This window comes from Callionymus lyra, chromosome 15, assembly GCF_982586985.1.
Source record: "Callionymus lyra chromosome 15, fCalLyr1.hap1.1, whole genome shotgun sequence".
Classification (NCBI taxonomy): Eukaryota; Metazoa; Chordata; class Actinopteri; order Syngnathiformes; family Callionymidae; genus Callionymus; species Callionymus lyra.
The window spans coordinates 10,834,078-10,978,256 of NC_141832.1; the positions used below are offsets into that span (position 1 = coordinate 10,834,078).

Below are 144,179 nucleotides of genomic sequence, written 5' to 3' on the forward strand. Positions count from 1 at the left end.
TTTTGTATTTAATCTTATTTCATAATATCATCACTGGCCTTTTAAATAATGAGCAGTATATTGAAATAGTTGGTATAATTTCATGATGTCCTTCAAGCCCACCACTTTAGGCTGACAGTAAACTACATCAGAAAGACACCCAGGACGTTTGATCTTACTTACTCGTTTATTTATTCTATACTGATTGTGTGTTTTTCAATTTTAAATACTTAATACAGTGTCAAAAAAAATACCGCTTTAGGAAAACCGGGAAATATGTCCCAGCTAGGGTGCCGTAGTGACGACTTCCCGCACATGCGTACTACCCATTGTGAGACGTGAACGCGCCGTGTTCTGACAGTCTCGATGCTCAAGTTAGCAAAGTTGTAATAGCACTTCTATTTGGTATTTTTTTGGTCGGAGAAATGGCATCGACAAATGGAAAAACAGATGTTATGTTCGTAAGTAGTGTTCGGTCTAGTCAATTAAACAACGCGTGTGTTATAGTGATGTGGTCAACATGCTAAGCTAACGTTTGCTAACTACGTTACCATCCTTTGATTTCTATGGTCCTTGTATTTTTGAATTCCATTGGAAGTTAGAGCTAAGTTAGCAATATTCATATATTTTACAATCTTCACACAATCTCAGTTGCATCTAATAATTCAGAAATTTTAGATAACTCGTTTAAATGAACGCATTGCCTTGTCCCTGTTGTTTGGGTTACTTTTGTTATTGGATTCGTGTTAACTCAGTTGCCCATGTATTGTTTTGTTTTGGACCTCCAGGAGGACGGTGATCTTCCATACGAGGAAGAAATTCTCAGGAACCCATATTCAGTCAAGTGCTGGATTCGGTACATCGAATATAAGCAGAGCTCACCTGTAGCCAACCTAAACATGATTTATGAGCGGGCTTTGAAAGAGTTGCCTGGCAGGTAAATGACATACTGTTCAAAACATATCCCTATTTCAGAAAATGTGAACTAGCTTTGTGCTTCCTCTATTATCACATTCTCACCATGTTTAACTGTCTCTTGTTTTATCATTTTAGCTACAAACTGTGGTACAATTACCTGAGAGAGCGACGAAAACAAGCCAAGGGGAAGTGTATTAATGACCCAGTCTACGAAGAGGTCATCAATTGCCATGAGAGGGCTCTGGTGTTCATGCATAAGGTGAAACTTTGAATTGTATTGGTTCAATAAAACGTTTAGGTAAACTTATTTCCTCTTCTTTGCAGATGCCAAGAATATGGATCGATTACTGCCAGTTCATTGTTTCTCAGTTCATGATTACCAGAAGCAGGAGAACATTCGACCGAGCACTTCGGGCACTGCCCGTCACCCAGCACCCACGAATCTGGCCTTTGTATCTTCGCTTTGTCCGCAATGTTCCCCTGCCTGAAACGGCTATCAGAGTTTATCGTAGATATCTAAAGGTGAGTCTTGACTGAGCAGCTCTGATAGCTACATACGTCGTTTGTTTTGGTGTATATAGTTAATAGTATATGTACTGTTTTATTTAATATCACTTTGTCTTTGCAATATTCAGCTTTGTCCTGAAAACGCAGAGGACTACATTGGATATTTAAAGTCTGTTAGTCGCTTGGACGAGGCAGCTACCCGCCTGGCAGCTATTGTCAATGATGAAAGCTTTGTGTCCAAAGAAGGGAAATCCAACTACCAAGTAGGTTTTTTTTCCTTTTTTATTCAGTTAACTGGACCTCATTTAGTAATAAAAGCATTTTTTCCCCCTTTGACAGCTATGGCACGAGCTCTGTGACCTGATATCCCAGAACCCTGATAAGGTGACTTCTTTGAATGTGGGAGCAATCATCCGGGGAGGCCTCACTCGCTTCACAGATCAGCTCGGCAAACTATGGTGCTCTTTGGCTGACTACTACATCAGAAGTGGCCACTTCGAAAAGGTATTTTTTGCCATTGGTAATATAATGTCAGGAAAGTTGCATTATTTGTTAACCAAAACTTACAGTATATTGAAGGTTTTTTAAGACAAGGTCATGGAAATCAGATGGTTTTGTGAGACTGTATTTGTCAAACCAAGAACTTAAGTGATTTATAGATCAGACAAAAGGAAGGAAGACGGCCAATTAGTTTTGTGGATGGGGAAACTGGGACATAAATAGAACAGAGGTCACTAGAAAGTCTGCAAAATATATGTAAATGTGGGGAAATCGAGATGTTCAGATATTTCCATTTAAGTATTTGGCCTTCCGTTGTATACCACTTTTTAGTATGTTAAAGACACGTCTCAGATGTTCTTTACAACCATCTATTTTCATGATGTTTCACTGAATTGGTTGCCATTTCAGAACAGTCAGACCATATTGCTGCTGTTTTAACTTGGCTTTTAATTACTCTTGCTAAGCATTTCAATTTTAAAATAATGATAATGAATTTAATTTATAAAGGTGCCTTTCAAAACACACAAGGTCACCATACAGACCGATTAAAAACAACAGTGAAAAGTTAAGACTTTTAAAAGTTAACAGAAGTACAATGGTAAACTTCTTTTTTTTTAAGGGAACTTCAAAACTGTAAAACAAAAGTTACAGTGAATACGCAAGTTTAGAAGGGTTTGTTGTAGACATGTAACATATAGTTTCTTTGGTTTTAGTAGAAATGCATGGAAACACTGAGTCTGTACTAATTCAGTGTATACTGTCATTTTCTTCAGGCTCGAGATGTCTACGAGGAAGCTATCCTGACTGTGGTTACAGTGAGAGATTTCAGCCAGGTTTTTGACAGTTACGCCCAGTTTGAGGAGAGCATGATCGCTGCCAAAATGGAGACTACTGCTGAAATGGGACAAGAGGATGATGGTTTGTAGAGATATCATATAGTAGGATATTAATGTACCTCAGTTTCACTGTTTGCTGACGAAGTCTGACATTTCCAGATGACGTTGACTTGGAACTCAGGCTTGCTCGCTTCGAACAACTGATAGCACGGCGCCCTCTACTGTTGAACAGTGTGCTACTGCGGCAGAACCCTCATAATGTTCACGAGTGGCACAAGCGTGTCAAACTGTATGAAGGAAACCCGAGACAGGTGAGCTCACTATTCTGGAAAATGTAGCTATATTTTACATTCTTATGGACACATAAAAATAAGTTTTTTACATTGTTTACGGTTTTCTTCAGATCATAAACGCGTATACAGAGGCAGTTCAGACGGTGGACCCTATGAAGGCCACTGGGAAGCCACACACACTCTGGGTTTCTTTCGCCAAATTCTATGAGGAGAACGAGCAGCTTGATGATGTAGGTGACCAGCATCAGAAACTATTCATGTGTATGCTTATTAACCAACCTATTGATTCATGGATTCTACTCAGGCCAGGACCATCTTCGAGAAGGCCACAAAAGTGAACTACAAGCAGGTTGATGATCTTGCCACTGTGTGGTGTGAATATGGAGAAATGGAGCTTCGTCATGAGAACTATGAACAGGCATTGAAGATACTGAGGGTGAGAATTTGTATAAGTTAACCCACATCTCGTTTTTTATGCCATGTCAAAATGTTTCAGGTCGTATAACTTACCTAATTATAAATGAGGTCAATTCTAATTAAGGGATTTTATTTTCAAATAGAAAGCGACGGCCATCCCTTCCAAGAAAGCAGAATATTTCGATGCATCCGAGCCTGTCCAAAACAGAGTGTACAAGTCTCTGAAGGTTTGGTCCATGCTGGCAGATTTGGAGGAAAGTCTTGGGACCTTCCAGGTAACACAGATTTCAGCAGTTCTTTAGCCTTACGTCTAAGGGTGTGTAAAATGTCTCTTAAGTTTTTTTCTTTTATTTTTTTCAGTCAACAAAGGCCGTTTATGACCGAGTTATCGACCTGAGAATAGCCACACCACAAATCATCATCAACTACGCCATGTTCCTGGAAGAGCACAACTACTTTGAGGAGAGCTTTAAGGTAATTGAAATCAATGATTTTATATCATGCAATTTTAATTTACCTCTTGTTTTTTTTTGGCTAGGCATATGAGCGTGGTATCGCCCTCTTTAAGTGGCCGAATGTATTTGACATCTGGAACACTTACCTGACCAAGTTCATAGATCGTTATGGAGGAAAGAAGCTGGAGCGAGCCAGAGATCTTTTTGAACAGGCGCTCGACGGTTGTCCTGCCAAGTTTGCCAAAAGTAAGAAGCTTTTTATTTTTAACAAACGTGATACGGATGTTAAACTCCGCTTCTTGTTTTCCAGCTATTTACCTTTTGTATGCCAAACTGGAAGAGGAGTATGGCCTTGCCCGACATGCTATGGCGGTCTATGAAAGAGCAACTGAAGCAGTGGAAACCGAGGAGAGACACCACATGTTCAATATTTACATCAAGAGAGCTGCAGAAATATACGGTGTCACATACACAAGGGCGATCTACCAGAAGTCGATAGAGGTGTGTTCTAGTACCGAATTGTATTTTTCAGTGAATATCTGTATCATCAAGCTTCTGTTTTATAATTTCTGCTTTAACTTTTTTCTTATTTAGGTCCTTCCTGATCACCACGCGAGAGACATGTGCTTGAGATTTGCCGATATGGAGAGTAAACTGGGTGAAATTGATCGGGGTAGAGCGATCTACTCGTACTGCTCCCAAATCTGTGACCCCAGGGTGAGATCCAAACTTCTGTCCTCAGTCTTGACCTCTTCATTGTTGTTTTTTTACACACCCATTTATATATTTTTAACGTTGCCTTTCAGGTGACTGCTGAATTCTGGCAGACATGGAAAGAGTTTGAGATCCGCCATGGCAACGAGGACACCATTAGAGAAATGTTGAGAATCAAACGCAGCGTTCAGGCCACCTACAACACCCAGGTCAATTTCATGTCCTCTCAGATGATGAAGGCCACAACGAGCTCCACTGGCACAAGTAAGAAGTATATTTTTTATATATTGTGTTTATCTTTTCTTAACCTCTCTTCCTTGTGTCCAGTTTCAGATCTTGCTCCTGGCCAGATGGGAATAGATGACATGAAGATGTTGGAGCAAAAGGCACAGCAACTTGCTGCAGAGGCACAACTGGACAAAGCCAAGCCCAAAGAAAAGATTCTCTTCGTCAGGTCTGACATTTTTCTGCTCTTCAACTATCTATCGTGTTTAAAATGAAAGTTCAGTCGAGTAGGAAGAATCAAACGAGTGGAAAAAGTGGATGAACAGGATATTTGTTGCCTAATCTTTTATAACGATTAATGCTCGACCTCTTTTATTCACGTAGGAGTGATACGTCACGCAGTGAGTTGGCAGAGCTTGCTAAACAAGCAAATCCAGACGAGATTAATATCGATGATGATGAAGATGACGACAACCAGGGACCTGAAGGTACGCAACGCCATTTCACATCAACAGGTGTTGAAGAAAACTAACTTGTTGTTTTTATTTCTCACACAGAAGTGCAGCTCGAACAGAAGAGCGTCCCGACGGCCGTGTACGGCGGACTCAAAGATGACTGAGCGATCAGATGGCTCACTCATGTACACGAAGATGATTCTGTGTCTCCGATGTAGTACCGTAGACGAATCCTTAAGATTTTATTTCCTCTCTTTGTCAGATAAAACAACTGATGGTGATCGTCTGCTGAGGTCTAGTTTCGCTGTCTTGAGAACATTTTGTACATTAATCCAGCTTTTACATTTGTTTTGCATAAATAATGGATGCGTTGTCATGGGTATTTCTATGGAACCTCGAACTTTTGGTAATAAAAAAAATGTTGTATTCTTTCAAGGACTGAAGTTAATTATGCACTTACACGGCATTTTGTGGGATAATTAACAATCTAATTTATTGAGCATCTGGATATGAAATTGTGCTCAATTTTAATGTGGTTTCTGTGTTGTATTGTAGAAAATGTTACTCAACAATAACTCAATGTATTCATAAATAATCAGAAACTTATAGTACTTCAATTATTAAAACTACAGCCTGGTGGTAGTAGAAGCTACAAATGCTGTTCAAGTGAGTCGACACAAATGTGTCTGTGACGTACAAAAACGTGAGCCGGCTGTTGTTGAGGAAAAAAATGGTTCATAATTAGATTAACATTGCAGAGAGATAAGCCTCTTAGGAAATTACAGCAGAGAGATGTTTGAGCGAGAGCGTGGTGAGGGGCATCAGGTGATCACACACCCACCTGAGATTTGTTTTCCACTGGGAATAATGACACTGGAAAGTAGAAGAAAAACAACGGGACAATGCATCGGGTAATTGAATAAATAATAGACTGGCGTCCTGTCCAGGGTGTCCCCTGCCTATCGACCTATGATTCTGGGATAGGCTCCGGTCTCCCCGACCCCGGGATAAAGTGGTTGTCAATGAATGAATGAATGAATAATTTACTCAAGTTTTTTTTTAATTGAGAACTTTGGGAAATAGTCCCTTAGGTATGAGCGTGTGTGTGAATGATTGTCTGTCTTTGTGTGTGCCCTGCGACAGACTGGTGTCCTGTCCAGGGTGTCCCCTGCCTCTCGCCCTATGATTCTGGGATAGGCTCCGGTCTCCCCGACCCCGGGATAAAGTGGTTGTCAATGAATGAATGAATGAATAATTTACTCAAGTATTTTTTAAATTGAGAACTTTGGGAAATAGTCCAAAGGTATGAGTGAGTGTGTGAATGATTGTCCGTCTTTACATGTGCCCTACGACAGACTGGCGTCCTGTCCAGGGTGTCCCCTGCCTCTCGCCCTACGACCCTGGGATAAAGCGGTTGTCAATCAATAAATTAATTAAATAATTTACTCAAGTTTTTTTTTTACTTTTTAGAAAGCTGTTTGTACAAATATAAAAATATTATATATATATATATTTAAAGATGATTTCAGGATTAATTAATATTCAGGACTATTTTTATTACTAGGTTCTTTAATTTTTTATTTTTTTTTCAGAACAAAATGGTACATTTCAAGTTCTAAAATATTTTTAAACACAGAAAGTTCATGTTTATTTTTGAAAAAAAATGAACTATATTTATTCTCTTTTTTAATTTATTTTTTTACTAAAATAAAATGCTAGATTAACGCCTATCATAACATAAACAAGTAACACATTCTGCTCAATTCGAGCACCTGCGTCGGCGGCTTCATATTCCTTACCTGCAGACACCGGCTCTACTCCTCCAGGTCCCGCCCACCCCAGAGCCAAGCTCGAATCCTATTGGTCGCTCATTGTGAGTGACGCAGGCGTGGACTACCTGCGAGTCATCGTCAGCGTCAGACTCCAGTCGCTGCTGTACTGTCCGCTCGCCACACTCAGCAATGCGGACAAAACACGGGCGAAACGTGGGAATAGTCCGTTTATTTTTTGGGCGAAATGTTGTCGGGAAGTGAAGCGTCATTCAAAACGGATTTATAAACCACAACGAAACGGACTTTTTTTTTGGGGGAAAAAGCGGTAACCAGGCGGATATTATTCCCGAATAAATCCACATCCGTGTTTCTTCTCCACTCGGGATCCTGGACCAGTGCGACCATGATAGCGTGACTTAATTCCAGCGGCTTTTCTTTAGCTTAGCATTAGCTTTATTTTTTTTATTTTTATTTTCTATAAAACTCCCACAGCCATGGTGGACTCCGGCAGGAAGACTTTCGACCTGAAGCCTCTGGATGTCTATGACGGCAGCAAAGCGAAAATATGCTCCAGCGTCGCCTGGCTCTTGGCGAAGTCGTACAGCAGTGCAGGTAAGGTTTCGAGTCGCCGGGTAATGTTTATTATGTTTCGTGTAGCTCGGCCACGATGGAGAGCTTGCTGCTGCTGCAGTGTGTGTAGCTCAGCGGTTTTTTGTTTTTTTTTTACCCCCCCCAGCAGCACAAAGAGCAGCATTGCACCGAGCGCATTTTTTTTTCTGACACATGTCATTTGTTCTCAGTCAATAGATGCTCAGGTTTTTTTTTTAGTCATATCTGTCAGAGAAGCAAGGCCTGTCTCCCTGGGCCTTATCACGACCTCTCTATCTCTCTCTGTCCTATTTTTTTTAATCAGAAATGGCAGACGGCTTTGTTTTTTTTTAAATCCTCTTGACAGGGACATGGGATCATTTCTGATCCTCTACAGGGATGAATATTCTACAGCAGGAAAAGTGAAGGCAACACACCATACACATGTTTTTTTTCCCCCTTTACACATCTCTTAAGTTAAGCAGGACAGACACAACTATCTCAATTGTCCTTGAGGACACACACAAAAACAAAACAAAAAACGACTCGTCCTCATTGATAACATGTCTGTTTGTTTTTTTTATCTGGTGAGGATTGTTTATCAGGACCATAGCAAAAGTATCAAGTCATTCATTGACCTCATTCATTCATTCCAACTGTATTTCTACTTTACCACCAAATAAATGACAGTCTATTCTATACTTGGAAGTATTTCCTAAATAACTTGAGTTAAGCCTGAGTTAAAAAAAACATAACAACAACCTGTTTTACAGAGGGTAACGACTTTTTAAAAACGGTCGTGAACTATGTTTTGCTCCAAACAACAAAAAAAAGACTTGTTACACAATTCCTTTGCAATCCTGGGCGCTGGACTTCATGCTGCTGCAGTCTTTGTGCTTTAGTTAAGCACCTCAACCACGCCCTCTGGTCAAAGTCACAAAACATGAGAAATTAGAGGAATAATGTCTGTTTTTTCCTCTTCCAACCTTCTCGATTGATACTGGACTGATGACGTCATAATCTTCCTCGAGGGAGATAATGTTGTACCAGAAATGTGTAAGACTGGGTCATCTGTTCTTCCGGGTCATTTAACCAGCTGAAGACAATGTGAAGCATTTTTAATCTGTGACTCACACTTCAGTCGTCGGACTTTCAGCTTTCAGGCGCTCGTTCAACCGAGTGGGAGCGCTTTCGTGTGTCACTTGAGAAGTTTCCACGTCTTTATTGTCTTATGCTCAAGCTATTAAAATACAAAGTAAACACGGAGTATTTATTTCGTTCGTATGAACAAGCAAAAGCATGTTCCGCAGCACACTTTTGGAGTGTTTTTGAAACATTATGACCCGGTCCTCCTACTATGCATGTTTTCCAAGCTTTAACAATGGTAGACCAAGATCATGTTTCCATTTTTTTGGTTTACAAATGCTTAGGATATCTTCTGCGGCACAGAAGGAAATGAGACATCTGTCACCGACCAGGGAGAAACTGTGACTTTTTAACTTTTATTCAGTAAGGATAGGCCTCACTATACGATACACGTCACGATTCGTGATTATGTGTATAATGTTATAAAAAGTTACAAAATTTGTTTGAAGAAAGCATATCTTTTACCCACCATAAACCTGACTTAAGTCAAGGTATTTCCTTGAATTCTGAAGTTGCCATTGAAATATTTAGCAAGGAATACAAATGTAATAGTTACTAAGGTAAAGGTAAAACTTTATTGATCCCTCAGGAGGTCTCCTTCGGGAAATTGTTTATACTAAGTGAATACATGGAAGAACTGCTGCATTTTTATTTTGTTACAAATGGTTTCATAATGGGGAATGGTTTTCACTCCGAAGTCTTAATGTTATTTTTGGTCGCCCTTTATTATTTCATATCCTTTACATGTCTATCGTTGGCCTGTACAAGTTGCTCTCTCTCTGTATTTGCATGGTAAATATTTAGCTCCTGCACCCAAAGCGTGTCTGACAAGTCTTTGTGATGACTTAAAATATCCCTCTTTTATTTATTAATGTAAAGTAAGTGCGACTATAATCTCCCTAACCCATGGAGTCATTAATTTTTTTAACAATATTGGCTGTTTTATTTAATGCATATTGTGTTAGCATTTTACCTACATCAAACACGGAAAGCCCTGTTGAATGATTACCGAGTACCTCCTATCAAAATACTATTGTGAGTCAGCAGCGACCCGGATTCAACAAGGATGTTTCCCTGCTATTCGTATTAACTGAGTATTCCAGTTAATACGTGGCTATTTTCTATTTATTTGACTAGTCTAGTCTATCTATCTATCTATCTATCTAGCTCTTGCTTCACTATGCAAGCAGGTCAAAGGCCACCAAGAGCTTCACAACACACACATCTTGTTTATAGTCGGTGTGTAACTTGAGGATATTTCTGCAGGGTGGAATTTGCATCAAGTATCCTGTGACACTGTCACTCAACTCTGTCAGTCTTTTATACGCACGTGTTCAAATTCCTAATGTTTGTTTTTGTTTTCTTAACAGTTAGTTTTTTGTAGTGTCTATGTTTTAATTAAAACATATTCACAACCAGAAGATGAGCTCTCTACATCCCTGTAAAACAGATTCAAGTTATACATTTGATATATGTTATAATTGAAGTAATTTGTATTTATATAGCGCTTTTCCCAGACCAGGGTCACAAAGCACTTAAACAATCAAAATAATACTCAATAAAATATATATTTAAAGGTCAAGATAATACTGCGAACAACACAGGAGTTCCAGAAAACCAAGGAAAAGCCTGAACAAATAAAAACATCTTAAGATGTTTCTTGAAGGAGTCACTAGACTTCATCAAGCGCAAAGAGAGAGGAAGATTGTTCCAAAGCTTAAGAATGTGAAGATATTTCATCCACTCATTCAGCCACATTTGTGTGTGTTTTAAGGGTACCACACATTTCTCCCAGACGCTTTCAGAGATAAATTGGTAACTCTTCTTATGCAGGTGTGTGTCGTTGTTTATGATAGGTTGGGCTTTAGCCCCTGGGTTTGGTCTTGGGAATAAGTGAAGAAAATACATTTTCTCTTTTACTACGTCGCTTTCCCAAACATTGCTTATCAAGATTTTCTTCTTGCTTACTTGCCTCTCACAGAAAAAAAAACAATTCTCCTTCACTAAGAAGCATTTTATTTAAGCTTCTTTTTCTTAAATGTGGAAAAACAGGAAAAACTATATTTATCCTCTGTACTTCACATTACCTTTAGAACATTTCATTCCTATGCGTTATTTCATTAGGACTCTTCGTTTGTATCAAAAGGTTGTAATCGCTCAGATGTGGGGATCACGTGTGGTAACACAACCCCACACGGCACAGATGGATTAAGGGTCTATAAAACAGCAACTGCTTTGTTCCAGAGAAAGAGGAAAGTTTTGGCTTATGTTTGATCTTTCTATACGACATGTTTTTTTTAAGTCCAACAATGATTTGATGATGCCTTGAAAGTTTATTATTGTCTCTTGATTGACTTCCTGAAACGTAATATCCGTCTTTTTATTTGCTTTGGGTGGTTTATCTACAACGAGGAGTTGAGAAATTCATTTTGAACCAAAGATTGTGTCAGACATGTGCTTCTGTTAATCTGTCTGGGTGTAAGTCAACTATGCTAATGTTTGTCGTGTGACCAGCGGATTCAGTGGCCGAGGTAGAAGGCCGTACGGCTTCTCTTGTCAAAGGTTATCTAGCAAGTTCAGTCGCAAGTTGAATGACCCAAGAGATGCATATGGGTTATAGGGAGAATCCTTTGTGTATTTAAATATATAAAAAGTAGGAAAGAACTCTACAGATGACTTCTAGTCAGTAATAAGAGTCCGAGCAAACACAGTCTGAACTCTTGAGCTGGGCGTTCTGTTGACTGATCTCGGTGGATTCATAACACGACTTGGGAGTTAATGCGCTCCAGTGGCACCTACCCTGTAATGACCTGCCGTGTTCCTATGGTAGATAATCTTAAAACACCTAAACAGAGTCCGCCTTCTCTGTTGGACTTTTCGAGACGATGCGTTAGGAAACTTTTTTTCAGAGGGCCGTCCGTACGAGACGCTAATTTTCTGCTTTGTTTGCACACACACGGTGAGTCAAGTCGACTACTGGTTTAATCTAGTTGCAGTCGAACCAGTTTTGCAGTGGGTGTGTGACGTGTGTTTTTTAGGAGGCCATTTACTTTGTTTTTCTGTTGAATGATCATTTGTGTTGAAAACACAAGAAACTGCTGTAATGCAAAAACCATCTTCAGACCAACATTTTGTTCTTGAAATCAGAAAAAAAAAATTCTCTGAAAATTGAACACCTTCCACCTTTATGTATTTTAAACATGTGGTTTATCTGCCACACATTGATGGAATCATGGTTACAAGATTGTCTGTTAAACATTACTATAGTTATATTGTTTTGTACATTGACTCTCCTTTAAGGTCAATATATTTTCTCCCGAAACTAGATTCTCAATATTTTCCTCTATCCATCATGTTTCTGACTTGGAACTTTAAAAAAGGTAAATCATTTTAGGTTCTTCAACAAGGTTTCAAAACGAAAATGTGGTGAATGTTGTTTTTTATAACTGTTAAAATATATCGCATTCAAAAGGGAAAATAGGACAAACAAATTAGAATGGCAAGAAAACGTTTTGTTCCTATGCGGTCCAAATAAGAGGCCTAAAAGATCGTGGCCCCATTTTCTATCAACATAGTTTTCACTATGTTTATCATTGTTATCAGGGTGGTAGTGTTGCATGGCCTACATTAAGACTTTTTTTTTTTAATTTCTGTAAGGATTTCTTTTTAGCAGTCATGACTCATTGAAATTGAAAAAGTATAAAATTGTACAAAGATGTGAGTAGTGAGGAGTCTCTATCACGCGAGTGAGTTGGGAATTGGCATATAATGAATAAATAAATAAATGAATGACCGAACTCTAAATATCTCCTCACCACTTTCTTTAAACACCAACTGATTAAAGTAAACAGCCAAAGAGCAAGAGTTTTAAATACGATTTGTTTTCCTGAAGTATCAATCAAATATTCCAGCTAATCATAAATAAGGTTAGATAAAACTTTATTGATCCCTCAGGATAATCTAAGATCATCTAAAGATAAAGATAAAGAACATGGATCAAAGACAAAGGATACAAAGACTAACATAGAACAGAACATCCAGATACTTTCACTCCACTCCTGCCCCCGAACTCAGAATTGTACAATTTAATAGCCTGAGGAATGAATGAGTCCTTGAGTCTATTTGTTTTGCACCTGGGAAGGAGCATCATTCTGCTTCTCTGCTCACTGATGACAGTGTTCAGAGGGTGACTGTCATCATCCATGATGGACAGTAGTTCGTTCAGTGATCTCCTCTCAGCAACTGTCACCAGTGAGTCCAGCTTCATTCCAACCACAGAACCAGCCTTTCTGATCATAAATGAGTAGTTTCCAGTTCCCTTCACTAACTCTCGATTTGTTTTTGTGTGTTTTTTGTTTTCAGAGAACGTCCCCGCCGAGCTGCGCGACCCTTTCTACTGTGACCAATACGAGCAGGAGCACCTCAAACCTCCCGTCGCACGCCTTCTACAATCGTCCGAGCTTTACTGTCGCACCTACAGCCTTCTACTGGTGAACACGGAAAACGAGCCACAGCCTAAAGACAACGCTGCCCTGCTACGACTCTTTGTGGAGAAAGGAGTCGTCCCCCAAGACCAGGACAGGCCGGTCACGGACGCAGACCTCCGCCAGAAACCCATTAAAATGGTATGTTGGTATTGTTTGAGTGGAAACTCTTCACATGTCAGCAGGCCTAGACCGAACGGGTCCACTTGCTCTTCCCTGGCCATATTGGGAGTTGTTTATGTGTTTTATTTCCGGGGATTAAAGGACATCAAAAGACCCCACTCATTCAACACTGCCCTCCACCCCCCTCCTCACAGAGGATGAGTGGATCCAGCTGCCAAGGGCTGGGGCAGTGGTGGTGACACAGGGGGAAGGCCTTATTAATGCCACAGTGTTTGGGGTGAGATGGCGAGGGAGAGCCGGAGCACAAAAGATGCAACGGATCAGTGTCGGTACAATAGCAAAGTAGTTCCAGTGAAACCTTAGAGGCCGTGTTGAGAGGAAACCCTGGGCTGGGCCATTTAGTTAATCAAGAGAAACTGGTTTGTCCTCTTCAGCTCTTGACAATGAATCCACTCTCTCCTGTTTTCTCCCGCCTGGTTCAAACTCGCGCTCCCTTTCATGTTCCCATTCATTTACCATCAGTCATAGAATGTTGTTCAAACAAGAAATGATAATAATAATAGCTGGATTAGGCTAGAATTTTCAGAAAGCGAAATCTCATCTTCTTCTTCATTACTTTTTGATTCTTTGATCATTTTTTTTTTACGCACTGACACAACTGTTTGCTTTGCACTGCTTTGGGACATGAGACCAACGGTGCTGGTGACACTGCTGCACTGAGCCAAGTGATGAAAGTGGGTCATCTCGCTGCAGCGTGAAAGATGGAACATCAATGTGGGTCTTGGCCAGTAAATGGCTTTGGAGCGGCTGCAATCCTCTGCCCGGCTATATTCGAAAGCTCCTCTCACAGAGATAAAATAACCTACTTGATGAGAATAATTTTTTGGTAAAATAATGTCCTCTGCTATTGGGCGAAAAACGTGGTTATAGGAAGATCTACCTAGATTTAGTACCGACCTAAATGTAGGCATCAACACTGTGAATATGGGCCACAGGTCCCCCACCAGGAAGTGCCCTGGTTGCAGCCCATTTCACTCCTCGGATTGAGGATAAAGATCTGTGAAGATTAGAGATAATCTGGCGGTCGATGCAGACCCGACGTCATTGTCCGAGGTTTAAAGTGAAGCAAGAAGCCAATCACGTGCCGACCTCAATTAATAGGATACCGAAAATGATAAGATTGGACTTTTATCCAATGAAAGCTGCACATTTTGGGCTTCCTCCCTGAAGGGTGGGTTTAAGTGAAATATTTCAGACATGAGACCAGAACACGGTTCAATATCCTCTGCTATTTTTAAGGGGCTTTTCCTTACAATGACCCATGTTTGCACAGCAGTTGTTATTCTATGCTGAGAATGTAGCTTATATTTTCTCATATTGCTACATGCTTTAAGTTGGACCTTCCGTCTAAATCCCTGCTGGGGCCCCAGACCTGCCTGATCCCTGTTGGTCTCCTCTCAGTACACACACACACACACACACACCAGTGAAGGGGGATGGGGGGTCATAATGTGGACATAATCAGATTTTGTCATCGTAATCTGATGATCATCCACAAAATATTGTGCAGATTCTCTGTCTTGCAAGTCGTAACCCAATTAATCTACTGTTGATTTATTTTTTGTCGATTTCTATCATCTTTAAATAAAATAATTTTTATCGTTAAACGTATAAAAGATAAGAAGTCTGAACGGTGGCCCTGATGCTTGGCCAAAAGCACAGATCAGAGTACCGGCTGGGCTTGTGTTGAGGTGCATTGTGGGTCGGCTGATTGGTTGTTATGGTGATCTGGCTGGGCCGTTCTGTGTTTTTCTACATTTGCTCCTCTCTCCCCTCTCATTAGGGAGACTTGTGATTTAGCTTAGCGGGCCCTCCTGGGCTCCCGCCCTCTTCAATCGGTACTTTTGGCGATGATGAACGCTTGTCTCGCTCATCGAAATTACTGTTTGAGTGCCGAACAACAACACGGGTAGCATCACCGTGACTGTCTTTGACAACATCACAGTGTTATTGTTATTATTATGGTGATTGTAACGCGTTTATCCTACGTCGTTTTCATTTTATCGCCAAAAGTAATTTGTCACATCTACCATCAGCATGGAATTAAAGTCATAACCAATTGGAAGAACAATCAAAAGATCACATACCTCTGCCAAGCAGCTCATATATCACCATGTTGCATTTTTAACCCTTATTATATGCCTACATTTTTCGTCTATGATTTAATGCAAATTTTTAGCATTTGAAATTAAGTTTATAGCGATGACTTCAATAGGACAGTAGATGGGGTATCCATGAGCAAGAAATGGAGCTTGCGTTGTGAGGTACTGATTTGAAACGCCACCAAAATGTAGTTTATATGTTCCTTGTTTTGTTATCAACATTTCCTGGACTGTGTTTGTCAGTTTTTGAGTTAGTTTGCCAATATAATCCAAAAGCGTATTCTCCTACTCTGTGTAATGGATTTATTTGTTTTTTTCTGAGCACCAAAATGTGTCATTCTGACATCATTTAAAAAATATATATATATTCTACAAGTATTGATTCATTTTTAACCCCCTAACCAGTATTTTAAGGAGTCTCTTCACTATAAAATTGAGTGTCCAGTCCACTCATCACCAAAATTCTATATATCAGTGTGTCATAGACAGTGTTTTCATAAGAATGGGCGACTTTTTGTAGTTACCCACAACATAAAATTGGAAACTGAGATAACAGCCTCTATATTGTTTTATAAACCACTGCACATCCTGTAATCTATCAAGGGAACGGAGAGTCTACAACATTGCAAGTACACATTTCTGCAACTGAGGGAAGCTGGAAAAATATTTTCAATCTTGCATATTGCCTTCTTAAAGCATGTCAAGTCTTTTAGATGCAGTAAAATATCCTTTAAATTCAGCTAATGTGTCAGAACCCTGTGCTCAACCCAGAGACCGCGACCCAATAGAAGCAGACGGTCCTGTGAGTGGGCCATGTCTGCATTTGTGCCGGCTCTTCTCAGGTCAACACATCAGGGCTGAGTAGGCAGACGTGCAGACAGGCCTTGGATACAACTGGTCCGCCACCCCCACCCTCCCTATTTGGGGGTAACCTAAGGGGTTAGTGGAGGAATGCCTGACCTGTAAAGGCGAATTAGCAAGTAGCAAAAGCAAGCAGGCACAGATTTGCACAGATTAGGCTAAAAAAAAAAACGAACGAGTGGTAGGTTGAGGAGGTGGGCCCCGTTAAAGGAATGTGTTTGCTGCCTGCGTCTCTTGGCCATTGTCCGGAATTAATTGATCGTAAGAAGGAACGTGTTGCCGTTTTTTTGTTGTTTTGTTCCGACCTTGATGAAAACAATGTGTTAAATGTGTTGGTTGTTAACCTAATGTCCATGTTTCACGCCCACCCCTCTCCGCTCCCCCGTAAAGAAAATCTTGAACATATATATCAATTATCTTGATTCTGAAAAAAGTCATAATAATATATATACATATTTTTTAATTGAAACCTCTAGAGCACAATGCCTGGGAATAGGTGTAGTGTTTAACAAAAACAATTAAAGTCCAGTTGGTAACTGCCTCTACCTCGCTTCTAATGAGGTAACAGGTTTATGGAGTTAAGGCGCTCGCTCAGACTGAGCTGATCATGTTAGTGGTTCATTCTAATAGGCTCCAGGCATTACAAGAAAGCCTTCTTTAATTGGGCCTCTTCGGTATAAAAATTCTTAATGGAGAGAAACCCTGAGAACAGTTGGCGACTGAGCGACTCGTACGGACCATTAGAGAGGGCTTGGTCGTCCTCAACAATTCAGAGAACAAGTTCTACAGCCTTCACTGAAGAAACTGTTGACTTTTCTCTGGAGGCACTTGTTACTTCACGTTCCTGGCGCAGTTGAGTAATCAAAAAGTCACTCAGCCATGCTTCAAGTTGCTTAAGAGAATGTTCTTTACCTGAAAATAAACAAAGGGACAGTACCATCGGAATGACGGCACTCGTGTGTTATCGTATTACGGCTCCACTTTCCCATTTAATGATTGCACAAACACTGGTCCAAAGTTCACGCTCTTCTGCTTACGTTTGTTTGCCTGCTGTCAACTATCAGGAGGGTTCACGGTGATGCACGGCCGTGGCTCTGGTGACCCCCAGAGGTGGTTTGGGGAATGTTTGCCACATAGTAATCTGTAAATTCCTTGGAAAGATCTTGAAATAAGTGAGCCTGTGATGGTTGCAGAGCGCTCACCTAGCTGTGATGGACGCCCTGATGGCGGTGGGAGCCATGGAGACGGTGACCATGGTGAGGACGTGTGCTTCTGCCGAACTCCTGGGAGGGGAAACCGAGTGGGAGGATGCTCTGCTGTGCTGGGTTAACAAGGTAAATGGGAAACAGATGTCGAAGAAATATAATCAGCCTTTTGAAATTGTGAGATGATTTCTTTCTTTTTTTTTCAGCTCAACCAGAAGCTAAGAAATCAAACCAAAGTAGTCTATAATGATGACAACACTGCTGGAGACCCACAGCCACTTCAGCCTGCTGTAAGTAAACATCCAGTGTAAACTAGGAACCTATTTAAACCAAACTCTAAATATGAGTTGCCACCCTTCTCGACAACCATCTGTGACCTGAACAGCTCCCGTAATTGCTTTGCCGCCCAGCAAAACGATCACGGCTGTCGATCACTTTTGACACGGCGATATGCATATGATTTAAACGAAAGCATTTTAGCCACCAATCAACTGTCACCAAGTCCAGCAGTTTGTATAAAGTTGCTGTTTTAACATCACATGTTTGAAACGAGTTAAAGAATGCTGAGGAGCTTTGGTGGAAAAGTGAAATGCAATCATCGCGGCTGTAACTTACCATAGGTGCAATTCAAAGTAATTCCTGGGTAGTGCCTCTGTGATTACGGTTTGAAAAGACGACTGTCATCACAACTCAATCTCTTGTTTGTCTAGTTCTTCCTCTCTTTGCACTCCCCTTCTCCATTTCCTTGTTCTTCTCTGTCCTCGCTCCTCTCCAACAGTGTCCCACACGCTGGTATTGGAAGCTTGTTCCTGTAAGTCCCTTCTTTTCCTGTGCTTCCTTGCCTCTTTCCTCCCATCATCCCAGTGTCCTCATCCAATTTCTCAGCCAATATTTGACTCTCAGGTGGGCTTTTGTTTACCCCCCCCTCCCATCCTCTCCCCCTCCCATTGCTGCTGGAGTGGGGTCACATTACTCACTGTGCTGACCTCAGTTGCATGTGTGAATGTGGACCTGAGGTGCATGTCGATCACAAACCCGAGCCTGAAACTGACAACCAGTTTGTCTTGTAGTGTTTCATGTGTTTGCATATTTTGTCACAAGTATGGTACATTTGCTATTTTCCCCTCCTTCACTTACGATGCTGTTTTGACTTCTGTTTACACGAGCATGTCCACATAAGAATGCTTTATGTATCTTGTTGAAATGATCTCTATATATTGTGGATTAAAATCAGTCATATTCTCGTTTCCTTTTTTATTTCCTCAGCTGCGCTACAGAAAAGATATAATCCAGTCCAAACATAAGCCTGTGTTTCCAGTGGTCAATGAAGTCTCGGATCTGTCCAGTGGATGCGCTATCGCGGCGGTCATACACCACTATTGTCCTAGCCTGCTGCGGCTCGAAGGTGCTGACCGAGGAAAAAAAATGAGATGATGAATAGTTTTCGCCACTAGTCCGTTTGGTTTCTTAACTTCTTTTATCCGCTTCTCTCGAAGACGTTTGCATGAAGGAGTCCATGACGGACGCCGACAGCTTGTACAACCTGCAGTTGATTAAGGAATTCTGCGAGAGTTGCCTCAAGAGCTGTTGTCACCTGGCGCTGGAGGACTTGTTCTACACGCCACCGGAGCTCAAGGTAGAATGTCTTGCTTTTTCTTTTTCTTTTTTTTACCTCCTCAACTCTCTCTTAAGTCATTTTGGGTTTTTTTAGAGCAACTTGCTGAGCTTCCTGGCAGATCTCCTCCACTGGTTTGAAGTACAGAAGCCTGAGTTTGTTCAACCCGTTGACACATTAAGTAAGTCTCAAGTTTTCAAAAAACTAATTTAGTCGTTGACATCGCATGACATTTTTTGTGTTTTTTTCTTTTCTTTAGATGGATCCGACGCTGTGACACCAAGTAGCATGAGCGACGGCAGGTAAAGTTTATGCTTGAATAATTATTTGTATGGCCTTTATGTTACAGTCCGTCTAAAAATATTATCGTTTCTTTTTTTCAAGTGCTTCACCATCAATCTTTAGAAAACCATTCCTCCCACTTTCTTCTCCTGCATCAGGTGAGAATTTTTCGATTTATTTTTGTATTTTTTTTCATCACTAATTATTTTTAGAAAGTGTAGGTGCATGTGTGGTATTAATTAAAATAAGTGTAAATACTATTTTTGTAAACGTATCTTTACATATCAGGGGTTAGAACAAGACAAGATGTAAAGTAATGCGATGATTACTATAAGTGGATATTATATGCAATATTTCTGACGAATTAAAAAGACTGTATTTTAAAAATCTTTTCATTAAATATGTTTATTTAGCAAGTCTAAAAAACATAACGAAAAGACTGTCAACTAGCATCAAGTTAGTACGTCGCTAGCGTGTTGCGTTCAATAACATGGGACCGGTTATGTTGCATTCATTCAGGGAGGACAAATTAACAGAAAAAACGTTTTCGGAATTGAACCTTCCAAAACAAACAGTGTTGGCTTTTAAAATATTTAATTATTTTCTAGGCTAGAAACGCTCCCTAATGTTGTGTTTAATATGTATATATGGGTGGGAGCTCAGACCTCTGCTCAAACGCATGATAAATAAGATTTATAATAGTAAAAAACTTTTTCTTTTACCATATTTTGAGATTTTAAATTGTTTATAGATTTAAACACAAATAAATGGTAAATGGTATGAAATAGTCTTTCATCAGTGTCTTTTTGAAGCTGCACTTTTTTTTTCCATTTCTTGGTGTGGTATGTCTTACATTTCCCTGTGTTTTTACTACACTTAGGCTCTTTGAACCAGTCTACCTCAATGTCTCATTTAGAGGCGGGTGGAAGGACGTGGAGCAAGAAATCCTTTGGGTAACGTCACAACATTCATCCGTTTATTCCTTTTTAACTCAATAATGACATTGTTGTTTCCTTTCAGTCGCCCTCTTTCGGCCGTGTCCTTCAGCATTCCTTTTGGCCTGGACAGCGATGTGGACGTTGTAATGGGAGACCCTGTGATTACCCGCTCTGTGAGCTCGGACCAGCTAAACCCCGCATCCAAGAGTGCGCCCCGGGTACCTTACACGCCCCCCGAATACGTCGGTCACCCGAGCAGCAAAGCGCACGGCTCCAGCGCGTCTCCGAGAAGCTCGTGGAGCAGCCAGACGCCGAACGTACCGCGAGTCACGGAAGAGAACGGCGTCGCCAGCGAACCCGGAGAGCTGCCGACGATCGAAGAAGCCCTTCAGATCATCCACAACGACAGCAAGATGGAGCCCCGTTTGCACCCCGACGGCGCCCCCGACGGTTTCTACCTCCACTCGCCAGACGACGTCGCCGGCGCGAAGCATACCGCGACCGCCACGCCGGTCAGCAGCTCCGCCCCGTCTCGCTCTGGCGTATTTTTCCGGCCAGCTGAAGAACCCAAGGCGTCCGGCCGCACCAGGAACGGCTCCGAATGTTCCCGGGACGACGATTCCGTACTGAGGGACGGCAGCGTGGATTCGGATGCGTCCGAGGACCTGCCCAGGGCCCAGTCCACTCCGACCACCCCCGCTGCTAGCGCACGCGCCCCCGAGTCCTCGGACAGTGGCGTGAAGATGACCACATTCGCCGAGCGAAAAAAGAAGCAGATCACGGATTCCCCGAAAGCCGCCGAGCCGTCCCCTCAGACGGCGAATACGGAAGAAGGCTCCGGCAAGAGCCCGGAAGTTAATAACGAAATGTCCGAGCTGGGGGTCCGACTGGAGGAGAAGCGCCGGGCGATCGAGGCGCAGAAGAAACGCATCGAGGCGATCTTTGCCAAACACAGGCAGAGGCTGGGGAAGAGCGCTTTCTTGCAGCTGAAGAAGGAGGAGCGTGAAGGCGAAGGAGAGGAAGAAGGAACCGGTCGGTTAAGAACCTCTGCCACCGAAGGATCCCTCTCGAGTCTGACGCTGGACGAAGATAACCAGCGGAAGGGGGAACACCGCTCCCTGGTGGACAATTTGAGTAACGTCAGACAGAAGCTCAACACTGTGACCTCGAAAGAGACGGGGGCGCCCGCGGAGAAGTCGGCTGCTCCCCTCGGCGACTATAACAACGCCGTCTCCAAGCTGACGGCGGCCCTCAGCTCATTGCAGACCGACATGCAGAGACTCACCGAGCAGCAGAACCACCTCATCCACAACAAGATCGCCGCCGCCCCCAACAAGACCTGGGTCATCCCGGCCAGTCCCAAGACCTCCTCTTCCCCCGTGTCCCGCGACTCCCCTCGGAATTTGAGCCCCGCCTCCCACAGGGTCTCAAACTTCACCACTCCTCCGAAATCCCCAAGAACCCACCGGAGAGCTCAGTCCGTTCCCCCTAAAAGCCCCAAACACGGTAGACCTCCGACCCTGTCCAGAGTCCTCAACACTCCCACGAACGTGGATCGGATCCCGCATCTTCGCCGAGTGAACCCCTCGCACTCCCAGGTGCAGACCTCCTCCTCGTTCTCCATCAGCGACTCGGACGGTCTGGAGGAGCTGCGGTCCGCGGGTACGACTCCCGTTCCCACACCGACCCCCTCGCTCGCACCCGTACCCCGGAACGCCCACCCCGCCGCGGATGACACCCAGTCGGAAGACGGCCTCCAGGACTATCAGAGCATCTTCAGCATGGACCTGGAGACGGTCCGCGAGCCCACGAACGGAGGCTTCAGCTCGGGGGCGCCGTCAGAGTGCTCCTTCGAGGGCGACGCAGCCGCCCTGGTCACGAACGGGAAGCGTAGCAGCCTCATCGAGATCCCTCTCTCCGCCCTGCGACCCGACGAGGACGGAGACGACCCCGAAGCCGACGCTTTATCCGACGGCTTGAGCGACCGGACGGAGCCGGAGACGAAAGGAGGGGTCGGGTTCTTTTTCAAGGTTGGTTTCCATCACTTTTTAATGGGTGGATGTTGCGTCATTGATCCCTCTGGGATACGTTCCTTTGGGAAATTTAAGAAATGAATCACCTGAAACTTGAAGATTTCCGTGTTTGACTTCCAAGGACGACAAGGAGAGAACCGAGGATGAGATGGCGCAGCGACGAGCGGCGTTGTTGGAGCGACAGCAGAAGAGGACGGAGGAGATGAAGAGACGCAAACAGGAGCAGGAAAAAGAATCCAAGTAAGACATCGACTGGAATAAATAACAATTTTCGGTTTTCTTTTTATTAACACACAGGCTAATACAGTTTCACAATTTGGTCAATTACTTTAAAACTATAGTAAATATGAATTTAAAAGGCTATGAAGGAATTTACAATTATAATAAAATAATATATATATATATAAGTTTTAATTATTTGAATTGGAGGTGCAATGAAAAAGCATTCATGAGAAAAAATGTTTTTTTTTAAATTAAATGATTAAAAAAACATTCCAACCTTTCAATATATTAATTATTGAAAAAATAATAATAAAAGAAATGCTAAAAAAAATAAACATTTTCATGTTTTCCTAATGATTAAAAAAAAAAAACATGTAAAAATCAAGTGTCAAAAAATCTCAGGTTCTCTATTTGTAAAACCACATTTAAAAATGGTGTTCTTTGTGTTCCTCGTGTGAAGCAAACCCGAGTGGATGATCCTCGAAGGCTGGGGCAACAAGAGCGAGGAAGGACCCCAAACCCCGGGCACCCCGTCTCGCACGCCGTCGGCAGAAGGGACGCCGCAGCGCCGCGGGGAGTTCACCCGGCAGGAGTACGAGCGCCGGCACCAGCTGAAGATCATGGAGGACTTGGACAAGGTGCTGAGGCAGAAGCCCACCACGGTGCGCGGCGTGAAGAAGCAGAGGCCCAAGACCGTGTTCCGAGATGACTCCGCCCTCTCCCAAAGTCCCGTCAGGGGGTTATTAGGTAAAAAATGGTTCTGGCAACATTTAATGTGACATCATAACCTGAGGGAGTGGTTTTCAGGCTCCAGGTTGAACAAGGTCTACTCCCAATCCACCATGAACCTGTCGTCCATGGCGAACGACCCTGGAGGTCCGAATGCCCGAAGACCTAACAGGTTCATATTTGTACTTGTTTTTTAAATCTTAAAAAAAGGAACCATCAGTTCATTCATCTTTTCGTCTCCGCAGCCGCTCTCACTCGCCGTCACGCCTGAGGTCGCCGGGAAGGATGAGCGCCCAAAACGGTGACTGGGAGAACGGCTCCACCATCTCCTCCTCCGCATCCATCCCAGAATACACCGGTGAGTGATGTCATGCAGCTTTTCATCTAGGTGTTAGTTGATGTGACGGGTCGATGAGGCGTCATGAAGCGTTTCAACACATGGCGACATAGTATTGATACTGTGTCACTGAATACTGACACCTGCTGGACGGAAGAAATCTCTACAGGCTCAACTGACACTGTTTTTATGACCTAGTATTTACAAGTCATTGTATTTTATATTGTTTTATTTCATATTTTCATTGAAATTTAAAATACCTTGGATATTTTTATACAGTCACTAAAAATGTAAACGTATATCACTTGAATGTTTTCTGAATGACGAGGCCTATGGACCAGGATTTTTATTTAAAAAAAATTATAGTTTTCTCCAGTGGGAACTAAATGACATCCAACACAACAGATCAATCACAGAACTTTATTTAATGTATTTACTGTTCTTTTATTTTTATCCTTTACTTTTCTTTAAAACGGACTACACACCTTTAAAGCCTTGTTTATTAATCCAGGTTGTACTTCCTGACCTCAAACTGATTTCATGTGTTTCACGGCCCCACAAAAACCTGTCAAAAATGTGTCTAAACTACAAAGTTTGATACAGATACTGATATTTGTTACAGTTGCTACACTATTACGTGAAGCTGCACTATATTTATTTTGTAATTCATGAACATTTTCAACCCTGCATTAGTAAGTTTTTGTACAATCTGATAACAATCGTTCATAAGAACTTGATAGTTCTTTGTAGATCTTTGGTGACCTTTTTCAAAAATGGTCCTCACAGGTCCAAAACTGTACAAGGAGCCAAGTTTCAAGTCCAACAAGTTCATCATCCACAACGCCATCACCCGCTGCTGCCTGGCAGGAAAGGTCAACGAACTCCAGAAGAACAAGATTGTGGAGGTGAGAGAGAGAGAGAGAGAGAGAGGGAAAAAGAGAGAGAGAGCACGTCGACTCTTGTCCGTCCAGCTTCCCTTCATCCACTTTCCTTTATCCACAGGAAATCGAGAAGAGCCCCGCCAACCACTTCCTCATCCTCTTCAGGGACGCCAGCTGCCAATTCAGAGCCATCTACACCATGAACCCGGAGACCGAGGAGATGAGCCGACTGGCCGGCATCGGCCCGCGCGTCGTCTCCCTGGACATGGTGGAATCCATTTACAAATACACGTCTGACCGCAAGCAGTTCAGCAACATCCCGTCCAAGACCATGTCCATGAGCGTCGACGCCTTCACCATCCCCAGCCACTTCTGGCAGAAGCGTCCGGGGACCCCCAAGAAGTTAGGCACCCCAAAATGATGAGGAAAAAAACAAAACAAAAGACTTTTATTTTTTGCTGAGCGCACTTGAGATTGTTCGCCTCCTAGAGAATGACACTTGGAATGATCCGCCTCACTCTTCGTGCCAAGAAGATTGTAAAAGCCTCCCTTTTTTTTCCTGTTTCCCTGCCTTGCCTTAACCTGTCACAGGGTGGCGCTGTCGCGACTCCTATTGAGAGAGAAAAAAAAAAAAAAAGGTTTAAAAAAAGGTCACTGCCTTCGCCACATCTGTCACGACGATGTGCCAGAGAGACGATCTCTGATTTCCCGCTCGCTCTCCTTTTGCTGCCTTTTTCTTTCTCCAGGGCTCTTTGTTTCCTCATGCTCGTTTTTTCACAATAAAAGCTGAGGAGTGAATGTAGGGGAACGCACACGGGGGTTGTTTTCCCTCGTGAAAGTATAAACAGGAAGTGCAAAAGTGAATCAACAACCCAACTTTTTCCTCCATCTGGATGTTTTTATACTTTTTTTTTTTTGGCTTAAGAGCGGAAGCGTTTCGTTCTCTTGAGTATTTAAATGTCATTTGAAATATACTGGAAGAAAGAAGAAGGAGGAGGGCTTTAAAAACAGATGCTGTTCTAATATATAATGAATGCTAATCACTTTGATATGACAATGATTTGTAAAAAAAAAAGGTAATTTAACAACTGTAAGCTAGAAATAAGCTGCTTGAGCTGTACGGTTGATGCGTGAATGAGACTTGAACTGAGAATGCTGGAGCTTTTTGATTTAAAAAAGAAGAAGAAGAAATCAGCTTTTGTATTCACCAGATGTGCATCCAGGATTTTATAATGAAGGAATGTATTTCCACGGCCTGTGTGTGGATAGAAAAAAACAACCATCTACTGTTTGTGATGAATGTCGCCGCAGACGTCCCACATGTTAAACTGCCTCCAACTGTCTGAATGAAAACAAGAACGATGAGCGAGTGAACCTGGTTGGTATTTATTTGTCGAGTTGTTGTCGTAGACGAACGATTCCGTGCAATCCTCCCATAGAAGATGTGTATTTATTTGGTTTGAGCTAGTATTTTTGTTTCAGGTTCTGTTGATGTACATTTCCCCCCCCCCCTCATTTATTTCACAGATGTATTTTTTTCCCCCCCGTCTTCCAATCTGTGCCACCCCACGATTTGTTTATTCATCTCATACTTTCCTTTAAAACCAGGTGAATAAAAAAAAGTACATTTTCAAAGCATATCTATCCTTTTCAATGGGTTTCTTTTAATGACGACACATGCAAAAGAAACGTGTTTTAATGTTCTTTAAGTCGTGGTCGTAATACTTGATGGCAAGGTGCATCATTTGGCTCTGAATTTACAGTCGAATGTGTTTTTTTTTTTTTGGTGAGCTCAGCTGTGCTTCGTGTGCAACATTTCGGTGAGCAGAGAGTTACAAGGTAAGTCCCCCAGAAGATGACGCTGGTACAGATACTCCTCGACCTGCAGGCTGATGCTGCGGACTTCCGGGAGACGCAGCAGAAGCTGACCGAATTTGTCCGAGTGTCCCGGGTGCGTGTGCCGGGTGTGTTCCATCAGGACTCGGTTCACTCGCTCCTGAGTCTGATCCACTTGTCTGCGGTTCTGCAGCGACTTCACGTCTGCAGGTGGAAACGACCAGGACAGAGTCAGCCTTTTAAAAAAAATATTATTTTTTTAAATTCCAGGACTTACCCGGGTTGAAAAGCACCAAATACTTCAAACAGACGAACTCGTGTCGGTCGAACTGAAGGGCCTTCAGCTTGGACACCAAGTCCTGCGTTCTTGTCACCAGACTGCTTAAAGAGGTGCCGGCCTGGGAGATGATGGTGGACAGTTCGATCTGAGAATGAGGGGAAAACGAGTCAGAAATAGTGTTCTTGAAATCCAAAACTAAAGCAAGGGCAAGTATATATATATATTTTAATAGATTTGTGGTTTTGATTAATATACAGTACATTTTTGTTTTGATTAAATATACTTTTGTTTCTGTTTTCACCCCCACTTTGTCTATAATCTCAATTTTTTTCTTGTCTTGTTTCTGAGATTCTGAGAAGGTGCTTATTTGTTTTTTAAATAAATTATTTCTAGTGATGTGATCAAATCTGAATATTACACTTCTTAGATTTATTCTTTAAAAAAATAGCAAATCATTCAAATATAGTTGCATTAAAGAACTGTATTTATGTTGCGCTTGTAAGAATGACAAAAGTCACATACAGTCACAGATGAACCATATGCAAATAACATCGATTCTGTGAGTTAAAATGAGGAAAGTTTAATAAAATGCAAGAAAATAACTGAAACTGAATTTAAAACCATCCATTAAAATCTCACTTAAAGACGGTGATTTGCTGGACAAGCATGAAAAGTTTGTAGACATAAATACAGTATATCTTTATTAATAATATTTAGAAAAATACTATCATATACAATTATTTCACAAATCCTAATGTAGATTTCGATTTTTATTTCTTTATAAGTCTTTATAAGTAAGGGATTTTTTTGTTTACAGCAGCATCAGGTGAAAAAAAAGTAATATTATTGTTAGATTGTTAACCAACTTTTTTACATTTATTTTTTATTTTTACAAGATAATCTATCAAAACCAAATGTAATAAAGTAAAAAAAAAACTTTTCTTACTTTAAATAAATGTTAGATTACCAATCTTTACAGAATAAAAGTACTTTTACTATACTTTTTATTATCTTACCATCCGTTCAATTAGCAAAACATTAAGCGTTCATCAAATAATACGAATATATATATATATTATTCAATTATTATTTAGAAAGAAACATCTTATTGTAAACTTGTGCAAAAAAAAGTAAACAAACAAACTTTGTCTTCAAATAAATGTTAAATTATCAAATTTTTACATAAAATAATAATAAAAGAAGTAATTTTACTTTACAATATGTTATACTTTTATACACTAGAATAATAGTCTTTTTACATCTACTGATGATTTAATGTTTTAATTAAGGTATTAGCTTAGCATCCAATTGATTAGCAAAAAAATGAGCGTAGCAACTGTTAGCGTATCCTTTTGCACGGACAAATGGTTTCAGTAGCATTAAAATTAAGTTATATGTATATGTTATATGCACGTAAAATACTTAGTAATACAGTAATAAGTAAGTAATTTATATTTATATAGCGCTTTTCCAGACCAGGGTCACAAAGCGCTTAAACAATCAAAACAATATTCAATAGAATATATGATTAAAAGATCAAGATAACACAGAGACAAACACAGGAGTTCCAGAAAATCAGGGAAAGTCCTGCACGAATAAAAGTGTCTTAAGATGTTTCTTAAAGGAGTCAGTAGATCCATCATTTTCACAATCGTTCAAGTGAACTTTCACCTGTTGTCCCGTCACCAGGTAGATGCATCCCTCCTTGCCGTAGGTGACCTGTCGACACAGGTGGTCCAGCACCAGCAGCTCACTCCAGCAGCTCTGCAGCAGCATCATCTGATCTTCCACCTGAACAAACAAACACAATAAAACAACCACCAGGTGACATGATGGATCCCGGGGGGTCGACCACCTTGAGCTCCTTAAAGAGCGCGCTGTTCCTCGCCCACTCCACCAGCCAGAACAGGGTCTGGTCGGCCATCTTGCACATGATGCTGAAGGTGTTCAGGCGGTCATGCTTGCCTCGGTTGGCCTGCTCCCGCTGCAGGCTGGCCACCACTTTGGCGCACAACCGGCTTTCGTCTTGTTCCCCCTCCAGTAGCTGAGCCAGGAAGTCTGGACCGCATGAGGAGGAGGACGAGGACGCTTGGAGGGATGGATGCGGGAGAGAGCAGGCCGAGGACGCCGGCGACGGAATCGACCAACTGTTGGGTTGGAGTAGAAGGCTCTCGAGGGGGAAGCCTAGTGGAGCGACGTCTTGCTGGTACACCTGGAGGGACTGGTTGTGTCTCCCGGGGTACGGGTGGGCCGGTGGCGCCGAGGAGTCCGGAGGTGCGGGGGACGCCATCGGCGGCCACGGGTCGGCGGGGAGCGTGTGACGCTGGGGGTCGGAGTGCAACGAGGCGCTGGAGTGACCGTGTAAAAGGGGCCGGTTTTGAGAGGGCCAATGTGTGGGTTCCATTTTAATCCTGAAGGCCGCGGCGTGGTGCTGCTCGTTCTGCTGTTTTACCTGCCGGTCCCGTCGGTACAAGGGCCCGAATTTATTCCGGCCGCCCCTCATCCGATCGGCCCTCACGGCTGTGGACGACATGTGAGGTCTCAGAAATATAAAAGGGGGGTCACGAAGAAGAAGAAGAAGTACCTTCTCGCTTCATCCCGACGGCCAGGCACTTCTGGAAGCGGCAGTAGGGGCAGCGCTTCCTCTGGAACAGGTTCATGGGGCAGCTCTGGGTTTCGGGGCAGGTGTAGAACTTGTTGTTCTGCACCGAGCGCTTGAAGAAGCCCTGTCACAGACACGGACGCACCGTCGCCATTTTTTCTGTTTGTTTGTTATACAACCGACCGAAACCGTCGTTACCTTGCAGCTCTCGCAGGTGAGGAGTCCATAGTGGTAACCCGAGACCTTGTCACCGCACACCGGGCAGCTCTCCTCGGGGTCCGTGTTGGAGTCCAAGTTTGCCGGGTGAGCTGGTAAACATACACCGGGTCAAACCCGCGGAGAGTCCGCACAAATAACACCAGAGAAGATTCGAAAGGCGTGATAGTTTCTGGCGTCGAATCCATTTGACCTACTTCTGGTGGACTATCTTAGGACGCTTTCATTTCATAACCAGGGGTTTTCTATTAGTACTAGTAGCTCAGTGTTGCTAGTATAACTTATTTTGGTGCTGCTGAAACCATTTGTCCGTGCAATAGGATACGCTAACAGTTGCTACGCTAATTGTTTTGCTAATCAATCGGGTGCTAAGCTAATAGCATGATGAAACATTAAATCATCAGTAGATGTGGAAAGAATAATAGCATATTCTGAAGTAAAATTAATTGTATTCTTTTATTTAAAAAGTTGCTAATTTAACATTTACTTAAAGACAAAGATTCTTGTTAAAGTTTTTTGTAAGATGTACGATACCTTTTGTGATACTGTAGTAACAAGTATATATTTGTAGTATTGTCGTAGTATTGTAGTACTTGACAGAGACCACATGGCTCTTGACGGAAGTCGTAACTGCTTTCATTTGTTTTCTAAACCAAAATATGTCCAAAAGCAACATTTTTAAAAGCGGCTGGAGTCGACTGTATCCTCTCGTCCTCAGTCATCGCCAGAATTGTGTCTCGTGTAATTGTTCCTTTAGATGTGGAGGACGCAATGAGTTGAATTGTAACGCAAACATGAACAGACAGCAGGAATAATTTGCATTGTAAATACAAATTAAAACAATATATTTTAGGTAGATATATATTTAAAGAAGTTGAATTTATATATTGAAATATATTTAGTCGCTCCGCGGCAATAATCTACAACTTATCCACACTTTATAAAAATATAAACCATTGAAAGAACTTTGATTGAAATAAAATAGGATTTAAAAGACAAAATGTCAATCAACTGGACACAGTACCATTGAAAGAAATGGCTATAATTAAGTGTATCAATATGTTCTTACACCTCTTGGTGAACTTTTTAAAATCCATCTCCTCATATCATCTTCGATATTTGACTTTTCCTACAGATTCTCTGCGTTTGAATCCATCGGTGTATGAGGTGCGTCACCTGCACAGGTAGGTGTCAGCGGCGAGGAGGGGGTTCCTGACCATCCCTCTGCAGCAGACAGCGTCTTATCACTGCGCTTGATTCGCTTGATAACAGACATGACACTTACATAATTCCCAAAGATCAAAGGCGATGACACCGGGTACTTTCCTATGCTAGCGTTTCTGCCAAGCTGCTGATTCATCATCATATGATACAGACATTAGTATTTGACTTTTTAAAAACTCACTCGATGATGATGATCCTTCCAGAGGTGACAGGTCTTCAGAATAGTGGTCAGAAATGGGTGGCAGCTCAGGGTAATCTTCAGGAATGTCCATTTTTTTTTTTGGTTCGTCCAATTGAGTTTTTTTTAGTCCAGTTGGATCTTCATAGTCACGGTTGTTTGGAGAGCAGACCTTCACTGCTGGAGAGCCACAGGAAACACCGGCAGGCAGCTCCGACAGCCCCGGCGGACTGATGGTCGTTCGAGGCCCGGAACGTGGACTTCGATCGGCCGCCGGGGTCATAAAGCCTCTCCTGATCGGCACTCCTACCCGGTTAGTGAGCAAGGCAGGCTATTGCGGATCCAAGCGGGACGTGATAAACATCTAGATGACCGTGGTTTTGTCATACGGCTGTCAATCAGATTTGAAATGTGATGGAACTTTCCGTTTAAAAGTAAAGGCAGACTTTTGTCTTTTTGATAATGTAAAGTTGCGGATGAGTATTTATCAGCTCTAGCAACTAAATCTATTTACTGTCTGGCTGGTATTAACAGTTGTTTTATTATTTACAATCGAAAAAAAAAGTTTTTATTGACATGCGTGTCCACTATTTGAACTGTAGTGTGTGTCTTTTTAAATACTAAAACAAGTTTAATACATTTTCAAAGTTACTTCAATCGTTGTATGTATTAATACTCAAGTTTCTCCGATATTTTATAAATATTATTAAAAATATGAAGTACATAATCAGAGCTTTTTTATTGTGAAATATAGTCTATATTTTTATGTTTATATAAACATGATAATAATTATGTCTGGGCTGGAAAAGGTTACAGGAAGTGAAAAGTGTACAAAAAAACAACAAAAAAAACCCACAATGCATTGCTTTTATTGTTGAAACCTAAAATGTTTAAATAAATGATTTTATTATATTAATATCATGCCTTTTATTGTCACTTTCTCTTCAGCTCTTCACGGTAGAACTTGACTAGTAACACGAAGGTAATATTCATACTAACTTCCAGTGTTGCTCTGGTGACCGAGTTGTGTTTTTTTGTGTGTGTTTACCTCAGTTTTTTTATTTAGATTTAGACTGAGGTATCAAACATATTGTTATATTTATTCATTTTTACGGCATTTTATAAAGTAATTAAAATGGAAAATAGGATTGAACGGCTTGACTAGCTTAGCTGCTAGTAGCATTAGCATTACCACTGTCTTTAATTCCAAACTATGTAATTTTTTTTATTTATTTATCTAATCTAAACTAAATTAAACTAAAGAAGCAAATACATCAACAAACAGAGTCTCAATGAGTCAAATTTGATTTATTTATGTAAATATGCGGATTACTTTTCACACTTAATGAACACAAGCTGCATTAAAGCGGATTAAAAAAAAAGAATATGCTGCACATAAGTGACTATATTCTTATTACATCCGTGGCGGGCAAACAGGTCTTCCCTTTGCCAGGAACCAGACTTCATTCCTCCGGTTGAACCAGTCCATGGGGCTGCGAAAAAAACAAAACCAAAGAATAAATATCAAATATAAAAGACTGTCATTAATATGAAAAAGCGATGGAAGAACAACCTGTTGTACACTGCGGCGAAGCGGAAGTCCTTCTCGTAGCTCGCACCGACCGAATCCAGCATCTTGCAGAATTTGTCCGACTCTCTCTTCTCGCTGTAGAAAGTCATCCAGCCGCTGTACTTGGCGACATACATGGTGGCGCCCGTCATGTTGTGAGTGTAGACCTGCAAATAAGAAAAGATGCTGATTTAATGACAAACTGAACAATAATAGTGTTTTTGGGGGTTCATTTAAAATTGTGCTGACCTCGTTGTTAGAGGGCTTCGGGGGATTCTTCTGCTCTGCTGAAGGCAACACAAAGCTGACTGTGTCTTTTGTGTTCCCCGAGTACCATTTCCGCTCCGTTCTCACGATGACAGGAGCAGTCATGTCGATTTCTTTTTCTATTTAAAAAAAAAAAATCGAATTATTTATTGACGAGAGATTCTGGCTCCCTCTAGCGTCTAAAGAGTATAACGGCGATGTCATGACATAATCCTCCTCTAAACAGTTGTTTAATGAGTTCAAAGACAGAAAATGTGGATAAATATGTTCTTTCGGTTGAACTCACCTTCCTCGTTCTCCCCGGTGATGTATTTGAAAAGTCGTCTGAAGCCCTTGAACGACGACATGTCGATGGTCAGGCACTCCACGTCCGTGGAAACGAGGGTCACGGGGTCGTAGTGACGCACCTACGTGGCACAATAACGGTAGAATGCTTCGGTCCAAAAAGATCCTTCGTCGGTATCTCCTACCTCGTAGTCGTCGTTGCCGCAAATCACCTTGTACAGCAGGCATTCCTCCGTCGAGCCGCAGTTGGGCGACTGACTTCACACAGAGATTCTCTTTTGAGTATATTTTTCATACAATCAAAAGGTTTTTTTTAAAAATTCTTACCCAACTCCGGCCTCGGCCGTGGCCAGCAGCAAACACGCACAAAGTCCAACGATCCAAACCCTGACGAGAGAAAACATTAAAACACAGTCATCCTTGGTGCATGTGTCGTGTACTCACATGGTCAAATGTTTGTGTCGCGAATGTCAGGAGGACCTGAACTGTCATTTTTTAAAGCCCCGCATTACAAAAGAAGAAAAAAGACTCCTCCCAGAATCCTCCACACTTTCTCCCCAATGTTTGGTCTGAACCAATGAGAAGAAGAAGTGACTCTTTTGTAACTAGAGAAATGAAACTATTATGTATGCAGGACGTTTTTTTTTTTTTTTTGAGACATTTGATCAGCAGATTAAAGATTTCAACATATTTTTGAGTGTTTGGAGACTAAATCATTTGTTCTCCTTCGCAGGACTGGGATGGGTCGGGGTCATAGGTCACGGTTCCTTCTAAACATGAGGCCAAATATCCTAAAAGAGGGACCATGTGTCCAAATCTAACATTAAACTTTGTACTACACACTGTGTTCAAGTTGTTAGCTTGATCGCCCTAATAGCAAGAAGGTTGCTGGTTTGCTTCCTTGCTCAAAGCAACCGAAAAAACAGCACAACAATTATGTCGTTCCCACCAAAGACGCACAATCCATGATTAGTGAGTTTCCACATAACCACCGGTTTTCCCGGCGCCCCCTTGATCTTCCCATGAGGTATTATTTACCGGCACATTGTTACGGACGCATGTAATTGAGTGTGAACGTCTAGAGGTCCATAGAAACCTTTGTAGTTTCAGTCCACGTGACCTTCTGTACCTCGAGGAACATCCACGTTGTTCTCGTCGCGGCTTAATCCTGCAGAACAAAGGGTCAAACATGCATTTAAAGACAAATATGTTTGATAATATGATCTTTATTTCTCCATTTGTTTTGGTTTTTAAACAAGGTTGTCTTTTTAAACCAATTACAGAATTTATACAATGAACTAAATCCCTCAAAAATATGTATTATTGCTGCCTAAATGAGTCATATAAGGTAACGCTGACACATATATACACATAAAACAGGAGGTAACATAAAACATGCGGCTCTGATGACCACAAAAACAGTATCAGTGCAACTCAAAACCTCAGAGATGCCCCAAATCTGAGAGGCCTGTTGTTTTGTCGTTCATTGTCCGCTTCAGACGACGTAACTGGAGAGACGACGCTTGTACCTTCCTTTATATTTGCACAAAGAAAATATTTCTATACAAGCTATGAATGAACAATTAAAACTATCTGCACGTTTGTTATCCTTGTGTCGCTGGTTCTTTATCACGTTTTAACTCTGGGATTTTTTTTTAAATTTAAATATATGCTATTGTTTATTCTTACTAACCACATAGTGATTATTAAAAGTGTTTAATTGTAACTCGTTGATTTCGGCTTCGATGTTAATATTTATTTTAACATAAAAGCACGAGAAGGCTGCCCTCTGCTGGCTAGAGGAAGTAAAGCGAGAGGAACGTCGATTAATAAAGAGCATTTATTTATTGTTGTTTAAAATTAAAATAAAAAAAGACGGTATAATATTATTAAAAAAGAAATGTACGACCCATTATTCTTTCTTTTCTTCTCTGTATACTATTAATTGCTCTTATTATGTGTTATGTTATGTCATTTCATTGGATTATAGTCCATGAAGATCTTCACTACTATCCATGTAAAGTTGGTTAGATTTTATTTTGAATAAATTAAAATATTCATTATAAAAAACTGTTATAAATCGATGACGACTTTTTTTTTTAAATATATAAAACAATCCTAAATAGATTAGGAACAATATCCACTGGATTCGTTTTCTACGTCCTGTGACAAATGTGTATCATCACTAGAATGTTTATAGCAATATATAAATCAACAATAACTGTCGAAAATAATTTTAATAAACATAAAAATAATTAATAATATATAGGTTGTTGTTTCAATATGTTACGTAATATATTTGTTGGTGTTTTATCAATGTGTTAACTGAAACGTATAGCCATTTATTTTAATTAATTTCAGCAAAACAACCCACATAATTTATCTATAGAGATAATTTTATATATTATAACGTTTTTTATTAATACATTTTGACTCACCATTTGTTTGTCCAAAGAGTGTCTCTTCATCGTGTGTTCCCCGTGTGCTCCTGTAGCAGCGTCGCGCCGCTACCGCCCCCTGCCGACCAATTGAGCTCACTGCAATAATATTGCAACTCGTGTTGTGTGCAAGTGTATGATATTGACTGACAAAAAAAAAAAAAAATAGAGTCTGTTTCAAATGCTAAATGAAGTACATTTTATTTTTTCATTTTTAGTACATAACAATCATTATAGAAGCATAAGACTTTTTCAACATAGATCTACCAGAGCAAACATATTTACAAGGAGATACGGGAACATAACTGTACAAAATACTTTGTGTGGCCTACTAAGAAGAACAAATCCCCCCCCCAAAAAATCTCAACTGGAATGAAAAACAGCAGAATATATGAAAACTAATAACATGATGTCAGAAGAAGACCCAACAATTCTATCGTACATTTTTTTAGTTAGAGGATCCTACGAGCGAGTGCGTGAACAAGGGGTGACAGTATCGTCAAGAGAATGTTTGTCAAAAGTGAAAGGGGTGTCACTACACAGTAGTGTTCCTCCTTAAGGCTCTCCTAACAAGTCTTTTCGCGAGATGTGTCGCCGCAGTCTTTTGAGCTGGGAGGCTACTGTAAATGCAGCGCCGCCGCCGCATGCCATTAAAACACCTCCCTGAGGAGTGACAAGGCCAAAGTAGCCACGCAACCAGCAAGACCCTGACCTCGTTCTTGCTGGGATTTCCCCCGCCATCGTACGGTACGAGTACAGTTGAAAGTTTTTTTTCGAAAGGGAGGAATGATATCAAATAGCAGCCGATAAGCATAGCTTAGTACATCTGATGTTGAAAGAGGAATGTGTGGTAGCCCAACAGTAGAAAAGAAACAAAAAAAAACAAAATGACATCAACTTAAAAAAAGGGGGCAGTGGCGAGCTGATTTTTAAAGACAAAAAAGTCTGGGTGAAACCAAAAAGAAAAAAAGCTACAAGGCTAATATTGAAATGGATGGATTCCATTGAACTCTTTTGAGGATCAGAGAAAAAAAGGCCCGTTGAATGCCGCTCACATTATACATATAAATACCCACAAGTAGTGAAATGTCGACCCACGTTTGTCATTGGAAGTGCTTCACTGACACTCATCTACATTCTTATCCATAATACTTTAACTGAAAAGATCCCGCAATTTTTAATCTCACCAAAGGTCTTTTTTTTTTTTTTCTTTTTTTTTTGCCTTAAAAATATTTTTTTCTAGTTCTACGTATCAACATTTGGCCAAATAAATATAAAATCGTGAAATTTGCTCTTTCTGTTCGACATCAGGTCTCAGTGATAAATAACATTATTTTTTACCATCACTTAAAAAATAGAAAAACACAAGTGGTCCATATAAAAAAAAAATGTGAGAAACTAGGACAGAAACAACTAAAAAAAAAAAGAAAAAAAAGAAAACAGTTTAGAAATAAACAAAAATAAATTAAAATAAAAGAATTCCCTTCAACATTTCAGCTTTTACTCTCATCTAAATGTTAGTTCTCAGTTCCAAAGTCTTTGAAATGAAAGACTAGGTTTTCTTCATATACTTCTTTTTTTTAATAAGTCCATCTGTGACAGAATTACTTCATTAAATTGTCCGACGTTTTCTCAGACAACACACGTTTCCCTTTACTCGTTTGTTTTCTCTCTGCCGAAACACTGGCAGGCGGTCCATGTGACAATCCAGATCCAATGAAAATCTTGGAAACAGGCTGACACGTTACTAACTGGCCCTCGAGGCAGTCCCGTCCCCCCCAGACCCTCGGGTCCCGTCACCTTCATGCGAACACCTGCATCTTGCCGTTGGCCTCTGGGATCTGAGTGATTTGCCCGGTTCCGTTCACGGCGGGGCTGGGCGTGGAGTCGGACCAGTCGGAGACGCAGTGGGGGGAGGGACTTGACCAGGCCTCCGGCGACTCCGGGGAGGGGGTCAGGTAGGGGTGTTCGCTGGGTAACTGCAGGTAATGCTTGGGCGTGGTGTCTAGTGCAGAAGTGTAGCTGTGCTGGGAGGGCGGGGTGGGGTAGTCCTCCGTGCCCGTGGTGGTGCTGCTGCCGGGCTGAGAGGGGAGCGCCTGGCCGGGCGCCGGCGTGGTGGCCTGGGGCGGCTGCGCCGGGGCGGGCTGCTGCTGCTGCTGGGACATCTGCTGGAAGAAGGACGGCGGGGGCTGCGAGGTCTGGGGCGTGGGCGGGGTGGAGGTGCCCATCCGCCCCATGCTGTGGTTGATGAGTTGGTGCTGCTGCTCGGAGATGGAGGGCAGCTTGACGGGGCTGATGGTGGGCGTGGAGGTGACCGGGGTGGGCTGCAGCATGGCGTTGCGGTACATCTGCTGCTGGTGCATCATCATGCTCTGCTGCTGGCTGCTGGGCACCAGGTTGACCACCTGCTGGCCGCACTGGGAGGACGTGGGCATCCGGCTGTGCCAGTCGAAGGGCACGCTCACGGGGTTGACCAGCCCCATGTTGAGCCCCATCGGGCCCGAGCTCATCACGTAGCCGCGGTTGAGGTCCGACGCCATGGCGACGCGGCCCTGCATGGACATCCCGCCGCCGCCCAGGTCGTTGAGCTGGGCGAGGGAGACGGCGAACGGGCTCCCGTCCATCATGCCGCCGTGCACCATGGGCGTGTTGGGCACCGACATGGAGGTGTGGAAGATCCCCGGCGACGGCATGGCCACGGGGGAGGTGGGGTTGGTCATGTAGCCGGCGTTGCTGGCGCCGCCGTGGGGCGAGTCCAGCGAGTCCACGGGGGACAGGGTCACCGAGCTCTCCAGGAGGGCGCTCTGCATGTCCAGGGTCAGCTTCTTGTTGCGGGCCTTCACCGACTCCTTCAGGCTGGCGGCGTGCTGGCCCCCCATGCCGGAACCCTTGGCCCCGGGCCGGCGGTTCTTCTTCCCCTGAGGGGTGTTCTTCAGGCTGGGGAGGAAGGCGCTGGGCGGGCACATGAGGGGCGACAGGGTGTGCCCGCCGCCCAGGTGGAGTCCGGCCCCGCCGTGGCCCTGGGGACTCCGGACCGTGTTGTACTCGTCCAGGAGCTGCACGATGTCGTGGTGCATGCGGTCCTGGGCGATGTCCCGGGGCAGCCGGTCCATGTGGTCCGTGATCTCTCGGTTGGCGAAGTGAGCCAGCAGCACTTTGACCGCCTCGCAGCTGCCCTCGCGCGCCGCCAGGAACAGAGGCGTCTCCTCCTGGAAACAAACACACAAAAAAAAAAAAGCGTTAAAAAACTCTGCCGTGGCTCCGAGACCACCGCGAAAACCTCGACCCGGATCGCTCACCTTCAGGTCTTGCATGTCCTTGTTGGCTCCGTTCTTCAGGAGGGCCAGCGTGGCGTCCACGTTGTTGACGGCGGCGGCCCAGTGAAGCGCAGATTTACCTGAAGAGCGAGCAAACGTCGAGATTGTTAGAAAAAACAAAAACATAGAGAGGCACTGAGGCAGGAGATACCTCTGCCAAGGAGATCACTTCACATAAGCAAATCGGAATCCACGTTACAGAAATGACGCGCCAAAAAAGGGAAACACTAAGTTCAAGAAAATACACACTTAAAATCACTATTTACTATACCATATAAATAGTCAACAGCAATGTATTGATCTTTTGTTTTCTTTCCAATCATACTTTATGTGAACACATGGTTCTTTTATAGTTTAAGGAAGTGTGTTTAAAATGAAATTATTTGATTTTTTTAACTACAATTAACAGCGTTTGTTCATTTTTGTGTTCTTCTGGCCGCTAAATAGCAAATGTCCTCCTTAGCTAAAAGAAAAATCCTGTGGCATACCGACGATGGGACTGAGGACGAGAGGATACAGTGGACTCCAGCAGCTTTTAAAGCTTATATTTCGACATATTTTTGGTTTGTAAACAAATGAAAGCAGTTACGAATTTGTCACGAGTCATGTGGTCTGTAAATACTGCAACACCAGAGTCTACTACGAATATATCCCTGTTACTATAGTACAGTGGTTCCTAACCTTGTCGGACGTACCGAACCCCACCAGTGTTATATTTGTTCAGGCTTTTCCTTGAATTTCTCGAACTCCTGTGTTGTTCTCAGTATTATCTTGATCTTTAAAGTATGTACTTTTTTGAGTATTGTTTTGATTGTTTAAGCGCTTTGTGACCCTGGTCTCGAAAAGCGCTATATAAATAAATATTACTTACTTACTTATATGCGCATCCACCGAACCCCTATTAGTGTTCCTTTAATTTTTCCGGTGCTAGACTAGAGTTGCGCAACTTGAACTGGCGCTCACTCCCATCGGCTCCGTGATACATGTGAATCCATGTTGTACATATTCCGTCAAGTCCGACCACTTTCTTCTTTTGTCCGGATTAAAATATTAACAAGGAAATCACACGACGTACTACCACGACAGTCGCACGCCGACTACTGAGCGCACTAGATTCCCCTCGGCACTGATTGGCCAAGCAGTGTAGCGTGTCATCCCGAATTTACACCATCATTCTGGTGTTTTTCCGAGGCTCTGCTGAACCCCTGAGATGGACTCACCGAACCCCTAGGGTTCGATCGAACCCAGGTTAAGAACCACTGCTATAGTATCACAAAATATTGTATTTCTATCCCATCATTACCCCTGTATCGTGACACGTATCGACGCTCACAAACACGTACCTAATTCGTCGACCGCGTTGACGTCGGCGTGGCAGGTGATGAGCTCCTCCACCATCCCTTCCACCGCTAACCGTGCGGCCAGAATCAAGGCCGTCGAACCGTCGTACATTCTAGAGTCCAGGTCTGTCGCCCGGTTTCGGATGAGAATCTACAAAAAAAAAAAAAGGGTTGATTAAAACCATATATTTCGAGGTCTAAGTCTGTTGAGTCTCACCTGGAAGACTCCCTGTGCGTCGGCGGCCACGGCGGCGTGCAGCGGCGTCCGCCCGGTGTTGTCCTGGGCGTTGGCGTCGGCGCCGGCGTCCAGGAGCCTCTTGGCGGCGTCGGCGCGGGCGTAGCGGGCGGCGAGGTGCAGCGCCGTCTCGCCGGTGCGGTCGGTCTGGGCGGCGAGCGAGGCCCCCTGGTAGATCAGGTCGGAGATGATGTTGGCGGAACATTCCTCGGGCTCCTCCTCCTCGGGGAGCTCCGGCTCCAGACCTCCTCCGCAGAAGGAAGCCAGCATGAGAGGCGTGAAACCATCTGGAGGAGAGAAGAAGAAATTAAAATCAACTTCTGCTTCTTTCTGGTGGAGTCGAGCTAAACTCTGAACCCACCTGGTCCTCGCACGTTCACGTCCATGCAGTCGGTCTCGAACTCTCCCTGAGGAGGGGTGAGGGCCATGGTCTGGGGAACCCGGATGTCGGCGGCCGCCAGGTGGTGCTGAGTCCACTGGCGACAGTCCACGGGATCCTCGCTGTCCGAGAGCAAACTGGGCTCCTCCACCTGACGCCAAAAAATCGGTCATTTTAAATCCGGTTTTAAAAAACAAGGTGCTTCCATTACTGCTCATTACCTTCATCCGTTTGGGCTCCGGACAGTCTGTGTCCATCCACTGGTCGCTGTGATCCCCAAGAAGAGACTCCTCCACAGTTTTTGGCATATGCCTGATAAATAAATTAAAAAAACATGTTTTTTAACTTAAATCCTACAAGAAATTAGAAGACATCGCGGTATCTAAAAGTCTTACTTTAATCCGAGAGCGTCCTGACCGACCGGCTCTCTCCGATTCTTGTTGCTGCTCGGCTCCTTCTTCAGGAAGAAGCCTTCGGGGAACCAGAGGGTGCTGTGCTCTCGCTTCCTGCGAGCGATCAGCATCCCGATCACGAGGAAGACCATGAGGAAGAGCGAAGCTAAAAGCATGAGGATGAACTTCCCCCAGTAGGGAATCATCATCGGCTCATCCGGCATCTTTTTTACTGGAACAAAAACAAGTAGTAGATATAAGTTATTAATGGAGTAAATGACAGTAGTTCTCCTGGTGTATCGGTTTGAAATTCACACTTACCCCCGATTCTTTCGATGGGGTACGGGAATGTACGCAGCATATCTTTGACGTTGAGGGCTCCCAGGTACTCGGCGATACCTTCCGCCGATTCGAAGCAGTCCTCCACACACAGACGGTTGTCTATTTCCAGATAAACTATGGATCTGTAGACAAAATGCATTTTAAAAACATGTAAACATTTAAAAACATTGCCTAAAACACAATGTGATTGTGAATATATATATATTTTTCTAATTAAGGTAAGGTAAGGTAAAACTTTAACTTCGGGAAATTGTTTTTTTTTCCAATAGCCACAGAAAATACAGCAATTTTTCATAAAAAATAAATCAAAAATAAAATAAGAACAAAGAGAAGTAAAGAGAAAGAACAAGACGATACAATCTAAGTCTAAAGATAAAGAACATAGATCAAAGAAAAATAACAAAGACAAAGGATACAAAAAATAACAAAGAAAAAGTCCCAACTAAAAATAAAGTTTAATTTATTTAGTTTTTAAGAGTATTATTTATTGTAGAAAAATCATGATTCAGTTTTACACGAACCATAGTGCTTACAATTGTGTAGCTTTTACAAAACAAGAGGACTTTCCAGACTCCAACCTCTGCAGAAGTAAATGTCTTTATAAAAGAAGACGATTCCTACACAATTTGATATTATTTAAGGTAAGGTAAAACTTTATTGATCCCTCAGGAGGTCTCCTTCGGGAAATTGTTTTTTCCAATAGCCAATACATACAGCAATTTTTTATAAAAAAATAAAATAAATCAAAATAAAATAAGAACAAGAACATAAAGAGAAAGAACAAGATGACATAATCTAAGTCTAAAGATAAAGACAAAGAAAATAGATCAAAGAAAAACAACAAAGACAAAGGATACAAAGACTAACATAGAACAGAACATCTAGATACTTTCACTCCACTCCTGCCCCCAAACTCAGAATTGTACAATTTAATAGCACGAGGAATGATTGAGTCCCTGAGTCTATTTGTGTTGCATCATGGGAAGGAGCATCATTCTGCTTCTCTGCTCACTGATGACAGTGTTCAGAGGATGACTGTCATCATCCATGATGGACAGTAGTTTGTCCAGTGATCTCCTCTCAGCAACTGTCACCAGTGCTTCATTCCAACAATGTATTTATAATTATTATTATATTATATTATTATTATTTATTATAAATATAATTTATTTATTAGTATCTAGAAGTGGACCTTTAAGATAAGCTTTTTTTTCTTCCGGACTGTAGTTTAAGTAGTATACTTGCTAGCTTAGTAATCAACAATCCAATACCAACTGGCAACATTGAATATTACAATCTAAATGATGTTAATATCCAATTGAAAAACATAATTTGATATAAAAATATATATATATATAATTTGTTTGATTAAATCTTAGACAACTGTGTGACAGAAAAACCCCTGAATGTTTTATACAAAGTTATGCATTAAGCCTCAAATAGAGAAGATGGTCTGCTATGGGGAGGTAAAGATGAAAACAGTACACATAGAACAACCTACTCGACACGTTGCCTCTCACTCACCCGATCACTTCCTCGTGCGGCAGCAGCTCCCGCTTGAGTCGCGCATCTTTCCTGGTGTACGGGAGGATCATCTTCTCCCCCTTCGGATCCAAGCGGAACCTCACTGTGGTGCGGAGGATGGCGCTCAGCTTCTGGAGGAAGGCCATGCTGGTGCGCAGGAGCTCCTCCGGAGGCAGGCGGACGATGATGACCAGGACGCCCTCCGCCAGGTTCTCGGGGACCTTGACGGCGCAGTCCAGTCCGTCCCAGCCGCACTCCTCGTTGTTGCAGCCCTGGTCGCAGCGGCCGTCGGCGTAGTGGTCGATGCAGTAGGACTCATAGATGGGGCTGAAGATAGGGAGGTAGGGAAAGATGATTAAAGTTGTATCCTAGATTCTTCCGTCATAAATTGATGGTTTATCATTGCCTTCAGAATATTAGATGAATTTAACATTTAAAATGTTGGAAATAAGATTTTTTTTCAATTATTGAATGATTGATTTAATCATTTATATATTGAAATATTGATTTATTTTTTAATTAATAATATAATTCAGTACGTTTCTATTTGTTCAGGCTTTTCCTTGAATTTCTCGAACTCCTGTGTTGTTCTCAGTATTATCTTGACCTTTAAAATATATACTTTTTTGAGTATTGTTTTAATTTTTTAAGCGCTTTGTGACCCTGGTCTCGAAAAGCGCTATACAAATAAATATTACTTACTTACTATATATTAAAAGGTTGACTTTAAACAAGTATTTATTGAAAGATAATAATATTTTCATAATGAATACATTTTATTACACAGAGTTTGATGATCTAATTCCAGTAATTAAAAATATATTTCTTAATACATTATTTTATTTGTAGCCTTTTAAAGTCAATAAAACAATGTTGATTTAATACTTAATACTTAATACTTATCTATTTTTAATTAAAACGGGTAGAAATGTGAATTTTTCCATTTTTGGGATTAGTATGTCAAACTCTACGCATTTTAAAAAATCAATAATTTAGAATATGTTCAAATTTTTCATTCAATTATTTAAAAAAAAAAAGAAATTCAACCTTTCAACGTACAAATTATTGTATTTGATTATTCAATAAAAATGTCAATCTTTCAGAACAAAATTATTCTATATGATTATTTAATAAAAAACTAAAAAAAACCTCCAATATAGAAACAATATAAGCTTGAAAAAAAATCAAAGTTTCAATTTAAATTTTAAATTAAACCATTCTTCGTATATAATTCCATATGGGTTGTTCTCCTTACTTGCAGATCTTCTCCTTGCTTGTGCAGTCGTAGTTGTCGAACAAACACTCGGCGTTGTTGCACGACTCGTCGCACTGGCTGTTGTTGAAAACCCTCCAGCAGTTGGGGTCACCGCAGCGCGCCCAGGGGTTCACGGCCAGAGAGCAGTCGCCGCCGTCCCAGCGGCACGCCAGGGAATTGCACTCCTTGTCGCAGACGCCGTTGTTGGCTTTGCTGCCGCAGTCGGCCAAGGGGCACGTGGGCGTGGGCAGCCTTATGAGGCCCCCTCTCTGCTCGCAGCGCTTGCCGCTCCAGCCGTGCGGACACTGGCAGTGGAAGTACGGGAAGCCGGTTTCCTCGGTGCAAAGGCCGCCGTTGTAGCAGGGTTTGGTGGAGCAGCCCTCGCTGCTGTGGTGCTGGCACTGAGGCCCGCCGTAGCCTTGCTTGCAAGTGCAACGTGCGCCCCTGCTGGTCAGGGAACAGGTGCCGCCATTGTAGCACGCCAGCTCCCGGCAGGACAGGCTTCTTTCACAGCTCACCCCAGCGTAGCCCTGAGGAGATGAACGGAGACGGATTATGATCACGTGGAAATGTTACGATCGACTTCGTGAGATTCTTTTATTTTTTTCGTAGAGATTTATTTTAACTTCTGGATCTTTTCTTAATTACCTTAAGACCTTTTTTCGCCTTTAATGTTTCTTTAACTTCTCAATTTTTTATTTATTTTCGAGAGCTTTTCAAACTTCTTAAGATCTTCCTTTATCTTTCCTGTTATCTTTTTACTTCTTAAGATAAGATAAAAATAGATTTTATATTTAATTTTTGCACTTAAATATGTGCGATATTTATTATTATGTGGTATATTGTCCATTTCAGGTGTGTTGTGCAGTCCGGTTTTAAAATATTTAATTTTTAGAATTCAAAAGTTATAAATATATATATTTTTTAATTCAATTCATGTATCAATAAACTCCAAATCTCATCATTATATGCAGGCCTGGTCTACAGGGAAGTCGTGTTATATCTTATATTATATTAAATGTTGGTTGGTCATACTATACAATGGCATGAATAATATTATACTGAAATGCAATATTAGGCGGGAAAAAAATCAAACACATTCTGTTTTTTCCCAAAATCCTTCAGCCCTAGTTTGGTAAGAGTGCTGGAGACTTACAAACTGACAGGTACAGGTGTATCCCGGCGTCGATCCGGACACTGAACAGACTCCACCGTTCAGACAAGGCTGAGACTCGCAAGCGCTGAACCTGCTTTGGCATCTCCGACCTAAAGCCAAGAGAAACGTTTAAAAAAAAAGAAAAAACAACTCCAGATGTGCGACGAACGAACGAGCGAGTGTTACCTGTGAAGCCGGGCTTGCAGACGCACTGGTAGTCGTTGGGCTGCTGGATGCAGTCCAGGCTGTTGGAGGGGATGCAGGGGTTGGAGAGGCACTCGTTGATGTCTCCCTCGCATCTCTCTCCGGTGAACCCGGGAGGACAGTTGCAGCGGTAGCCGCCCACTCGGTCCACACAGGTGCCATTGTTCAGACACTTTGGAGGGGCGCTGCGGGCCCTCAGAGGGGGGGCGCAGTCGTCCTCGTTGATCTCACACAGGACACCTTTAGAACGTGACGGTCGTCAGAAACATCCTTATGCAACGAAAGCTATAAAAGAACCTGGACATTGCGCTTCTTATTTGAAAGAAAAACTAAATAATAATAGTCAAGAGGTTTGTTATTGTAAATATGTGTAAAAGACCAATAAACATATTATATTAAAAAATAATAGTTTGCTTTTTATTCATTCGATTGAAACAATTGTAAACTCACTCATAATGATGAGTAAATGCAGGATATTGAAGCTAATCTTTTTTTGCTGATAATTGTACCAAATTAAATGAATTCAAACTCAAACCACTGATCTACTAATAATAGTATTAAATTGTAATAATACATTGAAATGTTGGGTCACAATTCTTTTTTTAATGGGTTGTGAAAGTCAGATTATCGGAAAACATTTACCACTAGATCATAAATTGTTATTTTTTATATTTATCCTGTCACCCTTGTTTTTTCTAGAAATGACAAGTTATTGTTAAATATTTTTCCAGTTAGAAGCCAGGAGGTGATGGAAGGACCCAAAGCCACGTGGAGTCTTGCAATGACTCCAGGGACTGACCTTTCAACCTTGAAATAAGTTCATGAAGAACAAGCTGGAGGATTTTTATGAAACTTGTTGAACATCATTTGAACTTATACTATCTTATGAGTCTGCATGGCTTGTATTTATTGATTTTTGTGTCTTATTCTACTTTTTAGAAAAAGAAAGAAAGAAATAGAAAACAAAAAATGCTTCATTGGACTTCTTTACATACCAAGGGTTCCAGGAGGGCAGGAGCACATGTAACGCCCGACGAGATCGATGCAGGTTCCTCCGTTCTGGCATGGATGCGACTGGCACTCGTTGATCTCGATCTCACAGTTCTGTCCGGTATAGCCTGGCATGCACTGTTAGGACACAACAGGTTTAGTTAAAAAATATATATATATATAAAAGCAGGTTTTGAATCACTAAATCAAATACAACGACTTACATCGCATTGATATCCGCCCACATATCCTCTGCAGGTGGCGCCGTTCCGACAGGGTTTGTCTTCGCAGTAGTCCACTTGGCTTTCACAGTAACTGCCGGTGTAGTCGCCGTGACATTTACAGTAGTGCGAGTTGCCGGTGTTGACGCAGTGACCGCCGTGGTGACAGAGCTCGTCCGTCTGCAAGCCTGTAAGAAAATATCCATGCGATTAAATATCGTGATATTTATGCCTTTATACTGTATCAATTTATTTGTTTCTTCAAAATCACATTTTATTATTTTTATCAGAGTTATTTTATGGTTTGTATTTCAATAAAGTGTGAATAAAATAAAACAATACATTTTTTTTAATTGACAATTAAAATGCAAATATTCACTGGGTATTTTTATATTGCAATTAAACTTCCAGCCACTAGATGGCAGTAGTTCATTATGTCTTGCAGAGCTCACGGAACAATAAAATACTGCGAAATCCCGGTGATTGCTGAGGACGAGAGGATACAGTTGACTCCAGAAGCCAGTCACTCTCAGTCAGGACCAGAGGAGAGAAATCTTTTCAGGCTGTTGCTCCTAAGCTTTGGAACGATCTTCATCTCTCTCTGTGTTTGATGATCTACTGACTACTTTAAGAAACATCTTAAGACGTTTCTATTTGTTCAGGCTTTTCCTTGAATTTCTCAAACTCCTGTGTTGTTCTCAGTATTATCTTGATCTTTAAAGTATATACTTTTTTGAGTATTGTTTTGATTGTTTAAGCGCTTTGTGACCCTGGTCTCGAAAAGCGCTATATAAATAAATATTACTTACTTACTTACTTACTCTGACAATACAACAAATATATCCTTATTCCTACAGTACCACAATACATCATATTACTTCCCCTTTATCGTGATCTATATTGTATCATCAGATTACTGTACAGTATAGTACTATATCCCCTAGTATTTAGAAATGATTAATGGCTCCTCTGTACGAGACTCTTACCTCTTTGGCGGGCGGCGGTCTCGCAGGAAACTCTTGATATGTCGCAGTATCTTCCGGACCAGCCGTTGGTGCAGTCGCAAATAAACGAAGAGTCTTTCTGTCGACAGCGGCCGCCATTCTGGCAGGAGGAGGAGCGTCTGCACCAGTCGACGGGCGTCTGGATAAAAAGCACCGGATGGATCAGCGGTCACCTTTTAAACAGAATCAACTCAAAGCGTTAGCATACCTGGCAGCGGCTGCCGGTGTAGCCTCTCGGGCAAGAGCAGCGGAACGACTCCAGGGCGTCCTGACACACGCCTCCGTTGAGGCAGGGCTGGGAGTCGCACTCGTTCACCTCGTACTGGCAGTGGGAGCCGGTGAAGCCGGAGCGGCAGGTGCAAGAGTATCCGTTGATCCTATCCGTGCACGTCCCTCCGTTGAAGCAGGAGCTGTGGAAACATCCTGATTAATCCACTGAGATTCTCCACGCTAGTCTGAACATGTGTCCACGACACCGACCTCTCAGTGCAGTCTAGAATGTTGGTCTCGCAGTGGATGCCGGTGAACCCGGGCCGACACGAGCAGGTGTAGGAGTTGACGTAGTCCGTGCACGTGGCGCCGTTTTTACACGGAGAGCTTTGGCATTCGTTGATTTCCAGAGCGCATCTTGACCCGGTGAAGCCCAGCAGGCAGCTGCAGTGGTAGGAGTTGACCCCATCGGTGCAAGACCCTCCATTGAGGCATGGATCTGGAGGAAGAGATTTAGTTGAGACAACTTTACACTTAAATCTTGCATTTATTTTCAAAATACCTTATTTATATACAACAGGACTGGACTGATTTATTTGGGGGGGAGGGGGCTTTCCAGTCATATTTTATTTGGATTATGTTTTTCTATTTTAATTAAGAGTTAAGTTAAGATTGTATTGATAGGAAGTGTATCGCAGGATTCTTGCCAATCCACACTCCTAATTTCAAACTTGACTTACTGGGCGCGCAGTCGTTGATGTCACTCTCACAAGTGTCGCCGGTAAATCCGGCTCGACACGAGCACATGAACCCTCCGGCTGTGTTGGTGCAGGTCCCCCGGTTCTTGCAGGGGTTTGCGATGCATTCGTTGATGTCGACGTTGCACAACTGACCTGCAGAACGAGAATGAATTAATCCCAACAAAACAATTTATTAATCCATATTACCGGCCGTTACTAACCTTGCCATCCTTGCTGGCAGTTGCACTGATAGCCGAGGTAGTCGGCGGTGTGCCTGCAGGTGCCCTGGTTTGCACAGGGGTTGGGCGAGCACGGGGCGAGCACTTCGGCGCAGGTGGGTCCATTGTAGGGAAGCTCGCACAGGCAGGTGAAACTGGCCACGCCGTCCACACACGTCCCCTTGTTCAGACAAGGACTGGACGAACACTCGTTGACGTTCACCTGACAGAGATTACCTAAACAAGAGAGTTCAATTCTTAGAAACTTGACAAAAAAAAGTGTTTTGATATTGTCAACCGCTAGAGGGAGACAGAGTAAGGGTAATAAATACTAGAAGGCTGCAGTCTTACCTCTGAAGCCCTGGCGACACTTGCAAGTGAAGCCGTTCAGTTGATCGATACATGTTCCTGCATTCTGGCAGGGACTTGGCAGGCAGTCGTTTCTGTCGAGGTCGCAGTTCTTTCCCACCCATCCAGGCTCACAGTCACAGCGATATCTGCAAGTCAATTGGAATCAACAATATAAGGATTTTTGATAGTAGTGTGGTAATTTGTATTTATAAAGCGCTTTTCCAGACCAGGGTCACAAAGCGCTTAAACAATCAAAACAATACTCACTAAAATATATACTTTTAAGGTCAAGATAAAACAACACAGAAGTACATCAGATTTCAAATATTACTTAAAAAAAAATGTAGTGTTTAATTGGTTTTAATTGAATAATTTAATTGAATAATTTGCAAATTGAAAAGTTGAGTTTATAATTGAATCAGAAAAATATATATAATTAACAATATATTGATTATATTAAATTATATAGCATTTTCCAAATGTATTACTTTATTGAAGGATAAAGTTTGACATGTTTATTCTAAAATGTTATTGTATTTAATTCATAGCCTTTTTAAATTCAAAATAAAAATGCTGGACGAGCTCATTTATCTTTCAGCCAATCATCCTGTTATTCCAACATTATATTAAAAATGAATTCATTTTGAAATTATTCTTATTCATTTTTTAATATTATTGTCAAACCCCCCTCACAAATTCATAGTTTCAATATACAAACGATTTAATTAAATTGTAAAAAATATATTAAAACATTTAATCTTCTGATGGCAAATACACTTCCATACAACAGTCTCCTCTGTAAGAAGACACGGACTCACCCGTTGATATCATCTCTGCAGGCCCCGTGAACACAGGGGCTGCTGCCACACTCGTCCACCTGGGAGTAACAATACGGTGGTTTGAATCCCTCTGGACACTGGCAGTGGAATCCGTTCTCCTCGTCCACACACGTGCCTCCGTTGCGACACGGGCTCGACGAGCACTCGTCGATCTCCACGTTGCACTTGGGACCTAACAGATCACGAAAAACCTTTTAATCGTTTGAATTTTATTTATCATAAAGTGACTTTTTTGTTGTTGTAGCGTACCAGTGAATCCCGGTTTGCAGACGCAGTCGTAGCGGTTGATTCCGTCTTTGCAGATGCCGTAGTCACACGGGTTGCTGGAACAGTCGTCATAGTTGACTTCACAGTTTGCACCTTTAGAGAAAATATATTAATTAAGGTAAGGTAAGGTAAAACTTTATTGATCCCTCAGGAGGTCTCCTTCGGGAAATTGTTTTTTACCAATAGCCAGCAATTTTTCATAAACAATAAAAAATAATACATACAAAATAAAATAAGAAGAAGAACATAAAGAGGAAGAACAAGATGACACAATCTAAGTCTAAAGATAAAGACAAAGAACATAGGTCAAAGAAAAACAACAAAGACAAAGGATACAAAGACTAACATAGAACAGAACATCCAGATACTCTCACTCCACTCCTGCCCCCGAACTCAGAATTGTACAATTTAATAGCACGAGGGATGAATGAGTCCCTGAGTCTATTTGTTTTGCACCTGGCAAAACAATTAAACACAAACTAAAGCCATAATAAAATGATTCTCGTCATCGATTAAGTTGTTGATCCTACCTGAGGTGCCGTGCTGGCATTGGCAGATGTACTTGTTGACCAGGTCCACGCACTTGCCTCCGTTCTGGCAGGGGTTGCTGTGGCACTCGTTGAGCTGGTTCTCGCAGCGGTAGCCGGTGTAGCCGGCGTCACAGTTGCAGGTGTAGCTGGCGATGCCGTCGATGCACGTGCCGTGGTGACACGGGTCGGGCTGACAGTTGTTTATGTTGCTCTCGCACAGTGTGCCTTCGTATCCTGCGTAGGGAATTGCAAAATATAAAAACTCACGTTGGCAAAGTACTTTCACAAATATTCCCACACTTGCAAAAAAGATATTCCTAACTAGAGCCCGAGATCAAGGTTTTTATTGAGATTCAAACGTACTGAAACTGGTTGTTAACACAAAAAAAAACTATAAACCAACCTAGAATTTTGCATCTGGATTACATGTTTTTAAGAAAAGGAACTCAGCGGTGCATATCGAGGAACATTTACTCAACTCTAAATCTGATCATAAACACAGTGTCAAGATATACGACACAACTATTATAGTGATAATGTGTTCATGCTCATCTTTCCTCTGTTTCCTTGCCCCACAATGCATGTGCCATTCCTGTGAACTCTCCTCTGTCTGCGCTGTATAAAAGCTTTTACAGCCCGGGCTTGTGATCACTGCGGTTTCCAAGCCAACAGTGTCTGTGTGATGGGCGAGTAAAGGTTGGTTTGTGTGGTCTGCCTGTGGATCAGTGCTGAGTTGGGCAAAGCAGTAAAGAACGGCGCTACACAGGCCTCCCAGTCCAGCTTTTGTTCTCGGCAGCGGAGGGAACAATGGGCTGCACCACGTCAAACAGTGCCACTTCACTCAACAGAAGGGGCCCACAAACACAGGGAATATCAAGCAGCTGGCAAATGAAACAATAAAGCAAGCCCTCCTTCACAGGCTAAAGTCCAACGAAACATGTTGAATATCAAGAGTCCACGGCGCTTGAACAAACACGGCTCTTTCTGGACTTAATACTGTAGCTTCCTACGAATGGTTGAGTTCATGTGAAGGAATGAGAGGATCAGAGACGGCATACGGTAGTGTGAGGGCGAAAAGAGGAACAGATGTCCGGCTGATAACCAAAGAACTGCTGGTCCTTAGTGACCCCATGATCTCGGGGTACCAGGGGGGGATTAGGGGCCTCAAGTCAGTCTGCTCGGGCCAGAAGACGTCAGGAGGAATGGCTGACCCCGAAATTCTCATAGAACCCCTCAACAAGTGGTTCAGGAACATATGCTTCTTTTTCTCTTCCCTTACCAAGCCCAATGATAAATATTAAAAGCAAATGATTATTCATACCTTCAGCACATCGGCATTCGAACCCATTGGGCCGGTCGTAGCACTTGGCTCCGTTCTGGCAAGGTGTGCTGGCGCACTCGTCGATGTCGATCTGACACATGGTGCCAGTGAAGCCTGGGACATACAAACAGAGGAGGTTCGGAGGTCAGAGAGAAAGTTCCAGAGGTAGGTTGGACATTTTGACCCCTGACATTTGAGGGTCATAAACCCACAAAGTGACGTCTGGATTTAACCTGATCGAACAATGTAACCCCTGCGCTTGTTTAACCAAAAAGATAACTTATACAACATTTATTACTTGAAATAAAACTTTAATACTGTGGGGCCAGTAGTCTTTTAGGATCTTCAATTGTTTTTAGCGAAGCACTAGTAATGATTGTGTGCCTGAGAAGCTTGAGAAACTCTGCAGGCTTGTAATCAGTGGGCAAAGTGCCCAGACAGGGTGAATTGCTAGCACACTGCTCAGTTGATTAACAATGCGAGGATGGGCTGTGTGTCGGGCCACTGGAAGGAGGGTGCAGAGGAGACAGTGGGATTGTTTTCTCTTTTTGGGAACCCCCCCTCTCCTACATCAGCTCCACTGACTCAATAGCTAGATGGGAGGTGGAGGTGGTGGTGGTGGGGGGGGACGTCTGTCCCAGATGTAAATTGCGGGACCTGGAAAAGAATCTCATTAGCAGGACTGCTGTTCCCCCCACCGCCACAACCAGGACAGGATGAGGGAGACTGCTGTCCCTTCCACATTCCACCGAGGAGGGGAGCGGGGTCACAATAGTGTCTTTGTCCAGGCGAAGGATAGGCAGCCTTTTGGGGTCTTTTTTTTATGTGAGCAGTGGCAAGGCTGGGCCTGTCTGTCTGTGTCCGGTTCTTGGGGGCATTTAAACTTTTTTTTTTTTTTCTCGCTGTCACACAGTTGAACATTAAAAGGAGCCAACGACACTTGAGAGGCGAGCAAAAGAGTTCTTACCTGGCTGGCAGGTGCATGTGAACCCATTGACCATGTCCCGGCAGATGCCGTCATTGACGCAAGGGTTGCTCTCACAGTCGTCTATGTCGATTTCACAGTAGGTCCCCATGTATCCTACAAAACAGACGAGACATTTCTATGAACAAAAAATCGACAAATAAACTTTTACAAAATAAATAAAACCAAGAAAACATTTTTAAGGAGCGGTATCTTGATCCCTACTGTCAAATAAGGGTAACAAAAAGTTGTCAGGCCATTGAGATAAAACTTTTTGACGAGAGCGCGGAATCATAAATAGTCAGCAGCTCCACATGAGTTTTGCCAGGCTGGCTGATGATGAAGATGATGAGGAGGAGGAGGATGAAGAGGAAGGGCCTGTCTCTGGCACCCCAAGGGGGAGGGGTAGAGGCTCTGGGAAAAGGCCTCTTTCCCTACTCGGTGTGTATGAGGGGTGCAAAGTGGAGCACAGAGGGGCCCTATTGTTCTGCTCTATTCCCACCACTCTACAACTCATTACTATTCACAGCACACTACTCCCCCTAACAGCTCGCACTCTCTCACATCCAGTCCTATAGACCCGACTCCCAGCTCTAATTTGTATAGTTCCCAAACCCCAGGAAACATGTAGTACTGTGCGTGAGAGTTTTCCCGTGTTTTGTGACTGAATGTCTACGCCAGGGGTGTCCGAACCTTTTTTTGGTGGATGGCAACATCCAGCAAAGTATACAGAGGACTGGGCGTGACTAGACTAACTCACTTCTATAAGTCTAGCTTTGCCGAAAAGGGACTTTTTAAGGACTTCTACACGGCAACGTTTCTGGTGTATTTATGTTGAAAAGGGCCTTCACAAACACCTATGAGGCGATTGTCAAAATCATCTGGAACACCTACTCGAAAGGCATAACACCTCGTGGTTTCTGTTTCATTAGCTTGAAGCACGGAGAGGAAAGGGATTCAAACAAGCAAAAATATGTGTATATTCATTATTAAAAATGATCAAAAATGCATGACGGTCTGCAATTGGCTCCCAGCATGTAGTTTGGATACTACTTAATTTTGTGTATTGCATAATAATCCAGCCTAGCTAAAGTGGCTCCATAATGATTCTTTACAAGGTCAAGTTTAAACAAGCACTTGTTCACAAATAGAAACGTGGGTCAAATCGCAATATTTTTCGAAAAGCTTTGCAAACCTGGCATGCAGATGCAGGTGAACTCTCCGATGCGATCCAGACAGGTGGCGTCGTTCTGGCACGGCATGGACAAACACTCGTTGATGTCGATCTCGCAGCGCGGGCCTGCGTAACCTCTGCCGCACTGACACTGGAAGGACCCCTTGGTGTTGACGCATTTGCCAAAGTGCTCACACGGGTTGGCCCCTGCAGGATGATTAAAACGGTTTAAGCGAAGCCCCCGATATTGTGGTGAACAAGTGGAAACATAAGAGGGCAACATACCGATAGAACACTCATCCATGTCCTGATTGCAAGCGCCTCCGACAAAACCAGCCGGGCATGTGCATATCGCACGGCCGTTCAGCGGGTTGGTGTCACACAACGCACCCCCGTTGCATGGGTTGCTCACACAGGCGTCCTCGAGGTGACACAGCAAACCTGCCACAAAGAAAAACGTTATAAAACCCCCTATAACCTCATTACAAACTTTGGGCACGAACCTGTCTTTCCAACCGGACACTCGCAGAAGAAGGAAGCCACGCGGTCGTGACACGTAGCCCCGTTGAAACACACGGCGTTCGCACAGTCGTCGATGTTCTCGCTGCAGTCGTCGCCCGTCCACCCGTTCACGCAAACGCAGGTGTGACTGCCGATGACGTTGAAGCAGGTCCCCCCGTTGTGGCAGGCGTTGGGTTGCATGAGGCACTCGTTGACATCCTCAGCACAGTATTGACCTGTTGGAGAATCGAGCATGTCAGTTAAAAGTTCCAAAGTATGTCTGTTTTAAAAAAAAAAAAAAAGCTGCTTTACCTGTCCATTCTGGTGGACACTGGCAATTATAGGTGTTCACTCCATCGACACATATGCCATCGTTCATACACTTGTGCCCAGGACAGTCATCCACATTATTTTCGCAGTTGTGACCGTTAAACCCTGAGAGAACGGAAAAAAGGTTTATGACAAAAACACTCAGCAGGACACTGTGATATACACATTGAAAGCACTGGTCCATTACAGCATGTCCACCCTCTAGTCATCATTCCCAACACTACAAGGGGGAGGGGAGACTTGTGAAAAAGGTCGGCTGATTGTTTACGTCTTTCCAAATAGTTCCCATACGATGCCAGCAAAGCACGCCGACTCCTGTCCACTTGAGATGTTTGCACTCCCTGCAGTGTTTGCTTGTTTTATAATCTCACAGTTTCAATGACTTCCTTTTTGGCAAGAGCCATTTCCTGTATGCTCCCCAGTGGGAAACAAGAAAGATCATAAAGTACTGACTTGTGTTGTGGAAAGCGTAGCGTGTAACAGAACCCAGACGGGTTGCCCCTTAAACTTTCCCACCGGTTCATTGACCGTGAGTTCTATTAATAGAATACAGGAATTTGACATAGGAAGCTAATCCCACCCCGCGGTATTATAAATCATTATTCTGGGAACATATCCAGGCACGATGAGTTTACACGCTGGCTGTGGATTGTGTCTGCTGTTACCTGGCAGGCAGGCGCACTCGTAGGTATGGTCGCTGGTCTGGCGACAGGTTCCCCCGTTAAGGCACTGGGATGGGGCGCAGGGTAACGTGGACACCTCGCACGTACGTCCACTGTATCCGGGTGGGCATTGGCAGTTGAAAGACCCGTGCTTGTTGATGCAGAGGCCGGCGTTGAGACACGCGCCCGGTTTACGGCACTCGTCGATGTCATTGCGACAGTTTTTTCCCTGGAATCCTGGCGGGCACGAACAGTTGTAGAGGTTATTCCAATTTGCACAGCGGGCACCATTGGCACAGGGGCTTGTGGCGCAGGCGTCGATGAGGGAGCAGTCTTGCCCTGAGGGAGGCAACAAATAAGTGGCATCAAAAACCAAACATTCCACATTTAAAAATGATGAAAATTGAGTGAGGTGTACCTCTAAACCCTCTCTGGCACACACAGCTGTACTGCGGGATTCCATTTATCACTTGACTCTTGCAAGCGGCTCCATTCAGACACGGCGACCGATGGCAGGGATCTTGGTACTGACAGAAAGCGCCGATAAAACCTGGCCGACATCTAGACAGAAACAATTCACACACAAGCATTAGTATGTCTTCGTCTGACAAGGCAGGAGAGGTTAGAAGACTTCAAGCTTTGGTATGTAACACAGAGCTGTAACATTCCTTACCCAGATGAGCCAAATTGATATAGTCTAGTTTGGAAGTCTGCGTTTGAAGGCAAAAACTTCTGCAGACATCAAGTCTATGACAGTTATTTACTGGTCAGAAACTTAGGTGTGCCTCTTATTTCTACTTATGCTTGCTACTATTTCTTCAAAGCAGTTACTTTCCAATGAAAACTATTAATGAAAGTTTGAATTTCCTCCTAACAGAAATGTTCCACACCTCAGCTGGTGTTTCCCTTTTTTATGAACACACCCAAAAACAGCTGCCTGGAAACTTTTCACTGCAACAAATATGGATACTGAAAAGTGTCAGCCAATGGGAAAAAAATGATCTAAAAGTTGTGCTTAATTGAACTTCATGTCTGAACCTCCAATGTTAGCATATCAGTTTCTGACCACTTGTCTTGTTTAAGACGTAGTTTGAACTCCCTCATTAGAGATGGAAACTTTACACCACACCAGAGCCTCTGGCTGGGGTGAACCCCCTCTTGAAACTGTTTGATGCTGATGACAAGGCGATAATGCCTGGATTTTAGTCTGGCCTCAGGATATCTCTTGTGTTTCACTGGAGATGAGCCCCTGGGCCAAGTCAACAAAGAGATTCCTGCCTATTTATTAGTTATTTGATTTAATTTAAATTTTAGATTGCAGGAAGAATCTTGTATCCTGTGAATAATTAAAAAAGATAATAAAAAAAGCAAACAAGATTTTGGACTCTATACTAAATATTTGCTGTGTGATTACAGCATCTCCATCTGATAGCCCCCCTAAATGCCTGCTTGGCTTTCCCCCCTTAAAACCCCCCTCCACTCAGGCGCTTAAAGGTCAGATGTCAGAGGTTCCCAGTCTGATTGTGATGATAATGTCACTCAGGCTACTGGGAGTTGGGTGGAGTTACTCTATAGGAGGGAATGTCTTGTGAACACAGTACCAGTAGAGAGCAAACCAAAGAAAGGAAAGAGCTGTGTGTTGCAGAAAGAATATCATCCGCCATAAAATTGCACCGCAAACACACTTCCATGACATTTTGGAAATATAAGATGTAAAAAAGATTTTACATCGAAAAGATATATTTTTGGATAACATTTTAGTTCTGGGCTCTGGTGTCTAAATTGTGAAAGAACAACTTTCTCTCCTCACTTACTGGGATACATTGAACTCGCAGCCAAAACACACATATCTGTCTAGACCCCATTCGTCGCTCAAATGCTTCTCTCATAACACAGAAGCGCTATCAGTGTGGAGACTGAGCACCGTGCACTACTTTGTCGAGGTAAACTCCAGATTTCCCTTATCTGACTATTTACAACCTTGTGAATCGACTCTGAGATCCCAAGGCTAAAAAACTTTGCCATTGCCCACAGGCCTGCCATATTTGTGAGGCCGATACGAAGGGCAGGTGCAGGACGCCGTTGTGCAAAGGAGCCCCTGGGTCATATCTAGTGACTGTCGACTTCTGACCTTTGAGGAAGAGAATGCAGCAGATGAGGAGGAGGAGGGTCTTTTGAGTGCAGTGGCGGGATTGTCAGAGTGCGAAATCGCTCTGTGTCAACAACACGTATGAGAGATTTTGCCAACTGCAGCCCTGACCCTGTGCCTCTCTTCACATCTGTCAGCTCACCTCTGGTTGTCTGGCATCAGCCAAAACAACTTGTTATGTTTTGGCCATGGCCTTGAAAACTAACACACACACACACACACACACACACACACACAAAACTGCAACCGACAGGCACAGATTTGACATTTCACACCAATCAAGTCAAACACATGCATTACCTGGTTTTAACACATTTTAAGAAACGACACCCCTGAATCAAAGCAAACGCATGCACTGAACACAAGGAAAGAAACTTACAACCAGCTTCCGTCACTGACATAACGGTGCACTTTGAAAACATATCAACTGAGAATATTAAAGAGAAAGAAAAAAAACATGAATTAACAACATCAGAAAACATTGAAATGTGTTTTGTCATGATTGAACTGATTTAAAGAGGAAGTCTCTGGAAAAGTTGTAACCTAACGCCTGTTTTCCAGCTCTATGGGTCAGTGACGCTGGGTAACCTGAGCTCATCCCCTAGGACACAATAGTAGCTACTCTGCCAGAGGTCAAAGGGTGGCTCACCTGAGAACAAAGAGTCTGTAATCTCTGACACGGTTCATGCTCATCAAAGCAAGAAGTATAAAGAAGTCATTCTGGCCTAGAAGCCATTTCCGATATGAAGTGTAGAGGATGGGAACCATGAATGCAACATTTTTTTGACTTGAGGCAAAACTCAAGGTTGCAGGTCTACTGAAAGATATCTTTTAGTTTGAGAACGTGCTCCTTTTTTCAATGACTTCTCTCTCTCTCCAGAAGCAACCTCGAACCAGCTTCCCTTCTTTGGGAATACATACTGACACCACACTGCCAACAGGAGACCATCCACATCCCCCCTCCTCGCAGCAGCCTCTTCGGCTCCGGTCTACCCAGCTTGGCTCTTACTTTCTCAGCAAAGAACCAGATTGGGGGTTGGGGAGTGTTTTGTGGCCCAAATAAAAGAGCTAAAGTAGTCAGAACTCCTTTGTATTGATGTGTTTTGGGGGGGGGGGAGCAGTGACCCAAACAGCTAGTCTTTCAGGCCCGGACTTCCATGGCCCAACAGGCCTGGGCTGTAGCCTGGCAACAGTAACCCACAGTGAGCGAAAGTCAGAATGGGAAAGGATTGAGAGACTTTGTTCAGGCACAGTTAGAGAGCATATAGAGAAAACACAAAATTCAAGTTATATAGTTTCAAATAATAAAGCTCCTCTGAAGTGTACAAAACCTATAACTTAAAGTCTCGCATTTTGGAAAAAAACACAGCATGTATCATTTCTGGATGGCATTGCTAATAAATTCAGCAAGCTTTTGAGTTTCTTAGTAATACTTTATAACACTAACTCCGAACAGCATTAGACCCAAATTTCCCTCAACAGATTTTCACATTGACATTTTTGCAATAGCAGCACATGGACGCTTAACCACATAACATGAATCCAAGGGCCGAGGTCTTTGGAAACAGTCAACATTGGAATCCACCACAAAAACCCCACCCAGGCAACTAAACTAAACCAGATTTCTGTGAAGACTTTGAAATCAAAATCTTAAATGATCCCATCCCCACTCTTGCATGAAACATCAACTACAACAGCCTGTTCCAGTTCCCCTACTGCGACTTTAAAGTAAAAACACACTGTGATGAAAGATTTTAAAGCGTTCCAAGTAGACAATTTCATCTGGCTGAAGTATTCTTTGGTATATTAAACGGCATTACAGTTTCCTTGCAATATCTGGCCTTGAACAGCGACACAATTTAGGATTCTTTTTTCACACAGAAAGAGTGACTGATGTCTGTGCTGCCACTTAAATAGGATGTTTCAGCTGAGAGGACAGCAAGTAGCTAAAAGGTCAGAAAGCTCCACTTCCTGTGATGGGGCCTGGGAACCATAACTCCCTGTCTCCTCTCATGACCCACGGTTAAAAGAAAGAAAAATAAACCCAAATTACCCACCCTGAGCTGATGTTCCTCTTGCCCTGGGGTTTTTCAAAAGATACCACAACTGTCCTGAAAATATTTCAATTAAAACCTCACAAAAAAGACCCTATCGAACCACCTTCCCGGACAGAATGAGTGATCACAGTTGCTAACTCGCACAGCTATTTGTTAATCAAACAAGTCACTCTTAACATGCCAGCTTCAATGCAACAGACTGACGCCTTTGTTTAGGACATTCCTGAAGGGACGACCTGGGTAAACGGATGGGAGGTATGGACAATAACCTGAAAGCACCAGAGGGACAGAAGGAATCTTACCAAGCATTCCATCTTAATCCACCGTAAAATGCCAAAGAAAACACCAGCCTGAGGTGCTCACAGCAAACCCAACTATGTAATCTGTCCTTTTGTTACAGCCTGTCAGTAAATATCTGCTTCGGCATGTGAATATATTTCCAGATCTTGAATTCATTTGAAATCCTGTAAAGTCAATTTTTTTCAGGTGGCTTGGATCAGATCCTTACACTTGGATAGTTGGAAACAGACCGTTGGGATATAAAAACCCTTCCCTGTGAGAAATAAAACCGGGTGTGATATATCTTCCTGTTTTATATCTTCTTTCCTGACATGAGTCCACTATAGATTGATATATATTGTCTATTCATTTCCAAATATTACCATTAAGCCACTATTAAGAATGTTTAATTTTGGGAGTAGCACCGGGTCATGATATCATACTTATTATCTTAACTAAGCTACTGGGGGACAAGGGCAATGCATTGATAACAAACAGAACTTCTGCTGTCACCCGTTGGCGACCGTCCACATATTTTGGTACTGTTTCTAGTGCCTCGCACAAGGGGACGAGACGTAGAGCCACCACCGTCCTCATTCCTCGACAAAACTCGTCTCTCCCAGTGTGGGGGCGGCTGGCGGCTCAATGGCAGCACCTGGCCCTATGCTTTCCCCTTTGTCAAGATGTGACTTCACTGGATTACCATCACAACATCCACCAGCTGTCCTCTACGCTGCCCCCTCCCCTCCCTCCAAGTCCCACTCAGCCTCCCTTTACCCCCCGACCCTGCCCCCAGTCCGACTCCTCCAGCTGGATCCCCTCTGAATGACACCCTCTCAATCTGCCTAATTATCTCTCCTCCGGTCTTTGAGCCTGTGGCCCGTTTTGAGGAGAGGGTGATGCCGAAGGGCCCCTAGACTTCCTGACTGCTCACCTGGAATGTGGCTTGCCTGAGATGCTAACTTTCAAAAAGAAGTTAAAAGTCTATTTTGTGCTTTGTGTTTTTCCCCCCAAAAATTAAGAGAAATAACTATAGAGAAAATGTTCAAGTCTTTTTTAAGAAAGAGACATGAGTCATTTTAAATGATAGAACTGAACTTTAAGTTGTACACTTTTATATTGAACCGGCTGAACTTGCTGCAGTTTTAGCATTTTAATTAAATTGAAACAAAAAAATGTTTCTCTAAGTATTTGCCAAAGTAATCAGAAGTAAAGCATGTGAATATTGTTTTGAGTTAATAAGCGCCTAAGTTGGTATCTGTAACAATATCAAAACCAGACAATATTACAAGTGTGTTACTTGTCTCCAGATAAAACCATAGAAATGTTATTTTGATAACTATTTCGTCCAAATTTAGTAGTTAGCCCCCCCCCCCCCCCCCCCAATACTAAACCATGGCTATGTCACCATCCTATTTTTCTAGCTCTCATATTAGTCCTTTGTTGTGGCCTTCCTTCATTCTCTGTCTCTATACTGTTGTGCTGGTGCAATGTTACAATCCGGTATCTGGTGAAAGAAAGGATGTATTCTACTCCTCTGGATCTAGAGTTTTGGTAGATTCCCGAGGGGAGGGGAGAGAAGGCTTCACTGCTCACTTCTGTTCAGGACTGGTCTGACCACTCCGGCCCACTGCGCTCAACCAAAAACTCGTCTGGCTTAACAACAAATTCAGATTTATTTTCTTAGTCACCAGACCTACGTAGAAACATTTATAGGAGTACCCACCCATTCATGTACCAGATCAAGAGATCAAAGGGGCTTAAGATTGTTTGCTCTACTGAAAAACTGTTGGAAATACTGCCAATTTATCATTATACATTGACTAACTTAATGACACCCATCCAAGAGCTACAGCAAATGATTGATGAAATGTGGGCGTAAGAGAATTCTAGCCACATGCAGTCAAGTTACACATTGGCAAACTTTTTTTTTTTAAATCCAGGAAGTACGGACCGGATCAAATATTCATTCATATTTTCAGACTTATTTCAGTAATTATACCAAAGTAGTAATTGTTTTGTTTTTTATGCTATATCTTATAGTAGTTTTGGAGGGAAGCAACAGCTGGCTATCTGATATGGTTGTTTAGTCAACCCTGTTGCCGCTGGGCATGTGACAGACATGGATGCCTTTTTTCTCTAAGAGCACAGAATACCTCCAGGCACTTCACTGTAGGCCATCTAAATCAACTATTGTGATGGGGTTCCCAACCCCCACCCCCAAACTATCCCAAAAAAACAAAAGACTTGTCAGTGGAAAACATTTGAAGAGCTAGAAAATGCCCACAAGCAAGCAGAGCTTTTCAATCCTCACAAGTAAACATACAGATAAAAAAAATGTCTGATGGTTGATGGCACGATGACAGAAAAAGAATGATACTACTCTCAAACACTGTGATTTACGCCCAAGGGAGTTCTCAACAGGTGCACAGATGAGCGGCAAACAAGCCCAGTCTTGCAGACGCTCACCTGTACCAGTCTAAGCCACTTGCAACATCTTTCATCACTTTTTTTTTCTTCTCTTCACAAAAAAGGAGGATGTAGACAAAACTGAGAGCATGAAAGAAAGAAGGGTGTCTCACTCCCATTGTTGAGTCTGCTCACGTGTGAACACATTAACATACAAAGAGCAGTTGTGGTTGTGGCAGCAATTTAAATAACAGCAATAAACACATTGATGATAAAAAGAAACACGTTATGGTTTAACTTACATGCATCGAAAAGGTGATTCTAAACAAGTCGCCCCATTCTCACAAGGTCTGTATTTATCCTGGCAACGGTATCCTGTGAAAACATGAACAATGAGTTAATACTGAAGCAGATATATATGTTCTCCAAATAAACTGGTACCATTCTTTAGGGTTCTGAAGACCTCCCAAAAAAAAAAAGCTTCTTAAAACTCATGCAAGTTTGGTGTTTCTTTCGTTGTGAGACGATACAATTCAACAAAGATAAGAGAAACTCTTAACAGGGAGATTTAAAGGTGGATGAAAGATGCTAAAGTAAGCTTAACTTTTGAGCTAAAACAACAGTTTAGTCATTAATATCACACAAACTCTTTATATTTTATTGTTGTGACATTTAAGCTAAATGATTAGCAGACGATTTTGATTGGTTGCATTTTCTTCTTCTGTGGTTTAATTGATGTACTTGTTTTTAATAACACAATATTTTTTATTCCATTTTTTTTTTTAAATAAATTATAAAATGTAATCAAACTATTTATTTTTAAAACTTTTTAATTAAATTAACACGTTAAAAAAAAAATCAAGGTTTTTACGATTCTATAGAAAAGAGTTAGCGGAGCTTGTTCGGACATGTCCTGAAGTTACTTTTTTTTAAAGTTAAAAAGTAGGAAAAATTACCTTCGCAAAGATGCAACAACAGTAGAAATGCCAAAATAATCCATTGGATATTCCCTTCCATTTCGGTGGATAAGTTTCCAGCACTTCAGGGCGCGCTCTCAGTTGTAATACATCCTTTGAAAAGTTGTCATAGAAATGAAGGTTTTCCGACGTGGCTTCGCTCATAAAGTCTGCCGGAGAGCTGCTCTCTCGTCCCGGGGCTCGCCTTCTTGTTATCCTTCCGCAGCTCGTCCACGGCTGCTCTCGGTTCGCCTCCAAAAACTTTTGAAAAAAACTTTTCCTTCCCGAGCTGTCCCAGTCTGCTCTCACTCCGCCTCTCTCTCTCCCTCCCTCTCTCTCTCTCTCCCTCTCTCTCTCACCCCCTCTCCACCTCCTCCCCCTGACACCCCACTTTCTAAACAGATCAACTAGTATATCCTTAAATCAATACCATCTACTATCCTAGCAATGTGAGTAAATAAAGAAACACAAGCAGTTGAATTACAGTAGTTATAACCAAGGAAGAAGATACAATAATTACAAAATGGTAGTAAGATGGTTATTACACCATAACGGTAAAGAGTTATACAAATAACAGTAAAATAAAAAGTAGTTATTATTGGATAATAAGATATAATAGTTTTTTTGTTTGTTGTGGAAACGATTTATAAAAGACAAACTTAAGACTTTTTTATTTGTTCAGGCTTTTCCTTGATTTTCTGGAACTCCTGTTGTGTTATCAGTTTTATCTTGATCTTTAAAGTATATACTTTATTGAATATTGTTTTGATGGTTTAAGCGCTTTGTGACCCTGGTCTGGAAAAGCGCTATACAAATAAAAATGAGTAACTTACTTACGTTTGTTTAAGCTAAAAAAACAAACATTGTAACATACCTTAGCCAAGTAGCTCTTTTTATATCACTGATCACTACACATTATTTAATCAAAGATAAATAAAACAACTTTCAATTAAAAAAAAAAAGTTAGCTCATGAAAGTTGATGAAAAAATATATAATAAACTTGTACCACTGTGTTTTGAAAGGGTACCAAGCAAAGCTCCTCCATTTTTCTTCTTTGCAAGTCATAGAAAAAGTGTAAACAATCCAGTCAAGTGAAGATAAATCCGAATGTATATCCAGATGGAAGTAAAGAAAATTACTAAAAACCACCAAAATAAGTGACCTAAGTGACCAGTTTTTTCTAACATTGAATATATAGTAAGTAAGTAATTTTTATTTGTATAGCGCTTTTCTAGACCAGGGTCACAAAGCGCTTAAACAATCAAAACAATATTCAATAAAGTATATCATACAAATTCAGTCACCATTTTTTTTTTTAAAACCATGAACCACAAAATGACACAGTCAAAAAAACATCTGCTATTTTAAAGGAAAATGTATAGTCAAACCCTTTTTTTTCTTTCGTTTTTTTTTTACCGGAATTGTACAATGACAAAACATACCCACTGAAAATACAAAAAGAAGAAAAGTTGAAGTAAGAAAACACCATTAAAATTCAATACAAAGAAAAAAAGTATCTTGAACAGAAATGCTTAGGTCGTCAAGGCAGAAAAAAGTTTAGCTTCTTTATTAGGATTACTGTATTTCTCGTAACAAAATGAACATGATCCATTTTATGAAAAATTGCTGAGCTAGTTAGCTAGCTAACTAAATTTTCACTTCACAGATGACTTATAAAATAATAAAAGTAACCCAAATGTACTGCTGCATCAGCAAAGCTAGTGTTGTGAATCGTTCACTTTGGGTCATGGTAGCCGGCTGGAATGCATCCAGTTCTGTGCAGGCTTTGGTTTGTTTATGGTCGAGAAACAAAGGTTTTTTTTTCGGTAATTTGGACTTGCACTCCTATCATCCCAAACATCTCAAAGGTCCCCGTCTTGGCTCCTGGGCGACAGCCCCTCCAACCAATTGCATGATGGGCTTTTTTATTTTGTCGCAGCCGGCACATAGAGCCTCGGTTGTTTTGCAGGCACCGAGCGGAGCCGGTCGCTTACAGAGACAATAGCCTTGATTTGAATCATAAAAGCGCTCCGGCATTATGACACAGTTTCTCTCCGCAGGGGAGGGTAACACACTCATATTCAAGCACGTTTCTCCTCCGTCGTCGTCGTCGTCTCCCCCCCCCACACACCCTCCCTTCATTGCTATTAAACTTTTTTTCCTGGTCCGGGGCCTTGAATTAATTTCAAGGATGGGATGAATGTAGCCGGTCAGGAGTGAGGTTCGTTAGCGGAAAACGTGACGTCATCTATAGGGGTCCGTGGAGAAAAAAAAAAAAAGCTTGTTAGGCTCCTCCGACACCTGCTTCATTTTGGCACCCACCGTGTGATTAAAGCCTTTCAATGGATGTTTCGTCTTCCATATAACGGCGAGATTGCTTTGTTCTCCGGGCTCCTAATTGGATATATCTTCTCTCTGATTGAATTCCCGTCACGTGGGCTAAACACAGGGCCGCCGTCCAAGCGGCAGCCATGTGTGTTATTTATCTCGTCTCCCGCGGCAAGTTTGGACCCGAGTCGAGGGGGCGGCGGCCCCTAAAGAGGCAGACATATTTACAAATAGGTGTAATAAGCTACAGTTGTGTGTTTTCCTTTCGAGTGTGAAATCTCATTGCACCTCTCCGGGGAAGCGGGAGACACACTGATGCTGACTTGGCAAGCTCTTGACACAATCTTGACTGGCTTCCAGAAAAGGCAGGCTCTCAGGGAGTGATTTCTCAGGAGATTACAAAAGTTGTGTTTCTGTCTGGTTAATGGATTCCAAGATAACCTTTTTAGATCAGGGGTTTTCAAACTCAACTTGGGGCCACCAGAGGTCAAATCTTGGTGAGACTGGGCCGCTAATTTTTGGGGGGGTTTTCAGAATTTCTTACTCAAATTTGATTTCGATTTTGATTCTTTAATATCTATCCACAAGTTTGATACCTAAGCTTTTTTTTTTTTTTTTGCAGCGAGAAATCTGACCTGCTCTAGTAGAAGAACTCACATTTCTCCGATCCTTAAAACTCTTCACTGGCTTCCAGTTTCTTTCAGGATCAACTTTAAAATTCTGGTTCTTACTTTCAGATCTATTCATGGTCAGGCTCCTCCTTACATCAGTGATCTGATCCAGCCTTACACCCCAGCTCGGGCTCTGAGGTCTGTGGATCAGAATCTACTGATGGTTCCTGAACCCGTTCAGGACCAGAGGAGAGAAATAAGACGTTTTGATTTGTGCTGGCTTTTCTTTGATTGAACTCCTGTGTTTGTTTCCGTCTTATCTGGACCTTTAAAGTATATACTTTATTGAGTAATGTTTTGATTGTTTAAGGGCTTTGTGACCCTGGTTTGGAAAAGCGCTATATAAATACACATTACTTACGAACTTACTTTACATAATCTTCTGTATTCTGTTAATGTGCAGGTGGTTTTCTGGAGAAATTTAAAATGCTATAATGCTAACGGAGTCCTGCTCTCATAAAAACTTAAATTGCGGGCCACAGAATATCATGTCACGGGCTGCAAATAGCCCACTAATACTTTAATACCATGGCTTTGTGCAGGTGGTTTCCTGAAGAAACTTCAAATGCTAACATGCTAACAGTAACCAACTTCTACTAAACGCTTATTAAACTTTATTAAGAAATGCTAACGTACCACCATACTTAAGACACATATTTGTAGGGACATTTAAACGACATGAATGTAAATCTTGTTTTAAATCTTTTAATAAGTCAAAAGGACAATTAATATATTGTCTTTCTATCAGTGTTTTGTTAAACTGTGCAGGAAACCAAGACAAAAACTCTGTCTTGTTTCATCTTCTCCGTCACCCTGCCAACGTTCCTGGTAATATGACTTGCCCTGGTTTGTTCCACCAAAGAAAGGGGAAAAAACAGGTTTAATCGTGTGTAAAAAAAAAAACAGGACTTCCTTTTTCGTTTCTTTGTTTACGTCATTGCATCCATTCATCTTTTTACTGGCAAACAGAAGTCATCTCTTTGTCTGTGTCCAGAAAAAGGAGTGTGGAAGCTCTGGTGACAGAATTCTCGCGCTTTACTCCGGGGTATTCTCTAAACACACAAACAATGATGTCACAGCTGAGGATTTATAACTCTGTTCTCAGCTGGAGACAGAACAACAATCCTCTCTCCGAGCACTTGCCACATTGGCCGAGATGTTTTAAGAAATAGCAGGCCTGTGTGTAATCCCAACATCCTGACGTGGACCCGGCCTCCTCTCCGGCGCTCCGGCTCCTGCGTGCCCAGCTGGACGAGGTTCCCTAATCCCTCCCTTAAAAATGTGATACCCTGGGATAAAATGCTCCTTTGTGGCAGGCAGTGCAAACAGAACTGCCTTCACCCTGAACACAACATGATCCTGTGTGTTTGAAATGCCAAGAGAAAAAGTAAAGACCACCACGGGTGAGAGCTAAAAAAAAAAAAAAAAAGGTTCATTATTATGTTATGAACTTTACAGTAGGCTAACACAACACAGATTTGTTGGACCAATATAAAATTTAAATTCCAAATAGCCTTGTGAAAAGCTTAATGTGAGGTCAGACACATACAGAGATAGTATTACTGACAGTCCTGTCAGCTTTATAAACTTTAAAACTTTATTAAAAAAAAACCCCCAATATCTTTAGTTTATTGAGCTATACCCTAACCCTAAGCCTAAACCTAGCCCTAGCCCTAGCCCTAGCCCTAGCCCTAGCCCTAGTCCTAGCCCTAGCCCTAGCCCTAGCCCTAGCCCTAGCCCTAGCCCTAGCCTTAGCCCTAGCCCTAACCCTAACCCTAACACTTACCCTAAAAGTAACAATACTGATCCATATGGAGGCATTATTGCAGTCATAACATATGTACGTATATTGAAATGATTTTTTTGTTTGAGTTATATTTAGACCTGACTGTGCTATTGAAACTCTATTCTATGCAGATGACCGTTGATGTTTTTTGTTCAATTCTCTAAAGTAAAATTATTACAGAGTCATATTAAGACACTTTAAAGTTTAAATAGTACAATTGAGAGTTCTGGTCTACTTTATTTTAACCTTCAAAACCCTGTAGTTTTTCCAAATTATTATTTTTATTTTTTTATTATAATATTGAAGCAAAGTTTATCCCTCTTTCTGCCTTGTTTCAGTGTTTGCAAATGTTTTTTTAAACCGAAATATATTCCTAAAATTTACAGCTAATAGTACTAGCGATGGATCTCAGCCATTGTGAAGACTTGTTGTTTAGCTACCAGCATTTTATTTTAAATAATCAGCCTTTTCTCTTATAATGGAACAAATGTTAATGAATAACGTTGGCATTTTATCACAATTTTGTTTGCAAACTATCTGTCTAAATATATACAAATCTGGTTCCGCTAAGTCATTTTTAAGATGTCCACTGGATGTTTAGCTAATATCAAGGTAACATAATTTTGATATTGTAACCTATTGTTGAAATGTAGATATTGTCAACTATAAAGATGTGACTTTTAGATACAAGCTAAGGAACAAAGCGTATACACGTCAACAAGTATATAGAGACATCCAATAACATAAAATATAATGATTGTTGTTGGAAAATAATTTGCTGGGTGAGTCTTTGATACAAACACAGCGAAAAATATAATATATTGAGCCTCTAAGAGAAAACAAAATTGCAGTCACATACTTACGTTTACAGTTTAGCAAATATATATTTAGTTTGACCCAAAAAATCGGATTAATTAGCACTTTTACCATTTTAATATATCGAAACTAATTTCAATTCATGTATTATTATTGCTTTTAATCGCATTTTTGACTTTATATTATCTGCAAATTTTAAATTATTAGTAAAAATATTTGGTAGTCGGGGGGAAAAAGTCAGTTACACCCTGAGGAGGACATTGACTGGTCTGGTGAATCGTAATATCCTTTTTTTTTAATAAGTTAACTATTTTTTTTTATATTTCTAAATGATTTAGATTTAGAAAACAGCAATATTCACCCCTGCAGGCAACACTTAAAATATAGCACAATAAGAAACATCTTAAGACGTTTCTATTTGTTCAGGCTTTTCCTTGAATTTCTCGAACTCCTGTTGTGTTATCAGTTTTATCTTGATCTTTAAAGTATATACTTTTTTGAGTATTGTTTTGATTGTTTAAGCGCTTTGTGACCCTGGTCTCGAAAAGCGCTATATAAATAAATATTACTTACTTACTTACTTACTTACAATGTAAAAAACTAGAACGGCATCTGTTCAAGTCTTAAAAACAAAAAAATGTACATTATTAATACACTTCTTTTTGTTATTTCTCACAATTTTCATAGGTATGATGGAAAAAATATATCAATTATATTAAATAATTTCACATTACTATAATAATCTAATTTTTTTTAAATATCTTGACATTACTAATTTTCTATCGAACATCTATACAAACGTCATCTATAGGTATAAGTTGGTCCGTAGGACCCTCTTGGACCATATTTAGAAATCCTCTTGAGGGAACAAAAACATCATCAGTAAAGAAGCGTCTTCTCTTTATGTGCAGTGGCCTCTCACAACTATCTCGGGGGTGCTAACAAGCAGAATGCGCGGACAAGGGTGTGATGACTTTACCACCCAGGCCAGACTGATTTATGTGCAGAAAAGACCCACAGAGAGTGTGGACAGGATTAAAAGTCCCTCTTCCGAAACGGTCACGGCCAATCACCGCTACAGAAGAAGGCCGGAGCCAATCAGAGCGCAGAGCCGAGGGTGACGAGCGGCTTTGTCCGGTTTTTTAAAGGTCTTTCTTGTCATTTGTAAAGCTTCATTCTGGTCCACTTTAGCTTCGAGTGTGGTTTGAAACAACGAGACGGAAAAAGATGGGAGCCGCTCGTGACGCACCTTATCGACATTTAGATGTTTCTCCTCTGGTTCTGCTGAGACACTCGGAGCATTTCCACAAATCTTACAGTGAAACCACACATGGTTCGATTTAGGTGACATTTCTCTATGACACACAGTCATCAATAATCCTCGGATCACACAAAAAACTCTGGGTTGCGTTTGTTAAAAACTTCAGTATACACATCCACCACTGTTCTTCCACCACTTCCCTCCCACCCACTCTCACCAGCACAGACACATGGAGACGGTGACTGGGGTGTTTTTTTGCCCTAAAATAAACAAAAGTGAGTGATGGATCTTTTCCTTGGATTGTGGGAAAAGTGTTTGACTTTCACACAAGCCTTCTAAACGACTATTAAATCCTACTATGTGTCCACACTTCTTGTTCGGCGGAGGGAAGTAATAGAGCAAAATGGATTTTTTGCCTACAGCAGACCTTTTTAAACCACACAGCCGACGATAATATATACATCTACTTCCTGTGAACCCCATTACATAAACTGAGGGGGGATAGTGTATATGCCTGTCTATGTATTTTTATTTTAGTCTCCAATGGCTCAAAAATATCAAGGTCCAAGCTTACACAGATAAATGTGGAAGCGCTGAAATGCTTTTAGGGTTTATTCTCATTTAATTTGATTTAAATCATTTGATTCCAAATGATTATATCTTCTGAAATACATTTATTATATATTTTTATATTTTTTTAATTAAATTCTCCTATTTTATAATGTATCACCTCAAAACAATCCTTTGTTGTTTTACAATATTAACATTACATTCTCATTCTGAAATGAATGGAAAACATTTGAATAATTATGTTTGTTATTGTTAGCATAATACTGCTAATCTTGTGATTGGGTATGGGGGTTCTAATGGGGTTCATCAAGATCATTCAGTTTCAAAAACTGTGATAATTTTTTATTTAAAAAGATCATTTATGACAGAAGACAGTTGAAAAGTATGGATTGAGAGGAAAAAACCCTCAAAAATATACAAAATAAATATGTTTAAATGAAAATATATCATTTTTTAATTTGATATATGGATAAATGATTCTTTTTTTAATTTCAATATTATTTGAAGAATTAGGGTGATTATATTATTCCATATAAAAGTAGTCTATTACAATAATTAAGGATAATAAAACACATCGAAATAGTAAAAACGAGCTAGAATAATATCACCAATATTATGGTAAAATCCTTCACAATAAGGCCCTTGTATCCAAAGTTTATGATACACTGTGAGCTGATGATCTTGCGGAGCTAATCATGACGGTGGAATTTAAATCCTTCCACTCGAGAGCGACACATGGAGATACGCCGTCATGAGTGGAGACGGTCGAAGGACAGAGGGTACCGAGTGCATCTCACTGAAGGAATGCCATCCAGACCCCGGTTGCTGGAGACGGGGCCAGCTGGAGGAATTCAGAAAAGCCACAACTCCGTTTCCGTGTGAAATAGCTACTTAAGACCACTGTGAACAGCTGCCGGACAGTACCCCCCCCACCCCCCCACACCGCCCCCCCCCCCCCGCCCCACCTACACCACCTCTTTTCCTCTGTGGGCTTGTAAATCTTGACACAGAACGGAGGTGCTTGCGACTTGCTGAAAGGGTTTCAGGGAGGATCCTAGGGGTTCCAGGGCAAAAGGTCAGGCCCTATGTAAGCCGGGGCCTGATGCCGGTGACTGCCAGGAGTGATACCTGTCGATGATACCGCCACCACAGCGCCGACGGATCCGTCATCTGGATTAATGGGAGGCGGTGGAGGCGACGGGGGTCCCTAAAAAAAGCGTTTGAATAAAGCATGCATGTGATCCAACAAATAAAGCGTCATAGATCTGGATGTTGCCTGTGTGTCGCCGTGACAGCATGAAAAGTGTTTCGGGGTGGCATGCGCTGCACTCGAATGTCAAATAAAAAGACATATTGAGAAAAATGACTGAATTATAAGAGTCGTCGCGCATTCGCCTGTGAAAAAAAAAACGGAGGGAGAAAGACCAGTGGGGTCCCCGGGCGCTCTGTTCTTCCCCTGTCCCTCCTGAGTCAATTGTCGGGGAAGCACAGTGGCGACCCTGTGCCATCAATCACCCTGTTTTCAGAGGAGGGCAGACAAGGCAGGGGCCCGCCCCCCAGGACAAGGGGGGGGTTGAAGTTCTCATGCCCTCCCCGCCTCCCCGAAAGCCCCACGCCCCTGCAGACAGAAATCCGACAGCTGGTCCGGCCATTAGTGGTCGGGCCCGAGACCTGAGGGCCCCTGCACAGCAGCAACAGCTGCCAGCCCACTGCCCCCCTGCAGCCCCCCTCCAGCTCTGATCTGTGATAGAAGAGCAATTTTACCTCATTCCTTTACATCCACACTGTGTATTACCAGATATAATTGACCTCTTAAACTCATTTAATCGTTTTTTTGGGGGGGTGTTCACTTGATTATAAGATGACAAACAATGCAGAAAACAGAAAATAATCCTATATAACATTTAGAAATGCAACATTTTGCAGTTAAATCCAGCCGAAAGAAAATGTTTAAATTTTCCCCCATAGAAAGGAAACCCTCGACATTTCTTATTAATTTAATTCTAAATGTTTTGTCCATCAAACAACATAACTTGCTAAAAAAGCCAGCTATAACAACGTTTGTTTTATTGACCGACAACTCGATGTCAATCATAGGCACGTGGGGGCGGGTCATTGTTGAGGCTGCTGTGTGACTGACACCTGTGCAGTCTCTGGTGTGTTAAATAAAAACCACTATCTCCGTGTCAGAGTGCGTTTTTCCGCTCTGAAGGATCATGCTATGAATCTTTTTGGATCAGATTGTGATCAGAAGTGTCATGAGATCTGTGGTTCCAAGACTAAAAAAATAATAAGATACTTGTGGGACATCGCTCATTAAACAATATACAAGACTAACGTTTAATTTGGCAGCAGTATAAAGAAGGGGTAAGAAAAGTAATAAAGTACATTTCTATTTGTTTTTCTGTATTAGTTTCCTTCTGATAAGTAACCAAAAGTAAAAGATACACAAACATACGTAGGAGATTCAAATTCATTTTTCAAGTATGATTAAAAAATCTTTTCAGAGCCAAAGGTACTTCCCCGTTTTTTGTATGTACTTAACTCTTAAGTATATTTTCTTTGAAGTCCTTGGGCACATTTTCTTATCTAATCCATTGCCTAGAGCAGGGGAGTCGAACTCAGTCACAGAATTGGCAGAAATGTTAAATATATAAAAGTAAAAAACTTTACATTCTTTAAAGGGAAACTTATGTGAATCATTCGCCTCTCCTGACTCACTCCTATGTTTCAAATAGTCAAGTATTCCTCTCCAAGATGCAGTAATTCTATCACTTTAAAAAGTTCTCCCCCGTCTGAAATCCCGGTAAACGAGAGGTTACGAGAGCGGAGTCCATTATGATGTAATTATGGCTTTACTCCTCCTTCAACAAACTGTTATCACGCCCCACTTTGTTTATACAACGAGTTCCTTGGAGGTGGAGACTTGATGACATTGACGACAGAGTGGGTGTGGTTATGATAAACAAGATTTAATATCCAGAAAAACAAAGTGTTTTCAGTGGGCAGGGCTTAAGACTATTTTCTAATATCAATATTTCAATGAAAAGAGAGTTATGTACAGACACATACAGATGAGTATAATAGAGGAAAAAGATCTATTTAAGATACACTTAAATCAACACATTAGTTTCCCTGGAAGTCTCTTAAGTGCTTCTTGGCCAAAGATAAAATTGACATTGCAATGTGCAGTTAATTTTAATGGGCTTGTAACGCTAACATTTATATGATTGAGTGATATTAATAGAAATATTTTGCTAAAATTTGCTTTATCTAATTCCGGTTATGAGTTACTAGAATTTTTTCTATCAAAAATATAGATATCATGTAGGACAGACATGTCAAAGGGATGGCCCCAGGGCACAAAATAATATTTGATGCGGCCTCTGAACTCCATTATAAACTTAAATATTCAACCAGAGAACGTTAAAAACACAACCTCAAATAAAAAAAGGGAACTCTGCTATTTGTCGAAGCTAATTACAAAAAACACTTTTATTTGAAGATGTAGAAGCTTTTATCGTGGAAGTTTCAAATGGGATTACGCTTGGTATGATGTAAAAATACACTTTTGGCCCCTGCTCGTTCTCCTTTAGGCAAATGTGGCCCTACTATTAAAATACCACATTTGTATTTGTCTTTTAATGATGTTATCTTTCCTTATTTATGACCAACGTCGGTGAGAAAGTATCCGCCACAAATACCTTTTTCATTATTTACGAGGTTTTTTCTCAACACCCTCACTCTACTGTTGAATTATAAACCAGCGCACGCTATAATTAAGACTCTTTTCTGTATTCATTGGTGTGTATGTGACTGCAGAGCGTTCTTTCATCGTAAAAAAAAAAAAAGAAAAAAAAAAAAAGGCTGTTTGCCAGGCGTGTGACGACGGATGGAAATGCGCGAGTGTCTTCTGGGTGGTTGGTGTGTGTCCCATTAAGGCGAAGAGAAGCGAGTTGAGTATCAGAGATTACACCGCCGTCCCTCGGGGTCCTTGTTACTCATGCTTGTGTTTTCCAGAGGTTCCCACACTTCCCTTGCTGAGGGTGAGACGAGCTGCACCCAACAGCCCCACCTGTGGCTCTGCGTGTCCCGGCACAGCTACCGCGAGCCAGGGGCCGGTCTTAGCAAGAAGAAGAAGAAAAAAACAAAAAAAAAAACACTAAACCAGAGCGGTGCGCAATCACAACAAAAGCTGACGGATGACAATAAAAGTGCACCATAGGGTGTAATTACTACTCCTGCGACAAGAGCGGGATAATTACCCGGAACCTTCCCCCTGTCGCTCCTCCAAACCACTGGTTGATAGATTCCTCTGGAAAAAAGTATTTACAAAACAACCGTCATAATTAAGGAACGACCGGTTTTTGGCATGTGTGGGATTACCGAGGACAATACTCTTTATTGGACATCAACCTACTTGAGCTTGCCTTGTGGCTTTTATCTTTTCTTTGGTAGAATCTTTAGGTTCTTGGTTGCTCAAGTTGGCTCAAGATCTTGAAGAGTTTTTTTTTTTTAAGTGAGAGCGGGGGTGAAAGGCTTAATGGAGGTGAGTGGAAGGGCAGTCAAGCTTGGACAATTCCCCCCCCCGAAACCTTCTGAACCATCCACTGTTCTAGGAGGCGCCCCCCCACACACTTTACCTACAGGAGCCCCCATGTTAGTCGAGTTTAAGATCGATGGTCTGTTTGTGGTCATTGATGGCTTGGTTGCCTCTTGTCGTGAGAAGCTAGGAGGCGCTACAGTTTTTGCTAATCTTTTCTTTTTAGGAGCATGTGTCGAGGGCTGTCACCGTACTGTAAATTGATGTTAAGGAACATTTCACCCTTAAAAATTCAAATTTTTACTCATTTTCTTCTCATCCTCATGTCAATTTAAGGGTTGTGTTTTTTTATTCAAGTTATTTGTTTACAATTTTGGTGTTCTAGGCAAAAATGTAAGTCCCTAATAATGTGTAGCGACCTGTCGTCATCTTTGTTCAAAAAGGACAAAACGTTCAAATTCCTTAATGCTTTCAGAAAATGTGTCCGAAATTGTTCAGAAGAAATAAGTCCATGCTCTTGGCTTCAGTGAAAATATTGCAATATGTGTCAATAAGGATGCACTTGTAGACGAGAGACTTGGAGCTTCCGCTAAAAACAAGCTAAAAAATATACTGACTTACTTGAGTATTTTCAGAAAAATGTATTATTATAATTGATCTGTCGAGGCTTCAATACAAGAGGTTTGTTACAGATGTTTCGGACGAGGAGTATGGAGATTTTCTATACATGGTTTTAAGTTCATATTTTGGAATATTTGAAGACAACTGAGCACAAGTCGCTACATTAAAATGAATAAACATATTTGTCTATAACTCTAAAAAGAACAGATTACTCTGAAAATAATCTAAACACTTAGTCGACCTGAGGGTGAGTAGAAAATGAGTGAAGTTGGAATTTTGCACCACACATTTTTTATTGGAGTTCCACAGAGACTTTGCTCAATTTCCCCCAAATATTTACTTATAAACTCTGATTTCTGGGTAACAATAATTGCAAACTTTTGGAGGTAGATTTATTAAACTATTACTAATGGGCTGGATTAGGCCTCCAAGACGAAAGTTTGTTTTGTCTTTTTTGGATGGTTGAAAGCAAATTCTTACTTTAATTAAACAATGATTATTTACACAATTCTAAATTGGATTTGTTAGAACTCACACACAACTTCACATACACACTCGACAGCTGGTGAAAATGAAGACGATACATCTTAAAAAACACAGACACTAATCTTAGATGGTTAAGATGGATCACTTGTCTATGAACAGTTGGACAAAAAATTCAGAGGAAAATGTATTTTTGACTTTGAAATCCACTGTAAAGCTTTTTTTGTAGTAAAAACAAGTTTTGGATTTAACCCCTTGATACATGCGCTACTGGTAGGACAACAAAGGTATATCTTAACGCATGATGCTAATGCCTTAAGTTTCTGGTTTATCTGGTTAATCCCAGGCTTCCTTGGTAGCGACACTTCTACAGAATTTCAAGCTACTTTTCTAGACGGACAGGATGAAAATTTTCATCACTTTGTTTTCATTTGACTCATGGAAGCTTTTCAGAAAAAAGACTATCGTGACATTTAAAAATGTTTTTCTGTGGACCACAGGAAATCTACCCAAGGGCCAAAAAGTGTCTCTATGACTGGCATTTGGACTTGTAACCATTAAGGGAAAATTACTTTTTAAATAACTTTTGATTTTAGTTTTTGCTGTTTCCTAGATCATTTTCTTTGGTTTGTACTTGTATTACTTTATTTAATTTTTAAGACCAACCTTATTTTTCATATACAACTTTTCCTTTAATCTAGGTATGTAATACTATCTTGAATTTATGGTACAACGATTATAAACTTGTTTTTGTTAAATGTTAAAAACAGGCGTTAACGTCGAACGCTCGAGTTTCAGTCCCGCTGATGAATCTACTGTGCGTGTGTTATTATCCATGCTGGATTCTCAAATTCCGAAAATGGGCAGCGAGTATTTGTGACGATGATGTCTGGCTCGAGAATGCGACCCACCGCTGCCCACTGTGATGCCGCTCCGGCCGCCAAAACCAACAAGGCCTTCTTCCCTTTGACAGCCGATCTGTCTCGGAGCACAATATCCATCATGGACGCCCACGGCTCCTTTGTCCCCGGGAGAAATCCGAGATTTGAAGGAAGGAAGGAAGATAGCGGGGAAGAGAAGCATCCACATTGTTTTCACATTTAAATTGGCTTGAGCAGATGTTGGAGTTAATGAAAAAAAAAGGGAGCAGAAGATGTTCTCCTAGAATGGACAGAAGAAAGAAAAAACACGCCTCCAGGCTACGACAGCCTCAGACGGACACTTGAGTGATAAGGATATTAGCGATGGAATGAGACGGGGTGGGATCACAGGGAAGAGTTTAGGGTGGATTTTGGTTTTAGTGGTCTGTGCCTGAGGGATCCGGGTTGACACAGGAAATATCGTGAAGGTGGTTGTACTTTATTCAAAACCCAGTCGGACAAAATACCTGTTTAAAAAGTTGAAAACGCTTAGAAATAGTGCGACAAAACTGAGTAAATCCTTCTGGATTATTCAAGATTAATTTAAAAATGATGTGCTTTGAGTCTATATTTAGTACAACTAAAGACACGAGCGTGTTTATGTTTTCTATTTACTCCGAAGGAAAACATACTTGGAATGTTTGTCCAAGCGAGGCCTCCGACACGACCAAGAGTAACACTTTTGATTGTGTTGAACAGATGTCGGGATTAACAAGTGTTTTCGCTGCAGTTTAAAGTTATCCCCCTGTTGTTTTCGTTCGCCACATCTAGGTCACAAAGGGTCGAGTGTGTCCTTGAAGAAGGTATATTTCCAGGATGGAGGGTGGAGGTTGTGTGTGTGGGGGGGGGGGGGAGTGGGAGTGGGAGTGGGTGGCTGATAGTGGCAGACATTCCACACCACAACCCCCTACTGCCAGGAAAAGAGGAGGCCTTGCAGTAATTCCACTTTTATTAAACCACGTCGGGAGAAATATAAGAGGCTTGTTTTGCGGCATGACGGGCGGATCCGCCGTCTCTCATCTTCATCCCGTTTGAACAGACAGTCTCTTATTCGTCTCATTTCCTATTGTCCTCCCCGTCTGATGTCCAGACAGCTGTCCGGCCGACTCATCTTCTGCTCCTGCGTCTGATCAATCCAGCTGTCGCGTTTTCCCCCCGTTTCCTGTCTCATGACCTCCCTACTGTACATTTTGCTTCCTGCAGTTTTTCCACATGGGTGGGTGACGTCTCTCCCCCCCCCCCCCCCCCATGACATCGACAACTGCTGTATCTCCGTGGCGTCCTGTGGCTTTTTTTTCTGATCACGTGGTGGATCCTCCCGAAAAAAGGCTGTGTAGTGCTAATCTCTTTTCAAAGACTTTTACATGATTATTGGGGTTGGGGGGGGGGATCTTTATTGTCAGGCTAATTTAGCAAACAACCCTCTGGTCGCTCTGACCCCCGGTGACCGGGTCGTCGTCTCCACAGCAACTCCCGAGGGTTGTGATGCACGATGGAAGGTCTCGCCTCGGGAAGTCACCCCCCAAAAAAAACTACATGACGTTAGATAAGATAAAACTTTATTAATCCAATTGGGAGGAAATGAGGTTGACAAGGATATTAGAAGGTGCTAATGATAAGATAAGATACAATGTAGTAGATTTCCAATTTTATTAGTTTTATTTGAGGATGAGGTAATTTAAAGTATATCTTATTACGACACAAAAGGCCGAATATATATAAATATACAGGATGATTCCTGAGATACCTGAGCCTTTTATTCAAGAGAAAATATCTTCTGATTTATACAGTTTCTTAGGTGTTGATTTCCTGCCACAGTGTGTTTGTCTTCGCTTGATACAAGAGTTTTATAAGAATATTTGCTCAGTTTTTTTGTAATATCGCATACATTCTGTATCTATACTCTTTCAAAATTAACACAAATAATTATACTTAAATAATAAGTATGTTAGGTCCTTAAAATTGGAACATTTCACTAAACAAAATTCAAGACAAAAAATGTTTTAGTAAAAGTGTGGAAGAAACAAATCCAAAGTTAACTCATAGATTCAATTCATATTATCCTGAATTATTTTATTTTATAATCAGAAAATGTAAAATAAACGTTTTTTTTTTTTATTATTCATAAAAATGTGTACATGTCACCCATACTTGTTTACATAAAGATCACTCTAGTCAGTAATAATAAAAAAAAAAACAAGTGAAGAAGGAACACACTGTTTATTGTACCATTATGAAGATTTCATGAAAGCTTTTTGTGTATTTTTGCTAATGGAAATCTGGTCAAATCTGGGCCGCCAAGTTATTTTATGTGGCCCGCCAGGTTGTTTTAATATTGTTCATATTAATATGGTGACATATGATCATCTAAACTATACAAAGACTGACTTGAATAACAGTAGGTTGAGTTTGAAAAAAAAAAGGAATTTAAGGAGAATTAAACACTCCCTGTTATAGACAATTTAAGAAATATAAAATTTAAATGCTTTTTTTGGCCCATTGTCAAATTGAGTTCGAACCCCATGCTCTAGAATCTCACAGAAAACTCCTTAATTGTGTTTTATCAGCATTTTGCTAAATGTTTGCGAGATAAAATAGCACCGTGAACAGCTATACTAAATATTAGATTAAATCCTAGATGGTTTTGAGTTCGACTTTTCCAGGGCATGATACGCCAGCTACGTAGAGCTATAGCTATTCATCAGGTCATCAGGAAAACATTTGAATGTTCTCTAAAGTCCATGGAGCGTCCACAACAAACCAACAGACGCCAATAGCTACAAATCTACTCTTGCCTTGAAGCAGATTGTGAAACGTTGACCCTCTAGCCAGCACTAGCTGCAATGTCACTCAGAAAAGTCGACCATAAAGGCATGAACCGCTTGAGTTTAGCAAACCCCTGATGCGTGTCCACGGGTCAAGAATTGAGCAGACATTCTGAAGACGCGTCGGATTATGTCGCATCCTGGCAACATGTCTGGGTGAGCAGCAGCCATTTTCCCAGGGACTCTGGGCAGGAGAAAGGCAATCCAGACATTCCTTTGTCCTGTTGTGCTCTCTCTCATCATCTCTAATTTAAGAGCAGCTGACAGACCCTCCACCATCAAAGCCGGGCTGAAGAGGTACGAACAACAGGGATGCCCCCCCGCGACACTTTCCTGGCCGGTCCTTCGGAGCGTCAGCAACACCTGTTGTCAGCGCCGCGGATGGCGATTACAGGTCATTTGGCAGCAGAATGAAGAACGTCTACGCACCGCATTGTTTTTTAAACAATCACAAATTGGCCACTTTGAGAACAATAAATCTAATAAACTCTAATAATAGAGTATTTATAAAGCAAGTCTAGTCAAGGTAGCAACAATTGACTCGATACGTGAATCCTTTTTGCATTAAAACTGGCGTTTAAGATTTATATAGATGGATAAATGATTGGATTTCCATCTAACTCAAAAGTCACCCAAATTCCAATTTCACCAATTTTCTACTCACTCTCATGTCGACTAAGTAAGTAAGTAATATTTATTTATATAGCGCTTTTCGAGACCAGGGTCACAAAGCGCTTAAACAATCAAAACAATACTCAAAAAAGTACATACTTTAAAGATCAAGATAATACTGAGAACACAACAGGAGTGGTGGAAGAATTTTTTCTTAGTGGAGTTAAAGGCAGAAATGTATGTTTATAGGAAGGTCGCGAATGGCGCCCCCTTTTATTTGTTTGTCTCGTCCAAAAAGACACACTTTACAAAAAATTGAGCTCTCAGTGTGGACAGTAGACACTGTTTCCTGTCTATGTAGCGTGTTAGCATTTTAGCTACTTCTACAAAAAGGCTTAAAAATATGGACTTTTAAAAGTATATTTCTGAACAATTTCTCTTGTCTCGGCTTTAATACAAGAAGGACATCACAGACGAGAAGTATGGAGGTATTTGGATTTTTTTTGGTGTGTTTTTTTGGACGAAGAAAAGTGAGCTCTGGTTGCGACATTTCAATTGTCTCTTTTTGCTAGTTTGAGTTCCTTTTTTTTATAGTTAAACTGTTGAATGGAATTTAATGTTATTTACTGATGAAACCTTGATGTAAGTCGAAAAATATTTTTTTTAACCAGGAAAACAGTTGGACGTTTGTTAAATAAGACAGTGGTTATCAAATAGAGAGAAAATTCCCATTATTACTTTTAAAATTCCATCAACCCATCTTTAAGCTAACATTTTATCAAACAGATAGAGGTAAATGAGGACAGCTCGCTCTCACAACACACACAATAGGAGCAAAGAAGAAAGTTAGCGAATCAAGGCTGGCCCGCTCTGTTGTGGTGATTATCAAGGAGAGTCTGAAGAAAGGGGATTGACCTTTTTGAATGAAAAATTCTTAGTTTATTTACCAAATTCATGCAGCTCATCTTTAATCTATCAACTGGCCTCTCAACTATTAAAATTAAATCGTAACATGATGTTTGTGGAGTTGTTTTTCTGTACACGAGTCAAGTTTTTAGTTTGTGACCTTTGTCCCACTAATAGTCCAGGGAATATGTGAACGACCATTAATAAATTAATGGTTAAACACTCGTTTTATTGGGCAGAAGAGAGCTAAGAAGTTTTTTAACTGTTCGTCATCAAGGGTTGTCACTGCTAGTCATTCTTAAGCTTAAGCTATCTCCATCAAATAGGACCTCACTCTTCTTTTAAACATCATTTTAAGTAAACATAGTAGGACCCACACACCAACACTGAGCAACAGAAGTAGTAAAGGAGTTCTGAGCTCATTTCAAACCAAAATATGTCCAAACATCAGCTTTAAAAGAGGCTGGAGTCACTGTATCCTCTCGTCCTCAGTCATCCACGAGAAACCATTGTTCCTTTTGATGCAGAGAACTGTATTGATCTATAAATAATAACTTAAAATATGATTTTCAAGCCCAAAATCGATACAGTATAGTGGAAAATAATATCGCGTAGATGTATCGCCGTATGGATATTTTCTTACACTCATAGAAATCTCTGTTCCTTAACTTATCTTGAACATTAATCTCCCTTAAACATTAAAAATACATTAGATACCAGAGGAATGTGAGATAAATACTATAATAATTAGAACTATTTAAAGCAGCTCTATGCAATTATTAGTCGAGCGACGCCAGTGGACTACAGTGTTAACAACGAAACGCTTTGTTATGTTTGACCTCAATTCTATTCCTTATTTTGATTAATTAATTCATTAAAGCAGATTGTTTTTGACTTCCCTGTGACTCGCTATTACCATGGCAACACTATTTGTTTAGTTGAAGATGCGAAGATTATCCCTTGAATAAACCGGGAGGAAAAAAACGTCCGCATCTGGAATGTTTTAATCGTCACACACGTCAACATCGATGAGTTTGTACGACGGCAGCGTGAACGTTTGCAGCGCGGCAGCAGGTTTGCTTATTCTCACACTTAAAGCAGCATGTTTGGACAGGAAAACCCCGGAGGAGCCCAGATGCGGTCCACACTCTGCTCCGTACAAGCCTCTAATTATACTGTTGGCTCCATTATGAGCTATAATTACATGGAATCAAACCAGTCGATGTCACTTTTTTTCTTGTCTGATATGAAGTATATCGAGATGAGAAAACCTCGATATCCGAGATCCCTTGGATGAGTACGAGCTGTGGGACGAGTTGTAAATGTTTTTTGGTTTAACCTTTGAGGGCTGGAGGGCTTAACTTGTGGATTTCTCACATATGAGAAAGGACAGCTCCAGGGTTCTCCCTGACCTGCGCTCCCATGAAAAGTGCTGTTTCGACAGCTTGTTCTAATTCCCTGGTCTTTCTTTTCGGGAGGACTCACTGGGAAAAGGAAGCTTGTATTCCCACATCGCTACAACAAGAGCGGCCCCAGGGGCACGAGGAGGAAGAGCGTCACCGGGACTCAAGGGGGGGGGGCTTCAGTAAGGGAAGTGGACGGCCCACGCCCTCGGAGAAGAAGAAGGGAACGCCGTTTCTTCACATGGGGTCTGCTTTCCTTGTGGTTTTTTTTGCTTCAGAATTCCCAGTCTGTTTGAAGTTAATCTGTGTAAATATCTCATTCCTTAGAAATTACTATTTATATCCGTCAAGTGAATGTTTCCATGTGTCGCATGAATCCTGGAGCAAAGACACGGAAGAATTAAAAATTAAAAAGTGTGCAGTGACTCTATGATAGTTAGGGTTGAAGGAAGGGGAAGTTTGAAAATGTTTGAAGCATATTTACAAATCTAAAAGCAAGATTACGAACTGGAAAAAGTATTGACGGACTTGGAAACAAATCTAGAAATTCTGAAACAAATTAATGAATTCTGAGACAAATTTACAAAATATCAAACCAAGTTGACTCTGTCTTGAGATCATTTACAAACTGTGAAGCAAAGTTACAACAAAAAAATGTACGAAATTCAGAAACATTTTTTACAAACTCTTGAAACAAATCTTACAAACTCTAAAACAGATTAACAACATCTTAAACCACATTTATAATGCCTCGAAGCTATTTAACACATTTTCAACTTAAACAAATGTATGAACTCTGAAACCAAATTACAATTTTCTGAAATAAATGTAATACATTTGTTCAAATCTACAAAATGAAACAAATGAACAAACTCTTGAAATAAGTATACATACTCTCAAACAAATTTACAAATTGAAACACATTCACGAAGTCATTGAATATATCTACGAAATGTACGAACTCCTACAAGGAAATTCAAAAAACGTAATATTGCAAACTCTTTCAAAATTTAAAATTCCATAGAAATGTTTAAAAGCCTGAAAGAGACTCTAAAGAGATCTTGAAAAACTTTCAAATACAACCTTTTCAATAAAATGCAGTCACTTAAAAGCAAATTTACAAATCTTGAAACACATTTGCAAACTATTCTCAGTTTTAAGATGACCCGGAGGCCCGAAAACAAATGTGTTTGTGGTATCCCTTGTGTTATCCCTTTTGTCGGGCCTTGAGCCTGACATAGGACAAAGTTGAGCACAGCTATTAATGTACCAATAACATTTGCAAAGTCTTAAATCAAATTGACAATAGTGTCTACATGTTGTGTTTTTTTTGCCAAAATAAAAAATACACCAACAAGAAAGAAGCCTCAGGTAAGTTGCTTACCTGCTTCAAGATGCACTAGTGACAATAATAGTACACACTATTGCACTAATACATTGTTATTAAACAGCTATACAATCTGAATTTAACTAGACAAACCGTTGGGTTTTAAGCTCATGACGGGGATAGTGTTTTTGGCACGTTAAAATCAGCAGGAAATCTGTGTCAAAGTGTCAAACTTTCAGGACATACCATCGCGCTGATGCCTGAAACACATGCTGCATGTGGCAGAGCTGGGCTTTATAACCCGTGTGACTCACCCTGGCAGTCACCCTCGATTTCCAGCTCCAACCCGAATTAAGCGTTTGCTGGACGCACCTTCCCCTACTTGGTGCTCAGCGACAGAACGTCATGTTCAGCTTGCAGTTGCTCAGACACTTCAACAAGCTCTGCACGTTCTTTTGTTTGTGTTTCACGCTGTGAAATTCTGTTATGGATCAATACCGAGAGATAAGAGGCTCGGATCAACCTTGGCTGAACAACGTCAACGATGGTTCACGTTCGTGAGAACCTCCTCCATGATGGGAGCTCACAGGTTTTGCCGAGTGAAACGTGGGGCAGAGTGAAAAGGTCAAAGGTAAAGAGTATTAAAATTGACACGTTTGCAGTTATGTGCCGAGACCCCCCGGGATGAGAGACTCTGCTCAGATTTTACTTGAGCTCTCGTTGCATTCTGTTAAAAAGCAGATGTTGTTTGTTGGGTTCCAAAAATGCTAACAACATCTTTGTATGCAGTGAAATACTTTTGGTCTCCCAAGCTGGTTTTTGAACATAAAAATAATATAAAACGAATTTTATACAGTGTTTTGATTAAAGTGAATTTCTTTTAAGATATTTGTTAATTGATTTTTTAACATAAAACAGCCAGTACAGCTCAACAGTTTAAATGGAATTATACTATATAATGAGAAAATAAAAAAATATGAAAAAAGAAAATCTCCATCAGAAGAAGGGAAATAACATTTTTGCCGCTGTAAAAATAAAAGTATTTATATATATCCACACACACTCAAACATATACAGTATATTCATTAAAAAAATGAAAAGATGTAAAGATACATACTTGTTTAATTAACAGAAAAGATAAAAAAGAACTAAAACAAAAAACACAAAATAAAAACAAAACAACAACAACAAAAAAAGTAATAAAATAAGAAAAAACAAACAAAACAAAACATGCCTGGTCCGCAAATACATTTAAAGTGAATTTCTAACCTATAATAATTATTCTGCTTCTTTATTATATTATAAAAGGAGTCGTTGTAGAAAAGAATCTTATCTTTTTTCTACTGAAACTGGTGAAATCAAATATGTCCAAATCTGGCCTGTCAAGTCAATATATGTGTCCACACCGGATGTTCTGCTCAAATCAAAGTAGATTAATTTTCACGTTGATATTACGACCTAAATAGAAGATATAGTTTCAAGATTAAAGAGCAGCTTTATTCGCCAGTGCATATTGGTATACATACATGGAATTTCCCGTGGTTGTGGAATTGGTTTTAACAAAATAGTTTCAGCTCTACAAGACGATGCAGACATGGCTAATATGCTACTGGCTAAAAAACTGACAACATGTTAAGGTAAGGTAAGGTAAGGTAAAACTTTATTGATCCTGATGTCAGGTCTGTTTTTTTTTATTTAATATTTTTATTAATCATACAACATTTTTTATAAAAAGGCCAGCCATACCAACAGATGCTTTAAAATATTGTTGCCATTTTATTCGATTTTTTAAAAACAAAATTATTATTAAAATTATTCCAAGTCATTTATGTAAAAAGTACTTGTAGAAAAACCTTGAAACAAAACAGAAGAGATCAACAAAACGACGTACAAACCACCGCTGTGGAACCTGTCCATCAAATACCACAAGACTTGATCCTGCTTTGATTTCAACTAAATGTCATGTGTAACCATAACAGATGGAATGAACTTAGGGGAAAAAAACAATTCCGTTTTACTCGTTACATAAGAAAAGAAAAAGGTTAAAAAAATATTGTGATTTTTATGAGAGACACTAGCAAGAGTAAAGCTTTCCAGTTTAGGAAAAATGAAACATGTTCGAAGATTTCCAGTTTTGAAAAATACGTCTTGTGGCCAACGAGGCAGAGTCTACACCAAATAAAGCAGTCAAATAGTTGGGGAAAAAAAAAAGAAGAATGATATTTTGGCCTTAACCTGACAGTCACCTTTTGCCCATCTCTATTTCCCCCCCCGACTTTAAATATAGGATGAGAACTGCGGAAACATCAGGAATCCCATAGAAAAAAAACCCGCTTCTGTGTTTACGTATTTTTCTTGGTAAGTGTGGGAACCAAGGGCAGAGATACCAGGATGTGGGAGCCAAAGAACCATCCAGATAATACTGAGAGTCGAGAGGCTCCGGCGTGGCGGAAAAAAAGTCAATCCACTTCTCCTCTTATCTCACCTGAATCCACAAACCTTCTCGGGCGTAGCTGTCGGGGTTAAATGCCGGCGTCATATCAGCGAATCAGTGACTAAAGGAAGGGACTTAAAAAAACGGATTCATAGACACGTTCATGAGGGCGATTGTAATCTCAAGACTAGTCGGTACACAATAAATCTCCTACTTGCCGTCATGCGGTGTGAGATTCATCTGTGGGAGTTTGAGCACTTTCTCCATGTGCATGTCGCCGTGAGTTTTGGTAAGTTTTGTGTGGTTGGGAGGCCGATTTTATTTATGATGATGAGGGAATTCTCAGCCACTGCTTTAGGGGCTCCTTTTTGAGTTTGGAGTGGCCCCCATGTGTGGTCCCGAAGTCTTGGAAAGAGAGAGAGAGAGCGCGGAGACACTTCACATACACAGTCCCTGATGAGCCCAGAGCAAAGAGACAGAGGTCCAATAAACAAGTCCTGATTGATCCAGCCGCGGCTCCGTCAGCGCTGCCAAAATCCCTTTGTCTCCGAGACGACGCCACAGACTGCCGTCTACCCGCCGCTGCCGGGGCTGCCCGGGGACATCCTTCATTAGCCGCCCATGCGGAGACAAACTAAAGTCCCTCGGAGTTGAATTAAGGGCTTTGGAAAAAAAAATAAAAATGTTCCAGTGTATGACAGGTTGTTTCTGGGAACAACTGCAGCAGGGTGTTGTGCAACAGGTAGATGTTGGGGCGATGTTGCTTCAGCTCCACATGGTCCCATCAATCATTCCACCGCTGCACATGAGAAACCTGTTTTCAAATCCTTGCGAAACCCAGGGATATATATTCCCCTACTATTCCCACTCTATATGTCACAGATACCTTGCGTTAGATGCATGTAGGATCTGCCAAAATACTGTCAACCCCGTTCCAGAAAATATGCGGTGAAACATTCTGCTCTGCAACCGTGATCCAGGGGGTCGTTTCTTGTAAAAGTAGTTCAAGATTGGAAAAAAACTGGGACGCTAGAGCAGTTTTAATAAGGATTTAAAATAATACAATTTTCGAGAAACGTAGGTTTGGAGACGAATGCAGTTGCCAAAAGGCACATACCTCCACCCAGGAGTGAATTTCACATGACTTTATGAAAGCACGGCAAACTATCAAATCCTTAAAAGAACCTTCCATGATTCACGATTCAAGAATTGTCTTGGCTCAGGAGCAAAGCTAACTTTCCGGGGGCTGGCAAATCAAACTTGAGTGAAAGCTTAGTGTCAATACCACTAAGTCAGCGGTGGCCTCTCGTCTTGACAACATCGACAGTTATCACATTCAAGATGATTTATTACAATGATTCCAATATATGGTATTTTTTGTCAAGTCAAGTTTTATGTTTTTTTGCTGATGTGAAGCCATAAAAGTGATGAATACGCTTATAAAAACCCTCTGAAATATAGAACCACCCCATAATGTCATCACTTCTCACTAGGGCCAATTGAAAAAAAAAAAACGGTGAAATTTCATCAAACTTGTTGACAGAATCTTTAAACCACTTTGCATACTCTTGAAACTTATTTATTAGCTCTAGTAGAAAAAAAAAATCAAAACTTGTCACACAAAGGTAAAAAATCTATAAAAGAAAATCTACAAAAACACATTTTATAAATATTGAGGCAAATAAACAACATCTTAAAGGAAATGTCCAAAGAGTTTATTCTTCAATTAGAACTTTCATCACTGTAATTGTATTTGCCTATCAATGTTGATAACAATGTATGTTGTTTTTGTAATATCATTTTTTGGTTTGTTCTTATATTTTTTATTATTTTTATTGTTCTAATAAAGCTGTGCATGTTGGGTGTGAAGCCATCGTGATCATTTAGGTTTCAAAACCTTTCAGAATCCAGGTAAGAATATTAATCTCTCCTGTCATTGAATCAATTGGACTTGAACTTCTAAATCTCTAAACAATATATTATATAATATATTATATTCCATTTAAAAATCTTTCCTAATTTCCGAGGTAATAAAATTCCAGGTAGCCTTGTCAATTTCTTTCAAGGTGTGGACAAGCATGTGATCCAAAGCTGCTTTCTCATTGGTTTCTATCATTATTCAACTGGTCTCGACTGTCAAGGAATTTTCCAAGTTAAGGAATATCAAACACATTACTAAGAAATTAACGTTTGTCATCTAAAGAAATTCAAAATCATTGATTCTGGAGTTCACCTAAGATGACCTCTCTACCTTTGCCATCGTCCGACATTCCTCTCAAGTTTCACTAAACTTAAGGTCACATTTATATCGTCTCAATTCGTGGTCTATGCCCTCTGACACAGTGTGGGATAAAAAAACCCTCCGACAAAAACCCTGCTTATCTAACCCCAAACATCATTTTGTTGAGTCGGCCTTCTCAAGATTGCGATGGCAGGGTCTCTGTGTTCCTCTTGAAACTGTAGGAAATTCTAAACTGAGCGCTGGATCAAGTGCAGCCAGCGTGGACGTTTCCCACAGTTGGGACTCTGGCAGAGGAGCGGAGTTATCTGACACTAATCACCCATTAAAAGTGTAATTCTCTTCTGCAGCAGCTATTGAGGCGACTGTGCCAGCTGCTGCTTCTTCATCCAACCAAAGGATTCCCAGTAGATTCTAGGAAATCTGACAATAGTTTTTTTTTTTCGTTTTTGTCCCTTTTAATTGCAAGTTTAAGGTGAATAGCCTACTTTTTTTTTATTTCGGTGAGGTAGTATTCACCATTTAAATGTGGATTTGTAGATACACTTTACCGTACTTTACTGGGGCTTTTTGTCGGTTTAACTAGTAAGAAAAAACTGTGAACACGAACAACACGAACCGTGCGAACACGAATCAGGTGGACACGGACGATGCAAATGCAGATGACGCAAGCACGAACAACGTGAAAAATAGCAATGCGAACAATAACAATGCAAACACGAACAACGTGAACGGGATCGACCAGAACACAAGCAATGTGAACACGATCAATATCAACTCAACGCAAAGATGAACAACATTAACAGGAACAACGTGAAGATGAACAACGTAAACACTAACAATGTGAACACCAGAAACGTGAACACGAAAATCATAAACACAAAAAACATTAACATGTTCACTGTGAACACGATCAACATGAGCGCGAACATCATGAACACGAACAACGTGAACACGAACAAAGTGAACATCATGAAAACGGACAATGTGAACATCGTGAACACGGACAACGTTAACACCAACAACGTGAACACGAACATCGTGAACATGAACAAAGTGAACACAAACAAAGTGAACACGAACAAAGTGTACATGGTGAACACGAACAACGTGAACACGAACAACGTGAAAACGAACAACGTGAACACGAACAACGTGAACACGAACAACGTGAACACGAACATCGTGAACACGGACAACGTTAACACCAACAACGTGAACACGAACATCGTGAACATGAACAAAGTGAACACAAACAAAGTGAACACGAACAAAGTGTACATGGTGAACACGAACAACGTGAACACGAACAACGTGAAAACGAACAACGTGAACACGAACAACGTGAACACGAACAACGTGAACACGAACAACGTGAACACGAACAAAGGGAACATCGTGAACACGAACAAAGCGAATATCGTGAACACGAACAAAGTGAATATCGTAAACACGAACAACGTGAACACGAACAACGTGAACACGAACAACGTGAACACGAACAACGTGAACACGAACAACGTGAACACGAACAACGTGAACACGAACAAAGTGAACAACGTGAACACAAACAAAGTGAACATCGTGAACACAAACAAAGTGAACATCGTGAACATGAACAACGTGAACAACGTGAACACAAACAAAGTGAACATCGTGAACACAAACAAAGTGAACATCGTGAACACTAACAAAGTGAACAACGTGAACACAAACAAAGTGAACATCGTGAACACGAACATCGTGAACACGAACAACGTGAACACGAACAACGTGAACACGAACAAAGTGAACATCGTGAACACAAACAAAGTGAACATCGTGAACATGAACAACGTGAACAACGTGAACACAAACAAAGTGAACATCGTGAACACAAACAAAGTGAACATCGTGAACACGAACAAAGTGAACATCGTGAACACGAACATCGTGAACATCGTGAACACGAACATCGTGAACATCGTGAACACGAACATCGTGAACATCGTGAACACGAACAACGTGAACACGAACATTACTGCCATTATTCCGGTTAGATTAACTAAAGAACTTCGGCCGCTATATATTGGTGTCAACTTACGTCACACTCTAAATTTTAATCGCAAACACTGAAGATGTAGAATTTGAGTGATTTCTAGACGAGAACATGAACAGAAAAATGTATATATTGTGTTGTATATAAGAACAATTTGAGAGTCATATTGAATAGTTAGATGTTGTTACAACTCAATGAGGTTAAGAGTTATTTTGAACATGTTTAATAAAGACTTATCTGACTTTTTCGTTTCGCTTAATGCGCCTTATAATCCTAAACCCTTATTATTGCGCGTAGAATACGGTAAATGTGACTTTTCTGAACGCGGAGTATGATTTAACAGTTGTGGATAATATATCACACGTCGGATAGAATGACAAAAGATCCCGATGATCTGCGGATCAGAGTTCACTTCCTCGTATCCCCTTTCAGTATTTCATGTCTTCTTTTGTTTCTTTTTTTTCCCCCCACTATGTGTGTACGTTCTCTCCTCTATGGAAGTATGCGAGCCAACGCTTTGGTCACAGATCCGCCTTGATTTTTACAACATGCCGAAGAGATGGCGATTCAGTGAGCGTCGGTAAGAGGGGGGGGATCAGCTTTAAGCCAAAAGGCAGCGGTTTCAGCACAGTTTTTTTTTAATGCCCCACCTGTCGCGGATCAGCAGCCGACCCGGGATTCTGGATGACCTGCCCCGTTTGCAGCTGTGGGTTCTGGGGGTCTGAAAATGTGTTGGCCAGGTCCCACTGTGACCCATCTTACTGTCTGCTCATGTGACGGAGACGGAGAACAATGAGGCTTCTCTGTTGGAGATCTGGCCCGATGAATCCCTGTGATCCAAGCGATATGAAATTTGAGGCAGCGGCCCATGAGCCAGGAAATATGCGACTGGACTTTGACTCAAGTTGCATGAAATCTCAACGTGAATTTACCCCTTTTTTTTTTTTTCTCTTATACAACGACCTCTCAGGACCAACGTATGGAATTCTCTCAGAATGGAATTGCCCCCCCCCCCCCCCCCCCCCCCCCCCCAAGCACCTCTGGCTCGGAACGATCGCCCCAATTTCGAGATGTGGGACATTAGCTGGGAGCGCTCCGGGCCCTTCCTCCGGCTCTCCTCGCTTGTGAATGTCCATTTATAACCAAGTCTTGGTCCAAACAAGCAGAGGAGGCGAGAGCTGCACTTTCCCACAGTATCGAAAGAGAGAGACGAACAACACTTTTTTCCTTTATGACTCCATGGAAACTGCTCTCCCACTGAAAACTCACGGAACGGTCCCGACCGGTGGACCGTGGCGGGTCCAGATAGCGACACTTGACCAAACTGCTGAATCTGATTAGCCGACTTTAAATTAGCCATGTGCGCTAATAATAACAATGACGGCGCGTCTGTCGGAACATTCGATTCCCACCCTTGCCAAGCATTCCAAGAATAATGGCGCTTTTAGAAGGAAAACAAAAAAAAGAGTTCTAAAGACTTTAATTAACCGTTAAAAATCCACCAAGAGATAAAGGAAACAAGTGGAATAAGAGAATTGTTCTTCGAGATTACAGTTGACCTTCTCTTCCCGTGAAATCCTGGCAATGACTGAGAACGAGAGGATACAGTTGACTCCAGCTCAGTAAGTAAGTAAGTAAGTAAGTAATATTTATTTATATAGCGCTTTTCGAGACCAGGGTCACAAAGCGCTTAAACAATCAAAACAATACTCAAAAAAGTATATACTTTAAAGATCAAGATAAAACTGAGAACAACACTGGAGTTCGAGAAATTCAAGGAAAAGCCTGAACAAATACAGACGTTAAAGGTGTTAAACTACCCGTCACAGGACTCAAGACTCAAGGCACACTTTACCTTCTGTGGTTTCAGAAAAAATGGACAGATCTGCATAATTATTCTGGAATCGTTGTTCAAGTCACAAGTCATTTGTGCCTACATGTTAGCTGCCATACCTCATTTAAGCTAACATGCTAAACATTAAACAGTACTGACACCTTAGAGCGTAAACCATAGTTGACCATCCATCTTTCTGGTTATAAGAAGTACAATACAAGAATAAAAATAGAATAATTATGAGATTATACCTTAAACATAGCAAGTTAAGACGAAGAAAATGATCTGATTCTGTAGATCAGATGAAAAAATGTAAAAGAAATAATTTGTGGGGTAAAGCCTGTAATTCTTCATTTATAGATGTATTATTATTTGTATTTATTTAATTAATATACGTGAATTCTGAAGACTTTTTTTAGAAAAAATATTTTACTCCAGGGGTTCCCAACTGGTAAATGTTGGCATTCACAGAACGCCCCTAAAAACAGTAAAAATAAATCATATAGATTTGTTTTTCAATCGTTTTTGCTAGTCTACAGGTTTTATTATTTGGGTTCAAGTTGACTGAAACGAGTTTCTTGAATCATAGGCGAATGTTACTTCAGAGAAACAATACAATACAAACCATTTTATAGAAAAAAACCTCAGAAATTATGTCAATCATGTTTTCTTTCTGTGTGGCCCGGAAACAAATGCCTACTGGTCTCAGGACCAGAACTTTGAACTCAGCTCAGTGGGTGATTTTCTTTCTCTTTTCTTACAGATCCTACATGGAAACTGCTCAAGGATTCAATATTGTGGACTGAGAGCCATATCAGCCAGTGGGACGATATTCTGCGACCCATTTCATGTTTTCTACAAGTGCATGAAAACACTAAATTTTTGTAAAATGTCAGATGATTCAGGAACAGATATCATCGTATGAAATGTTATAATTTCTACATGTCTTATAATATCGTTAAGTTGAAACAGATAAGACCAAAAAAAATGACTCAAATTCATGGTGAAACCATGATTTAAACAAAAAAAAAAAGTATAAATGAAAGTGGGAGCAAAGACCTGTCCAAAAAAACAGCTGTAAGACCCCCCCAGTCTAACACTGAACCCCCCGGGCTTGATACGAAACGGTCATAGGAGATTGTTACTTCAGAGAAAATACAATCCATTTTTTTTCAAAGCAAACCATTTTCAGACAGCTATAAAAAAAAACTCAGAAATTATGTCATAATGTTTTCTTTCTGTGTGGCCCGGAAACAAATGGCCTACTGGTCTCAGGACCTCTGGGTTGGGAACAATTTTTAACTCAACTCAGTGTGTGATTTTCTTTCTCTTTTCTTACAGATCCTACATGGAAACTGCTCAAGGATTCAATATTGTGGACTATCAGCCAGTGGGACGATATTCTGCGACCCATTTCATGTTTCCTTTAAGTGCGTAAAAACACTAAATTTTTGTAAAATGTCAGATGATTCAGGAACAAATATCATCGTATGAAATGTTATCATTTCTATATGTCTTATAATATCGTTAAGTTGAAACAGATAAGAGCAAAAAAAATGACTGAAATTCATGGTGAAACCATGATTTAAACAAAAAAAGTATAAATGAAAGTGGGAGCAAAGACCTGTCCAAATAAACAGCTGTAAGACCCCCCCCAGTCTAACACTGAACCCCCCGGGCTCACATCTTCTCAATACCACATGTGCTGTTAATGATTTGACCTCTGCACTCTTATTCTTCTGTTATGAAGAACATGTGGTGAATCCCCCATTTTTTTTTTTTTTTCAAACAATGACAATTTCGACCAACTGCACTTTGAAATGAAAAACTTTGTGCAGCTGCGTAACTGAATCTGGACGCCACCTGCTGCCACCCAGTCATGCCCTCCTCAGAGCTCTCGGACGCAAACCTGAGTGACCCCCACATCAGTCCGGCCGACATCAGTCCTCTCACACTTCTCATCTGCTGCCGGGGTTTTTGGAAAACCTCTCTCTTGAAGTCTTTCCCTCCAAAAAACTTCCGTGTGGATATCGCGTTTCTCTTGAAAGTTTTTCGGCTTTCTGCCCCGACGTTCTGCTCTTTCAAACCCCCGATGACCGTTGACTGAAGGTCGTGACCTCCGTGAGGTACTGAGACTCGGGAACGTCGTCTTCTCAGAGGGTTGATTTTAGAATTATCACGGTGATTTAATGCTTTTTTTTGTTGTGATGGAGTGTCGACCGCGCATGTGGGGGTCAGGTTACATTTCATCCTGTTGATGATTGGCGGGGTCAAAGGTCGCAATAGTCCATTTTGAGGACACACTCTTAAAGAACGTTGGTTGGAAAACATCATAAGATATTTACTTTAAATAAATAGTGGATTTTGTCATTAGGTTTTGAAAATTAAGACATTAAAATCTGCTATATTTAGCCACAATAAGACTTGTATTTACTGATAAAGGAGTATAACTTGTGGACTGTTTCGCATTTATTTTTTCGAGAAATGAATCATCATATCCCACAATATATTGGATTCTTCTAGTGTGTTTCCATACGGTTGGGACTAACCATAGTGTGTCATCACTTTGGATGACGTGTTCTTTTTTTCCTTGCACACCACAAAAGATGTAGGTGGAATTAACGACATATCATCAATGTCTTGTGAGCCAGAAGACCCTGTAAGTCTGGGTGAAGGTTTTTCGAGAGGGTTGGAGGCCACGTAAGGACAAGCCTGCTTTTCGGATGATGCGCTCGAACCAGATATAGTTCAATATAGTGTGTCTATAATAAACAAATTCCGTTTTATTTATATAAAATTAACAGCATATATTCAAATGTCATGTTGAAATCAAACTTCAGCAGCAGTCACTATGTCCTCCATAACTAAAGGAACAATAAAATCCAATGACATCGACGACTAAGGACGAGAGGATACACTCGACTTTTAAAGCTGACGTTTGGACATATTTTGGTTTCAAAACAGATGAAAGGAGTAATGATGGCGTGTAAATTCTGCAACACCAGAGTCAAGTACTCAATAGACAAGGTAAGGTAAGGTAAGGTAAGGTAAAACTTTATTGATCCCTCAGGGGGTCTCCTTCGGGAAATTGTTTTTTTCCAATAGCCAGCAATTTTTCATAAACAATACAAAGTAATAAATAAAAATAAAATAAGAAGAACATAAAGAGAAAGAACAAGATGACACAATCTAAGTCTAAAGATAAAGACAAAGAATATAGGTCAAAGAAAAACAACAAAGACAAAGGATACAAAGACTAACATGGAACAGAACATCCAGATACTTTCACTCCACTCCTGCCCCCGAACTCAGAATTGTACAATTTAATAGCCCGAGGGATGAATGAGTCCCTGAGTCTATTTGTTTTGCACCTGGGCAGGAGCATTCGTGCACTCATTCTGCTTCTCTGCTCACTGATGACAGTGTTCAGAGGATGACTGTCATCATCCATGATGGACAGTAGTTTGTTCAATGATCTCCTCTCAGCAACTGTCACCAGTGAGTCCAGCTTCATTCCAACCACAGAACCAGCCCTCCTGATCAACCTGTCCAACCTGTTGACACTCCTCTTGGACACATTTCCACCCCAACACACCACAGCATAGACAAAACTACAAGTATATTCTTGTTCCTACAGTATCGCACTATACAGTATTGTCGTCCCTGTATCGTGATACGTATCATATCCCTCGATTCTTGCCAATACACACCCCTGATGGCTACTTTTTTACAAGCATTTATGAGAAAATAGTTCAAATAAAGGTCACACAGATGGGATAAAGATACAAATGATAGAATTTATTATCTGTATTTGTTGTTGGTCAGAACAGCAGCACTAAGTATAACTGGCTTTGGCTACTTTTACCTAAGGTTTGATTGAGGTACGGGCACAAAAGCTGCTGGTCCGGAGCCCACTCTAATCAGTCTGGAGGGCAGCTGTGGAGCAAAGACTCACTTTCCATCCAGCTGGCTCCGACTATGGGAACCAGCGACGAAGACGCAAAACCCTACTCCGTAATCAACGAGGTGACTGTTTGTCCCCCGTCTGTACTTTTCAAACCCACTTTTTAAAAAAAATATTATTTACCTCTCTTCAAATACAACAGCGAGGCTACATTTTTTTTTTGCTCTAATCCGTGGTTCGGCTCCAGGCTTCCCTCCAACGGACGACAACGTCATGTGGTCCAGGATTTCCCACATAACAGGGGAAAAAAGCATGTGGTGTGGGCCGCATGTTCCGTTTCCTGCAGATGAACTGTGTATACTTCACTCTCTCTGTCAGGGATTTAACGTAAATAAGCATTTTCAACTTTCAACAAACCTTAAGCCTCCCCTCTCCCACCCCCTCAAAAAAAAAAACACAACAGAAACCCCCCTCTCAGTTGAAAGTGAGAGAATTCCGCCGGGGAAGATCTGAACTTCCTTCTTTTTTTTTCGCCTTCCCACAAATCGCCAACGCTCCCCACATTTAAGAGCGTCTAAAAAAAGCATCTCCAAATTGCAACCATAAGTTTGTCTCTCTCTCTCCTCCCACGCTGACGCTCGTACAATCCCCGACGGGGGGTCCGGACGGGTGGGAAAACTGGGAACGTTCAAGCCTTTTTTTTCGGGGGGGCGAAGACTGCGACCGTATTTCACACTTCCTCACTTGTCTATCTCCTCGTCCGTGGAAGCGAACCGCGTGAGAGAAGTCGTTGATTCGAAAATGGAGCCTCTTGGCTGACGGCTCAAGGGGGTCAAAGGTCACTTCCTTAAGGATACATGACTTTGACTCTTTCTCAAAATACTTTGTCGATTCATATGAAATAAGACTGCATTAACTAATGTAATTCTTTCCTCTGCTGCGTACGACCCGGCGTCTCCACCCAAAGTGGTATAGGATAAAGTAAGGATAAAGCTAGTATAGGATAAAACTCAAAAGCGATATTTCACCCAAAAAAAATCTAAATTTTCTTTAAATCTACTTGTCTAAGTATAATAAGGGTTATATAATAAGGGTTTGGATTTTGTTCAAAGTCCTCCGTTTCCTTTTAGAGTTATAGGCAAAAATGTATGTCCACCGCTTCATCTTCGTCCAAAAAGACACCTAAAAACATCCAAAATACATCCATACTGCTCGTCTGTAACTTCCATTTTGTATTTAAACCTCGACAAGAGGAATTGTTACGAAAAAAACTCTATATTTTAAGTTTGTTTGTTGCATAAGCTCCAAGTGAATCAACTCCTGCTTTAAGTGTCTTCAAAATTAAACACAGTACAAGATTAAGTTTAAGATAGTAGCCTGGAATCTTCCGCCAAAAAAGAGATTCAAATAGAGATTTGTTTCATTTTTCTGGGAACTATTTCACAGGTCAAAGCTTCAATACAAGATGGATGTCACAAACAAGGACCAGGGATGTATTTGGATCATATTAAGAGTGTCTTTTTGGACGAAGATGAACCTATAACTCCTATAACTCTGAATATAACGAATTACTATGATTCATATGAAATAAGACTGCATTAACTAATGTAATTCTTTCCTCTGCTGCGTACGACCCGGTGTCTCCACCCATCCTTTTCCTTAAGGCACGCCGAGGAATTTGATCCCTGTGAGATACTTTTGACAGCTTTTCCTTCACACTCGTCCGAGCAGAGAGAAACAGGGATTGAAGGGCGATAGGTGTGTTATTGTTGCTCTTTTTCGGTGAAGCCATGCTGGTCGATACAGATAGTGGACTGACATCAAAAACACTCTCGACCACTGCCTTATCAGCCGCCACGTGGTGAGGACCCGCACCAGAGATCACAGTATGTGCAGAGACGGAGATAAAAGAAAAAGTGTGAACCCAGAAAACTTTGACATGAATTGCTCCAGTGATGGGAGAAGTGAGGCCTTCGCTTCTTGTCTACTGTCCAAAGTATAGGGATCAAATAAAGCCACATCATATACAAACAAGATGTCCGTCATATTTTGGTCCAATAGTTGATTCATCCACAAGAAAATTGGATTTATTAGATTTATTTTCCAGTTTTTTGTCTCCGATTCAATAAAAAATCTGCACCTTTGTGAAAAAAAAAGCAATGTTAATAATTTAAAGCGGAAGAAAACGAGACAAAAAGGCTTAATAATGCGAAATGTTTGGCTCCTTAAGTGGTTTTCCAATTTACAAATATGTTTTTTTGTGTTCTTCTTCTGTGGTTTAATACACGCATATGACTTCTTCTTCGTTTTTTTGCATGAGCATTACAATACCACCTACAGGTCTGGCATATGAACTACACTTTTTATCAGTGTTGGTATGGGACAGAATAATGTTTTCTTACCTGGACTATTTGAATTTTGGTCAATGCAAAAAAATAGCTCCAAATGTAATACTGACAGTCTGTAAAAAAAAAAATTTTAAAGTCATAATGTGAAAAAAATGGGGACAAAGTAAGCTGTTTAGGCTAGTTAGCTGTATGGTTTTTAGTATAGGATAAAACCCAAAAGCGATATTTCACCCAAAAAAATCTAAATTTTCTTTAAATCTACTAGTATCGAATAAGGGTTTGGATTTTTTTCAGGTCCTCCGTTCCCTTTTAGAGTTATAGGCAAAAATGTATGTCCACCGCTTCATCTTCGGCCAAAAAGACACCTAAAAACATCCAAAATACGTCCATACTGCTCGTCTGTAACTTCCATTTTGTATTTAAGCCTCGACAAGAGGAATTGTTACGAAAAAAACTATATTTTTCTCTATATTTTAAGTTTGTTTGTTGCATAAGCTCCATGTGAATCAACTCCCGCTTTAAGTGTCTTCAAAATTAAACAAAGTACAAGATTAAGTTTAAGATGATAGGCTGGAATCTCCGCTCAAAAAATGATTCAAATAGAGATTTGTTTCATTTTTCTGGGAACTATTTCACAGGTCAAAGCTTCAATACAAGATGGATGTCACAAACAAGGACCAGGGATGTATTTGGATGATATTAAGAGTGTCTTTTTGGACGAAGATGAACCTATAACTCCTATAACTCTGAATATAACGAATTACTATGAACATAATCCCAACCCTTAGTCGACATGAGGGTGAGTAGGAAATTGGTTGAATTTAGTTCTTTTTTTGTTGATCTTTTCCTGATATTTTGAAATGTACTCAATCTTTATTCACGATGTGATCTGGATGGAGCTCCCTTAAGCTTTTAATTTTAATGTTTTGTTTTTTTTTAAACTCTAAACTTTACCATTGAGTCTGATCTCCTGGTTCTCAGGATGAAATCAATGAACAATTGTTTTGTAAGGAAATAGCTTTAGAAATCGAAATTTAACATTAAGGAAAGACAAAACTTAACATGTGTTTATGAGCAGACCTTGAATGAACCTCGGTCTCTGTCGAAATAAACGCTTGCAGAAGAGGTCGTGAAGTAACTGAAGGAATGTCGTAAAACCTTAAATCTCATGGGTAAAGTGTGGCACCGCATGGGACCAGTCGGAGAAGATGATTTTAGATTTTATTTCATTTCTAGTTGCGTTTATTATAATTTTGCACACATTATAAATCCCCAGCTTTAAACAATGACTACAGGAAAGGCCAGAAGAATGCACTTGAGAGCAGCCGAAACACTTGGAATCATTCAATTGCGGGGCTTTTAAGACTTTGCAGACAAGGGAGTGGAAATTCTTAAAGCACTTAGTAAATCCCAGTTGCCCAGTTGGTGGTGTGAAACTGGTCGGCGTGGTGGCGTGTTTCACAGAACAAGCCCTTGTATGGCGAAAACGACCCAGAACCTTCCATTCCTCTCGTCTTACTAATGACTATTTTTGGAGGAATTTTTTCAAGTCTCCCATGCAAGTCTAGATCATTTGGACGCCGTTTTGTTTATTTCTCTTACATATATTTGTTTCTGTCGTTGGAGCCCGAGAGTTGTTTCTCTGGCATGTCGCGGGTGTGCGACCCGAAGGTTCCATGTTATTGCAGCTATTACTAATTTCTGTCACACCTACGATCTATCGTCGAAAACATTCTTTTTTTTTTTCACGACTTGCCGTCGTGTCGGCGAAACCGCTCGGAGCAGGTTGATTTATGTGGGTTCTCATATAGAAACTAGGGGAGAGGGGAGCCGGGCGATAGCGTGGGAGAGGCCCAGAGGAGAAAAAAACTCTTTCTCATAACCCCTCAGCAGAAGGTCCAAAAGTCAGTTTAGAAAAAGCCTGAATTTCCATTTCCCTTCCCGAGTCTCAGTGTGACGCACAAACATGCTGATGTTGTGATTGTCACTGCTCGACGTCATGGAAATAAAATGCTGTTTAATTTCACATTATTAAATTAAAATGATTTCTGTTGATACGAGCTGCTGGAGATATAAATATGGTTCCACTGCTGACCCACGAGGACGTCTCTGTCGCATTCCTGCAGACAGTGGGTTCATCAGAAGGTTGATTCATGACAACACGTTGGTATATCGATCAATGGAGCCGTTCAAATCTTCTCTCTTCCATCCTTTTAATCCTTCCATCTGTCCATTCATCTGTCCCGCCTTCCTTTCTTCATTTGATCAATCCTTCTATCTGTTTTCTTTCTATCAATCCGACATCCTGTCGGTTCGTCGATCCTTCTGTCCGTACATCCTTCCCTCCATTTACAGTCTGTCTATTCTTCAAACCGTTCTTCCTTTCCATCCTTCCATCCGTCCATCCGACCATCGGCCGGTTAATCAGTCCGTCTCTCCATCCCTCTGTGCTTTCATCCTTCCATTCTTCTTTCCTTTCCGTCAGTCTATCCTCCCTTCCTTATCTTCTCACCCATCCCTCCATCAGTCCATCTCTCCTTCCTTCATCTATCCAGCTATTTTTCTATCTATCTATCCATCTATTTTTTTCAATCTATCTATCCATCTATTTTCTATCTATCTATCCATCTATTTTCTATCTATCTATATATCCATCTATTTTCTATCTATCTATCCATCTATTTTTCTATCTATCTATCCATCTGACTAGCCATTAATCCATATATCCATTCGACTATCCATCCATCCATCTATCCATCCGACTATCCATCTATCCATCCGACAATCCATCCATCCATCTATCCATCCGACTATCCATCCATCCATCTATCCATCCGACTATCTATCCATCCATCTATCCATCCGACTATCCATCCATCCATATATCCATCCGACTATCCATCCATCCATCCATCCATCCATCCATCCATCCATCCATCCATCCATCCATCCATCCATCTATCCATCTATCCATCTATCCATCCATCCATCTATCCATCCATCTATCCATCTATCCATCTATCCATCTATCCATCCATCCATCCATCCATCCATCCATCCATTCATCCATCTATCCATCTATCCATCTATCCATCCATCCATCCATCCATCTATCTATCCATCTATCCATCTATCCATCCATCTATCCATCTATCCATCCATCTATCCATCTATCCATCTATCCATCTATCCATCTATCTATCTATACATCCATCCATCTATCCATCTATCCATCTAGCCATCCATCCATCCATCTATCCATCAATCTATCCATCTATCCATCCATCAGTGCATGCCTCAGTCAAGTGGTTGTTGCAGTAGATCCACCTCCAACAGGTTCTAACAGCACATCACTATAACGTGCAGCCTGAGCTTATAACTTCACCTTCACTCAGACAAAAAGCAGCAGATTTCCCAACAGTTTCATGACGTCAGCTCCCATGAAAAAAAAAATTACATCCTGACTGAGAGAATAAAAAAAAAAAACTTTAATGACTCACAGAATGACAAACACTCAAATCAAGTCCAGACTTTTCTGCTTTTCGTCACCCGGGCTGACTTGTCATCACAACAACCAGCGATTATTACCTCTAAGTGCTCTTATGTGTGCAATAAATGCACAATCTCCCAGACTTAATCATGTAAAAGCATATTTTACGGTCTTCTGACAGCGCTGTGGTTCGTCTCCTCGTACGGTGGATGTGAAGATATGTTGACACATGGCTGGATGTGTTCGCTCTGGATCCGAAGCTGATCTGTGTTTCATTACGCCCCAGAAGCTGCCAGCATATAAAGAGGGGGTTCGAGCCACAATTGTTGAGTGTTAGACTGCAAACTTTCTCAAGTTAAAATTGACAAAAATAAGTATGGAATTTACCAAAGGATTCAGTCTGTTGGTGGTGGACCTGCTCCTCATAGTCTTTAATGTGTGACCTAAGTGTTCCACACAAGCCCGGGAGAGGCTGCTTTTCAAGATCAACCAACTGTGAACATCACTCATTTCAAAACGTGGTGATGGAACTGAAACTCGCTAAACTGATGACCCCACCGCTGTTTTCGTAGAGAAATATTGTTTTTCTCCACGTCTGTCTGTCCAGACTTGTGCAGGCGGGTGTGTAGCACAAGCCAGAAGGGGATGGATGTGACAGGTAACGGTGATTCAAGTCCGGTTTTTCTGGTTTCCTCGCTGGGACAGTCAAGCCGAGGCCTGTCGTCTTCTCCCGAGCCTGGGAACCAGCGAGGAGGACGCCTGCCTTTCCTGGCCGAGGTTCCTGGAAGCCGTCAACATCCGATTCATCTGTTTATTATTTTCATGCATGGTGAGATTAAAGGACTAGATAAGAAATACTGACACGACCTGTTTGGAGTCAATATGTGATTAATAGTGACTTAATAGTTTTACATAAATAAATCAAATAGTTGCCACTTATTCTGTCATATTGATATTCCTTTAGTCTTCCTCATAGGGTTAACTTGCAATACTGTTTTATATATATTTATAAAATATAAAGTGAGTCAGAGTCACTTCATTTAGGAATCTGATTCATTACGGCTACATTTGTTCATAACATTATCATTATAAAATGTGCCTTAAAGTGAAGTTGTCTAATTTTCTCCTGCATTTTTCTGTTCTATTTTTTTCAGTATTCGTAAGCCAGTGAAGGGTTAAAATCACAACGTGTTTTGTTGAAAATGTTTCTCAAATAGCAACATAAATAAACATACTTTATTTATAATGGTGGGAGAGCATCTTCTTTTTCTTGGGAATGTCTCTATTATCCTACAGAATAAGAAAATAAACTTGTGTTTAATTTAAGATGAGATAAAGTATCTCAAACAACGGACACACAATAAAAAATAGAATAAAAAGGTTATGTCTCAGAAGAAAGATTTTAAATTAATCATTTTGTTGACTCTAATTACTGTGAATATATATATCGATATCGATATATTGTACAAAATCCAAACCATTATGGTATCTTCCAAACATTTGACTCCTATTTTGTGTCCCTTAACTAGTAACTTTTCTTAACTGGTCTTATTAAAGTGAACTTCAATGTGAAAACATAGTGTGTCTTTTAAGCGCTGGGATGCTTGAAAACTTGCCCAGTTTCACTACTTGCTCACAACAAAGCAAAAGGAGGACACTGTCCCAGGGCAACAAGGCAACACAAAGACTTTAAAGAAATAAACCCGGCAAGGAATCGCAAACACAAAGTGTATTATAGAGCGGCAAGGATATCCCCGCTTACCTCATCTCCCTGAAAACAACACGTTTATGAATACACCGTGTCACCTTACTCAATATCTTACTTCAGGCGAAGATGGGATGGTCGTCCGGTATTCTCCCGTGACACCTTTGAAGCAACGTCGTCCAGACGGAGAGTGTGTTGAAACAAACTTTTTTTTTCTGCGACTAGGCACTCTGACCTCTGACCCTCCCACGGCGTCAGGGAAGAGACTTCTTTTTTTATGGAGAAGGGAACATCTTTTTTGCTGGTCCCACACAGGCTCCCCAAAGCCGCATTCCGAGGGATGCTTTTCCCACAAAGGTCCAAACACACAACTCTGTTCTCCGCTGGCATGGTACCAGAGAAGTGGGTGTCCACATGAGTGGGGTCACGGCTAGAACTCATGGCGGCGCTGACCTCTTGGATCGTCTTACACTGGGGCTATTCTCAGCGTTCCCGGGGAATGAAGAGGGCATGGAACTCGGAGAAAGGTCCGTTTTTGCTAATGTGGTGTAGAAACAACACACTTCACACAGTTTTCTTCTCGGGTAACAGAGACACATTTGTGTGGAGCTGACGGGCACTATGTAGAGATGGTGCGGGAGGTTTAACTTCTGCTTAAGATCCGTAGTTTCAGTCTTTAGCTTGGCGTTAGCGTCAGCCAGTTTGGAAACTTTTAGACGTGGCACAAAACTCTATTGATTCACTGATCATGGTCCGTCACCACAGACTGAACCTGGTCCAGTTTTTCCTCCAGATGGTTTCAGGTTCACTTCTAGGTTGGGGGGGCGAGTTAACTTGCGACAGTTTGTATGTTCTCCCCGTGTTGCGTGGGTTTACTCCGGGCACTCCAGTTTTCTTCCCATAGTCCAAAAACATACAGAGGTTTTTTAAAAACTTGAGGAAAATTGTCGTAGTTATGATTGTGTGTGTGTGTAGTTGTATGTCTTTGAGTTTTCTTCCCCAGTCTGGCATCCTGTTCAGGGTGTCCCCTGCCTCTCGCCCGAAGAAGATGGGATAGGCTCCGGCAACCTGTGAGACCCTCATAAGGGAATAAGTGGCAGAAAATGAATGAAATACTTGCTACATGTTCCAGTCATAGTGTCTCCTTTGGCTTGCTGAGCACTTTCAGTTAGATTTGACATGTGATGCTGTATTAAGGTTTTGTTCAAGTAGTTGAGTTGGTTTTCATGAGATGGGGATTTGTAAACATGGGTGATAAAGACAAGTTGTAGGAGCTCGAGTTGAAGCGTCCGCTAACTCGTAAACCCAACCAGAAGTCCCACTAGGGTTTGCTACACCTAATGTCCATCATTCAATATGACATATGCGTATCTAAGAAGACATTTCCAAAGTTTACTAACCCACATTGAAACTTGACCAAACCACTGGTCTACAATCCACTCAGGGATTTCCTGAACAATCCTCTTGATTGAATCTTGCTGTGGCTAATCACTTCCATGTATTCACCTCTTTCTGACTTCTGTTCCTGTCGGTCTAATCCCTACCATTAGACAAATGACCTGCTATTGTGTGAAACCTGGGGCTTCCATATCTTCCAGGCCTTTTTCCTTTGTCTTCTCCTGCTTCCTCCCCTCACCTAGCTCTCTTTTTGGGAAGTCCTGCCCTGACCTCAGCCCTCCTCCTAGAACAACAAGTAAATCCTCTTTTCAGTCCGTTATCACCTCGGCCGAAGAGGTCATGTGATTGTTACACCTGTTTCTTTAGCTTAATAACTCAAAAACGGAGGACAGATCTCGGACATTTTTCAGTGGACAGGGGGGTCACCAACCTTTTTTTTTTTTTAACTCTGAGCTGCTCCAAAGGCACCATGTGACCAGAGGTCTACTATCAGTTTGTTGCCCACTTCTGAAATATCTTAATATATATTATTATGGTTGATAAATGATATTCCTTTTAATACACTATCGATTTCTCTATAATTACCAATTGGGCAACGCTAAAAGAAACACAAAATCAAAGATAAAAAGGTGGTTATTGTATGAAAAATACAATTTTAAAAAGGGCATATGGGCACCACCTTGTTGTTGACCTATGACCTAGATAGACATCTTGATCCACTTACCTTTTTGAAGAATTTGTCACCCTTTCTTGTTTTTCAATGCAAGTACCTAAACTACAGTCCGATTGATAACGAATGCAATCAATCAAATCAGAACCAGAACATTGTTTTGCGTGGCAAAATTTTGGTTAAAGAATTGTGGATTTAACATATAAATGAAATGCTTTTTACTTCACAAGTTGCCTTTTCAGGGTTTCTTAGTGGAATTATTTGCCTTATTAATGGGGTTAGGGCCACTAGTTGTGTTCAGGTTGATACATCTCTATTGGACAATCTTATAACTCCTTTTATGGAACGAACCAATCAGCTAAGTGCAGAGAAATGATCAGTCATCATTACTTTAAGAAATTAAATAATAATTATATAATAATAAGAAATCTCAGTTTAAATGGACAATGTTCCAAACTTAACTGAAAGGAAAAGTTGAATGGTATTCAGATGCAGGGAAACCTAATGTCTCTTAAAAGCCATTTTCCTTTTCTCTCTTCTGTTTGGGAAAGTATGACGTCTTAAGGTGATTCGCACCGTCGTCAGGTAGAGACATGGATTAGAGCAACCAACACTTATTTAGAAATTACTTTGTTTCCCATTGACCATGAGAGTCTGGCCTCAAGAACTTCTCCAAACCTCTCAGCATGAACTCTTTCTGATCCTCTTCTTGCAAGTACCTTCAAGTAGGAACCCGTGCCCTCGGTTTTTTTCACAGAGAATGAAAGATTGACCCAAAATCCTTGAACCAATCTCATCCCAACACATGTTTTCAGTCTATTCTCTTAATAAAAAGCACTGTGTCATCTGCAAACAGTATAAATGTCCATTAACTTTGTTTTTTTACCCAATGTTCTTTTTTACCTACAATAAAAACTATTAAATCTAAAGCTATAACTACATCCTGTCTTATTGTTTCATCTCTAAAAAAAAAAAAAACTGTAACCAGACCCGTTCCAGGCTGACATCATTAATGTATGCTGGCATCTGTGGTTTCAGGGAGAAAGACAGACACACACCATCCAGATGAGTGGATTAAATCCTCGAAAGATAAAAGACGAGAAAATAAATCTGTGTGAGAAGGATTTCAACCAGTGTGTAAGAACTTGGTGGAGAAAAAAAAAAAAGAGCAGGAAAGAAAGCTTCATTAGTGGCACTAGTTAATAAAAAACAGACGGAGAGGAAAAGAGATACTGGGGCGAGAGGGAGAGCAGCCAAATGACAGAGGAGTGTTTGTGTTCTGATTAGGCCCGAGCCAAATGGAGGCGGCTCACCAATGGAGATAACCAACAAAGACATCTCTTCACTCGGGACAAATCTGTGAACATCTTTTCACAGTCAAGCTTTTTGTTTTTTTGCTGACGAGAGGAGAAGAAAAATCTGCGAGTGAGTGAATGAACGCACCGCCGAGGGTTTCATTCATGTGCGCACGACTCCTAAAAATATTTTTTTAATAACGTCCTCGCATTAAGATCCTGTTCTTATGAAGCAGCATTTTTCAGGTCTTGCCCGCTCTCACCGTGGCTGCCAAGACGCAATATCCACGCCGCACGAATCCTTGATGTGGGCTCTCTGGGCCACGACGGGTTTCCTGAGGGAGGGTGTGCCCGCAACCCTGCCTTGCTTTCTCATCTTTACACTCGGCCACAGTGAATAGATCTGAAGAAAAGGGGACGCTGAGGGTTTTTTTTTTTTTTTTTTTCGGCTCTGGCAGGAGAAGGAAATTGGGACTCGGCCAGACTTGTAGAACTTCAATGGTGACTCTGATGAGGTCATCATGCTGTCTGTGTTTCTGTAGAGAACATGGTCACAGTCTAATTACAAACACAACATGTGTCCAGTGGGTAACGCTTCAGCTTGTGTAAACATTCAAACAAAGTCCTAATACACTCTACGATGGACTGGAGTGAAAGTATTTTTACTTTGAGGGAAATGTGGCTTAACTTATAAACAATAAATGTAAAAAAGCGAATACCTTTAAATGCACGTAGAGCAGCGATGAGTTATGAAATGTCAGGGTCAACATAATGAACTCGGACTATTGTTAGGGGCCGTCAAGCCAAAAAAAACAAAAAACTTTCTAAAAAAACACACTTGGTTACAATCAAAATATTTAAAAAGTATTATTTTTTGTAATTAGCAATAGCATAATATAAAAAAGCTGTTGTTTTAATAAAGGTCATAAAAGAAAACATGTAAATGAGAATTAAAAAAGCTTGATTTATAATTGGATTTCTCTTTTTAGGAGGTTTTGCCGGTGACCAAAAAAATATTGTGAAAAGAGAACAAAACAGAGAATTAAAACAAATCACGCGTTAGTTTTAGAACTTGCAATAGATAATGTAAGTAAGTAAGTAAGTCATTTATATTTGTAGAGCGCTTTTCCAGACAATGGCGAAGTTAGTGTATAAGTTTTATAGTTTTACACCTCACAAGGTCTCTATAAATACAGTCAAATGGTTGATAGTTGCCCCCCCTTAAGGCTCATTGCCCAGGTATAACTTAAGGTAAAAGGATGAAAACAATCTGATTTTACTTCATACAAAACATACTTAAGTCAATTAACAGCTAAACAACTACATGTAAAAACAAAAGTACACAAAGAAAACTAAATGTAAGTGAATTTATTTTCTCCCGTTTCACTGAAGTTTGGTTTAAGTTATATTAATATGATTTCGAAGACATCTCAACCGTTAATGTGCCAAATATAATTTAAAAAAAAGTTTTGGAATAAGAAAAGCTTTTAAAAAATAGTCAACCCTTTTTAAGTGTATTTTCCAGTGTAAAACACCCTGGCTATCTTGCCAGTCATTCCTAGGGTGTGTCAATACATTTTGGCAAACTCCAGGTGTGGGTGCCAAACTGGTCCTCCGAGTAATTTTGTGTGGCCTGATAGTGGTTGAAATGTTTGGCTCAAAATTTAAAGCAACTATTTTGTAGCTTCATGTGTGACTCCAGTGCAGACACAACGTTGAGTCCACCTGACTTCACCAGCAATGCTATGTTGCTAACAGCAAGTTTCACACTTATTGGTATAGTTACACACTGAGATCGCACTTTTTAATATTCATCCCTCTCAGTGAGTAAGATGAAAAAGGACGAGAACAGACGGTGAACACGGACAATTTGTGTATTTTGATGCTAAATTTAGCATCCAAACAATCGGCAACAGCTCATAGACTGTTGGGTAAATTGACATTTCTCAACCATGTTGGACACATGTTGGACACCCTGATACTGACCAACAAAAACTCACAACTTTGGGTAATTTCAAGTCATCCGAATATCTTCTGATTGTGTGAGAAAACCAGAGGGTACCCATGTGACCCACCGAGGGTTCCACTCTGCTGCCCAGCAATGCTTCTATTCCAACTAAGCGAAATAGGTTAAAAACATGTCTTCATTTTTCTCTCTTTTCCTTGTTTGTGGATTGACATCACCGGCTCTATTGTGGAATACTACACCGTCCCACCTCATTGTCCTCACGAAAAAAACCCCACAGGATCCTGTTACCCCAGATCAGATTACCTTGTCCCTAAGCCCGGCAAAATCACCCGTCATCCCCTTGTTTGGGAATTGAAATGCTTGTTCATCTGCTAAACCCTCTAATCACAGACTTTCGCAGTCACTGGAACTGGTAGTTTGGAAAGGCTAAACAGAGCGAAAACAAAACCATCCTGAGTCCAACTCTGGAAATTCCTACCAGATTGTTTATGTACTGGTGGAGCCGTGAGGGGGGGAGAGATGGGGGGGAGAGAGGGAGGACGAGAACAATGCTAATGCTGTGATGATAGCGACAATGGCGGTTCTGTGTGGCTAAAACAATATCAGCCACTGGGAAGACGCGTTTGATTTATGATTAAACCTCGGGTGATGCTGAGCGATGGTGCCTGATATGATGACCCTGAAGGCTCACGGCGTGACCCACATTGGGTGAGGTCAGCGGAGATGTGGCAGCAGAAAGAAACACTGGGCCTCCTATGACCACTGAGCGGAGGTAATGAAGATAGAGAGAAGGCGAGGGCAGCTACATCGTCCATGTTTGTTTTTCTCAGTGGCCTCTGTCGCCATAATGGATGGAGACTACGAGACGATGTGGAACGCAACGGTTTTGGGAGAAGATTGATAGCCACCTTAGACCCAGGCCCATGTTTTCTCCACAGTTATTTGTCCCATGTGGTCTCATTTCCAGACTGACTGATGGAGGTTGACGGTTGAATGTTTCCAAATAGAGGCTGGAAGTGCTGACCGAGTATATTTACTTTACTTTGTATCTTCAAATGACTAGTTTAAATGTGTACTTTCTCTAGTGTTCCTTGAAACTTGATAAAAACACCAGGTCAAGATGGATTCAAAACAAGACAAACAGACAGACAGACAGACAGACAGACGGATGGACAGACATACAGAATGGCGGAGAGATGGACGGACAGACAGACAGATGTACAGACGGATGGACAGACTGAAGGACGGATGGACAGACAGACGGACGGATGGACAGACAGTAAGACAGACATACAGAATGGCGGAGAGATGGACGGACGGACAGACAGGCATATGGACAGACGGATAGACAGACTGAAGGATGGACAGACAGACGGACGAACAACAGAAAGACAGACATACAGAATGGCGGAGAGACGGACGGATAGACAGACAGACAGATGTACAGCAGGATGGACGGACAGACAAAAGGACGGACAGACAGATATTCAGCAAGACAGACATACAGAATGGCGGATAGATGGACAGACAGACAGAAAGACAGACAGACATACAGAAAGACAGACATACAGACTGGCGGACAGACATACGGACGAAAGGACAGACGGACAGACGGACGGACGGACAGACAGACGGAGAGACAGACAGGCGGACGGACATACAGACAGGCGGACGGACGGACAGATGGAGAGACAGACAGAATTAAGTCCTAAGCAAACAAAATAAGGGACATCCTGGTGATGACTAAGGACGAGAGGATACTCTGACTCCAGGAGCTTTTAAATATGTAAAAATGTAAGTATTTACGGCTTAGTCATGTATATTCTGTATATTGTGCAACACCAGAGTCAAGTACTCGACAATACTACAAATATATCCTTGTTACTACAGTGTCACTATATATTGTATCATACCAGATTCTTTTAAATACAAACCCCTGATAAATACAGTTACGCCCTGAAAATGGTTGAGCCTTTTTTTTCAACAAAATCTACTTCCCGGGCGACTGGCAGAAAGTTGTTTGCTTCCTTGCCGAGAGTAATGCCACCTTGACACGCTACAGGATAAGCGCTGGAAGAAGGACAGACAAAACACACAAAACAAAACAAAACGTTCCTCTCAAAGCACACTTGATCCCTGGAGACTCGTGTGAATGATTTACGATTGTGTTCCACTTTGCCGGGCCAAAGAAAAAATACAAAGTTACGCATTTATTTTAACCATAGTTTTTGGTGTTTTTGGAGGAACCAGATATGGTTACCCAGAATTCAAGGCTTTGTTGGCAAGCTACGTGTCCAACGAAATGCGTCTCAGAAACAATGGACGAGTTTAATGCAAACCAATCTCTGTAAAAGTAGTCTTTAGTTTTACTTTTTACTGGGCAACCGAGAGAGTACCTGTCCAGTACAAACTGAGTTGTAGGCAGTACTGGCTAAATTATACTAAGTGACCCTGTGTGGCTCTTTTAAAAAACAGCTGTCTCACATATATCTGCCGTGAAGGACCAGTACAAGATGACCTCCGGGGCCCTGCTGTCCTGGTTCTGAAGCGACCACAGAGTCATAAAAAAGTACTCGGCGAGAGGGAGCGGTGCTTCAGAAAAAAAAAAAGAAGGGGGTCTCGGCATGAATGGATGATATTGAGAGATGCAACAACAGAGGAATATAAGAGGAGTCTGCTGTTGATCAACTCTGACCCTGGATCAGTGCTCGAGCACTCTGTCTAGACGCCCGGGGTCCATTCATGTGCAACATCTCAATTCTCTCGACACCGCTTCCCTGTTGAACCCTAAAAAAACAACAAAAAAAACTCTCCTTCCTTTCCGATGGCACTCGACAAGCAAGCGTCGGCCATCTTTTTTTGGTGGAGGAGTCGGTGGAGTCGTTCGTGAGCTCCAGCCAAAGTTTTTAGGGTTTTGCGATGTATGTTGCGATGGTAAACTGTGACGGGGTCGGTGACCATTCAGGGGGAGACCCTGACATGTCATGCTGGCCTCATTATAGAGCAATTATGTCCCGGACGGTGAAACAAAAGTACACAAACAATGGTTTGATGAGCGCTCTTGTTTAATGAGACTTTTCTGTAACTTTTGTGTTCATTCAGTTCGTAAACAGCTTCTCTATTCAGACCCGGGGTTACCCAAATTTTCCCAAATTGGACACACCCACCCCCCCCCATGGTCACAATCATATACCCCCCCCCTGCCCCCCCCCCACCCTCCTCCTGCTTTCCTCAGCATGCCCCACATTGGATCTTGGCATCCTCCCGAACATTCAAAACATACAGGCTCCTCCCCCTTCCCCCCCCCCCCAACCCTAGTCCCGGGATTCTTTTGCCCGCTTTACCCCGCCGCCCCACTCCGCGCACACCCATTTGATTGTGATTGACAGCATCTTTGTTCCATTGTGTGGAGCTGTCGCCTCTGATGAAGATACATACACACATTCAGCGGCGCTCGCTCAAACAACAGGTCGGCGACCAGTTGCGCCGTAAAAAAAAAAAAACCCAAAAAATGATCTGCAGGTCTGGACCCGGGTGGCGGACGACCGCCCGGTCAAACTCGGAGGTCTCCCCACCACCATCACAGACTCGGAGGTCTTGGTCCTTGGTTGGGCTGAGGAGGACAGCTGGAGAGGGGAGGCTCGCCGCTCGGCGAAATGCGTCTGAGGAGGGCCGTCATTAAGGGGTTCACCCCTCCTCGGGGATGGGAACCAGGTCACATTCTCTCACACGGCACAAAGCAGGGGTGTATGTGTGAGAGAGGCGGGGGGTTCAAGGGAGGGGTTTCGATGGGGAGTAGGGCCATGACCTCTTTATATCCATCAACAGATCACTAACTTGGCCCATAGACATGCACGTGAAATGCTTTCACACACACACGCATGCATGCTAATGTGTGTGCAGATGCACATGCGACCGCGCAAACAAGTGCAAGCTCAGCACAAGCTGCGGCGTCGGGTCCGGCGGCGGGTCCGGGGCGACCACCCGACGAGCCCCCCAGATGGTACTTTGGGGTTTATGGTTCTTATGTTCACCAGGGTTCAAATCTCTCTTCCCGATTGGAGCAATTTCAGTTTCAGATTCTGAACGGATTTAAGATTCATTTTTCCATCATCCTTTTATCTATCCATCCTTTCATCCAATCAATGGATCCAGCACCCGTCCTTTCATCAATCTCTTAGTCCGTCCATCCACCCATTTATTCATCCATTCCTTCATGCATTCATCTCTCTGCCTGTCCATCCATCCTGTCATCCATCCATCGGTCCTTTCGTCAATCAATAAATCCATCCATCCGTCGTCTTATCAAGCCATCCATCTCGCTGTCCATCCGTCCATTCATGCATCAATCCAGCCATCAAACCTTTCATCCTCCCACCCATTCATTCATCCATCATCCATCTATGTGTCCATCCTTCCATTCATGCATCCTTTCATCTATCCATCTGTTCTTTCATAAATCAATCCATAGCCACACGTGCATCGTCTGCATCTGCCGACCATCCTTTCGTCCATAAATCGATCAATTATCCATCCTTTCATCCATCGATCGTTCCACCATCCATCTGTATATCTATACATGCATCCTTTCATCAATACATCCATCCACCATCCATCCTTTCATCCATTGATCGATCCACCATCCATACTTTCATCCATTGATCGATCCACCATCCATCCTTTCATCTATCGATCGTTCCACCATCCATAGGTATATCTATCCATCCATCCTTTCATCCATCGATCGTTCCACCAACCATATGTATATCTATCCATCCATCCTTTCATCCATCGATCGTTCCACCATCCATCCTTTCATCCATCGATCGTTCCACCAACCATATGTATATCTATCCATCCATCCTTTCATCCATTGATCGATCCACCATCCATTCTTTCATCCATCGATCGTTCCACCATCCATCTGTATATCTATACATGCATCATTTCATCAAAACATCCATCCACCAATCCATCCTTTCATCCATTGTCGTTCCGCCATCCATCTGTATATCTATCCATGCATCCTTTCATCAATACATCCATCCTTTCATCCATCGATCGTTCCACCATCCATATGTATATCTATCCATCCATCCTTTCATCCATCGATCGTTACACCATCCATATGTATATCTATCCATCCATCCTTTCATCCATTGATCGATCCACCAATCCATCCTTTCATCCATCGATCGTTCCACCCTCCATCTGTATATCTATACATGCATCCTTTCATCAATACATCCATTCACCATCCATCCTTTCATCTATCGATCGTTCCACCATCCATATGTATATCTATCCATCCATCCTTTCATCCATCGATCGTTCCACCAACCATATGTAAATCTATCCATCCATCCTTTCATCCATTGATCGATCCACCATCCATTCTTTCATCCATCGATCGTTCCACCATCCATCTGTATATCTATACATGCATCATTTCATCAATACATCCATCCACCAATCCATCCTTTCATCCATCGATCGTTCCACTATCCATATGTATATCTATCCATCCATCCTTTCATCCATTGATCGATCCACCATCCATCCTTTCATCCATTGATCGATCCACCATCCATCCCTTCATCCATTGATCGATCCACCATCCATCCATTGATCGATCCACCATCCATCCCTTCATCCATCGATCGATCCACCATCCATCCCTTCATCAATACATCCATCCACCATCCATCCTTTCATCCATCTATCGTTCCACCAATCCATCCTTTCATCCATCGATCGTTCCACCAACCATCTGTATATCTATCCATGCATCCTTTCATCAATACATCAATACATCCATCCACCAATCCATCCTTTCATCCATCCCTACACCATCCATTCATGCATCCATCTGTCCTTTTCTTTATCAACCCATCCATGCATCAATCGCTGCTTACACCCATTCATGCATCCACTCATCCATCCTTTCATTCATCCATTTCCTTTATTAGGGAATAATATGATGAAAGTATACAAAATGCAGCATATGTCGTATATATACAACAAACAATGCCATAAAGTTCTGCTTTATATTGAAAATGTTTATATTTTCATCAATTTGGTAATGAATGTGTTCCTTAACCAAATCAATATTTTAGTAACTTAACAAGTGACCTTATGTTTTTCATCCTTCTTTCATTTAATATTAACTTATTCATTGCATTGTATTGTATTTAACAAAATCTATTGGTTATAATGCTTCTTTACAAATGTTCTATTTAGATAAAACGAATTATTTTGTATTGGGGAATTGTACAAGCTTGAATTGTGGGAAACTTACCTGATCTTCATGTCTGAAAGGAAACGTGAGATAAACTCCTGACACAACAAGCGCAGAGATGCAACTAGTGATTAAGAGAAATTATAATCGGTACAAAAACAAACTACATGAAAAAAACATCTCTCTGGCGTTGAGCCTCAACACGCACCTCAATGAATAAACAAGTTTTAAATAAACCCATTGAACTTTGTTTCATGGCCAGTAAACGATCTTCGTCTGGCAGGACAAGGCTTTGGAAAATGAAAACTGTGAAATACTACCCCCTGTTGGAGACGAATGGGTATTACAGGAACAGGCTGCGAAAATTAACTATCATTTTCTCTTTTTATTTCAAAATCAAATAGATTGATTAAATATGCAAGATAAAAGCCTTCAAACACATTTACAAAAGATTTTCAAAATATCATTAAACAGCAGTTTTGACCTTGAGAACACTCGGTAAAATAATATTATGGTCACAATAGAAGCATTCATTGTTAAAGACACAAATTAATATTATCTAGTTTATATTTCTCTGAAACTGAACTTGTGCTTTGCTGTCTTGTCCATGGGACTTATAAATCTTCTTTTTTTTAAAACAATAAAAACATCTGTGAAATCTGAGTAAATTATAACCTTGTTCAATCAAACACGGATCCAGTTTTCTGTTTGCGATTTCTGCTCATGTATGGGTTTTTTTTCGGGTCGCCGACCCCGGGCGCTTCTGGAGTTATCGGTTCTAATCTAGTCACGAACCGGACGGCGAGGAAAGTCGAAAAGGATCCGCTTCAGTTGGGAGAGACGGTCCGTCTCCGCAGGCAGCTGCAGGTCAGACACTTGAGGATGCTCATGGTGATGTGCATGAGGGGCCCGAAATTAAAAAGCAGGTTGTAGAAGGTGTTGACGGACAGGCCGCCGGTCTCGTCGGCGTACTTCAATGCCACGATGGGTGTGTAGAGGCTGTTGGTCAGATTTCTGAAGCGTGGGCTGCTTGACTCGATGACCTTCTTAGTGCACTGGAGGATGAAACGACAAAAGTATCAATTTTTTTAACGCTCGTGCGGACAGAACCATATAAATCTTGCACTTCTTACTTTGGCTATGTCGTCCGGGGTCTGACCCATGGCCTCGAAGATATCTATGGACGACGGCAAATAAACATCTTTAAAGTAATGAACCGTGTCTGCGTCCACCCCTGGATACTCCATCTTTGCCACGTCCTCCATCATTTTTGTCTCAAACTCAGTGTGCACCGGGCCGGGCTCGATCATGGACAACCTGGGGAGAGACATGTGGTTTTATGAAAGCTTAACTAGTCCAAAATGTATGATTTTCTTAAAAAAAACAACAGATTATGTCATGTCATTATTTATTAATAAATGTGCTTCCTTATCTACTCTGACATTCCAAAATCGTTTTTGTTTTCTAATCTTTATATGTCACCAATTGTATTTATTTCCCCCATATTGTTTTTTTTTTAAATCACTATATAAAAACTATTTTATTTAAGATATATTCAATAGTTCTTACCCCACAAAGTTATATTATATAATAAAATAGAGGAAACATCAACTAACTTAACTTATATATAATGGTATCTGTGGTTTTAACAAATATTTTTAATTTAATTATTAAAAAAACAAGTTCTCCAAGAACAGTTTTTCGTCTCGGTGAATAAATGAACTGCACTGACCTGATGTTGAACTTCAGCAGCTGCACTGCCATACTCTCGCAGAATCCTTCCATGGCGAACTTCGATGCCGTGTAAACATCATTAAAAACAACTCCTACAAGACGACACAACATATTAGTTAACGGTTCATCCATTTTTTTTAAATCAACCAAGCATGACATTAATTAAACATGTATAACGTTGATAATTCATGGTTATGACTGGATTAAAACACATATAATGTCCTAATAACTTACTTTTTATTAACATGCATGACTACCTGATTAGACTATTTACTTGAAAACATTTGTTTTCATCTCCCCTAATAATTCTATATGTTTTTCTCTAGGCAAAAAAACTAAAATACAGTAGAACAGATAAAAACAAAATTGATAAAATGATATTATAATTGGTGCTGTTCTAAAGTATTTAAAGATAGTTCCTGTGTGCTGTGCCAGCGAGTTCAGGAACTTCAACCATTGACCTCATTGTTATCAAGTGTCTTTCAAATACAGTTGGATGTAATTTTGTGGCTAAAACAGTAAAAAAGAGTTGCTTGACAAAAGTTCTCTGAGTTATTTTTCTAGTCCTAATTTTTTAGTAAACAATTTATTTACTTTCCTTTACTCATTATTGATATGAACCTGCAGACATGTCTCTATAATACCGATATAATATATATAATATCCATTATATTTTTGGTCATCAGAACTTCATTCGAGGTAATAAATCTTATTTAAAAAAACAATTGTCCTTCTTTTTTTTGCTTAAATAAATACTTCATTCATTGTTTTGTTTCTATAAACTTCGACCTTACACATCTTCATGATTCTATTGTACAATAGAGTTCCTACCCTGCAGTCCCATCACGCTGCTCATGACCACGATGTGTCCCGCTCGCCTCTTCTTCATGTCGGGCATCACTTCCTTGATCATACGCACGACCCCGAAGAAGTTGGTCTCGAACACTCGCTTCATTTCCTCGATGCTGATGCTCTCCACGGGTCCCAGGAGACCCACCCCGGCGTTGTTTACTGACACACAGAAACAAATGTCATGTACTGAATAACAACCTCTGAATAAATGTATCATTATTATAACATTACTCCTGTATATATAAATAATTGATTGACGGTTGACAGAAATATTGAGTTGGCTCAACATGTTGTGGTTGATTAAATTAAATAAAGGTTTACACATTCAAATGTACAGACAAATAATAATTATAATTAGGCTTGTCTTTAAGTCCAGGTTTCAAATTCTTACATGGAAAAAATAGCAGGTGATTAAAAATAAAGATCTTTTCTCCAGTTTAACATTCTATTGTTAAATGTAGTATTACTATGAACATAATTATACATACAGACAAAAAAAAAGTCATAATTAAAAATATAAAAATAAATAATTAGTGGAAAATCAAATATGAATAAAAAGGTAATTTAAGCTATTTAAATATACGTATTTAATTCGGTTTCATGCAGTTCTTATTATAGGGTTTTTTCTTTATTATTCAATCGAAGGAAAATAAATATAATTTAAATTAAAAAGAATAATAATAAAAAGTTACTTCAATTAAAGAAAGGAAAAAAACAAATAAAAATCAACTTTTTTCAAGTCATCTTTTTTTGTGTTTTATGGGTAATACATTTGTGTTATTTATTCAATCCCCAAAATTGAAATTAACTCAATTAAAGCCTAATTTTTTATTTAATTTATTTATAGAAGCAACTTTTTTTTTGGATTGAATGATAAAGAAACAAAAACCTTCTTATTCCAGCACAATAAAATAAACATAATTCAACCAATTTGTAACGTTAAATGTTATTGGTTTAAAGTCAATATGTGATGCGTGTTTTCGTCCGATTATAATCTTAAATTTACTTCAATTAGTTAATTTATATTTTAGCTAAACTCAGACAAGCGTCATCACTGAACGATCTCCGTTCTCTCCACTAGATGTCAGTGTGGCACCACAACACCGCAGCGTGACGTAACCAGTCAGACAAACAACCTCTGGCTCTCGGTTAATTACAGGGAAACTGAACCTGAAGTAAAAAACGAGGCTCTTTACACAAATAAAAGGCTGTTTTTTTTGTTTTGTTTTTTACTCCAACATCTTGTTAAATCAAGCTAATAACATCCGGGCAACACGTGGTGACACAAGTTAACCCTCAGCCGCTGGTGGGTTGTTTACACAAAGACTACACTCACACAAACACAGACACACAAAAGGTGTTTGTGTGCGTGTTGCTCGCTCGAACTGTGACAGCCTGTGCACAACACTGAGTCATCAGGTTGCATTTTGATTGCGGTAATAACACTGTGACGTGACATTTTGGCTGCTTCACTGGACGACCGTAGAATCTGCTAGTGTTGCTCTCAAAATTAAACCGTTGAGTCTTCACGGTATCATCTAAAGAAGGATTTCTCATCTGTGACTCTAAACTGCTGGTGATCCTGAGAAGGGACTAGAAGGAGGTTGCGGGCGTCGCTCCACTCACTCAGGATGTCGATGTGGCGATCCTTGACGTTGTTGATGCACTGCTTGACTGACTCGTCGCTGCACACGTCCAGCGGTAGCAAGGTCAAGTTCTTCCCAAACGACTCGCCGGCCGCCTCCACCAGCTTGTCCTTCTTCCTCAGGTCTCGCATCGTCGCGATCACTGTCGGGAGAGCACGGAAATAAATGAAAATAAAATGTTATAAAAACTCACCAAGTTGAAAGTCATCTCATCAGAGTTACAATCCTTCCAGTTACAAAAATGCCTTCGTTGAACTGAACCCTTAGTTAACCCAACATTCACTCATTTTCGTGGGATTATTTTCAGAGTAATCTCTTCCTTTTTAGAGTTATAGGCAAAAATTGATAGTTCATTTTAATGTAGCGACCAGTGCTCAGTTGTCGTCGTCTTCATCTTCCTCCAAAAAGACACTTAAAAACATCCAATTACTGCTCGTCTGTAACGTTCCTCTTGTATTGAAGTCTATATTAGTAACTTCCGCTTCAAAACACTTAAAATATTCACAAATTTTCCTTTTTTCGAAACAATTTCTTCAATGCAAGATGGACGTTACAGACAAGAACCAGGTAGGAATTTGGAGGTTTTTAAGTGTGTCTTTTTGGACAAAGATGAAGACGACAACAACTGAGCACCAGTCACTAAATTAAAATAGGTTTATAACAAAAGGAACTGGTTGCTCTGAATATAATCCCAACTCGTAGTCGAACATGAGGGAAATTTGAATTTGAGTTGAACTATCCCTTTAAATGCTAATGGTAGCATAGCCTTCAACTACTCAGAACAAAGAAAGACTTTTGTTTATCATCTCAAAATACAAAATCTGACACAGCTTCACTTATATTTTCTTCAAAATGCAGCAATTTAATCAACATTTCTAGATTGTTTGCGGCCATTTTAACATCTTATTTTTCTAGTTAGCAAGCTTCTGGACAAGAGTCACATCTTGATATCAACATGCACTGATACTAGAAGTGTGAAGAATGACAATACTGCGATTATTATGCAACTTTGACCTCTGGTATGACGTCGCCAAGTTCTACAGATGATGGTGTTAATGATATTTTGGAAGAACTTAAGATTCAAAATTAAACCGGTGTCTGCATGTTACACTGTATTTAAAGTTTTTAATAAGCCGTGAAGATTATTGCGACAACAATATTGTGATATATCCAGATATATTTCATATTGTCATCGTAACATATTGTGTGATTCCTTTCAACTGTCACCCCTAAATTATGTTTGCATTTATTTTTGACTCTACTATTTAATTTATTTCTATCAACTATATTTACCTGATTTAAGCTTTTAAGATTTAGGGTTGGACTTAAGTTCTAACACAACCCATGATAAGGAAATTCCATGAAGTAGACACAGTATAATTAACTCCATCCCTACGATAGTTAAGACCTTCTTTAAGCGTTTACGTTTAGAACCAGGAAACCAAGACGCACAGTGGTTACTTCTGACCGTGAGGGTTACAACAAACGCACAATTATACATTAAAAAAAGAAAACACAAAAAGAAAACACTGAAGAGCAGGCAGCTGAATGCTAAAATAGCATTGATGCTAAGTCTCTGAGCCAATCAGAAGCCAGTACACTGAACAGTTATCAAAATCGCATTAAAAACTAATACAATTAAATTGACAAAATCCCATAATCTAATGGAATTAAACCCATTTTTAAGTATTATATAGTACAATATAATACGTTATTTACCAGTGCAAATATACAGCGTGGAACTTCTGCGAACTCCTGTGTTGTTCTCAGTATTATCTTGATCTTTAAAGTATATACTTTTTTGAGTATTGTTTTGATTATAAAAGCGCTTTGTGACCCTGGTCTGGAAAAGTGCTATATAAATAAATATTACTTACTTACTTATAAGAAGTAGCTAGCAATATACTGTAGTGTTAGCACACAGAATGTTTGAGATTAAACATCGCTAGTGATTTGCAGTAGTTGCTGGATTAAGAGGGATTGGTGGTAATCTTTAGCGACAGTTAATCTTAATAAAAACCCTTTCTCCGGTTTTGTGTCCGAAAGCCCACGTGAGAGGAAGCATTTGAAATTCAGCAATAAAGGCAAATGGAGCAAATTAGTTTGTCTGCGAAAGTGATAGCTGTGACAGAGTCGATCAAAGTTCTTGAACGCTCCCCCCCCGTCTGCTTCTTTCACAACGGAGAATTGATTATTTGACCTCTCGGGCTGGCCACGCATTAGCCCACATACGGGCCAGAGATCCATCACCGGCGGCAGTTATCAGTGCTCTGTCAGGCTGTTATCCTCGCGCTGTGTTCGGCCCGAAAGGCCTGATTGACGTTATCACGTTTGGAAAGGAGAGTGTGTCAGTCAGCTGAGGTAAACATTCACCTTCTTCCTGATTGAGTCAGAACTCAGCTTCGCCCTCGCAATAAAAGTTGGAGCGGCTGGTCTGGTCATTCAAACATACTGTCTGTTTTTGTACAATAAAACACGTTTTGTTTGTTCAATTGTAACTGTTTGTTTATATTTTAAAACACATCTTGTCGATGAATAATGTGTAACATCTCCTCCGTGACTATAGGTGGCACCATAACTTCTGGAGTCACGATGCGGTCATCTTGTAGTGGACGAGTAAACACCTTTTATAACTGACCTTATTAATTATTTTAGATGTTCTTTTTTTTACGATCTATTATTGCATTAATTGTTTCTTAATTAATTTAAATAATTCAGAGAAGAGAGTGATCATCACTTTCTGGGGGGGGTTTCTTTGTTTTAGCAAAAATGATTAAATAAATGTAAATGTAAATACACCCACCAAGGAGATAACACTGTTTGCCAGATTGCAATCTGGCAAATAGTATTATCAGAACAACATTTACCAACATGTTCAAGTTCTGATTTCATTGTAAAATGTTCAAACAGTGGAGACATTGTTTGGAAATCAAGTGAAATTCCAATACTAGTTAGCAACATGCTAATGCTATCTTTAAAAATCCTGAGTTACTTAAGTATTTCCCCTTATTCCTCTTGTTTTTTGATAATATTGATTGTGAAAACTCACTTATAAATGATGAACTTAAAGAAACTGGAGTATGTGATGGTGACACCTACACAACTTTGTCAACACGCACAACAACACTGTGTTAAAAAGTGTGTGTTCGGTGCATATGTTGACAAAGATCTTTCAACCAAAACAGAATCGAGTTATTCATTTACAAAGTATAATGTTATGAGATAAGTTGTTCCTGAATAGTTGAGTTCCTTGTTTACGTCCAAGTTGCCTCAGAAACTAATGTTTTTTATTTAAGGCTACAGTCTAGTAGCTGAATAAATCGAGATATGATCTTAGTCACACTTAGGTAACTATTTGGTTTCCTCAGTTGTCCTAGTCTTGAAAGTCTCATCCGCAAATGTCACTGGAGGAAACATACGCAAACATAGGAGAACAAACAAAGTAAACAAGGACAAATGGTCCATCTCTACATGAGGCTGCATCTTAACTGCCCTTAGGTCCATTTACCTTATCTCAACATTTGCATAAGCCTCTTGATTTATATGCAATTCAACTTCTTGTCATCCAGATGTGGCCCACGGGCCTCTTCTACAGCTACACATATTAATATCGTTTAAACGTGACTAATATTTGCACTTTGAAAAATGTGTTCAATTATTTGAATATGTTTGCTTTAAGAACAAACAAATGGTTTAAAAAAAAGGAATCTTATTGCGGGTCTTGAGAGGAGCATTTAAGTGACGCAACAAAGAGATTTATAAATTGGTGGAGAAAAGTGAACAATAGAGCCACTGTTCCTCCGGCTCCTGCAGGAATTACACTTGGGCAGCCTAAACATCCTGGTATAAACCTCGCAGCCCGCCCGACACAAGAGTCTTTTCTGGGTTGCGACACGGCTTAATCTGAGGGTTTTCTTGCAATGAGTTCGGATTAATCCGAAATCTCATTGTTTTTAGAACAGAACGGATTAGCATCAAAGCCCAGGAGGTGTTTGAGTCACACAGTGCAAGTTGTTGACACTCAATAATAAGATTAATTTGGGGGGGGGGGTTTTAGTGCGACCTCGCTGACTATGACCAATATCCTATTGGGATAAACCATTTTTATTGTATCATATTTGATCATTTGTAGGAAAAAGATGAATTCCTCAAGAGTCAAGGTCAGTCGGATTTCAACTGTGCATCAATGAAGACTTCACATAAGATCCTTGCTCTCCAGTGATCTCAACTTGTAAGGTTCTCAAACTTTGTCCCCACCACCACCACCAACCCCCTTCTTCTTCTCTCGGAGCTTTAGGGGCACATTAGACACGGCACTAACCCGGGACAGGCGGTCTACATACAACCCACAGCTATAAAAGAGGCTTTTGTGTCGGAGATGTCACTTGAAAGAGAACTGACAAGCGTCTTTTTTTTCTTTTTTTTTTTAGGAAAAAGAGAGGCATATTTCCAGTGGCAGAGCTTTGGAAACTTTAGATTTCTGATTATAATCCTGGACTGGTTTGCTGAAGCCAAATGGTTCCCCCCGCCCCCCTCCAACAACAAAAAATAAACAGAGTTTAGTCGCAAAACCAAACTTACGCACGAAACTCAACCTAACTTTGTGCGTAAGACGATTCGTTCAAGGCGCAAAGGAAATGGTGACCATTTGCCAGCGAGCGTCTCCTATCGTTGCTCGCTGCCAATAGGTCCGATCAAAGAAAAAAAAAAAAAAAAGCATGCGAGAAGAAAAGCGCATTTACCATGGTAACGCTTCTTTTCATCTTTGGCCAGCGTGACGGCGATCCGCAGCCCGATGCCGGAGGAGCAGCCGGTGATCAGAACAACTTTCTGCCCGCTGTTCGCCATGATCCGCCCGCGGTAGACGCCGTGGTTTCTTCTGGTCTGGCGGGTCCTCTCCGCTCCGGATGGTCACTGTCGGAGGGAGTCACACGATTATAGGGACTTTAAAAAACTAAAGCGGATCATAGAGCCCGAGCAGCCATGTGAGCCCCTGAGACTCAGTCACATGCTCCTGAAATTAACTTTTTTTTTTTTTTTTTTTAAAGGGCAAACAGAAACACTCCCTGCAGGAGAGGTTTTGAACTTGTCCCCCCTCCTCACCCCCAACCCCCCCCTGCCTTTAAACTTAATTCCCTTTAAAATGTGTGCGCGCGCGTGCACGTTTGCGAGGGGGGCAGAGCCTATTTTTGATTTCTTGGCTGGTGACCCCCCTGACGACAAAAAAAATGACCATGACGCAATATTTATGTGGCGCATTGTATACATAACTCCGTGGCAGGTCTATTTAAAGACGAACGGAGCCCATTACATCTTTAAAAAAAACTTCCTCTACCATTTAAACACTTATATATTTTTTAAAAAGAAAGTAGAATCACCTGATTTGATCCACGAATATTTGTCGAAAACGATAATCCATCTGATTCCTGATCCGCTTGTTAATTTGTCAACTGTTTGGCCCAGTTTGTTTTTTTTTACAGAGTTTTTTTCTTTTTACAGGTCATAGTTTGTGTTGGTAAATAAACTGTGATCTACCGACACCTGGCGGCGAGAAGACGCAACGACCCCCTCAACAAAACTAATGTAAATAATGCTTGAAGTTAACTCGCTTTCATTAAAAATGGGACCAAGTGAAAACTCTAGAATTGTAGTTTGTTAGCAACAAAATAAATAGCAACCTTTTTGTAGAGTAGAATGTCACTATTTATTTATTATTTGAGATGTAGCCGAGTGTGTTATTGGAAGTAGCAGCGGAATCTACTGACTCCTTCAAGAAACATCTTAAGACATTTTTATTTATGCAGGTTCTTACTTGATTTTCTGGAACTCCTGTGTTGTTCTCGGTGTTATCTTGACCTTTAAAGTATATGTTTTATTGACTATTGTTCTGATTGTTTAAGCGCTTTGTGACCCTGGTCTGAAAAAATCTATAAATATAAATGACTTACTTACTATCTGCAGAAGAGGATAAAGTAGAATATAGAGGCAGGAGTTGAGAAATAGATCTGGGAAGTAAACAGACGACCTCTTATTTCTATTTACCATGTCTCCGATGACCTATGGACTGTCACTTGATGCTCAAAAAAAGAGGGCAAAGGGTGTCTGATAAAATCTCAAAACACACTTGCTTCATCTTGCGGGTGAAAGGTCACACAGTGGAGAATGTAATATATAACTGGAGGACTCTGCATGTCATCTGCTTTTATAATCTATTATGTCATATATATATATATACAAATATTTACGCATTTTATGGATTATGTTTTCTTTAACAAGAAGAAAATTATACTATTTTAACTCCTATAACCACAATGTTTTAAAAAAAAAAAGATATTAGTGTTCAGTATTTATTTTGAATTCAATTTTATTTAAAGTCAAATTAAAACTGTGTTATCTTAAGACACTTTCGACAAGACTTTAAAAGAGAAGAGGAAAAACAGCTACCAGCAAATCACAATGACTGATGATGGAAAAGGACGAAGCTTAATTTTAACAGGCAGAAACCTCAAGCAAAACCAGACTCCGGCCTTCCGGTGTAAATCAATAAAAAACAGTATTTATTTGTTTTCACTTTTTTTAATGTGCCAATTCCTGATTTATTTTTAAGCACTTTTAAAATAACAATATATATATATATATATATATATATATATATATATATATATATATATATATAAATGTTTATATATATATAAATGTATATATTTTATATTATTCTATTTTTCATTTCTATTCTATTACCTGTTTGCAGAAAAATGTAAATCCCTTAAGAGATACCAACAGCCGGAGAAATTCATACATAACTTTCTTAATATACTTGGCAAATAAAGTGGTTTGTGAGGCCGATTGTGTCGCCTTTGCCATTAAATGTTAAATAAATGAAGTAAAAGCCATGTAATGTATCCCCTGGAAATGTAGTCCTAGCTATTTTTCATGGATAACCCCACATACAAGTGTAGTATAATAAAATAATTATTAGTTCATTCATTAGTTAAGTGTGTTTGGATATACAGTATACTTGCTAAATAAGTTTTTCATTTTTTAATTGAAACTGAATTATTATTACAAACTGATTCATTTTTAAAAAGGAGTACAATTACTTTTAATAATTTGTGCAAAAGCCATTCAAATTAATATAATAAATAATAGGACCTAAACTGAAATGCACTAATGTGCTAAAAGTAAGCAGCAAATTCACGCAACTCAAGTAAGTAAATTGCATTATTTAGACATTTGTTATCAGGGACATATGTCAAAGCTTATCCAAGTAGAGCAGAGGTGTTGATTCAATCACCCAGAAGTTTTCAAACGATACTCTCTGCCTCTGTGGTCGCTCAGACAATCAGATAATGATGTATCTTCTGCCTCTTGTTGTCGTCCCCACCCCTGGTTTGACCCTTTGACCTCTCCCCATCTCAACATGTTAACACAGTGTGAAGCAGCATGGTCACTAATGGATGAAAGCAGAGGGCACACACACACACACACACACACACACACACACACACACACACACACACACACATCATAATGGCTGTCTACACTCTCCGGATGATTTGTTGGATATCATCGGTGGGGCACTGGAAAGGAAAACCTGATCAATGGAGGGGAACTGAACCTCCCCGCTGCGTCGGGGAAAGCAGCCGGCTGATTTAAATTGAAAAAGATTTTTTTTTTTTTTTTTTGAAAAAGATAATGAAATCAAGACTTTCTGATCCAAACTTTTGATTAACTGTCCTGCGACCTGACAGCTGAGAGTCAGCTTTCATCAGGTTCAAGTCTCATTTCCTCTCGCTGTCACACGGAGCTGATGATGGCTGTATTTGGAATGTTCCTCAAACTAGGCATGAGCCACGTTTAACAAAGGCTTCATGGTTTGTTTTTTTTTCTAAAGGATTGCTGTGATGTGTGTTTACAACCAGTTTTCAGGAACAATTACCAATTTGTTTAAAATATTCTAGACAATAGAACAAGGCAATAGAAATAAAATAAAATAAATACATTTTTTCTAGGTTTTTGTAGGTGTTGTTCCCAAGTAGGCAAGCCTAGAGCAATGTTCGATAGCAACCCTAAAACAACGTTAACAAATCCTACTCTAGCATCACAGTCATCTTTTTTATTACATAAAATTGCTGCTGTATTTTGTAAAGATGAGAATTTCCCAGAATGCACTCTATAATAGACACAAATCCTTCAAAGGATCAATGGATCCAGATGGTAATGGGGGACATCATACAAATTGAAACCTAATGTAGCAGGACTTCCTTGATCTATTCTCTAATGGAAAACAAGTAGTATTGAATCAAAGAAACAACATTTAAATCATAATTAAAAAAAGGTTTAAGGTAAGGTAAGGTAAGGTAAGGTAAAACTTTATTGATCTAAATTGTTTTTTACCAATAGCCAGCAATTTTTCATAAACAATAAAAAATAATACATAAAAAATAAAATAAGAAGAAGAACATAAAGAGGAAGAACAAGATGACACAATCTAAGTCTAAAGATAAAGATAAAGAACTTAGGTCAAAGAAAAACAACAAAGACAAAGGATACAAAGACTAACATAGAATAGAACATCCAGATACTTTCACTCCACTCCTGCCCCCGAACTCAGAATTGTACAATTTAATAGCCCGAGGGATGAATGAGTCCCTGAGTCTATTTGTTTTGCACCTGGGTAGGAGCATTCGTGCACTCATTCTGCTTTACTGGTTTACAGAAAATTTAATTTATTGTCAGGGTTAAGCATTAGCAAAGCAGAAAAAATAGATTTTTTTGGTGCTCAAAATAGATTATGTTTGTATGGAACTATATCTCTTTTCCTTTACACACATCGACAGTTCTATATCTGTTCTTTTTATACAATCTAACCATTCAGAGTTTTATTTCTGTGTACATCTTACAAAAACAATCTTACAACATCAACTCTTATCAAACAATTTTCAACTGAAATAACTGTTAAATGTTAAACCTAAAAATGTTAAACCTTTTTTTTTTTACTGTAATCAAACAATTTCAAACAATTGTCAACTTTAACCAAATACTTTTCAACTGTTATCAAACAATTTCAAAACATTTTCAACTGTTATCAAACAATTTCAAAACATTTTCAACTGTAATCAAACAATTTTCTACGGTTATCAAACAATCCCAACTGTAATCAAACAATTTCCAACTGTTATCAAACTGTTTCCAACTGAATTAAAACATCTTGACTGTTATTGAACCATATAATAATATGGAATATAATATAATGAAACAATTTGAAACTATAATGAAACAATTTTCAACTATAATCAAACAATTTGAAACTATAATGAAACCATTTTTAACTGTTTCAAACAATGTTAACTATAATGAAAAAATGTCAACCTTTATCAAACAATTTTCACCTATTATCAAACAATTTTCAACTATAATCAAACAATTTTCAACTATAATTAAACAATTTTCAACTATAATAAAACAATTTTCAACTATAATCAAACAATTTTCAACTATAATCAAACAATTTTTAACTATAACCAAACAATTTTCAACTATAATCAAACAATTTTCAACTATAATCAAACACTTTTCAACTATAATCAAACAATTTTCAACTATAATCAAACAATTTTCAACTATAATCAAACAATTTTCAACTATAATCAAACACTTTTCAACTATAATCAAACACTTTTCAACTAAAATCAAACAATTTTCAACTATAATCAAACAATTTTCAACTATAATCAAACACTTTTCAACTAAAATCAAACAATTTTCAACTATAATCAAACAATTTTCAACTATAATCAAACACTTTTCAACTATAATCAAACAATTTTCAACTATAATCAAACAATTTTCAACTATAATCAAACAATTTTCAACTATAATCAAACACTTTTCAACTATAATCAAACACTTTTCAACTATAATCAAACAATTTTCAACTATAATCAAACAATTTTCAACTATAATCCAACAATTTTCAACTGTAATCCAACAATTTTCAACTATAATCAAACACTTTTCAACTATAATCAAACAATTTTCAACTATAACAAAACAATTTTCAACTATAATCCAACAATTTTCAACTGTAATCCAACAATTTTCAACTATAATCAAACACTTTTCAACTATAATCAAACAATTTTCAACTATAATCAAACAATTTTCAACTATAACAAAACAATTTTCAACTATAATCCAACAATTTTCAACTGTAATCAAACTATTTCCAACTGTTATTAAACAATATTCAACTATAATGAACCAATAATCATCGGTTTTCATAAGATTTTCGACAGTAATCTAATTTTTAGACTTTTCAACTGTATTTCAATATTTTTCATTTTTCTTCCATTTTGTTATCAACTGGATAAAAACATACACACATTTAAATGGAGTTATACATCTGCAATATCTGGAAAAAAAACACTTGAAATGAATCATATTGAAAAAGAGTAAAAAATCAATAGAAGTTACACAAAGACAAAGAATTCAACACGTGGCATGAGTGAGGAACTCGTTCTATCAGATTTGGAGTGAAGGTGACGATGGAGATAAGGTGAGAAGCTGGTTGAGTGACAGGAACATTTCTTTAGAATTCTCCCAAAAAAAACATTGAAGCCAGAAGAGACAGATACAGGCCAGCACACGCTCATCCGTTTGGACTTTCTCCCCGTCACCCCCCCCTGACCTTTGTCCCCGCTTGACTGTTCCTCCAGCTAATCTTCACTCGCCCGTTTAATCCACTTTGTTTTTAACAGCCCGGGTCACAGTATCATCCCGAGGTTTGACATTACAGCTGCGCCCGGAGCCCCGATCACTGTGAGAATCCCCCCTGTTTTGATGTCGAGGTCAAAGACGGTTGCAAAAGAAAAGAAACTCACACTCCTTTCTTCTCTCTTTATGGCTTTATTGTCAATTTCCTGCTCGCCGACTCTAAAGTTTTACGAGCCAGTGTAGTTTTTTTGGGGGACTTCGCTGATACTTGATACATTAGTAGAGTTCTAGTGTATCGTTCATCGTGTGATATAATGCACGCTCACGTTAGACCCTCTCTGAGACCACCTGGCATTTTTATTTACACTTTTAACATTAATACCTACATGGTTAACTACTTATTATACATAAAAAACTCGGGAAAATGGTCCTAGAATATCTACTTTTAAATACATTATTGGGAAAATACGCAACAATATTTTCTTTTACAAGATGTTTTTAAATCCTTAAATCAACTTTTCCTCTCACATCTTGTGTTTTCTCTTATTATTACCTGTTACTTAAAAAAGTTGAATTACATTATATCCATGTATTATTTAACGTTTAATAAAAAATGTTGAAGTGAAAAAAAACCATTTCCTTTATAATATTCATTTTTTATGTATGTATGTTTATTTATGTTTAGGTATTTACTAATGAAATTGAAAATATATATATATATATATATATATATATATATATATATATATATATATATATATATATATATATATATATATATGTATATATCCATAATAACTTTAATAATAATAATGTTTTGCCTTTTCTTTTAAATATACATAATTATTGTGAAAAGATTTCATATAGTATAAAATAAAAATATATAATTAAAAGTTGAGGTGTACAATGAAACATCATTTTTTCTTTTATATTTTTTGTCTTTTATATTTTTTGTCATCTGCAAACGTAACAAATGTTATCTCCAATTAGACAATGACCTTCATAAAGTACCAGAATTTCAGTATATTTAATTTGTAATCTTGTTAATCTCTCTTAATGTTATTTTCCACCACTTATCCAGGTTCGGGTCGCGGGGGCAGCAGCGTCTTCGGAGAGGCCCAGACTTTCCTAAAAAATTGAATTACATTATATCCATGTATTATTTAACGTTTCATAAAAAATGTTGAAGTGAAAAAAAACCATTTCCTTTATAATATTATTTTTTTATGTATGTATGTTTATTTATGTTTAGGTATTTACTAAAGAAATTGAAACCTCAACTGTTAATTATATATTTTTATTTTATACTATATGAAATCTTTTCACAATAATTATGTATATATTTAAAAGAAAAAGCAAAGCATTATTAATATTAAAGTTATTTTATATATATATATATATATATATATAAAAGTTATTTTATTTATATAAATATATATATATATATAATTATGTATAGTTATGTATATATTTAAAAGAAAAAGCAAAGCATTATTATTATTAAAGTTATTTTATTTATATATATATATATTAAAGTTATTTTATTTTTATATATATATATAAATAAAATAACTTTAATAATAATAATGCTTTGCTTTTTCTTTTAAATATATAGATAATTATTGTAATATATATATATATCCATAATAACTTTAGTATTTAGTAAGAATAATGTTTTGCTTTTTCTTTTAAATATACATAATTATTGTGAAAAGATAATAACTTTAATAATAATAATAATGTATTGCCTTTTCTTTTAAATATACATAATTATTGTGAAAAGATTTCATATAATATAAAATAAAAACAAATAATTAACAGTTGAGGTGTACAATGAAACATGATTTTTTCTTTTATATTTTTTTATTATGATACATTATATATTTATTCATTTATTAATTTATTTTTCCCCCCAAAAAAATATACACCAGTCCCTTGAATTATTTAAACCTCTCCCACAAACTCCAAAGCGTCTTCTCGTGGGACAAAAACTGCGACTGTGGAAAAATAAAGTGGCGACTGGAATGTTTGCAGGAGCCCATCATTGGTGCTTTCTGGCCCTTTGTGTGCGATCTACAGAGGAGGTGTGGAATGCAAACTTACCGAGGACAGAACAAATGAAGGAAAAGAATAGCGGGGGGGGGACTGTGGGAGGGGAAATAAAAGGTTAAAATGCTTAAAGAGAGAGAGAAAAAAAATGGACCCAATCTTGGGAAGAGTTGATACATTCAGAAGCAGCTAATTGTGAGGAAATGATGGTTTGAGAAGAAGAAGAAGAAGAAGAAGAAGAAGAAGAAGAAGCGTTATCTGTTGCTTCAGCTGCAGGCAAACCCCACAGTGGGAACCTCAGGAGTTATTTCCAAGACGACTGACTTGTGTGGAAATGTGAAGATGCGCAGATACACACTGGCAGCAACTCACCGTTAAATATTAGTGTCTTTCTAATGTAACTTTTTAACCACTTTATTTGCTGTAGAATTCAGATTGTTATTTATAAAAAATATGTGTATGTACAAATATACAAATGCATAAGATGAATAAAAGGATGTAGTAAATTATAAAGAACCGTCTTAGTCGTGAGCGTCACAGGATTTAACACCAATAATAGAAGTTGAAAACTTTCCCTCTTCAGAATAAAGCGAATTTAAAGCGATTTGTTATCAAAGTAAATGCATTATCCTCATTTACTCATTTGTGTTTTAAATGAGTGTTGGATCTTTACTCTAAAACTATAGTAGATAGAGCGGCGGGCCACAGAAAATGACTTGGCGGGCCAGATCTGGCCCACGGACCCAGTTTTTTTGTTTTTTACATATTTGTGTAAAAGCAGTGACACAATCTTAAGATAATTGTTATCAAGTGCTTAAGTATGTAGTATGCATGTCAATTCTTTAGACATTGTAAAGTAATAACAAAAGTACAAACTTTTATTTAAAGGTAAATATGGAGGATTTAGACGAATCCTGAAACTAAACTTGCTAATGTCTTCATTAAAAAACTGATTTGTGAATATAATTAAAACAAATGGTGAGTGTTAACTTGTATGTTTTTGTTGCTGTCATAACAAAACAGATGCTAGATGTTGAAAGAGGAGTTGAACTCGGAGTGAAGTTTGCATGTTGGCTGGATTAGTCTCCATTCATCCCTAATGATCACAATTATCACGGCGGTGCTACTTCTCATTACTGACCCAGTGTGAGATTTCCACACTGTTGGTTTGGCAACAGTATTGAGTGACTCACGTCCGGGATAATCCGTCTCTGCCCTTTAATGCTGCGGATTTTAAATCTTTTTTTCCTATATAAATGTCTTTCCAATATTAGACAGACCACCACAGTCTAAAGAAAAATACCTGAGGTCATGTGACAGCTTTTAACATCCATCCATCCATCAGTCCATCCATCTTCACCTTTAAAATCAAGATTTAACTTTAGATTAAACAATTCCTTTAAACAAAACACTTGTTATACATAAAAAAAATGGGAAAATGGTCCTAGAATATCTACTTTTAAATACATTTTTGGGAAAATATGCATCAATATTTATTTTACAAGGTGTTTTTAAATCCTTTAAATCAACTTTTCCTCTCACATCTTGTGTTTTCTCTTATTATTACCTGTTACTTAAAAAAGTTGAATTACGTTATATCCATGTATTATTTAACGTTTAATAAAATGTAAAATGTTAATTAAAACATTTCCTTTATTATATTAATTTTTTATGTATGTATGTTTATTTATGTTTAGGTATTTACTAAAGAAATTGAAATAAAATATATATATATATATATATATATATATATATATATATATATATATATATCCATAATAACTTTAATAATAATAATGTTTTGCCTTTTCTTTTAAATATACATAATTATTGTGAAAAGATTTCATATAGTATAAAATAAAAATATATAAGTTAATAATAATTCAAAGTTGAGGTGTACAATGAAACATCCCTTTTTTCTTTTATATTTTTTGTCATCTGCAAACGTAACAAATGTTATCTCCAATTAGACAATGACCTTCATAAAGTACCACATAGAATTTCAGTATATTTAATTTGTAATCTTGTTAATCTCTCTAAATGTTATTTTCCACCACTTATCCGGGTTCGGGTCGCGGGGGCAGCAGCGTCTTCGGAGAGGCCCAGACTTTCCTCGATGTGGAAAATATTAAATTTAAATATTTACGCCAACACTGGGAAAAGCAGCCTTTTGACTGTATTTATGTGGCCCTTATCAGAGTAAAAATAAACAAAACAGGTCATGGAGAAAGAACAGCTATATGTATTAAAGGTTTTGTTTTTTGGGCCTAGTTTTCCCTTTCAAAAAATGTGTTTTGTATTTCTAGTTACACAAAATGAACGTTTGAAATAAATGCTTATGATAAGCAAATATTCCAAACAATTGATGTACAATAAAAAAAATATGTTTATAACATCATAGTGTATATCTTTAATGTCCAAAGTGCGGCTGAAGGGCAATTTGCGACCCTTGAGCAGATTTCATGTGGTCAATTATTTGGCCAGAGAATATAAAATATACATTTTAAATAATAAGAATACAAATGTTAAATAGTTGATTTTTTATGTTGATTTTTAAGTGCTGATGCTAATTCCTGAATTCTGAAGTTTTTTTTTTTCATTTTAATCATCTTGATAAATGTATAAACCCTTTATATTTTGAACTTCCTAAAGAAATAACTCTTATGATTTCCCTCTTCACATTTTTCCCTTCAAAAAATTGTTCCCCCTTTTTTTTCCTTATCCCCCCATTTTCCCCTTTTACATTTTCCAAATCAGGTTATGAACGAGTTTTCACGAAACACCTGAAGAGACTTTTCGATACAGTGTCCTCATTTTCAAAGGCCACTAGATGGCACTCTCACTCTCCTCTGAACCACTAATAACGACCTCATTTTAACCTCATCAACACATCAAAAGCATCTATTGACAGTTTGATATCACTAGAGGCTGTCAAAAAAAAGCAATTACTATAAGTAAATATAATTTGAACATAAATTGAAAACAGAATTGTAATACAGGAACAATAGAGGTTTTAAATTAGTTTTTAAGGAAACTAGGAAGAGCATCATCAAATCACATACCTTCAAATAAGTCATTTATAAATCCTGGACAACTTACATAATAGTATTTCATAACCTGGTGATGAAATTTATTCACCCTTTAGCCTCCAATAAATCCTTTCCCTGCAAACTCCAGGTTAAAAAAAACAAAAAAACATGCTTCCTCTGACAAGTGCCTGTTGTCCTGTTGGTACATGTTCTTCATCACAGAGCGAGAACTCACTCGACAGGTCATTTTTAGATCCTCTAATGCGGAGCAGTCTTCGGCTCCTCTCAGGGGAATAACAAGGTTCCACTACACTTCACTGACGCCTTAAAACAAGCTGGTGACGGATCACCATTGTCTCCTGCCGTGATTAAAAAGAAAGAGACTTCATCATCCACACAGAATGACCTGTAGAGGGAGGGAGAGATGCTTTAAATAAGTCACACTGCACTGCAGGTTTCAACTCTTAGGACGAAAAAGTAAGTAAGTAAGTAAGTAAGTAAGTAAGTAAATAAGTAAGTAAGTAAGTAAGTAAGTAAGTCATTTTTATTTGTATAGCGCTTTTCCAGACCAGGGTCACAAAGCACTTAAACAATCAAAACAATATTCAATAAAGTATATACTTTAAAGGTCAAGATAAAACTGATAACACAACAGGAGTTCCAGAAAATCAAGGAAAAGCCTGAACAAATAAAAACGTCTTAAGATGTTTCTTAAAGGAGTCAGTAGATCCATCAAGCGCAAAGAGAGAGGAAGATCGTTCCAAAGCTTAGGAGCAACAGTCTGGAAGGATTTCTCTCCTCTGGTCCTGAACCGTGTTCAGGAACCATCAGTAGATTCTGATCCACAGACCTCAGAGCCCGAGCTGGGGTGTAAGGCTGGATCAGATCAGTGATGTAAGTCTGACCATGAATAGATCTGAAAGTAAGAACCAGAATTTTAAAGTTGATCCTGAAAGAAACCGGAAGCCAGTGAAGAGATTTAAGGATCGGAGAAATGTGAGTTCTTCTACTAGAGCGGGTCAGAATTCTTGCTGCAAAAAGAGCCCGAGCTGGGGTGTAAGGCTGGATCAGATCACTGATGTAAGGAGGAGTCTGACCATGAATAGATCTGAAAGTAAGAACCAGAATTTTAAAGTTGATCCTGAAAGAAACTGGAAGCCAGTGAAGAGTTTTAAGGATCGGAGAAATGTGAGTTCTTCTACTAGAGCGGGTCAGAATTCTCGCTGCAGAGTTCTGAATCAACTGCAGGCGAGACAGATCCTTCTTGTTAAGACATGAAAATAAACTGTTGCAATGGTCCATATCACTTTGAAATTAATATTTTTAAACAATATTTTTCCTTAATTTCATGGTTTAAATAATGCCCTTTGTACTGTACTACATATGTTATTTTAAAGCATATTCTGGTTATTACAAGGACACTGTTTCTATAAGTGAAATTGCGGTTGACGTCACTCAAACCCTTGCAGGAGCCAAGGATCACAAGCATCTAATTTGATATAATTTCTAATATCTTTTTGTCGTTAGGACCTTTAATTCTAGCCGAGAAGTGCAAGACAAATTTGAAAACACTAGAACAAGATTCAACTTCCTGTAAAAAATGGAAATTAACAAACTTTGAAAAAAAATGTATATTTCCTGACACAAATTAAAAAACTTACATAAAAATTAACAACCAGTACGACAGAATTTCCTGAAACAAATTCACAAATCAGATAATTTCTATATGTTTGTACATTTTTTTCAGGGAATTGTCATTTTGTTTGAAAGTTTGTAAATGTGTTTTGCCGATGTACCTTATTTTCATGAATCCTTAGAAAATGTTGTTACCATAACTTAAGTGAAGAACATTTTAAACAAAAATAACATATTGAGCTGGCTTTGTTTTAAGGAAATGTAATTTTGTTTCCAATTCTGTAAATGTGTTTCAGGAAATTGCAATTTTGTTTCAAAGTTTGTAAATGTATTTTGTACCTTCTGGGCCATTGTACCTGTAATGAATCCTAAGTACATTTTGTGACCATAACTTAAAGTGAAGAACATTTGAAACAAAAACAACGTATCAAGCCAGCTTTGTTTCAGGAAAATTTAATTTAGTTGAAATGTTTGAAAATGTGTTCCAGGAAATAGTAATTTTGTTTTAAAGTTTGTAAAATTTGGACCAGAAAATTGTAATTTTTGTTTTAAAGTTAGTGTATGTGTTTCAGGAAATTGCAATTTTGTTTCAAAGTTTGTAAATGTGCTTCGCACTTCTGGGCCACCGTACCTTAATGTCACAAACCCTAAGTACATTTTTCAACCATAACTTAAAGTAGAGAAAATTTTAAACTAAAAAAAAAAAAAAAAAGAAAAAAAAGCTAGCATAGCTAGTTGATAACGTGCTAGCCTCAATTATTATGAGGTAAAACCTACCACCCTGTAACATGTATATATTTCCAAAGATCAAAAACAAAATGATCTAAATCTGACCTTAAATAACAAACCTATAATTTCTGTTGTCAAGTCAAGACGCCAGGGACATAAGATAAGGATAATTGGATAATTAATAGGGACGTTTTTGCCTGAGGTTATACATACTCACATAATGTGGATGATGGATGATTCTTTTTAGTTCTTTTTACTCCTTTTTACTCCAAAGCCTCTCTGAAACCTGTACATCACACAATCTCAACTACCTTGATCAGAACACTGTTAAAGAAATAAAACAAAAAAAACAAATTGAAGTTCAAATTTAACTTTACAGAGTTATTAATGCTTGAGATTTTCATTTTTCATTTCTTACAAGAAACAGATCGCATTAGTGTTAAACCTGCAAGTAATCTTGTTTCCTTTGTGATAGAAGTTGTAAATCAATACAGAATAATGTCAATGTTTATTGAAACATTCTGATATATTTTTTAAAAATAATGGCACAATGACAATGTAAAGAGTGTGTGTTATATACTAGGTGTGTAAGAAAATATTGATAAAGCAATATTATTTCCATGATACTGTGTCAATACCTAACAACACTGTATCAACTTTTCTTTCCATACAAAACAATTTCTTTTTTTCTTTTCAAATCATATAGTTGTTTTTCATTATAGTTATTTTGAGGTTTACATTTAAATAAAGTGTGTAAAATAAAATCGTTTTTTTTTTTTTTTTGTTTACATTTAACAGGCAAGTACTCTTGGTGTTAGTTCATTTTTGTGTTGCAGTTAAACCTCTGGCCGCTAGATGGCAGCAGCCATCACGTCCTCAGCAGCAAAATCCAATGAAATTCCAACAGTGACTGAGGACGAGAGGATACACTCGACTCCAGCAACTTTTAAAGCTGATGTTTGGACATATTTTGGTTTCAAAACAAATGAAAGCAGTTACAACTTCATCAAAAGTAATGTGTTCTTTCAATTCAATACTACCCAGTGCCTAGTAATGCAATATATTAAACTGTATCAGTATACGTATCGTACCACCAGATTCTTGCCAATAGACACCGCTGTTGTATGGACGTATAAACGTTTAGTTTGGCCTGTGACTCAGTGTGATCAAGATTTTTTGCTTTTCATGGTTTCAATATTAACCTTGGTATTTAATATCTGTATTTTTCCGTGTTAAAGTATTTTTATTGGGTCACTTTTATAGCTTGTCATCTCATTTTACGGCAAGATGTTCACATCCATGTTAGCTGGAGTAAAAAGTGTGATAAAAAAAACAAAAATGTGAGCCTCTTGAGAGGCAAAACAAGACATAAATCTATTTTTATATGAAATTTCCAGCAGGCTTTTGAGAGGCCTCCTGAAGCCAGAGGTCATCGTGCTCCCCAAACACTGATACTCGGTGGAGAAGAAGGAAACTGCTGTGTCTACAATATTTTACCTCATCTTGAATTTGTTCTGTGAAAGCAAACTTGCCAGAGTTTTCTTTGGAGCGAGGAGTTTTCACTCCTGGGCATCACGGTCAGTTTCAAAACTGTCTCACAGTCTTGTCTCTGGCTCTGATTAATTATCTATGAGTTGTCCAGCAGTCTAGTAGTTGGACAAAAGTACACAACACATGGACTGGAAGTATTTCTCACCCAGAGCTCAGACTATCCACCGGCCTCTTGGTAACTATCTGCTAAAAGCTGCCTGGAATGCAGCCCTGACTCGGACCGGCCGGCTAAGCCGCCACTGAGAGGGGAGGTCATGGGGTCCTTTGTTTACTCACTCAGATCAGCCTAAATCTGTCCATCTATCTGTGTGCTCCTGTCAAACATTTCCCAGAGTCCGGCCAAATCCTGCACTTTCCATTTAAAAAAAAACAAAAAAACTCTCCATGTCTCACATTGTAGCAGCCGCTCAATCCCTAGTCGTCCTCTGAAGGTTTTCTTATCATTTTCAAGTGCATTAAAATATATCTATGATAATGTTCCAATTGGACAAATCTCCCCAGCGAGCGTGTCTGGGCTGAGAGCGGCAGATATGAGGAATTCGTCAGACTTTTGCCAAGGTTGTATTCATTCTCCTCGGGTTACCGACGGCGTCTGATTTCCACCGGACAATTTGGACACGTTTCATGCTGTGAATGTCACCGTCGATTATTTCTGCTCGCGCCTGTCATTGAGTCTCAGGATGAAGCTTTTATCCGCACAACCTGAACTAGATTCTTGGTTTGTTTGAAAAGTTCGGAGTCATGAAGTCATTTTTTCACAGCGCAGTCACATGAATATCAACTAAAACAACCAGGTTTTACTTAATACTAAGATGTTTGATGGAATATTGACCATTTAAAGTTATGCTAGTAGATTTATTGAAATGGCTTTGTCTGAATGTAGACAAGAAGCTTTAATTGTAGATTTAAGTGTACATTTAATTATATATAATCTATTTTTTTCTGCATATCGTCATATCCTCCCCACCCCCACACTTTGAATGATCAGTGTGTTTAAATATTGGATTTTTATTATCTATTTTGAACGTTTTATTTTCTATTAATGGTTTATTTTTTAATGATATCCTTTTAAATTAGGGTTGTATATTTGTAACGCTCACCATCAATGGTTAAAAAAGTCCCATAATGCACTGCAACATGTTTGGCAAGTCATTTTATGTGGTTCGTCGGTTGGTTGGCTCAAAATTAAAGAGTTAAATTAGTGATGCTGTTGATATTGTGACTTATAAAATATACTAAGGTAAGGAACAGAAACTAAACTAAAGCTTATAGTTAACCCTTGTGTTGTCTCTGGGTCAAGGTGACCCGAAAGCCTGACAACAAAATGTGTTTGTGGTATCCCTTGTGCTGTCTCTGGGTCAAGGTGACCCGAAAGCCTGACAACAAAATGTGTTTGTGGTATCCCTTGTGCTGTCTCTGGGTCAAGGTTAACCGCCGCTGCATACGTATAAATGGAAAACAGGGAGGACGTTCACCTTGATCCAGAGACAGCACAAGGGATACCACAAACACGTTGTATTTTAACCTTCGGGTCACCTTGACCCAGAGATGACACAAGGGTTAAAAGGTATTTGATAGGAGTTTGATAAATGAGATTAAGAGTAATAATAATAATTCGTATTTTATACTTCCGGTTTAAGAGAGTTGGGTAAATAAACCTGTTGTTTGTTTGTTTTGAGTTAAAAAAAAAGTGGAAATAAACATTTCCTCTCCTGCATTAGAAAGTTTTACAAGGTGGGTTGACCCGAACATTAAACTCCAGCGCGAGGCCGGGCAATAATGGAGTGGGCTTTTAACTAATGGTTTCTAACCAGGTGTTCCTGCCCACAACATACTCGAAGCCGGCCGCGGCGCACCGCCAGCAAACTGTGACCTCTGACCCCAGGTGATTGGAGCTCTTTCAAAAATCCCTCTGGTGGGTGGATCCGCCTTCAGTCCCGGAATGGTCCCCGGCTCGAGGGCCTGCAGCACTGAAGCGGTTTCAATGACAAGTTGGGAATTTTGAAGATTGAGGAGCTCATTTGGACAAGAACGATGTGGGTCTGTCTGAGCTGTCCAGCGCCGCTGAAATGTTAATACCAAGACATTATTCTCTCCCTCGGGGAGGCAGTCACAAACTGTTGGTTTTTACCTCAGCCATTTCAATAACCCTAAAGCAACAGACAAAGCCTTATATTTAATTCATTGATTTTAAACTGCCCCACATATATTACCATAACTGTGAATGTGCCTCGTGTGGATTTCAAGCTAAAGCTAGCTTCCTAAAATTAGCCTCAGCACTTGAATCATAGACCAGGTACGACAAATCTTCACAACCAGATAATAATAACTTCATATCTGGGTATGTAGAGCCATCAAGCCAAAAGAAAGTTGAAGAACAGAGAGAAAAAAGCTACATTTAAACAAGAAGGAGCTGTCTCGCCTGCAGTTAACACAAAATTCCGGCCCTGCTCCTGTAGAAGAACTCACATTTCCCCGATCCCTAAAACTCTTAACTGGCTTCCAGTTTCTTTCAGGATCAATTTAAAAATTCTTACTTTCAGATCTATTCATGGTCAGACCTTCCATCAGTGATCTGATCCAGCCTTACACCCCAGCTCGGGCTCTGAGGTCTGTGGATCAGAATCTACTGATGGTTCCTGAACACGGTTCAGGACCAGAGGAGAGAAATCCTTCCAGGCTGTTGCTCCTAAACTTTGGAATGATCTTCCTCTGTGTTTGATGATCTACTGACTCCTTCAAGAAACATCTTTAAACATTTTTATTAGTGCTTTTGCCTGATTTTCTGGGACTCCTGTGTTTGTCTTATGTGTTTTGATCTCTTACAGTATATATTTTAACTGTGTTTTGTTTTTGATTATTAAAACCCTTTGTGACCCTGGTCTAGAAAGACGCTTTACAAATGACTATTACTTACTTACTTACTTAATACATAAAGTAAAATGTAAAATATAATTTAAAAAAAATTCAATTTACTTCAAAATTATCTGAAAAAAAAGAAAAAACATTTAAATAAAATTAAAAATGATGTTTTGTTGAACCCATAAATAGAGAATAAAATAGTGTTTTATTCAATTTTAAACACAAGAGGTTAACAAATATTAGGCAGACAGTAGCAAACCAAAAGAAGGCAGGCTTATTAGTCAGATATAACAACAACATGCCGAGCAGACATCCTGCAGGAGAAGGCAAAAAAAAAAGAAAAGAAAAACACGACATACTCAAACTAGCATGGGCAAGAACGCAGGTTATCTTTGGAATCTTATGATTGACAAGGAAATATATTTGACGGACTCTTTCGCTACACGATTTCTCTCTCTCTAAATAAACACACATTTGCAAATGCTATACACGTCAAAGTGAGAAACCACCATAACATAAGGTGTCACTTTTACAATAAATTATTATCATGCAGCCGCACCTCTCTCACCCCCTCGGGCGTCATTTGCAGACACAAGCAAATATTTCAAGCAGGATCTCTTTCTCTGATCCAGGAACTCCCACATTCTGAGGAACTAATTCATATACAATCCAGGAAGTATCTAAAATTGAAGATTAAAAACAGTAAGAAGACGTTTTTTGACTTCATCCTGTATGTTATTTAAAAAAAACAGGTGAGAAAAGAATAAGAATGAAAGAGTTATTTACATGCTTACGTTTGTTAGGACTTGGAAAAACAGTTTTTAGGGTAATCTGTGCAAAGGACGGTTATA

General features: G+C 40.0%; 6 protein-coding genes across 9 annotated transcripts; 2 read left to right on the top strand and 4 right to left on the bottom strand.

The window, feature by feature from the left end:
• The first annotated feature begins 304 nt into the window (after positions 1 to 304).
• Positions 305 to 5,725, top strand: xab2 (XPA binding protein 2). Of its 2 annotated transcripts, none has more exons than XM_087809530.1 (19): positions 305 to 440; positions 768 to 916; positions 1,033 to 1,156; positions 1,222 to 1,419; positions 1,533 to 1,667; positions 1,744 to 1,908; positions 2,679 to 2,823; positions 2,901 to 3,052; positions 3,145 to 3,264; positions 3,339 to 3,470; positions 3,595 to 3,726; positions 3,812 to 3,925; positions 3,990 to 4,152; positions 4,217 to 4,407; positions 4,501 to 4,623; positions 4,713 to 4,884; positions 4,948 to 5,074; positions 5,230 to 5,333; positions 5,403 to 5,725. In XM_087809530.1, exons 1-19 carry the CDS (start codon positions 405 to 407, stop codon positions 5,462 to 5,464), a joined length of 2,544 nt encoding a protein of 847 aa, XP_087665656.1. In that variant the 5' UTR covers positions 305 to 404; the 3' UTR covers positions 5,465 to 5,725. The 2 variants fall into 2 exon arrangements, with proteins under 2 accessions (XP_087665656.1, XP_087665657.1); XM_087809531.1 differs by having other exon boundaries at positions 4,954 to 5,074.
• Positions 5,726 to 7,246: 1,521 nt separating this feature from the next.
• On the top strand, positions 7,247 to 26,316 carry camsap3 (calmodulin regulated spectrin-associated protein family, member 3). 2 transcript variants are annotated; one of them, XM_087809826.1, is made up of 18 exons: positions 7,247 to 7,684; positions 13,169 to 13,431; positions 17,630 to 17,770; positions 17,848 to 17,931; positions 18,420 to 18,452; positions 18,908 to 19,046; positions 19,138 to 19,277; positions 19,353 to 19,437; positions 19,516 to 19,558; positions 19,641 to 19,696; positions 20,419 to 20,491; positions 20,559 to 22,506; positions 22,631 to 22,749; positions 23,192 to 23,478; positions 23,539 to 23,632; positions 23,706 to 23,818; positions 24,584 to 24,702; positions 24,800 to 26,316. In XM_087809826.1, exons 1-18 carry the CDS (start codon positions 7,567 to 7,569, stop codon positions 25,097 to 25,099), a joined length of 4,155 nt encoding a protein of 1,384 aa, XP_087665952.1. In that variant the 5' UTR covers positions 7,247 to 7,566; the 3' UTR covers positions 25,100 to 26,316. The 2 variants fall into 2 exon arrangements, with proteins under 2 accessions (XP_087665952.1, XP_087665953.1); XM_087809827.1 differs by lacking the exon at positions 18,420 to 18,452.
• Positions 26,317 to 26,322: 6 nt separating this feature from the next.
• On the bottom strand, positions 26,323 to 31,308 carry nr5a5 (nuclear receptor subfamily 5, group A, member 5). The gene is made up of 7 exons (XM_087809829.1): positions 31,018 to 31,308; positions 29,595 to 29,704; positions 29,379 to 29,520; positions 28,650 to 29,314; positions 28,466 to 28,585; positions 26,792 to 26,939; positions 26,323 to 26,718 (listed from the first exon to the last, which is right to left on the bottom strand). The coding sequence occupies exons 1-7, from the start codon at positions 31,295 to 31,297 to the stop codon at positions 26,471 to 26,473; spliced, it is 1,713 nt and encodes a 570-aa protein (XP_087665955.1). The 5' UTR covers positions 31,298 to 31,308; the 3' UTR covers positions 26,323 to 26,470.
• Positions 31,309 to 32,301: 993 nt separating this feature from the next.
• On the bottom strand, positions 32,302 to 35,619 carry soul5 (heme-binding protein soul5). 2 transcript variants are annotated; one of them, XM_087810047.1, is made up of 8 exons: positions 35,575 to 35,619; positions 34,175 to 34,304; positions 33,464 to 33,523; positions 33,322 to 33,394; positions 33,138 to 33,258; positions 32,834 to 32,970; positions 32,588 to 32,751; positions 32,302 to 32,507 (listed from the first exon to the last, which is right to left on the bottom strand). In XM_087810047.1, the coding sequence occupies exons 2-8, from the start codon at positions 34,180 to 34,182 to the stop codon at positions 32,429 to 32,431; spliced, it is 642 nt and encodes a 213-aa protein (XP_087666173.1). In that variant the 5' UTR covers positions 34,183 to 34,304; positions 35,575 to 35,619; the 3' UTR covers positions 32,302 to 32,428. The 2 variants fall into 2 exon arrangements, with proteins under 2 accessions (XP_087666173.1, XP_087666174.1); XM_087810048.1 differs by lacking the exons at positions 34,175 to 34,304; positions 35,575 to 35,619 and adding an exon at positions 33,581 to 33,705.
• A 130-nt stretch (positions 35,620 to 35,749) lies between these two features.
• Positions 35,750 to 64,137, bottom strand: notch3 (notch receptor 3). The gene is made up of 33 exons (XM_087810046.1): positions 63,891 to 64,137; positions 63,237 to 63,309; positions 56,459 to 56,601; positions 56,044 to 56,379; positions 55,361 to 55,483; positions 55,051 to 55,284; positions 54,833 to 54,988; positions 54,569 to 54,754; positions 53,377 to 53,490; positions 52,410 to 52,523; positions 51,089 to 51,322; positions 50,541 to 50,651; positions 50,271 to 50,463; positions 49,453 to 49,598; positions 49,105 to 49,338; positions 48,884 to 49,036; positions 48,414 to 48,642; positions 48,142 to 48,343; positions 47,916 to 48,072; positions 46,933 to 47,117; positions 46,714 to 46,846; positions 45,701 to 45,958; positions 45,515 to 45,624; positions 44,359 to 44,888; positions 43,104 to 43,430; positions 41,559 to 41,701; positions 41,241 to 41,469; positions 41,067 to 41,157; positions 40,828 to 40,996; positions 40,449 to 40,753; positions 40,235 to 40,382; positions 38,874 to 38,971; positions 35,750 to 38,783 (listed from the first exon to the last, which is right to left on the bottom strand). Exons 1-33 carry the CDS (start codon positions 63,949 to 63,951, stop codon positions 37,377 to 37,379), a joined length of 7,332 nt encoding a protein of 2,443 aa, XP_087666172.1. The 5' UTR covers positions 63,952 to 64,137; the 3' UTR covers positions 35,750 to 37,376.
• Positions 64,138 to 116,890: 52,753 nt separating this feature from the next.
• On the bottom strand, positions 116,891 to 125,737 carry rdh8a (retinol dehydrogenase 8a). The gene is made up of 6 exons (XM_087809865.1): positions 125,500 to 125,737; positions 120,738 to 120,899; positions 119,091 to 119,270; positions 118,258 to 118,351; positions 117,659 to 117,842; positions 116,891 to 117,580 (listed from the first exon to the last, which is right to left on the bottom strand). Exons 1-6 carry the CDS (start codon positions 125,603 to 125,605, stop codon positions 117,353 to 117,355), a joined length of 954 nt encoding a protein of 317 aa, XP_087665991.1. The 5' UTR covers positions 125,606 to 125,737; the 3' UTR covers positions 116,891 to 117,352.
• Between the last annotated feature and the right edge of the window lie 18,442 nt (positions 125,738 to 144,179).

What these genes read in the sequence shown, in the direction of transcription:
- soul5 (XM_087810047.1), bottom strand. An exon ending in GCGGCAACGACGACTACGAG is followed by an intron (nt 33,259 to 33,321) that starts GTAGGAGATACC and finishes TGTGCCACGTAG; the next exon opens with GTGCGTCACTACGACCCCGT. An exon ending in CGAAGCCCTCTAACAACGAG is followed by an intron (nt 32,752 to 32,833) that starts GTCAGCACAATT and finishes TCTTATTTGCAG; the next exon opens with GTCTACACTCACAACATGAC.
- nr5a5 (XM_087809829.1), bottom strand. Translation starts at nt 31,297, where the DNA reads ATGACCCCGGCGGCCGATCGAAGTCCACGTTCCGGGCCTCGAACGACC. An exon ending in GGAAGGATCATCATCATCGA is followed by an intron (nt 29,705 to 31,017) that starts GTGAGTTTTTAA and finishes TATGTTTACCAG; the next exon opens with CTCACCCGGCAAACTTGGAC. An exon ending in TTTGGTGCTTTTCAACCCGG is followed by an intron (nt 26,719 to 26,791) that starts GTAAGTCCTGGA and finishes TTCCACCTGCAG; the next exon opens with ACGTGAAGTCGCTGCAGAAC.
- camsap3 (XM_087809826.1), top strand. Translation starts at nt 7,567, where the DNA reads ATGGTGGACTCCGGCAGGAAGACTTTCGACCTGAAGCCTCTGGATGTC. An exon ending in TGCTGTGCTGGGTTAACAAG is followed by an intron (nt 17,771 to 17,847) that starts GTAAATGGGAAA and finishes TTTTTTTTTCAG; the next exon opens with CTCAACCAGAAGCTAAGAAA. An exon ending in ATCCATCCCAGAATACACCG is followed by an intron (nt 23,819 to 24,583) that starts GTGAGTGATGTC and finishes TGGTCCTCACAG; the next exon opens with GTCCAAAACTGTACAAGGAG.
- rdh8a (XM_087809865.1), bottom strand. Translation starts at nt 125,605, where the DNA reads ATGGCGAACAGCGGGCAGAAAGTTGTTCTGATCACCGGCTGCTCCTCC. An exon ending in TGAAAAGAAGCGTTACCATG is followed by an intron (nt 120,900 to 125,499) that starts GTAAATGCGCTT and finishes CTCTCCCGACAG; the next exon opens with TGATCGCGACGATGCGAGAC. An exon ending in CTGCTGAAGTTCAACATCAG is followed by an intron (nt 117,843 to 118,257) that starts GTCAGTGCAGTT and finishes GTCTCTCCCCAG; the next exon opens with GTTGTCCATGATCGAGCCCG.
- notch3 (XM_087810046.1), bottom strand. Translation starts at nt 63,951, where the DNA reads ATGGAAGGGAATATCCAATGGATTATTTTGGCATTTCTACTGTTGTTG. An exon ending in CTGCCAGCAAGGATGGCAAG is followed by an intron (nt 49,037 to 49,104) that starts GTTAGTAACGGC and finishes CTCGTTCTGCAG; the next exon opens with GTCAGTTGTGCAACGTCGAC. An exon ending in ACGCACAGGGAGTCTTCCAG is followed by an intron (nt 40,383 to 40,448) that starts GTGAGACTCAAC and finishes TTTTTTTTGTAG; the next exon opens with ATTCTCATCCGAAACCGGGC.
- xab2 (XM_087809530.1), top strand. Translation starts at nt 405, where the DNA reads ATGGCATCGACAAATGGAAAAACAGATGTTATGTTC. An exon ending in AAGGGAAATCCAACTACCAA is followed by an intron (nt 1,668 to 1,743) that starts GTAGGTTTTTTT and finishes CCCCTTTGACAG; the next exon opens with CTATGGCACGAGCTCTGTGA. An exon ending in AAAGTCTTGGGACCTTCCAG is followed by an intron (nt 3,727 to 3,811) that starts GTAACACAGATT and finishes TATTTTTTTCAG; the next exon opens with TCAACAAAGGCCGTTTATGA.